Genomic DNA, 121896 nt, shown 5'->3' with positions numbered 1-121896 from the left:
TAAAATATTATAATTGTCATAATTAATTAAAATGTAAAAATTTTATGGCGAACCATATTTATAATTACTTTTTGATATTTTATTAAATATTAGAATAAATAGGTATGTGCACAATTATGTGGAACTGGAGAACCGAACCGAACCGAACCTCTTTTCTCGGTTTGGTTCAGGTTTGGATCCTACAAATTACCCGAACAAATCTTATATCTCTAAAACTCAAGAATAAGAACCAAATTTTATATTTTACATTATTTTAATATTTATATAGTAAAACACAATATTTTTCAGCAACCAAGCATTATTATGTATTGCTTATGTTATCAAAACCGCACTTATCAAACACTTTTCACGTTAAAACAAAATTCATTTTAATACATTTTTATTTTGAAATATATCTATTATGTTAGTATATTATTTGTATTATTTTAATATATTATATATTCTATATCATTATTATTTTATTTATTAAATAATCATTCAATACCGCAAATATGTATTATCACCAATCAATCAATATTCCCCATTGCTTTTTACTTAAAACCGCAGTTGTCCTGTACCGCACTCTAATTCCGCACGAACCGTAGTTGCACCGTCCCGCACTTCAATCCTGCGCCGTTTTTATTACCAAATCTACTGTCACCACCTCAGTTTGATAAAAAGAGAGAGAGGTGTGTGTGGCGAGAGACTCAAGATAGAGTTAATAGGTTTACGAGATTAGAGGTTGACAACCAAAAAGGTTTACGAGATTGGACAAAAAGAAGCTGAGGACTTTTTGAAACAAATATTTACTTTAATGTCAGCGATTAGATCAACTTAGTCAGTAACAAATCCAAAGGCCACTATTAAGCTCTTCACTCCATAGACCAGCTTTATGCAATCATTATTATCATCATCACTCCAAAGACCAGATATATGCATAAATAGGTAAACAGTAGTTACTAGACGGTGGTGAACTACTTACAAAGAGTTTGCATAAAAATTAGAGTAAAGATAATATCCAGGGGCACTGTTGTAATATAGTAAGGTAGTTCCTAATATAAGTAGTCATCTCTCGAGACTCTTACTTCTCGCATATTTTTCTCTCTCTTTATTGCTAAATACTCGTTCCGTTTCAAAAAGATAGATTTTTATGAAAAAAATTTGTTTCACAAAGATATATATTTTGTGTTTTCTATGATAAAATTGTAAACTTCAAAAAAGTTAATTGATTTTATTGAATTACTCTTGGTTAAAAGATATTAAAAATTGAAAATTATAGAAAACGATACATTTATTATACTGATTTAATGTGTTTTCTTAATATGTGTGAAAATGCCAGAAAGTTTATCTTTCTAAAACAGAAAGAGTACTTGACTCGGATGCTCTAAAGATTTCTTGTATTGCAGGTTGGGATCGAGTGAAAAGAATGAGCATCTTGCTTTACAGGAATTATCTGCAAAAAAGGTTAGTTATATCAAGAATATGACTGGAATTACTAATTTAGTTCAAATGTTTCGGGGAAAAAAAGGATTGTAATTACATACTAGGTTGGGATGGAGTGAAATATTGAAAATATAAAAATATTAATTATGTATAATAATATACAACTTCAACTTATAGACAATTATATTGCAACACATGTATAATCATTTGATTGTCTTCACCAAGTTAACAAAATGAAAATAAAATTTGTAGCAAGAAATTTAAAATTAGTAAATACATGATCTTGAACGCCATTGTGGTTGTAATGATTCTGTATGTATGAGAATAATAAGGAATAATGATGACACATGATACAGAAAATCAAGCCGACGGAGATGATACAGAAATTAAGGGTATGAATTGTAAAATCAGTTCGAGCGTTGCAAATCATGCAGATCAAGCAGGATAAGTGCAGATCAAACAAGACAAGTACAGAATAAGTGGATCATGCAGGAGAACTACAGATCAAGCATATAAAGTAATTTATTATAAATTATGAAAGGCAAAAACAGTTCAAAACTATAAATAATATATTAAAACAATAAAAACTACACCAAAATATCAAAACAAATATCTCAAATGTTGTAGAATCGACCGAAATGTCTGTAGAAATTTTCATAAGATACTTGTACTTCTTATATTTTTATTCTGGTTGATCAAGTTTTTCTTTGGAGAACCGGAAGGTTACGCTAATATTAAACTTTTGGTTGGACTTATCACCGCAAAACTTTCTACTAGTGGGTGTAGAATCCTTAAAACGGTAATTGGTTATAAAAATTAGTTGACCGTACAACTCAATAAATACTCGTTCTCGGTTAAGAGTTCATCTAAAATTGTCTTCTCTCGATAGATTTACAAAATTTCAATCATTTACCTATATATTAACTATTTTAAAACATAAAAAAAATATTAATTACTTATCCATGTTGACATTTATGTAGGAAGATTTTTATCTTCTTCTTTAGAAAATGTTGTGTTTTGTTGGCGATTGGACATCATGTTTATAATTTTAAAATGACAAAAATAGTATTAATGTGAGCTATATAGTTTGAGTTAATCATCGTACATTATTTATAAAATCAGATAAATATATTTTAAGTTAAGTGTGTAACAAAATTATTTATTGGCCAAAAAAAAAAAAAAAATAGATCAACACCACCAAATGTTAGCGGATGAGATCTGCATGCAGATCAATAAACATATCAATAAATGTGGTCATATATATATATAATTTTACTCCTACTTCTTTTTTACACTAAAAAAATGTGGTGTTGATAAATTTTATATATATGACCACATTTATTGATCTGCATGCAGATCTCACCCGCTAACATTTGGTGGTGTTGATCTGTTTTTTTTTCTTTTTTGGCCAATAAATAATTTTGCTACAAACACTTAACTTAAAATATATTTATCTGACTTTATATATAATGTACGATGATTATGATTAGCTCAAACTATATAGCTCACATTAATACTATTTTTGTCATTTTAAAATTATAAACATGATGTCTAATCGCCGACAAACACACAACATTTTCTAAAGAAGAAGATATAAATCTTCCTACATAAATATCGGCACAGATAAGTAATTAATAATTTTTATGTTTTAAAATAGTCAATATATAGCTAAATGATTGAAATATTGTAAATCTATTGAGAGAAGACAAATTTAAATGGACTCTTAACCGAGAACGAGTATTTATTGAGTTGTACGATCAACTATTTTTTATGACCAATTACCGTTTTAAAGATTCTACACCCACTAGTAGAATGTTTTGCGGTGATAAGTTCAACCAAGAGTTTAATATTAGTGTAACCTTCCGATTCTTCAAAGAAAAACTCGATCAACTAAAGTGAAAATAGAAGAAGTACAAGTATCTTATGAAAAATTCTAGAGGCATTTCGGTCGATTTTATAACAATTAAGATATTTGTTTTGATATTTTAGCGTAGTTTTTATTGTTTCAATATATAATTTATAGTTTTGAACTGCTTTCGTAATTCATAATTTATAATAAATTACTCTATCTGCTTGATCTGCATTTCTCCTGCATGAACTGTATTTTATCTGCTTGATCTGCACTTGTTCCGTTTGATCTTTACTTGTCCCGCTTGATCTGCATTATCTGCTTGATCTGTAACGCTTAAACTGCTTTTACCATTCATATCCTTTTAAGTGTTGGTTGGTTCAATATATGTAGTCCCCATGATATATATATATACTTCAACTAACATATGTTTCAATAATATATGATGATAAATGGTGTTACGACGAAAATAGTTACCCAGATATTACTCAGTGTTCGTAATTAATTAATTTAAATTAATTTTAAATGTAGTGGTAGAATCTGTAAATAAAAAAATACAAAAAAATAGTTAATTTATTGTAAATGTAATGACTAAATGTGTAAATAAAAATAATAATGTTATCTATATTTTCAAACAATTCTCATTTATATCGTTATTTGTTTCCGAACAGTACCAAAAAATATTTCAGTTTTAATAATATATATAAAATTGATGTCTTGCTAACCATATGACATTAAAGATAAGAAATCGTCTAAAATGGCTGGACCATTCTGTCATATTCAGATAATTGGTAATAAGTGATCCGAAGAACAGCTGAGTTAATGAAGTTTCAACAAGTGGAAGATGACATAAAGCCTCAATCCTGTCACTACTACCAGTCTCTTAAGGTTGATACATCCTGGCTTTAACCAGACGAGTTGGAAGGAGAAGACCAAGACGGGGTATAAACTTAGCGGAACTAGTAACCATCATCAAACAGCAACACTGAACAAAAGATCCAACAAAAAACATATCTATCGTCTTGACAAGATGGAGAAAAATGAAACAAAATCTCTTTCAACAACACAAAAAGGAGACTAAAAAAAACAAAGAAAGCTTAAGCTGCTGATTTCTTAGACTTAGCTGCCAACTGCGTCTCCGGCTACAAATATCAAAAACAACATAACATGAAAATCACTCTTATTAACATGCTTAAATCCGGGATTTAACAATGGGAACAGAGTTAATACCTCTTTCTTGACAGACTCTTCTTTCTCAGACAAAATCAACTCAATGTGGCATGGGTTTGACATGTAAGCTACAAACAAGAAAAGAAACAATGCGAGTCAAACAAGAGGAAAAAAACATAAACCAATGAGAGAAGTGAATTACAAAACTTACGATTGATTCTTCCGTGGGCACGGTAAGTCCTTCTCCTTTGCTTTGCGGCCTGGTTCACTTGGATGTGTGATATGAAGAGGGCATCAACATCCAAACCTTTCACCTCAGCATTGCTCTCAGCGTTCTTAAGCAAATCAAGAACGAACTGAGCAGACTTCGCAGGCCAACGTCCCTGACCATTAGAGTGCCTGTTCTTGGCTTGGGCAGTCCTTCCAACACCTCTGCAGAAACGGGTGAAGGGAATGGCTTGCTTGTGAGCTATCACATCTTCAAGGTACCTCTTCGCCTTGAGCAATGGTAGCTTCCTGATGGCGTGCGCTGTTTCACGGGTGTTCTGTATCAAACAACAAGACAAAAAAAACACTATAAGAACTCATCGACAGAACAAGAAAACCAAACAAAGAACGAGAAATGTGGGATCATTTACTGAACCGTAAGTCACTAAAATAAGACATAAACTAAGAAATCAGTGTACCATCATGTACTGAACCTTTTAGTTGTAATAAAATCAAAACTCAGATTCACCCAATCACGATGACCAATTCAATTTCCCTGAAGTATACGTGAGATCTGTCAAATGCAACAGAGCTCTGCTTTTTCTAAATCAGGTTTTCCTTAGATAAGACTAACCTACCATTCCCTTACATCAAACTCTTAAAAAAAAAAAGACAAGAGAGAATGTTATTACCTTGAAGTGAACCCTAAGGTCGGATCCTCTAGCCTTACAAGCTGCAATGATCAAACGCAGATTTTTAGCAAAAGAATTAATCAAAATCGAATAGAAAAAAGGGTAAAATGGTACTGAGATCAAGGAGGTTTACACTTGGTCTGATTGTCGGGTTCTTGAGAGTACTTCACCTAGCGAAACGCAGAATAACAAAAATCAGAAGGCTGAGTCTAGGTTAAATCTGTGCAATATGAGGTAAAAGAGATGATGCGTGAGAGAAGCTTACCATTGCTGCTAAACGGGAGAATTGGCTGCAGAAACGATGAGAGAAGTGTAACGAAGACTTTATATTAGGCGAAACGACATAAACCCTAATTGGTCTAGGAAAGTGGGCCTGTTAATTTCATGGGCTAACCCGTTAATACTTTATGGATTGGCCTATTCTGCTTCTTCCGCTTTGTGACTATCTTCTCTCACTAATGTTAGTACCAAATACGAGGTTTCAGTGGTTACCTATTGGTATGAAAGCCGCTAGAATTTCACGGTATAATATTTTGAGAGGTTTCAGTGGTTATGATTTCATATTATAAGTTCAAAGATACATAAAATGATCTATAAACGACATGAATTAATATAATGCATTACTGATTTTGAGTCATATGCCACGAAACTTAACATGATACAGAGTCGAAATACAACTGTAAACCAATTATGCATTATCTCATAATATTAAAGAGAAATTGATTGAAAGTATCAAACAATGCATCAGGTGTCTGTTTAAGACCTCAAGAACTTGGTGAAAGTCATAAACAGCTTGAACATACATAGTTGAAAAATATGGTGGTTTGCGATGCATATATCGTTCCAATATGAGTACTGTTGATGTTTGAACATTTGCAATGTATGATTGCTTTTCTTTTTTGAAAAAAAAAATAGTAAAAATTCGAGTAATTTGATAATTAAATTAATTTTTATTACATTTTTATTATATTTTTAGTATAATTATTTTTTGGTTTAAAATTTTATTTATCATATTTTAAGTTTGAAAGTATTAAAGGAATTTGTGGTGGGTATATATTTTTTTGTTTAAATAGTGAGTATATATGAAAGGGAACATATTAGAAAAATGGAAATAACAATGTTCAACCTATCAATATGGTGAGAGAGCGCCCTATTGTTCTATATGCACCCCTAATATCTAGACGTCTAAAGTTTCCAAATCTCTCTCTCTCTCCTCTCTCTCTCTCTCTCTCTCTCTCTCTCCACACCAGTCTCGAAATGAGTACATAGCAGATCCATAACTTTAACAGTCCGCCGATAAGAATGATCCTAAAGCTCTTCTCGAAAGATTCACCTTTGAACACTAGCATCATTAGTGATGTGATTATAGACCAAGTTTACAAGGTAAGCATTATGGTAGTTGTTGATTAAACTTTGATTTGTAATAAGATTTTTGTTGGTTCATGTTCGAATCGCAGGTTCTCGTGATTGGAAATTCTAAGGTTTCAACTTGGTATAAAGTTGAAACCTTTATTTGGTGACGATTGAGATTATGGGATAAAATTGAAAATTTCTTAATTGATGGTTCTTTATGAGTTATAATGATTTATTGTCAATGTTTTTCTTACACTTTTTTATGTGAATCAATTACAAGAATCAGTTATGCTTCTTGTTCTACGGTACACTTATGTGACTTCACTGATCTACATTAACAGGAGAAGTTTCGGGAAGAGCACTTATATGACCCAGACCTAGGCAAAACGATGACTCTGATGAAGCTAAATGTTGACTAGTTTTGGTTGTTATTAAGCTTTTTAAAGATAACATAACTACTAATATATCATTTAATATAATACTAGATTAGTGATTATTTCTGTGGTCCAAAATAAAGGCGACGGCGATGGCGATAGTGATATTTTTTAGGGTTCTGATGGATTTTCGAAATTTTGATCCGGGGAATCGATGGGGATCTGGAGAGTACGATCGGATTGGGCATCTTTATTCATCGGGAATCAAAGGGATACGGAAGATTCATGGAGATGCCGAAGGAAAAGATCAATTAAATCTTAAGGAAGGTTTCAAGGGAAAAGAAAAGATAGGATTCACAGGATATTGAGCGAAGACGAGGGATAGCTATTGGATCTGGTTGAGGGATTTACGACTGAGGAGCTCTATGAGTATTGATGTTATGGATCAAGTCTTACCCGAAGTGAGATTAAGTACGAAGGAATTGGATTTTGGAGGGGGGGGGGGGGGGAGTTTCAATTGGTTTAATAAGCTCTATGAGTATTGATGTTTTAATTTGTTTCAAGGGTAGAAGGGAAGTAGTTACTGCATTATTATGTTGGTGTGCTTTGATATGCTGGAATAATAATGTTTCTTGGTTTGCACGGTGTCTTGGGTTGTTAAGGGTCACTGTTTTAAACGCTGGTGATGGCTTTTACATCTGGAAATTAAAAAATGGTCATGTTGGGAGAGTCTTTGATATCAATACGGAATCAATGGGACGTGGAAAATGGAGGAGAGAGATACACGTAACCAAATCCGGAATCTTGCTTCAGTTTGGGCATGTGTGCAGACTCTCTTTTCTTAATTGGCAGGAGCGGGAAAGGTTTGAGAATCAGTGGGTGAAGTTCTATAGGTTACAAAGAAGGCTCGAGGGAGGAGGTTCATGGAGACTGGAGTACGTAAAGGAGATCCAGTACATAAGGGTTATATGGCAGTCATTGCATCAAAGTAGAGAGTTTAATGTTGTGTATGAAATGGAATCTGGATTAGTTTTTTCTCTTGATAAGGTGTGATCAGTTTATAAGAGGGTACATATTTCTTTTTGTTCTTGTGTTATAATTTTGTGGAGAGTAAGGTCAATCAGGTCAAACATGACTTTTGTAGTTGTAGACTTTGACGTGCAAACATACAAGGAAGTGTGGTATGTATTAGGCAATTGGTCATATTCAAAAACATCTCTCTTTGATTCTTCTGTGGATTCTATGGTAAAGTGTTGGTTTGAGGACATGAGGAGGAATCTCACTATTGCTGAGTGGAATGGATTTTTCAATATGTTTAATCCGGAGTTTATTAAAAATTATTCCTCTATGATAATGGATTATGATTGGTATTGTATTATTTCATTGTTAACACAGGTTCCCTTCCGGCACTTTGGGAAGCCTTGGAGCTTTTTGATAATATAATATAATTTAAAATTGGTTTGGATTCGTGACTGCCAACTATTTTGGAAAAAATGGTACAATGGTTTACATCAGATTGTTGAACTAGGATGGTGTGGTTTTGTTTTACATGGGTTTGGCGAATACTTGGATGCAGTTCTGATATGGTGGCTGTGGGGTTTTGATGTTAAAACATTTTCGGGTATCATTAAACCTGTATGTTATGGCTCGATGGAGCAATACAAATATTTTTATATATGAAAATATTAAGTTGGAATGTTAGAGGATTCGGAAGTCATTGTACCATAAGTTATCTCCGGGAGATATGACACAAACATAAACCAGATTTTTTATTTTTATCTGAAACGAAACAAGATTTCGAATTCGTACAAGGGTTTCAATCACACTATGGATATGATAGGTTGGTTACTGTGGATCCAAATGGGCGGAGCGGCGGTTTGGCTCTTTTTTATAACAACGAATATCAAGTAAAAATCTTATATTCTAGCAACAGAATGATAGATATAGAGGCGGTGGTCAAAGGAAAGCAATTTTTCCTTACCTTTGTCTATGGGGATCTGGTACAAGAGTTAAGAGAACAGGTATGGGAGAGACTAACTCGGTTTAGATTATCACGATCTGAACCATGGTTTATTATTGGCGATCTAAATAAGATTACGGGGAATCATGAAAAGGATGGGGGAGCACTAAGATGTACAACTTCTTTCATTCCTTTTAACAACATGATAAAAAATAGTGGATTACTAGAATTTCCTGCTCGAGGTAATAAATTTTCTTGGCAAGGAAGGAGGGGCAAAGGAAAAGGAGCAGTGATGGTTAGATTTCGATTGGATCGGGCCTTGGCAAATGAGGAATGGCATACGCTTTTGCCACGCTCTTACACAGAATATCTGAAGATGGTGGGTTCTGATCACCGTCTTGTGGTTGCTTTTCTGGAGGATAATTTATCACGAAAGAGAAAGAGACAGTTCAGGTTTGTTAAGAGATGGGTTGGACAGGAGGGTCTCATGGAATCGATAGTAGCAGGCTGGACAGAAAATCAGGGAGGACAGATTGCAGTTGTTGTTACAAAAATTAATAATTGCCGCCATGAAATATCGTCATGGCGAAAAGATAACCAACCATATGGGAAGGAAAAAATTAAAGATCTTCAACAGGCATTGGAAGAAGTTCAAATGGATAATAATAGAACACAAGAGGAGATTCTTGAGGTATCCAAGAAGTTACAAGAGGCTTATAAGGATGAGGAGGAATATTGGTACCAGAAAAGCCGAAATATGTGGTATTCATTTGGGGATCTTAATACTAAATTTTATCATGTCTTAACAAAGCAGTGTAGGGTTAGCAACAAAGTAGTGGGACTCCATGATGATATGGGTAATTGGATAACAGAGGAGAACAGAGTTGAGAAGGTGTCGGTTGACGGTTGACTATTTTGATGATTTGTTTAGCACCACTGGTCCAACGGAATTTGATAGCTTTTTGGAAGAGATAGTTCTGTCTATCTCCCCTCAAATGAATCAAATTTTATTAAGACTAGCAACGGAGGAAGAAGTTCAATAAGCTTTATTCATGATGCACCCGGAGAAAGCGCCAGGTCCGGATGGAATGACAGTTCTCTTTTTTCAACATTCCTGGCATGTTATTAAGAAGGATGTGGTTGAGATGGTGAATAATTTTCTGGCTACAGGAAATATAGATCCACGTTTAAATATTACTAATATTTGTATGATTCCGAAAATAGAGAGACCTACAAGGATGACGGAACTAATGCCGATAAGTCTATGTAATGTTGGTTATAAGATCATCTCGAAAGTCTTGTGTCAAAGATTGAAAATTTGCCTACCACAACTAATCTCGGAGACACAATCGGCTTTTGTGGCGGGCAGGTTAATATCAGATAATATTCTTATAGCGTAGGAAATGTTTCATGGATTGAGAACCAATAAGTCTTGCCGAAACAAGTTTATGGCGATCAAAACGGATATGAGCAAGTCGTATGATAGGATAGAGTGGAGTTTTATTGAGGCTCTTCTTCACAAAATGGGATTTGATCCTCGATGGATCAATATAATGTTGGAATGTATATCGTCGGTTCAATATAGAGTACTCCTCAATGGTCAGCCACGAGGTCTCATAACCCCCCAGCGGGGCTTACGTCAAGGGGATCCTTTGTCTCCTTATTTATTCATCATGTGCACTGAGGCATTAATTGTGAATATTAAGAAGGCGGAGAGAGCAAAACAATTAACTGGTCTGAAGGTAGCAAGGGCTTGTCCAGCAATTTCTCATTTGCTATTTACAGATGACAGTTTTTTGTTTTGCAAGACAAATAAAGAGGAATGTCAAACCATTCTCAGGATTCTAAAGGAATATGAGACGGACTCAGGGCAACAAAATAATTTCCATAAATCTTCAATTCAATTTGGACATAAAATTGAAGAATCCAGCCGTCAAGAATTGAGAGATATTTTAGGAATCCAGAATATAGGAGGAATGTGATCTTATTAAGATTTACCAGAAAGCCTTGGAGGATCAAAGGTACAAGTGTTTGGCTTTGTACAAGAGCGCTTGAATAATATGGTTAATGGATGGACTTTTCGATTCTTGACTAAAGGAGGAAAAGATGTGATTATAAAATCGGTGGTTACGGCATTGCCAAATCATGTGATGTCTGTTTATCGGTTACCGAAGGCTACAGTTAAAAAGCTAACAAGTGCAGTAGCTCAGTTTTGGTGGAGTCTAGGAGGAAGCACAAAAGGTATGCATTGGAAATCATGAGATAAATTATGTGCTCCTAAAGATAATGGTGGACTAGGCTTTAAGGATCTTATTGATTTTAACACGGCGATGCTTGGAAAGCAATTGTGGAGGCTGATTGAGAAGCCAAATACTCTTTTTCAAGAGTCTTCAAAGGACGGTATTATAGGAATGCTTCACCCTTGGAACCGATCCGTTCATACTCCCCGTCATATGGCTGGAGGAGTATTACTTCTGCTAGATCTTTGGTTTGTAAAGGACTAATTAAAAGGGTGGGAACATGTTCATCTATCTCAGTATGGAATGATCCTTGGATCTCAGCCACTCGCCCGAGACCAGCAAACAAAAACCTTCAAAACAGTTACCCGGACCTTACAGTGGATTCTCTCATTAACTCGGAATCCCGAACATAGAATTTACAGGCAATCAGGGCTTTGGTGGATCCTCATGATGCACAAATTATAGAAAGTATACCTTTGAGTAGAAATCCAATGGAAGATAGGAATGGATGGCATTTCACTAACAATGGGAAATACTCTGTTCAATCAGGTTATCAAGTGGAGCGGGTCTATCCTGATAGGGAAAAACCACCAGAATTTATTGGTCCCACAGTGGATATACTAAAAGCTTTCTGCTGGAAAGTGCGGTGTCCCCCAAAGATACAACATTTCTTATGGCAAATCCTTTCAGGATGTATAGCGGTAATAAAAAATCTACAAACAAGGGGAATACAAGGAGATATACGTTGTGCTCGATGTGGAGATCCGAAGGAATCAATAAACCATGTGTTTTTTGAATGTCCTCCAGCACGTCAAGTATGGGCTTTATCTAAGATACCATCGAACCCCAATATTTTTCCTTTTAGTTCTTTCTTCGCCAACATGGATCACCTATTTTGGAGAGTCAATCCAAGGCTAGATGACCACCAATTTGGATGGATATTGTGGTATATATAGAAAGCTCGAAATAACAAAGTGTTTAGTAATCTGGATATTGATCCAAGGGACACACTGAAAATAGTGGAATTGGAATCAACGCTTTGGGCTGAGGCACAGGTAGTACAGGTTCAAACGAGGGAGCATGAGGCACAGAACAGACCCACAGTACCAACTTCAGGACGATGGTGCTTCATAGATGGTTCATGGAAAGACAAGGATTTATTTTCAGGGCAAGGCTGGTATAACACTTTACCGGGTTTTGATGGTTTACTAGAGGCAAAGAATGTAAGGGCATGTCTTTCACCTCTACACTCGGAGGTGGAGGCATTAATTTGGGCAGTCGAAAATATGAAGAATTTAAGAGAGTTTCAGGTTACGTTTGCAACAGATTGTTCTCAATCGGTGAAGATGGTTTTGGAACCAGAAGAATGACCAGCATTTGGAAGTTACCTGGAAGACATAAAGCTTTTAAAAAGAAGTTTCCTCAACTCAGACATCGTTCATGTACCCCGGACGGAGAACCTACGAGCGGATAGCTTAGCACGCAGTGCTAGGAAACAACCATCTTTCGTCGTTCACATGGATGCGGAGTTACCAATCTGGTTTACAGAGTCAACATGAGTCTGTAAATGTTTGTTGTAAAAATAAAATAAAATAAAATAAAGATAACATATATTCATATTCATATTAATATATTCTTTATCCGACGTACTTCAAAAATACCAATTTTATTTGGAAGTACCCAATATTTCAAATCTCGGCTAACAAAATGATCTTTCAGGCATTTACAAGTTGTATAGAAATTAATTTTGTATTATCCGGATCATGATCAATCAGCTGGATATTACACATCGTATGCAACTAATTGTATTAAATTTATTATCATATCCGGATATTATACTTTTCATCTATATAATAGATGATGGATTCATTTTATTAGGTGCATGTGACATGTATTATCGTTGTTGAATCGATTCACCAAATAAGATGAGTCTACATTTAGCTGATCTGACAAAATGATATATATGTAAGTGTTATCAGGTAGATTTAAATGACAACTGTAATCTTCTAAAATGATCTAAATGTAAGAACATGAAATTGGTATATATTTCTTAGAAACCTGCGGATATGATAGACTTGAATTATGAGATGATCAATATGATGATGATTTCTTACAAAAGATTACCACAAAATAAACTCTCAACCCGTCTCATGATCAAAATATCGAAAAAAATCTCATGTATCTTGTTAATTATTAATACAACCATATAGTTATACCAAATATTAAATCCTAATCAATTATCCAAATATTACACATATTATCCACTTAATAGTATTGAATCTTAGTATGATCTCTGGATAGTTGACCAATCCATTTTAGTAGGTGCATGCAACATGTATTATCGTTGTTGATCCGGTTCACCCAAAATATCCCGACAACAACTACTTTGAACATTGTCTCTCCTTCTGAAAAGCATCATGCCACACCCAAGAATCTAGTCATAGAAACCAAAAAATTGTTATGTAAACTTAATGTTTATATGATTAGCATGAAACTGACTAAATAGATTATTATTCGGTTTCCCAATTAGTTAACCGAATAAGTTAACGATTATATTGGCAGAGTTCATCAGTTTTGTACTTCAACTGAGAGTTGAAGAATCCGCCAATCAAAGACTTTATTTCCGGTGGCTCAGTCATCAGTTTCATCCACTTTGAGTCATCTTGTCCAAATCCATAAATATAGAGCCTCCTCCAAATTTTGAAGAAATTGTTATTGATCTTTTTTCTCTCCAGTTTATTTTCTACAAAGCATTTATTTCTAGTGGTCGAGTCAGTAGTTTCATCCACCTTGAGTCATCTTTTTCAAATCTATAAATATAGAAACCTCTTCCAAGCTTCGAAAAATCTGATGTTCTCTCTTTCCTGTCCAATCTATTTTCTCCAATGGAATTATTCAGGGCGGTCCAGTCTACAGTTTCGTCCACCTTGAATCATTTCTTTCAAATTTATTGATATAGAAACTCCTCCAAACTTCTGTCGAGCTCCTCGGTGAAACAACTTTACATGATATCTCAAACATTTTATTTTGGCCGCCTATCTTGTTTGTAGATATCATCATTGGATATGATGATATTTGCCACTATGTATCCTCTTTCATTTTTTTCAATTTGAAAGTTACCTACGAATTTCAGGGTTATATTTATAAACTCATCCCATCTTCACATCCATCTGCCCAACTATTTTGTTTGTTTTTTTCGTTGCCTAATTCCACTCATTAATTAAGCTAAGTATTAATCCTAAAGTTTCTACCGTTTTATCTCAAGATGAAATACTCCCAACAAATCCAGTTTTACATTTTTGTGTTATACGCTACAATTTCAAGATCTATAAACTTTCAAATTACTGACAAAAAAAAAAAAACTTTCAAATTATTATTGGGATTTGACTCTTAAAATCTTAATAATTGCCAGATCAATTCTGACTAGAAGAATCTCTTTGTGGTTATGACTCCATACGTTTCGTCAAAACTCAAGCAACAAAAAACAGAAGCCAGACGGTTGGATCCAAATCTCATCACGAAGAAATGTACGGCAAAACCATATGCACCATCGTCTTCTTCGTCTTCCTCATAGCCTCCTACTCTATCTACATGGGCACCGTCGATCCAACCCCTTACTTCTCCCAGCTTCAGTCTCTCCCCCGCGGCATCTCCTCCTCCTCCTCCTCCTCTCCCTGTAACTCCACCGCCGCACAACCTCTCCGCGTATTCATGTACGACCTCCCTCGAAAATTCAACATCGCGATGATGGATCCTCACAGCTCAGACGTCGAGCCAATCACCGCCAAGAACCTCCCTCCCTGGCCCCAGACCTCCGGGATCAAGCGCCAGCACAGCGTCGAGTACTGGCTCATGGCCTCGCTTCTCCACAACGGAGGAGAGAAAGAGGCGGTTAGGGTTTTTGATCCGGAATCGGCGGATGCCTTCTACGTCCCCTTCTTCTCTTCCTTGAGCTTCAACACTCACGGGAAGAACATGACCGATCCGGATACGGAGTTTGACCGGCTATTACAGGTGACGATCTGATGAATCGTTGAAAATCTGACCGGCGATTGACGGTTGACAATTTTGCGAATTGATTTCTTTTTTTCAGGTTGAGTTAATGGAGTATCTTGAGAATTCTAACTACTGGCAACGCTCAGGTGGTAGAGACCATGTGATTCCCATGACGCATCCTAATGCCTTTAGATTCTTGAGGCAGCAAGTTAACGCATCGATTCTCATTGTTGCTGACTTTGGGCGTTACCCAAAGGAGATGGCACGTTTAGATAAAGACGTGGTTTCTCCGTATGTACATGTAGTTGAGTCCTTTAGAGAGGATGGTGTTGTTGTTGGGGATGATGATAGTACTCCCGATCCCTTCGAGGCTCGCGGCACCCTTCTTTACTTCCGTGGGAATACTGTTAGGAAGGCTGAAGGTAGAATCCGTCTCAAGCTGGAGAAGTTGCTGGCTGGTAACTCTGATGTTCACTATGAGAAGAGTGTAGCAACAACACAAAACATCAAAGTGGTAAGCTCTTGTGTACTAGGATACTGATTCATGTGTTTGGTTCTTGTATGTGTTAGTTATTGTTCTTTTTAAGCTGGTTTAGAGAGGGATAATAGGAAGATTATTTTCTCTTATTGTGTGTGTGTGTGTTTTTTTTGCTTGTAACTCCAGTCTACGGAAGGGATGAGATCATCAAAGTTCTGTCTGCATCCAGCTGGAGACACTCCATCATCATGCCGCTTATTTGATGCCATTGTCAGCCACTGCATCCCGGTCATCATAAGCGACAAGATCGAGCTGCCGTTCGAAGATGAGATAGACTACTCAGAGTTCTCAGTCTTCTACTCTGTAAAAGAGGCGCTTGAACCAGGCTTCATCCTCGACAATTTACGGCAGTTTCCCAAGGAGAAATGGTTGAAGATGTGGGAAAACCTGAAGAACGTATCTCATCACTTCGAGTTTCAGTACCCGCCCAAGAGGGAAGACGCGGTTAACATGTTGTGGAGACAGGTAAAGCACAAGATACCAAATGTCAAGCTCGCTGTACATAGAAACAGGAGGTTGAAAGTCCCTGATTGGTGGCTCTGAAGAATGACAAGATTTTTCTGAAGATCAAGCCTTAATCATTTTCTTTCCTTCCAATACTGTACATTAGTTGATTCTTTTGTTACCTTTTTGAGTTTCGTGACCCATTTTTATAGGCATATATACTCTAAAAACATCATTTTTATAACCAGATAATAATTTTTAAAAAGGTTTGGGATTAGAGAGTTCATGTTGATGTGAACTCGTAGTGGAAACAAGAGGGGATCAAGCTGATTCTCCTTTTCTATTCCTGTTGTCTTGTTCTAAACCCACTAGAGATAATAATGCCGACCATTTGGAGCATAGTATCTTTGTGCCTTTGTGGGGACTAGGGAGTCATGGGCTTCTTAATCACCGCAACGAGATGGTTAAATAGCACTAAAAAATCAGAAAACGTGTTTATGCAATTATATATCTTTAGATCCTGTGAAGGGGGCATATGCGTCATTCGCTATCTTTATAAATAACTCACAGTCGCCGAAGCTGACGAGGAGCAACAGAGTAGTAGTTAGTAAGTAGTAACAGGCACGTTCTCTCCGCCCAAAAATACAAACAGAAATCTGGAGACTGGAGAAGAATATCTCAAAACGAGATGCGAGTTGTCAGAATCTCATGCGTCGGAACACGTCATCTTTCACCACCCTCCTCCGCCTCCGCCCATTCTGACGTCTCTGCCTCCTCGGCCGGTACGTTTTCTCCTCTCGCCTGTACATTTACTTTTCTGTAGTTGGTAACACCGATTATATTAGTGGAATATCCGTATTTGATCTTTGTTCATTTATATTTATTCTCCTTGTTAGATCCATGTGATGCCAAAGATTTATTTTTCTTTCTGGTTCTTTAGAAACGGAAACCAAATTGAAATTTTCTACTTTCACCATCCAATCATTCTTTCTTAATTAAAATCTCCATTTTCTATCAAAGTGAGTTTAGTTTAGTTGTAAATGTCCGAATGTTGCACATTGCGCTAAGTGTGGGTATAATTTAACTGTTGTCAGTGCTGTTTCGTTCACTCAAAGCTGGTAAACTGTAGCAGAGTATGTGGGTATAATTTAACTGTCGTCAGTGGTGTTTCATTCACTCAAAGCTGGTAAACTGTAGCAGAGTATGTGCTTATCTACAGTATATTTGACCGGCGACTCAATAACGTGTGTGAATAGTGATAAACCAAAAAAACACATCTACAAAAAAAATAGTATTTTATATTTTTTATTATATGGTTTCAAATACTATAATGATATTATATATACAGAATATGTTGTAAAAAGTATACAATAATATGTGATGTTTTAGGACTCTTCTTGGCACAATTATTAGGTGTCCGGGTTAGAAGGAGCATCGGCTTCATTTCGTGTCTGAATCATAATCTAAAAGATTGGGTCCCTCTGTGGGTCCCCCAGTGAATAATTCGCATCGGTCGTTCATAGGATTTTACCGGTTTAGTTTAATCGGGCGGGTTTGGGAGATCCGTGAATGATTCAATCGGTCTGCCACGTGAGTCAAACTTCAAGTAGATCTGTGCTCGTTGGTAAATAATTTGACACTCTTGGATTAATTCTAACTAGACCCGCGCGCTGATATGAATTTTCAATTTTTAATTATTTATTTTATTAAATAATATATTTGTAATATTCGTTCATATTATATTCATTAAGTAAATATTTTTTTTGCATCTTAAACTATCTAATTTTTTACGAATGTCTGATATCATATAAAAAATGAGTATATAGAGTTAATTAGATAATTGTAAAAACAGAAATTTTCTTTCGTGTGCGATATCATATAAATAATGATCCACCCCGTTAACAAAAATCATGATTTTTTTATGTGTATTTTTTTTTATTTTGATCATTTCTTTAAAACTATATTAAATTTTACATATTTTAATTAGAATATTTTTAATATATTTACCTTTTTATTTGAAATACAACTCAATATTTTTTAAAAAATTATAACAAAATATTTAAAAAATATTTTTAGAATTTGTTTGAAAAATATGAAAATTATATTTTAAATTAAAATTATCCTAAAATATGATAAGTTTTGATGTAAATGAAAACTTAAATTATGTCAAAAATAATTATATTCAATGATAATAACAATTTAAATTGATTATTTTTTTAAAAAAATACAAATTTCAAAAATATGGTTTGAAAGAAAATCCATTTATCTTTCGAATATAAAATGAAAATATTATAATTAAATAATGAAAAATATAAATAAAAATCATAAATTTAACGAATGACAACTGAGTTATGTTATGCTAAAATTTTCTTTCTAACAATTTAGCAAATGACAAATGAGTTATGAGCAAATAATATCGTATAATTTTTAAAAACATAGTCATTCTTAAATATTTTTTGAATAAATAATTATTTTAAAATTTGATCAACTGAAAATAATATTCATACAATTGTGTGAGTCAAATTCTTGTTTTATTGATGCATGTTATATATTACTGCTGCATGTTTTAGGTAACATTTTAATGATGCACGTTTTTAAAAATCTCCATTATTAAAATTATGCACATAAGGATAACTCATGAGTTTTTTTGGTTGATTAAATTACATTATGTCCAAATTTATTTAAGGATATTTTATTAAGGTAACCGAAAAAGACAAACAATAAAATAGGAAGTTTAAATTCATTTAAGCATATTTCATTAATGTAACTGAAAAGACAAGTAATAAATTAGGCAGTTTTATTCGTTTTAGGATATTTCATAAATGCAACTGAAAAAGACAAGTAAAAAAATAGAGAGTTTAATTAGTGAAATAAAAACATTTTCAAATGGATACTTCTCTTTTAATAATATAGATTTCTAGAATATAAAGTTTATAGAAAAAAAGATATAAAATATATTTAGTCTTGTGCTTTTGGTCCCCCATATATCTAAATCAGCCTCTAGGGCATATGTTGACAAGTTTCTATAAACTGAAGTAGATGGCTAGTGGTTAGGGTAGTCATAATGTTTCCATATGGCGTCAAGAATTATTATAGTCTATAGGTCTATTGTTAGGTAACTTGTCACCATAATGAGATCTTGGAATGTCCAATCTTGATTAACCAATCTATACCGAACCAGAAACCATGACAAAACGTTGATCCAAAATTAAACTGAATGTAAATAAACCAAATTGGACCCAAACTGAACAGAAATTATAAAAATCTTTAGCTTTGTTGTACATCTTTTACATTTCCTCAGTTTTCGAAAAATAGATTTTTTAGATTTAGTTCTTGTTCGTTTTTGTATCTAGACAATACAGACATTCAGATGCAAAATCTATAATATCTAAAATATTTAAATATTTGAGATGCAAAAATGTGTAGAGTTTGGAGCAAAATTTGCATCTCACGTCAAAAGATTTATATACTCTTAATACAAACATAGGGTTTAATTAGATTAGTATTATAATTGCTATATAGCAAAGTTGAATTTTCTTGTTAAACTGAAAAATCGAGTTTAAAAAAAAATCAAGTTTTCCTGTCAAAACCGAAAATCGAGTTTTTTCGTCAAAACTACAAAACTGATATTTCCAACCAAAACTGCAAATTTGAGTTTTTCCACCAAAACAATAAAATAGAGTTTTTTCGCCAAAACTACAAAACTGATTTTTTCTGTCATAATCATAAAATTAAAAATTTCCACCAAAATTGAAAAATCAAATTTTCCCGCCAAAACTGCCAAGAACTAAGATTTTATTCAAAATGGCAAAATCAATTATGAGGGAGAACTAAGATTTTATACAAAATGGCAAAATCAATATTTTTTCGCCGAAATCGCAAATTTGTGTTTTATTTTGTAACATATATAACTTTTATATATTTATCCAATATTATAATTATTTCATTATTAATAATATAAATTGTGTCTTTCATCTAGATGCATCTAAATGTTGTATCAAATACAAAAACGGACGTAGAATTTTAAATACATCAATTGAAGATATTTGTTTGAATTAAATATTATTGTATGATAGCTGTTGAAAAAATATAATAAAATTAAATAAAAAAAATATTTGGAATATTTATTATATTTTTAATTTGTGTGAATACTATAAAAATCGATTTTTTAGGAATGAGAAGACTATAATTTTTCTTATTGTTTGGCAACAGTCGACCATACCAAACAGAACCCATGGCTAGGTTTCTGTTTGGTTTCCTATATACATAAACCGAAATTTATTTATTAATCGAACTCTTGGGCCCCTCATCTTGATATGACTTAAACAAGTCTGTTTTGAAGCTTCAGTTCTAATGGAAGCTACTACTTTTAGTTCTATAGTTAGTACTACTTAGTATTGGATGCTTTCATGTAATTCTCAAGCCCAATTTGGTTAGAAGAACGTAAATTTATCAACAACATAGCGGTAAAAAGAACCTTCCTTAGGCTAGCTTTGTGTTCTCGATGTGATCTTGTTTATATTGTGTAGGGCTGAGTAATGCAGATGCAGAGGATGCGAGTTGTGGTGGCACTGGCACGCCGAGTTTGAGAATCAAGAAGAGGCTAACATGTGTGTGCTTCTACCGCAAGAGAGCTTACGAGCGCATCTGCTCTAACTTGACACCATTGCAGGTATAACACTAATAGGAAAATAACAGCTACGATGATTGGCTATTAATGAAACCATATGAATGTGTTTTCTCTTTTCAGGAAGAGAGACTAAAGAGGCTGACAAAGAGAATGAATAATTGCTTCGATGCGTCGCGGCCTGACCATCAGGATGCACTGAGAGCATTGTGGTCAGCAACGTATCCCGAGAAAAAGCTCGAGGCTTTAATCTCAGATCAGTGGAAAGATATGGGATGGCAAGGAAAAGATCCATCCACTGATTTTAGGTTAGGCTCTCTCGAGTAACATATATCATGCCAAAAATAGTGCTTACGTTTGTTTGTTATCAGAGGAGGTGGATTCATATCACTGGAGAATCTTCTCTTCTTTGCCAAGACATTCCCGGTAAACTTAACTCTCATCACCTTTCTACTTACAGAACATTCATAACACTCTTTATGTAATTTCTTGGTTCCATTGGTGTGTAGACTTCGTTTCAGAGTCTGTTGAAGAAACAGGGAGGCAAAAGAGCGGCTTGGGAATATCCATTTGCTGTAGCTGGTGTCAACATTACCTTCATGATCATGCAAATGCTCGACCTAGAAGCCTGTGAGTATCCACTCACTTACTTTCAATTAAATGTTTTGCCTTAGATTGTCAAACAAAACGTGTTGCTTACTCAACTACATATGCAGCAAAGCCTAGGACATTCGTACGGTCAGTATTCTTACAAATGCTATCAGGTAAAAACATGGAAACATATATATCAGACAAGTTTTCTTACATGGCTCTTTGGTTGCTTGATTTTTTACTAAGTTTTTGAAAAATGTAGAAAACGAATGGGCTTTTGATTTGCTTTATTGCGTGGCCTTTGCGGTGATGGACAAACAATGGCTAGACAGGAACGCCACCTACATGGAATTCAACGTGAGTTGTGTTTTCATTATGATGTATACAATAATATCCTTGTGATGGTGATGATGAGATGGATGGATGGATGGTGTAGGATGTGTTGAGATGTACGAGGGCGCAGCTGGAGAGAGAGCTGATGATGGATGATGTTTTCAGGATCGAAGATATGCCCTCCTTCTCTCTTCTCTCTTAGTCTTATACCTATCAAGTTCTTGATTTGTCACTCATTAGATTTCAAGGAAGGAAACACAAAGAGGTCTATCTTCTTAGGAGTATCCGACATGCGAGATGAGTGAACAAGTTTGATATGAATTGTTGTAATCTGAATATACTTATCATGTACAAGCATTCGAAATTAATTAAGTCACATATGAATCCTCACCTCAATTCACTAGACCACAACCACGAGATACGAATTATTGAGTTGGTAACATTAATGTTGTTTAAGAGAAGCAAGAGTACCGTCTATTCGGGAAGGTTTCGAGTCAATAATGTTGTTTAAATCACAAATGGTGTTTTACTGATGGATCATGAAAAATCAAGAAATTTATTAAGTCACATAAGAATCTTCACCTCGATTCATTAATGTTGTTTAAGTTACAAATGGTCTTTACGGATGGATCATGAAAAATCAGGAAATATATTCGGAACAAGAGTCGTATAGTACTTTGGAAGGTTTTGAAGGTTTAATGGGAGCGAGAAATGCAAGAGCGAGCCAGCCGCCACTGTACTCGGAGATAAAGGCTCTTATTTGGGCAATAGAATATACGCGAATCTTAGACAGTTTTCTGTTACTTTTGCAACGGTTTGTTCTCAGTTGGTAAAAAAGGTTTCGGAACCAGAAGAAATGGCCAACCTTGTCAATTATTTGGAATACATCAAATTTTGAAGAGACGTTTCAACAGCTCATAGCTCATTATACCACGGACGCAGAATTCAAAGGCAGTCAGTTTAGCACGCAGTGCAAGAAAGCAACCGTCGTTTGTTGTCAATATGGATGCGGAGCTACCAGTTCGATTTGCAAATTCTATATGAATCTGTTTAAGTCGCTGACAAAAAAAAAAAATTATCAAACGCACCGGAAGTGCATAATCCATAATTCTACAATACTGGAACAGCGTATTCCCATATCCTCTCCTGACACACTCACTTCATTACTTATTTTTGAGCTTTTTAACTTCAGTTTCCTAGCTATTTTCGTGCTTTTAAGTATTATATCTTTGTGGCATTTGTGGTGAGAAGTACAGCATCAAAGATCACTTGCTTTATTGCTTAGGGGTTATGTCATTTTGTAGCTACCGGCCATATATACTTTTTTGGTAGTCTACCCGCCATATATGGTTGGACGCCTAAAGCATGAAACAAAATAATTATACAATTATCCATGAACCACTACGCTACAGAATTTGATGTTCTTACTACACCATCCATACTAATGTGACATGCTTATTATCCAAGTATATTAATATATATATATATATCTTCTGGCTTTTGGGAAGATGATATATTTGCAAGCTATCATGGACTTTTCTAATGCACCGACTACTTCAAAAATGAGTAGTAAATTAGTACTATTGAAGTAGAACTATTTTTCTTTTTCAAGAATTTAATTCGTTAACCACTACCAATCCAAACGTAAAACCTTAAAAGAATTTTACACAATCATTCATGCAGTCGGAAGTATACACGTGTCCTTGTCGGTATCTCCTTGAATATTTACGTCACGCGGAACCCACAGCGAAGCATCTAGACACGACACGAAACTCAAGAAAATGATTCTCTTTCCAGGCCCAACCTCACCAGATTTATTCTCAACCGTTAGATCACGTGCACTAAGTCCATCCCTTTCGTTTTACAACCAATCCTCGACCTGATGTGAAAGATACTTTACTGCTTTAACACAATATAGAGAGAGACCACTAGTAGTGACCGGCAAGAGACTTCTGAACCAAATCTAAAGAGCTCTCAGCACACAGCAAAAGAAAACTAGGTAAAGAGCTGTTGAGTTGTTTCTTTGGTGTGTAGATGGAAACAGAGAAAAACAGCAAGGAGCTAGGGCTTAACCACCTAGGGTTCGTGAGAGTTGCAGCGATCCATGTTCTTGTTAGCCTCTCAAACCTATACGACTACGCCAAACAAAACTCTGGTCCTCTTAAACCGGCGGTGGGAAAGGTGGAAGGAGCCGTCACCACCGTCGTCACCCCCGTCTTCAACAAATTCAAAGATGTTCCAGATACTCTTCTCCTCTTTCTTGATCACAAGGTAAACCCTAGTTTCAAATCTTCTTCCATGTTCTTGATTGGTAGATCTGATGACCTAGTTTTGGCTGAGTCCTTACTTTTTTTGCTTTCTAGGTTGGTGAAGTTTCGAACAAGTTTGATAAGCATGCTCCTCCACTGGCTAAGCAAGTAGTAAGCCAAGCACATGTACTGATCCAGGCGACTACAGAGAAGGCTCAAAGCTTTGTGAAAGAGGCTCGTACTGGTGGTCCTAAAGCTGCCTTTAACTATGCTGCAACTGAGTACAAGTACTTGGTTGTGACTAACTCGGTTAAAGTCTGGGCTAAACTCAACCAGTACAAACCTATTCATGCAGTGGGAAACAAAGCTTTGCCACTGGCTGCAAACTTGTCTGGTATGTACAACGATTTGGTGACTAACATGACCAAGATGGGTTACCCTGTGGTTGGTTATCTTCCTTTGGTTCCTGTTGATGACATTGTCAAGGCTTATGAAAAGGAACAAGATGCAGCGCAAAAGAAAGGAGATACTACCACTGCTACTGATGGGAACAAATCATCTTCTGATTCGGACACTGATTGAAACATTTGTGAGCCTGGTTTGTTGGGTTTGGTAACTTGTGTAAATGATGTTAGGCTCTTTCTTGTTCTTCTTTGATCACAGAACTTGGTCTTGTAGTGTTTCATTTGTTGTTGGTTGATGTGTGTATTTTCTATCTATGTAACAAAGAAGGTAATAATATTGAGCAACAAAACTTTAAGAATATTGGAAAGTTGTCGCATTTCAGAAAAGTATATTCATATCAAATATGGAAATAGAGAATCAAAACAGCTTTACTAAGAAACAATCTCTCATTTGAATACAAGTCTTCAAGAGTTATTATTCGAGTTTGTACCAAGCTTCCAGGCACCTGAAGAACAAAAAAGAAACAAAGGGAGACATACGCATCCATCCAGACAGCATCATAACACATCTTCGTTCTGAAACAGACAAAACAAACAGATCAAAATTGAGGTCCTTTTGCAAACAACAGCTAGTCATGCTTGAAAATGAAGCTGAAACTTAGATATGTATGAAGAAAGACTGCAGATTCCAAGCACATATGCTAAGGACAGATGTAAAAACACCACACATGAACAATACACAACACTCCACGCCACTAAGCGGATGAACCAAGGATACAGTACTGAACATAAAATATACACAATGACTAAGCCCAACCACCAAATATATCTATATAGCTTAGACCACAAAGCCGAAACAAAAGTGCCAACACTAATCTATTCTTGGCAATTCATCTAATCACAAGACTCAAATGCAGCTATGAGTCACACACTAGAGAAAAGCATATTCAAAAGCTGCATATAGTAACCATAAGATAACTCACCACTGTTCGATCAGTTTGAAGAAGAAGGGTGGTCCTTGAGGAGATCATCGTAAGGGTCCCTACGACCAGCAACCTGACTGATCTGAGGATCCCAACGAAGCTGAGCGTTGTGACGCTCAAAAGTCCAGAAACCATAAGGACGAATAGGCAAAGCCCACATCTCCTTGATCTTCTTGCACCTCTCGTGCATCTCATATATGTGCTCCCTCGCTTTCCTGTCTCTCACCTCCGGATCCTCCATCAACCTCAGCACCAGATTCTCCGCAAACTCCATTATGAATCCCATCTCGTTCCCCCAAATCACTGCAATTGAAAAAAAAAACCAAACTTGCTCAAGAACTGATTTTCAAATTAGGGTTTTCTATCGAATTCGATTCCCAATCTAGATCTAGGTTAGGCTCAAAATGTTTAATTGATTATTCCTAGGACGATGACACTGAGATCAACGCAAGCCCTTTGGAGTAAAATGAAAACTTACGATTAGATACGAAACCAGAGGAGGAAGAAGATCGCTTAATGCTCTGCTTTGGGATAGTCAGGGAGCTTTTAATGGAACGAGGAGACAGGCGGGCGTGTGGTGAAAGAGAAAACAGAAACTGCGTGTTGTTTGGTACTTAGGAACGAGGAAACAAGACGTTTCCCTTTCCTAGAGCCGCCACGCGGTTTATGTCCCGTTTTTACTACCGCAGACCCTACCCTCCCTTACCGCATGCCACTCGGTAAGACTATAACCCAATTTTACTGTATATTTTTCAGATTTGTGAAATGTCATCTTGTGTTTCAAAAAGTAAAATGTCTTTTAAATGAGTTTGAGAGGGCAAATCTAATAATGGGTAAACTTTGTATAATAAATGCATCTGGATATACAAACGTATTTTGAATGAGTTGTGAAATCCACATCTTTATATGTGGGTCAATCAACTAGTTTATACCCTGTAGTGAGAGTAGAATAAAATTTTGGAGATGGTCTCAAGAGGAAGGCTGGCATCTATGAACTATTCCAAACAGAAACAGAGCTACAGTTCCAACCTTTTTTTATTAATTCTTTGTTAACCAAAGAGCGATCGGAAACTAAACTTCGCTATCCATACAATGGTGAATAAAACAAACATGATCTACAAGATATTTTTTCTTAAAACAAATATCTTCTTTGATTACTTTAGCAAAAAAAAGTTTCTGGATTTTCCAAGAGCCGCAATATCTGTTTTGCCAATAATGCCGATTGAAATGATGTATATCCCAAAAACTGATTACTCTAGATTTTTTTCTGACATAGTTTATTCCAAAACATTCAGTGCATTCTTCAATGGTACGAACTTCAATTAGTGAAAGTAATATTTCCGACTACTATGAATTTGGCTAGTATCTTACTGACGTCAAATTAGTGTTATCCGCAGACAACATGGATCCAATGACTCTTGTTAGCATTGTTACATGGAAATATGGCGACTTCTTATGCAAAAAAATACATTCAGAATCGTTTGGAAGACCAACTGTTCAGTGGTTACCGTGAGGTTGAAACTACAAGATCTGTAGGATGATTTGGAAAAGAAATACAAATCTTTCAGTGTCGGCTTTGGAACTTCTTCACAGTAAAATTTCTAAAATTTGTGATGGTTGATTAACAATGAATTGATTCATTGGGAAGTTTCCTCATATTTGGGAAGACTTCAAAAATTATCTTGCTTACAAAAAGAAGACCTTCAAGTTGGCAATCTGATTCCTAGGCTTCAAAATCAGTCATTAAAATGTGATAAAGAAGGTCGAGTTTATACTCATGACGCTAATATTGCTGAGTAAAAGAATAATGGTAAAGGAAATGCAAGATTCAAAAATCTGGGTTGAATAAGTTTTCTCAGCAAGCTCCCAAGAGCTTCAAGAAACAAGTACAACCTTTCACAAACAACATATCGCTGGAAAATGTAGCTATTGTGACAAGATATGAAATATATCCTCAAAATATCGTGGAAAGATATGGAGAAAAATTAGGCAAACGTAACTGAAGCTGGTATGTGTGATGTTGTCAGAGAGGCCAACATGGTTGAAGATGACCCTAAAGAATTTTGGTATGACACATATGCCATTACACATGTATGTGCAAAGAGATTTTCAGTACCTATCAAAAGTGTAAACTGATGATTAAGTGAAGATAAGAAATATATCCAATCCATTAAAAGGTACTAGAAAATTTGTGTTGAAGAAGACTTCAAGCATGGAGGTGACTCTCACTAAGAGAAACATGTTCCATACCAAAGAAAGAATCTAATCTCCCGATCTCTCATGAGTAAGTACAGTTTTAGAATCAACTTCGAATCCAACTAGCTGATCTTCAGAAAGAGGGGTGTTTATAGGAATTTTTTTTGTTAAAAACAGACTAGTCAAATTTTTTTGTAATGATAGTCCTTAGGAAAATGATCTCTATGATTCCAAAGTTTCAATGAATAAGAATCAAATTTCTTATGTCGCAGATTCTTAAATATTTTGCATGAACGTTTAGGTTATGCGAATTATAAGTCTGAGCAAGAAATATGAACATGATCCCAAAGTCCAAAATTAGCAAAGACAAATGTGAAGTTTGTGTCCAAACAAAACTCATGAAAACAACATTACCTCATGTTGAATAAACAACATAACCTCTAGGCTTTATACACATATATTTGTGTAAGTTGCAATATTTACAAATAAGAGGTGGTGAAAGTTCTTTGTGATTTTCATAGATGATTGCACAAGATATTGATATGTCTACTTCTTACGTAGTAAAGGAAAAGTCTTGAACAAATTCAAAGAGTACAAATTTGAAGTCGAAAAACAACTGGAAAATACTATCAAAATAGTTAAAAGTGAAGATGTGAATATGAAGGACCTTTTAATGTGTTTTGTCAATTAAGCTACATTATCTACATGTTTCCTATTCACTAGAATAAAACGGAGTTTCGGAAAGAATGAATCAAACTCTGAAATAAATGATGAGTGCAACGTTGAAAGAGTATGGTCAAGCCCAAATCTGTGGGGAATCCGTGGGGGTGGGGAGCACTAATCACCACAAACTATGTCTTCAAAAAAATACCTTATAAGGTAACTCGCAAAACACCATATAAACTTTGGAAAGTAATGTACTTTCGTTCAAGTACCACAAAGTGTGGGGTTCTTTGCAAAATTTGCAGTGCCATCTCCTGAAAAGGTCACGATTGGACCTTAAACCGCGGATTATTGATTCATTGGTTATGCACATAACAAGAGTTCTTATCGGTTTGTAGTACCTAAATCGGATTATACCAGACATCCATGTCAATACGATCACGAATTCAAAGAATGTGTTGTTCATTAAAGACATATTTTATTGTAAGGATAAGCAATATTCTAATGCACTTGTGAAGAAAGAAATGTAATTACCTATGTTGATGACACAAGTACTTCTGGAACTTCTGTAACTGAAGCACAAAATATTAAAGACCAACCTAGACGAAGAAAGGGTGCTCGTAAGGAAATTCTTACAATGAAGATTACATGATGGTATTTATCGTTGAGAATTAACTGAGATCTTTCACAAAAGTCATGTCTACACTACAAGAAAACATCAGTATTCTGACGGACATTTCGACGGAAAATGAAATCCTCGGAATATCCCGAGGAATTTCCGAGGATATTCCAAGGAAACACAAAATTTAGTTTCCTCGGAATTTTCTCGGAATATACCGACGGAATTCCGAGGAAATATCAATCCGTCGGAATATTCTTAGGGAATACCGAGGAAAAATGTATTCCTCGGAAAAAACCGATGAATTCCGATGATATATTATAGCCGTTAGAGAGCCGTTGGAGAGCCATTGGAGGATTTTAAAAATTCCGAGGAAATTCCGACGAACTAGCCATTTCCGTCGGTATTCTGTCGGAATTTCCTCGGTCTGTCGGTAGGATTTCAACTATAAATACAAGCACCCCTCTTCCTCTTCATTCACTCCATATCTTCATCCTCCTTCTTACTCTCTTTACACACGAATTTGATTCATAAAAAACATGTCTTCTTCAAATTATTTTCGTTCTTGGATCGATCGACCTCATTTGGATCCGAACACGAGATTGCTTACGGAAGAATACCAACGAGGTATAACCGAATTCATGGGGTTAGTTCACCGACAATCGGAAGCAAAAACATGTATGTTAAGATGTCCTTGCTCTAATTGTAAAAATAGAAAGGTTATTAAAGAGTGGGATGTTTGGACTCATCTATATTTGAGTGGGTTTACACGAAGTTACAAAATTTGGTATCATCATGGGGAAACTGATTATGAACATGGTAGTACTAGTGAACCTCAGCCATCAGTTAGATTAGAAGAACCAATTAGAACGGATGTAGATTATGGTGTAGGTACTGAGCAGATGGTAAATGATCATTTTAGAGGGGAAAATTTACCCAATGCACAAGCTAGGAGATTTTATGATATGTTGGATGCTGGAAAGCAACCATTGTACGAAGGTTGTAGAGATGGTCATTCAGCTTTATCATCTGCTACAAGATTGATGGGCATTAAAACAGATTATAATTTGGCTGAAGACTGTGTGGATACGATTGCTGATTTTGTAAAAGGTATTCTACCCGAGGATAATGTAGCTCCTGGTTCATACTACGAGGTTCAGAAACTCGTAGCTGGTCTTGGTTTATCGTATCAGGTAATAGATGTATGCAGCGACAACTGCATGATTTATTGGAGGGCGGATGAACAGCGGGTTACATGCAAATTTTGTGGAAAGCCTCGTTATAAAGATACGAGTGGAAGAGTTCCAGTGCCATATAAAAGGATGTTGTATTTGCCTTTGACGGAAAGGTTGCAAAGGTTGTATCTGTCTGAACGCACAGCGCAACCAATGAGATGGCATGCGGAGCATTCAACAGATGGTGAGATCAGACATCCTTCAGATGCAAAAGCGTGGAAGCATTTCCAATCAAAGTATCCCGACTTTGCGTATGAGAGAAGAAATGTCTACCTTGGTGCATGTACTGATGGTTTCAGCCCGTTTGGCAAGAGTGGAAGACAATATTCTCTATGTCCAGTCATTCTTACACCATACAACCTACCCCCAAACTTGTGCTTGCGACGAGAGTTTTTGTTTCTCTCGATTCTCGTTCCCGGACCAGAGCATCCTAAGAGATCACTTGATGTGTGAGTTGCAACAACTATGGGCTCAAGGTGCTGAAACATACGATGTTTCGTGTAAAGAAAAATTTCAAATGCGGGCAGTACTAATGTGGACAATAAGTGATTTTCCAGCATATGGTATGTTATCTGGATGAACAACGCATGGAAGGCTATCATGTCCATATTGTCAAGATAACACTGATGCTTTCCAACTAAAACACGGAAGGAAAACGTGTTGGTTTGACTGTCACAGGAGATTCCTACCACCTGATCATCCATATCGTAGGAGTAGGAATTTGTTTACGAAGAACAAAGAGGGTGTTTGACAGTCCACCTCCGGAAATTTGTGGGAAAGATTTGAAGACACAACTAAGAGATTTTGGTGTAGAAAGGACGCCAGACGTCGGTGGACATGAGCATTTTCCGGTAGATGCTGTTGGAGATCTACATAATTGGCACAAAAAAAGTATTTTATGGGATCTGCCATACTGGGAGGATCATCTGCTAAGGCATAATTTAGATGTCATGCATATTGAGAAGAACTTTTTTGACAATCTCATGAACACGATCCTTAATGTTCAAGGTAAAACAAAGGATAATTTGAAGTCAATACTGGATTTAGTCGATAGTGAATTTTGTTCAATAATGCGTAAATTATACCCAAGAGATAGTTGATGTACCTGAAGGGTTTAAAGCTTTGGGGAATAGATGGTTTTTAAAAACCAAGTTAAAAACTGGCAGCTCAACCGATAAGTACAAGGTCAAACTTTTGGTTCAAGAATTCAGACAAAAAGAAGGTCTAGATTTTTTTGACATTTATTCTCCAGTGACGAGAATAAATGCAATCCGATTGTTGATTGGGATTGCAACATTAAAAGACTTGGAAATTCATCAAATGTATGTTAAATTTTCCTTTTTGAACAAAGATTTAGAAGAAGTGATATACATAAAAAATTGAAGGTTTCGTGATTTTGGGTAAAAAACATAAAATTTGTAGGCTCACGAAGTCGTTCTATGGGCTGAAGAAAACTCCAAATTAATGGCATGAAAATTTTAACCGTGTGATGATGTCAAAATGTTTTCGCATCAACGAATGTGATAAATGCGTTTACTTCAAATGTACTCCCAATGGTATATTTTCTAATGTGATTGTACGGGGATGGCATGCTCATCATCGGTGGCAACAAAGATGTCATCCAACAAACCATAAACATCTTCAATAGTCAGTTCGACATAAAAGACATAGGTCTTGCATATGTTATTCTTGGCATTAAGATACAAGGACTCCTGGCAGGAAAAATTTATCTCACTATCGTATGCTGAAAAGATACTCGAGAGGTTTAAGACTTACTCAAGTGGAGCTTCAAAAACTCATGTAGACTCTCAACTCACTTGACCATGAACGTAGGGGAGACAGTGTCACAAGTGGAGTATGCACGGTTAATTAGAAGTCTTATGTACTTAACCAAGTATACAAGACCCGATCTAGCGTATGAAATCAACGTACTAAGTCAGTACACAAGTATTCCACATCACACACACTGGAAAACTCTAAAGGGGTTTTAAATTATTTGCGATATATTAAAAAGTTATGGACTGTACTACGGTAAATAACCAATTACTCTTGGAAGGATACATTGATACAAACTGAACAGCAGACTCAAAGAAGTCAAAATCCACAAGTGGGTATGTTGTTACGCTTCGAGGTGCATTAATATCATGGAAATTTTTCAAACAAACTTTATTGGCCAGATTAACTATCGAATCTAAGTTCATAACTTTAGACAAAGCACCAGAAAAAGCATAATGACTTCTTAATTTCTTGGAAAATATTTTATTGTGGGAATAACCAGTCCCAACTCTCTCTACTCATACACTGCGATAGTCAGTCGCCTATAGATCATGCACAAAATCCCCTATACATTATTTGCAATGTGATTTCACACACTTTGCTTATGTATCATCTCTACAATTTTTTTCACTAAGTAAATGTGACATGACATACTAAAACTGATGACAAGGTTTGTTCCCAAATGTGACATGAACAATTACATTTAATGTTTATTTATATTTTTGATAAACTTTCTAAGAATATGCAAATTAATCATACATTATCATTAAAGTAAATATATTCAAATATAATATTTAATAATATAATAATATAAATATAACAATATTTGATAAATTTTGAAATATAATTTAATTTTATTTTTAATTATATAATTTTTATTATGAAAAATTTCTTCAAAATTTTATGCAGTTTTTTGAAAAATTATAAATTTTTAATCCTATAGTATCCTTTTGATATCCACAAATTTCAAAAATACTATTTAGTTTTACTTTTGATAATTGTACAATTTTTATATTAAGTTTTTCTTAATTTTATACAAGCTGGTTTAATATATTTTAACCAAAAGAAATAGATAAAAATTTATCTAAGACTATAATTTTAAATATATACATATTTATTCTTAAATATAAAATTAAAATATTTTTTTATGTTTAATTAAATCAAAATTAATATTAAAATATTGTAGAAAATTATAAAATCTAAAATACTAATCACAAATATTTTTAAATATAATTTAAAATTTTAAGTTTATATTGCTGCACATGGTGCAGGAAAATACTTAATATTTTTATAATGGTAAATCACGCCATATTACACAATGACATAAAACCATGAGAGAAGTCAGCTGACAACCTCACAGACATGTCTACCAAAACTTTATCAAGAGATCAAGTATTGAAATCATCAAAGGGAATCGATTTCTTGCATGTGACTAAGTGGAAACCCAACCAATGTGATTGGAGATCCCAAAATGTCATTTCAAAAGGATAACTAAGTCAATCATAATTTGATTTAAGCACCGAGAATAATTCAGATCTCACTATGATAAACAGTGTTTCATGTAAATATTTAAGGTAAAGCAATGGATTTTTAATGAGATAAAACCATAAACCTTGGTATATATGTACGTATAGTATAACAAGATACTTTATGTGTATATGACATATACTAGTGGTATGAGTGTGAAATTGGAACGGTTCTAGGAAGATGATGTTCACGCTATACTCTCCAAGTTCACTCATAAAAAACCATGAAATTTCAAAGTTAAAACGAACACAATAAAAAACTTAATTCTACAAGAAGATGAAGTTGGGTTATATTTGTTTTTTCGGTCTACACAAACTTTAGTGGTTCAAGACATCATGTTCATCTCCTGGAAAGTAAATACAAGTACGGATAATGAGTGATTTAAGGCCGAAAGATGCTACTACTTCAGATGCAGTCAGTTTTCGTCATACTCTCGTCTGTTGTCTTGTTCGTTGTTAAGTCTATTTAGTAGAGTCTATTGAGTATGCATATTCTATTGAGTCTGCGTATGTTTAGAGTAATTTATATTCATGTGAGGGATTATTGGAAGCAAAAATTTATAATTTTTTGGGCTGAGTAAAAAGTTGATTTAATGTGAAAAGAAATGTGGAAATGTCTTCTAGGCTCTAAATAAAAGTCTTTCACTTAAATGAAATGCAAGAGTAAAAATTCTCACATTGCTTACGATAAGAGAGATCTTAGCAGATATATGACATTCCCTTAACATGATTCAATATCTTGCGGGGACACTATAAAGAAAGAGTGAGATGAGCCATTATGCAAACCATACACACACACATGCCACCACCGGACCGACTAGGCTTGGGTCTTGGTGAATGTGGGCTTTAGCCAACAATTTTTTTGGAGCAAATTCATACCATGTGTCTTTGCATAATTTCTTAGATAAAACTTAACATATTGCGTCTAAAAATTCTCGATAATTCTAAAGCGTTTAGATTGCATCCAGTTAATTTTAGAATATTCCAGATAATTACCGAAAGATTTATGTTTACCATTGGTGCGATAATTAGGAAAAATATTCTTTTTTTCACATATTCTTATTTTGTCGATTAAGCTTACCTTCCCATATAAATAAATGTATCTCCTCTCCATTGATCACACCCTTAATCGCACACAAAGCTTCCAGCAAAAATCTAGTTTTATAATTAGTAAGCCCAGGAAATACAACTAGTACAAAGAAATCATGCATATATTATGGATGATTTATTGAGTTATAAAAATAGATCAAATCTCGTCTCTATAAAATCGTCTATTTCCTTAACAATCTTCTAAACGTTTTAGACATTTATATTATCGTTTTATATACTTTCTGTTTTCTGATTTTCAGTTAGAATATTCAAGGTCCTATATATTTAAAGTTTACACAAGTTTTTCCATGTCCAACGCCAAAATAAATTCATATTTTCTCCCACCCAAACGCTCCTCTATGTATGTTCCTTCCCGATTTGCTTCTTCTCTAGTGTTATCTGGCAATAAAATCATTTGAGGATGTAAACTTCATGATAAAAGTTCCTTATAATTGTCTTTTAGTCGTCTACAAATTTCGTCTGAAAATACAAACTTAAGATCAGTTAGTATACGAGAGAAATATTTTAATTTCTAATAAATAGTGTTTTTTTTGTACTAGTTTAGTGGTAAAGAATATATGCAATAATGATAAAAAAAATGTACAACAAACCAATGATGGCCAATTAAATCAAAGATATGTTTTATGCTAATGTGTTGTTGTTGTGGAGTCAATGAAGAAAAGAGTTTTACATAGATCGCAGACCCATGATGTTTTGTCACCCATTACTCTTAACTTTATAATTGGATCACCACTTTATAATTATTAACTGCTGCCTGCTGGTACAAGTCTCTACAATGTTCAGTTTTAAGCACTGTTCGGGAACGCGCTACACGTTAGTCAGACGGTCGGGTTGGGCCTAGCGCCTAAAGAGAAATCGGGAATTAATCAGAAATATTGCGGGGCGGAATTTTTAGATTGTTTACTATGTTATAAAACATGTTAATTTTTAATTGTGTATAACATTAATACATTTTCATGTTTAAGATTGTATAAAACACACAAATAGAATATATAAATTTAATATCGTGTAATTTTCATCAAAATTATGAATATAAATGATATTTATAAAATTTTAGATCAAATTAATAAATAAAAATATTATTAAAAATAAAATAAAAAAAAATAAAAAATAATTAAAAAAATAGATTAGGCGGCCGCCTAGACGGCTAGGCGGTCATTTAGGCAGTCTAAGCGGAGAAAATCAGATATCCAATTTTTTAAACCGATTTGGCATAAATCGGGGCAGAAGAGTGACGCGTAGCGTCCAAACGGCCGCAGCCAGGTGGCCGATTTTTAGAACAAGGATTTTAAGATACAAATTTACTCTGGATCTCAGTTATCAAGACACGTTCATTCGTCTATTAATTATTGTCGTGCCGAATTAGTATTACCAAAATCTTTTGTTAGGTGTGCTCTCAATTCAAACTATCCCGCACTAATAGTGAAAGACAAAAAATTGTATTTCCACTAAAAAGCACGTGAAAATTCTAAACATGTGTACTATTTTTAAAAAAATAATAATTAAACTATCACATTCTTAATACTAATTTTCAAAGTTAAATGGACAATTATATGTTTAGGATTAACTAATATTTACACTTAGAGTTTAAATTTGAAGGTGGAGTTTTAGAGGGTGGGGTTAAGATTTTAAAAAATAAATAAATACTTAAAAGTTTAAATGAAAATTTTGAAATAGTTTTAAAAAAAAAATCGAGTTTCAAAAAAAAAAATTGAAAAAATAAAAAAAATAAAATTATAAAAAGTTCGAACTTAGAAATGTATAATTCGAAAAATATAAAATAAATATTTATATTTATAAATTAATAGCAAAAATGTCTTTCACATCTTTAATGAAACATCATACTTTAGGTATTTGTGATAATATTCCTCTAGTATATAGTATAGATAAACATGAAAAATGGTACAAAAATGAGATAAAACCTGAAGTCCCCTTTTTATTAAAGGGACTAAAATTTGTAAACTTATAGTACAAGATTTCCATATTATAATTATGAATCGTATAAAATACACATCAAAACCTCTATAAAATAATAGCCGATTTTAATAAACACGGTTAGTTAATAAATTATTTTGAATTGACTATATTTAAAATATAACATAATATAATCAAATAATAAAATCTTAATTTTTTTTACATAAATATTATAATTGATATATACTTTTCTAATTCACAATAGATTATGTTTTAGGAAAATTTGTTGTTTTTAATTTATATTATATTTTTAATTTTGTAAAAAATAGTACTTTTACCTATTTATATTATACATCTTTTAATCAATAGTTTAACTGTTATTATAAAGAACTTATCATGTTATTTTAAGATATTTTCCAAACTTAATAAAATACTAAATATAAAGTTATTAAAAAATTATTTTATGTATTGAATTTTTTTGTATTGTCAATAAACTTTCAGAAGATTATAGTATTCTTTTCTTAGCTTACACAATTCTGCCTTTATCAACATGCACTTCCAACTTTTCTATCCTTAGTAGCACTTCCAAATTTAATAAATTTTATTTTAGCACAATTAAAAATTAATTATTGATCAGCTGAGAATAATGATTGCAATCTAATATACGAAAATAAATTATTAAAACCGATCTGAAATTTTATATCTAAAATCATATGTCTAATTATGATAAAAGAATTAATTCATTTAAGAGTTTTTTTTATTTACTTTATACAAATTATGTGTAAATTATTTTATATTTTAAAAGCAAATACAAAAAAAAATTAAAAATACTGCAGTACATTGATTTATTTTGTAAATGTTTATGCACTTGCTCCATAATTTTTTTTTGTAACTGAAATTGCTCCATAATTGTTAGGGCCTAAATGATGACATAGAGAACTAAGGGGAATAATCAATTCCTATTCATTCCTTAAAAATTACACCATTTTTGAGGAACATTTGTTGCGTATTATTTTTTGTTATAAATATTCATTTTCATTCTTTTTGGTTTTTGTTTGTTTGTTTTTTTTGGAGCAACCTTTTGTTTCTGTTTTGTACTTTTGTTCCTACATAGCCGAATATAACTGTGTTCGTCGTAACAAATTAACTACGCAACCCACCAAATGGGCTCAGAGAGAATATAGCCGAATATAAAGCCCATTAAATATTTGGGCCACCTCACCGATTAAACTTTATTTATCAAAGACCTAACCAATGACTTGTTTATCAAGTAAAATTAAAAAAAAAAAGGAAACACGCAAGAAAAAGGAAATCACAGAGACGGCTATAAAAGAAGAACATGATCAACACATAAAATCATTAACGAACGATAATCAGAGATTGCTTTTAGAAGCGTGCGTTTGGTAAGCCCTTTTGATTTCTCTTATTCCTCTCGAACTATAAGATATGGCAGAACTTGAAGATTCTTTCCTCGCAGAGATTGACGAGTTATCCGACTATGAAGAAGCAGGACTCGAAGAGAACGCTGGAAACTATGAAGTCGCCATGGACATGTCAGACTTTGAAACCCTAAAGTCTGACGATGATCTCGACACCGTTTCTAAGCTACAGAAAACTCAGAGATACGCTGACATAATCCACAAAGTGGAAGACGCTCTCAGCAAGGATTCATATCTAACTATGTCAGAAGACGATCCTCTATACAAACTAATCGTGGACTGCAACCAGCTCTCAGTCGATATAGAGAACGAGATAGTCACCGTCCACGGCTTTATCCGTTTCAAGTACAGACTTAGGTTTCCAGAGCTCGAGTCGCTTGTGCATCACGCAATCGAGTACGCTAGCGTCGTGAAACAGATAGGGGACGAGAAGGATCTAACCCTAGTTCCTCTCAAAGGTCTCTCAGCGAGTACCATCATCTCTTTTTTACTCACTGCTTCGACCACAAAGGGGAAGCCTCTCCCAGATAATGTCCTGCAAAAGACTCTTGAGGCGTGTGATCGAGCTACTGAGCTTGATTCCGCGCTGAAGAAGATTCTTGGATTCGTTGAAACCAAGATGGGATGCATCGCACCGAATCTCTCAGCCATTGTGGGGAGTTCTGTTGCGGCTAAGCTCATGGCGACTGCTGGAGGTTTATCTGGGCTCGCTAAGATGCCTTCTTGTAACGTTCAAGTTCTAGGTCAGAAGAGGAAGAATCTCTCTACTGCGACTTCGCAGTCCCGTGTGGGTTATCTGGAGCAGACTGAGATCTTCCAAAGCACTCCTCCTGGACTTAGGAAGCAAGCTATCAAACTCTTGGCCGGAAAGTCTACTTTAGCAGCAAGAGTCGATGCTTGTAGAGGAGACCCGTTGGGGACAAATGGTAAAGCTCTGAGGGAAGAGATTCAAAACAAGATTGACAAGCTGCAAGAGTAATAAATATTCGTTTAATGAACTGTAGAACAAAAACATTTCTTATCAAAATTGATATGGAACAAAAGTAATAAATATTTATTTTCATTCATTTTGTTTTGTTCCTATCTATTTTTTCTTACTCATTTTTATTTTTATTTTAATGGTTACCGGTTAGAGCCGATGATGATAGATGATTATAAAGAAACCATACATTAACTTTTGTCTTAAGATACCTACGATATACAAACACTATCATTGTTATACTTCCCAAATAAATCATTAGTATAATGAAACTTCGTTCGACCCATAATTGTTTTAGATTTGAAGATAGTTTTTGACAGGGGCGAATCTAGACATAAAATTTACTGTGTGCATCAAGTGTATAAAATAAATTAGTGGGTGCAATAAAGAGAGTTTTCTATCTTATCTAATATTTTCTACCATTTTACCTTACAAAATAAACAAAATTGAAAAAATAGGGGGTGCACATGCACCCAGTGTGCTGGCTGTAGCTTCGCCCCTGGTTTTTTATATATATTTGTGACGGATATATAAAACAACAAACACAAATGTACAACGATGGGTTTCACGCTAGTTCCACATATGACATATCCTATCTACACACACACACACACACACAAAAAAAACCCAAAAGATTACATCACGAGACATATATGTGTAGTGTGTATATGTATATGGGAGTATACTTTTTTTTCTTTCATACCTTTATTCGCTATATTCATATTTTATCAAAGTATATGTGTAGTGTGTTTATTTTCTTTTATTTGAAAACATGATTAGCTTTATTACTAACGGCCACATATCATGTTCCAAATGCACCCGGCTGCCAAAGAAATCTCCCAATTAAACGCATTTGAAAGGTCACCGTAGCAAAAAAAATTAAGGTGGTGATTTTTTTACCCAAAAACGAAGTGGTGAAAATGAGAAATTTGATGTTTAATTATGTTTAATTTGTTTAAACCGAATTAGCACGATCCAAAACTTGCAGTTATCAGAATTTCAAGTTTAGAATCAAATTTTTCTGTAAAAGATTTGCTATATCTAAATAAAATCTACAAAATAACTAATAAAACCGTGAAACTGTGAAGAATACAAATCGTGGCAGAATATTAGATTAGTTAAATTCGTAGATGTGAGGTGGAAAACGATAGTATAGTAATTTCATATCATTAAAATTAAAACTGCAAAAATGTGATGCATGGAAGACTATTAATAAAAGATAGTAAGATACTGACCATTGGACTTATTGCACATCTTTAAAAGGTATAGAATATAAAAAAAAAATCATCAATTGATATCTCTGTATGACTTTGATTATTTACCTAGTTCTATAAATCCAGATCAACCGTACGTGTTATGGCAACTACAACAGTACAACTAGAGCCGGATTTGTGTATATTTGTGTAAAACATTTTGATGGGTTTCCTTATTTTATGGGGTTCCCCATTTCACTACAAGAAAACATATTTTTTACGAGGGCGGTATTCGTTGTAAATTCGTCGTAATAGGAGCTTTACGACGAATTAACATCGATACGCGTTTCTTTGTTAAACGCTCGTCGTAACGGAGGTTTCGTCGTAAAGTCCTAGTTACGTTTACGAAGAAGTCAATTCCTCGTAAAGCGGAAGGAAACTATTCGTCGTAATGCCCTCGTAAATGGCGATGTAAATACCTCGTAATAGTTCGTTGTAAAAGCCACGTAAGGCATCCACGTAAAGTCGATGTAAACTTTACGAGGACTTTACAACGACTCCATGTAAATTCCTCGTAAATGTTACGAGGACTTAACGTGAAATTTTACAACGAATTTACATTTCCATATTTAAAATATTAATTAATTATAATAATTATATAAATTTTATAAAACAATAATTTTAAAATTTAAAATATTTGAAATAAAATTAAATATGAAACCAAATAATTTTTTTAAAAAAACTATAAATCCATTAATTAAATAGAATTTATATTTTTTATACAAAACAAAAGAAATTAAAAAAGGAAACTAAAGGCCAACATCATCGTCATCGAAGTAGTTGGCTGAGGGGTTCGGGTCTGTAGACGTTCCTGCTTCGGGATCCGGCTGGCTCATCCCGAGAGCTGCTCGTCTCTCCGCCAAAGCTCTCTGCAAAGTTGGATTTCCCACCGCCATCACATCCAGCAAACCCTCGAGAGAGTCCAAACGCTGCTGCTGGGTATCCATGCGAGCCTGCATCCGGTCGTTGTCCTGGTCCCGTCTCGAATAGTATGACGAAGTCGACCTTGCAACTTCGTTAACGGAACCTATTCCGACCGTCCTTCCCTTCTTTCTAGGAGCCACCTATATGTATATATATAAAAACGTATTTAGAGTTAATAATAAAATAAAATAAAAAAATTAAAATTATTAAATTTTACCTCCTCGAAGATCCGGTCGACCTCTTCGGTTGACAACTTGACGGGTAATCCATCTGCAGACTGTTGGGTAAGTTGCGTCTCTTGCTCTTCAACCCGAGACGCCACAGCGTTGAAGAGTTTCTCGGATGCAGGATCCACAAAACCCCCATCTGGTGAGGCGTGAGTCATCTTGAATAAGTCCGAGAGAGATGGCAAAACTCCCGTCTTCTCCAACTAATAAACAACAATAATAAATAAATTAAATATAATTAATAAATACAAGTTTAAAATAATGAAAATTATAAATTTAAATAAAACTTACAGCTTCGAGACGAATTCCGGCATGGGGTTTTTGGCCGGTTCTATGAACCATGGGCAAATGGCCATCTTTATCCCTCGTTCTTCGGGAAGCGGAGCAGGAGTTGGCTTTGAGGATGGAGCTGGGTTCGTTCCAATAGGTGATGAGGCCATCCCATGCTTCCTTTGTGACCCCGCTCGGCTTCCCCTCATAGCCGTAAATCTCCCACTTGTCCTTCCAATCGGAGACGGTATTGCAAAGACGAGTTTTCGCCTTTGCAATAAATTCGCTCTTCACCCTCTCGGTGATTCCTACGGACCAGTTCCACCTTTGCTGAAAAAACAAACATTTTAAAAGATTAGAAAAAAAATAATAATTATTTAATTAACAATATAAATATTAATAATATGTAAATATAATTACCGCAAAACATTTAAACCACGTCGTCTTGACGTGATCGGGAGTCATGGTCCAGTTGGGATAAGGGCCGTCATAATATCCCTTCATCGTCTCTGAAACGCTCCGGCTAACACGGTTGTTAGCCCCAAACCTGCAAATATAACAAATTTGTTAAAAAAATTGATCAAAGATTTTAAATTTTAAATTAATAATTTTATGTACTTACCAATAAGTACCCGGGGGTCTATCGGGGTCCAGAACGTGTAAACCCTCTCGTCCGGGCTGGGCAAGCAAATCCTCGACGGTGTATCTTGCGAATGGTGCATGAGCTGGCACCCGCAAATCGGGATGAACTGCAGCCGGTGGGGCAGGCTGATCCGGGGCGACAGGTGGAGCTGGTGGGGGAGGCATCTGAGATGGAAGAGGAGGAGGGGTCAAAGAAACTCTTCGAGATGTGTGAGAGTCCGGAACTGTCCCGGAAGAAGACGATGGACCGCTAGAGGAAGATCCATCGCCAAACAAATCCGCATACGTAGGTGCAGGAGCTGCTGGTCTCGGTCTAGGAGCCATCTAGAAAATTTAAAAAAATTAAATTAATATATATCCTAAACGAATTGTTTAAAATAATTTTCTAAACTAATCATCTAAACTAATTCCGTTAACTAATCACCTAAACTAATTCCCTAAACTAATCACCTAAACTAACCACCTAAACTATAAAAAAAAAAAAAAGATAGAGAGAGAAAGTTACCTTAGAGGGGGAGAGGAGTTAGGGAGGAAGATACGAGCAGTGCTCGTATGAAAGACTTCTCCCATATATATAAAAACGGTTTCCTCGTAACTTCGTCGTAATGTTACGAGGAAGTTACCAGACCCGTGTTTTCGTTTACGACGAAGTTACCAGGCCCGTGTTTTGGTTTACGACGAAGTTACCAGGCCCGTGTTTTTTCATTTACGACAAAGTTACCAGACCCGTGTTTTTTCATTTACGACGAAGTTACTAGGAAATAGTATTTTATGTTACGAAGAATTTACATGGAAATAATATTTTATGTTACGACGAAGTTACCAGGCCCGTGTTTTTATTTACAATGAATTTACGAGGAAAGTATGAAACCCTGAAAATCAAATCCCTAAACCCCAAAGTTATCATCTTTACCATTATCACTCATTAATACTTTCATCCTCTTTATCCAACTAAAACCCTTAACTTCAACAAAATAAAATTTTTTACCTTAAGAAATAGATATTATACAAGACAACTTATAGTACACATACATTAAGTATCTCACTTAAGCAATAAAAAACAACATTGGGTACAATATTTTGTAAAGATAAAAACAACATTTGTTACATATATTACATCATTCTGAATCGTTTTGAGTTCTCATCAACATCTGAACAGTCATCGTCGTCACTACAATCGAACTCGTCTTCACGTGCTTCATCTGTCGCATCTTCGGGAAGATCTTCATATTGATGGTTATTTGGGTCGATCAGAAGATTTTCATCAAGTTGTTGATCAGGAACCTCAACTTCATTAATATCATCTTCTTCTTGCAATGGTGGTTCTTCTCCAGCAACAATTCGTCCACGAGGTGTAATTTTGATAGTAGCCAACCAATTAATCCCAGAACTTCGAAGGCGAGGGTATGGAAGAAAGCTAACTTGTTCAGCCTGAGAAGCTAGGATGAAAGGCTCGAATTTGTTGTATCTTCTCCCAGAGTTGACATCCACAACACCAATTGGTGTTGAGATATGGAGGAGGACTATCTCTGACAACTGTTGTCCGGTTTCCTCCACGCGGCACCGTTTCCAGAGCTCCATAATAATCAATTTCTGCTAGGATCTGTTGTCCGGTGAGATATGGAGGAGGACTATCTCTGACAACTTTTTTGTATCTAAACAATGTCTTATTTCTTCGGTACGGATGGGAGATGGGAAGAAATCGACGATGACAATCAAACCAACAACTCTTTCTACCATTCTTCAGTTGAAAAGCATCTGTCGATCCACGACAAATTGGACAAGATAATCTCCCATGAGTTGTCCACCCAGACAATATCCCATAAGCAGGAAAGTCACTAATCGTCCAACTCCGTATCTCGTAGATATTGCATCCATCAACCATTTTTTTTAGTTGTGTTTTTCAGTTTGGTAGGTAAAGGTTTAACAAGTATTTTACAACGCAATGTATTACTACGGATTTACAACTTTTTTACAAGGATTTTACATCCACTTTACAAGGAATTTAGTTAGGTATAAAGCACACTTAATACACGTTTCGACCAAGTATAACGGTAACCCGATTCGTTGTAAAATACTTGTTAAATTACAACGCCATTACGAGGAAATATAAGGAAATAGGATTCCTCGTAAAGTCCTTGTAACATTACAACGTCTTTACGAGGAAAGATAAGGAAACAAGATTCGTCGTAAAGTCCTTGTTACATTACAAAGCGTTTACGTGGAATTTAATTTTTCACGTAAAAGCGTTGTAACTTTACAACGACTTTACGACGAAACAGTTTCGTTGTAATATTACATCCGCTTTACGACGAAACTGCTTTTCGTCGTAACGTCGACGTAATCTACTTGTAAATTTACGAGGAATTATGTTCGTTGTAAAACTTCGTTGTAAAGCCAGTGTTTTCTTGTAGTGTTTAGAAAATAATAATTATATGTATGTTATGAGTATGTATATTAATGTTATAATGATAGAAATATTAAATGTAAAATAACAAAGTAAATAAAAATTCAGTTCATGAAATTAAGTATAAAATATTGGGTGAATTTTATGTTGTTATGATATATATAACATATGAAAATAATAATAAAAATATTTTTTCAGGTCAACTTGTTTTTCCTTTTTAAAAATTAATGGTTCTTTCAAAAATTTATTTTGAAATCCGAAAAAAAAAATTTGAAACTATTTTTTAAAAGAAATTTTTTTATGTTTATCATTTTTATGGTACCAATTTTCATCTTTACCATCGATAAATAGACATTATCAAAAATATTTTCTTTGATAAATGGAAAAAAATTCTTATATCCTTTTTTTCGAATTATACTTCATCTTTACCACCACTACAACTCGACTTGAACGAAAACTATTGAGGCAACGGAGTCCAAAGTAGATCTCCCAATCCTGAATGATCAATCCTTTCAAGTTGCTTCGAAACTCTTCGGGTTTTTTTTCGTTCTTGTACGTTTAGACAGTCCTTACATTTATAAGTCTGTCCAAGTAGACCAAACTTCATTAAACTCCTCGTAACTTTTTTTTTCTTTGTTGGTATATAATTTACATTTTAACAAAAAAATGTTTTTCTTTTGTTTTAGGATTTTGGTATATCGTTATTCATATCACTTTGGTCAAAATTGAGCGGGATATAGGCATGTGTGCTTATTTACTATTGCCGCATTAACGATCGCTAGAATATATCGGTAATTTACCAAAATGTTTACCATTTGTATATCTTGACGCCAAACAGGAGACTGATGATATGTATCAAAAAATATCAAATGTGAACATTTGGATTAGTCCTCTTTCTATCAAACCCATAATTAAAACAAAACGCTCGAGTCTTAGCGTCTATTGTGGGCATGTTATTGTTAACAGAATGATCTAGCATTTCGTAGTCTTTGAATAGACACGGTGCGGGCCATGGTTATGCATGTTTTATACTTTTGTTAGTTTCCTTGTATGTCTAATCATGACCGAATGATCTTAGTCTAGTAGTAAAAGGTTCACAGCTACGAATACCGTCATGGGTTTGATTCTCCTTGGCCACCCGGAGCGTCTTAAGTGGTAAAAAAACGCGGATTCTCCGGGCCTCGTAGTGATTAGTCTTTGGACCTAGAAAACTTTCAGGATTCACACTATGGTTATAAAAAAAAATAAAAAAAAATGCCTAATCATATCCATCGTTTATTGTTTTATTTAAGTATAGACTAGGAAACCTCTTAATGACCAAACAAAACACGTTCCAAAATTTTACCAAAGAAGAATGTTCCAAAATAATTATAACGTGAGAAATCGATTGAACGTTAGATATACTCTCACTCGAATTTTCTACATTAGAAACGGCCAAGGAAGATGAAATCTAAGAAAAGTAAGCTTATAAATAAAGAAAGAAACAGTGAAACTAATGTTTTTAATCATATCCACTGAATATTAATTTTATCCTTAAATTTTAAAAATTAATGTTTTTAATTATTTTAAAATATATATTTTTAAATGCTTTTAAATAAAGAAAAAAAGATGGTAGCCGTTCATTGATATATTATATATTAAAACCGAAGTCACAAACTTGATTCATGTGTGATATTTTTAAAAATGGACCATCACTAGAAATCAGTTATCATTTATTTATTACTAATAATATGGCTTAATAATATATCATTCCTAATATAACATCTACTCCTATAAAACCAGATTGGTTAACAAACTCACATTTGATTCTTTAATAAATTATACATAGTGGTAATGTAAACCATCGTATACTTGTAAATACTGATCTGATTTAACTAATTTAACCAATGTATATATAATGGTTGTATAAACATAATACATTTTCGTATTGTTCTAGAGTTCTGGTATGTTAATATACATGCCGTTCATGTATTAAACAAAACCAACTCGTATCAACGACATTTGTAGACAGACCAACAGCCGGTTCGTTGTTACCAACTCGACCATTTCACCTAAAATGGTCCATAAACCGTTCGTTTTAGATTATTGTAGTCACTTACACATTATTTATACATGCTCAAGTGATGATTCGAGTTCGATTATTTGAACCTGTTCACCTGAAAAGAAACCGGTCTTATCATATCAACATCGATCATTTAAACCAATATATGATGTCCTTCTATTTTATTCAAATCATTCTTTATCTTTAAAACCAATATAACAAAAAAAATTCAAAACCAAGATTCTGTTGCAACAATAATATATATATATATACATATATATATATATATTCCTTATATCGAAACAACTAATTTACACAGTATCATATTAGTTGAACGTTTAAAAAAGGATATTCTAAACATAATGATCGAATTATAACTTCCCGTCGACTCCTCATGTGTGTTTCCTAAATTTTTGCTATGAAATATCGAAACAACTAAGAAGAATATCCTCTAATATATATATAACCATAACAACTTATTCAAAATTTTCTACAATTAATATATATTACTTGTGACGTGAAGCTAAAAGTTCATTTTTAACGATATAAATCTATGAAGCTGAAAGTTTATTTTTTTTTAACTTTCTAAATTCGTGAAATGTTACAATATATTTGAAGATGACAATAAAACAATATTTTACCAATCTTTATATATATAGTTAGGATTTCAATAATGAAATAATAATCCAAAAAATATATATATAGAAGAAGATACAAATACATGTGAAAGTTTGAAACAATTTATTCAATAAAAAAATATACCGTAATTTTTTTATGTTTTAAAAATTGATAGACACACCTCATATATATTATAACATATACCAATTTAGAATTGAAAACAAAATGTTTATATAAAAATAAATAGAAACAAAAATCCGCGCGGTTGCGCGGATCAAGATTTAGTTCTCATCTTTACAATATATTAAAATCCAAAAAAATTACCCTATATCTATTATCTAGCCGTTGGTAAATATTTTATCATAATATTTCCACTAATTAAATAACTATAAGTACCCAGACAAGATAAAAGAAGAAACAGTGAAACTATATTAAAATCTAGCCGTGTTCTCTCTCTAACAACAAAACACTCTAATTTTTCTCTAAAATTTGAAAACCCTAGCTCCGGCCGGTTATTATGGTGCCTGAGGCGTTTTTCCTCCACCCCTCTCCTCTTTTACTCTTTGCTTCCTTTTTCCATGTCCAACCTTTGCTGATATACTTGTTTCTCTGCGGTTGATGGAACCTCTCCAACAGCTCGGCTCGAGCATCAGTGGGGTCAGTTCCGGCGTCTTTTGGAGAAGCGGTGAGGCCTTGGGAAGCTGGCGAAGGAGGAAGTCAGCTTTGAGGGTTTCAGAGGAGCCATATCTAGTTTTCTTTTTTAGATCTACGGTGATTCCGGCTTCGCTACGACGCATGAAGTGCAGAGACGTCTTCTCAAGCTTGGATCTTCGTTCCCTCAGAGGCGGTGAGACAACCGGAGAAGATTTGGTCGGACTGTGGACAGGAGTTATGTCTCCCGGTTCTCGGGGAAATCATATATCAAGGTCAGCGCCGAGGGAGTTGTCAACCGGAGGTACTCGCCTATTGACGGTACGTGGCGGAGCTGCTACATCCCAGCATCGGAGGAGGTCGGTTTGTGTTCTCATGCGGTACGAGCTCTGCACTTATGGAAATAAATTGTTAAAACTGTCACAAGCTGTCACTGAGTCCTGCTTTTCAGTCCAGATCTCTGTGTCCCGTTTATGGCTGAGGACCGAACATTGAACAACTGGGGTATGCGGTTATCTCGAGAATGCGCTTTTGGTGAAGATGCATTTGGTCACAAGCATCATGACTATCTTTTGGTACCACTTGCTTGTTTAAGAACTGTATTATCGGATTTAATCATGTATTCTTTGTTTTAGTAGATGTTGTAGGAGTTTCAAGAGATGGATCACTTCGAATCTTGGGATGATTTCATTCTTACAGTGGTCTAATATACAATGGGGGTTTAAATTCGGTAGGATTAAGTCCAAGTTAGTGATTAAATTCGATAGTAGATTGTTTCATTGTATTAGTGGTATAAACGCTTGTGGTCAAGTACCTGTATCCAAATTTTGGTGAAATGAATATTGTTGATGAGTAAAAATAAATAAATTAAAAAGTAACAAGAAACATATAGAAAAAACATTGTAGCCATTCACTGTTACTCATATTTACAAAAGATTAAAATACAAAAAAATACTCTAACGCTCTTATCTAACCATTGGTAATATTTTATCATAATCTTTGCACTAATTAAACCAAAAAACGAAACTAACGAGAGCTTCGTTAACTTATCTCGCGTCTAATTAAAGCAGCCGTTAACTCATAGGCACCACCAATACGTTATCACCGTCAATCTGAACGTTGCCTTCTCCGTCATAGGCTGCATCTTGTTCCATCGGAGCACAATCCACTTTATGTCGGAGTTTCCAATCAAGTGCTTGACAAGCGCGTGAGCAGTAATTCACAACGCCACAAACAGAACACCTCCGGAACTCATGTTTCCTCGTCTCCGGCCGTCCACATCCGCCGTGAGAACACAACCTCAATCCATCTCCGAGGGAATCTCCGCCTCTAACGGCGAACCAATCTGCTAAAAACTTATTCGCCGGATGTGTTTCCGGTGCCGGCACATTGCATCCAAAATCGCTCAGCAACGGACAACTATGGCTTTGGTTAGGATTAGAGATTTGAGGCTGTGATAAAGCGAGCCACGATCGATGAGCTTTGATTCCGGAAGATAAAACGGCGGCGAGTTCACGAGCGTTGGCTTGAACGAGGAATCTCCGGCCTTCTGAGACATTCTGTGGAACACCGTAACCATCTTGGAGACAGTGACCAAGCTCACGTAACGCGTCAACGTGTCCTAAGAAAGCCGCACGCGCGCATAGAGCTACACCGGCTCGAAGATCCTTGTCGTTCTTGGAACCGCCGCTCCCGTTGAACTGGATCACGGCCAAAGAGTATAACGACGGCGCGTGTGATCTGATCGCTGCTTTTGCCATCAGCGACGCGCCATTTCTTCTGTTTTGCAGACAGTAAAACCGAATCTGCACAAACAAGACATAACCGTTAACCAAAACAAAACAGGAAATTAAACAAATTTTGAAAATATTTAGGTAATTAATTAGGAAATTAAGTTATTTAATGTTCAACTTAGAAAAAAAAGAAATATTTAATGTTGAAATAACAAAATAAAAAGAGAAATATTTAAAAAGTTAATTAGGAAATTAAGTGTTTCAATTCCCAACTAACAAAACTGCAGTATATTTTTAATAAATTAATTAGGAAAATAAGTGATTTAGTTTCCACTATCAAAAGAGAATATTTAAGAATTAATTAGGAAATTAAGTGATTTAGTTTCCAACTAACAAAAGAGAAAATATTTAAGGAATCAATTAGGAAACCGACTAACCATTCCGAGAGTGTAGCAAGCTTCGAGATTTCCGGCGTCGACGCAGCGTTTAAGAAACCGGTGAGCTGCTTCCGACCAATTTTGAGCTTTTACGGCGAACGCTTTTCGAGACAATCTCGACAGAACAAGAGGACTGGTAGCTAAACTGTTTAATCTCTTACATCTGTTACACAAACCAATTAATTATGACTTAGACATAAGCGCTCTGTACGAATTGAAGATATTGACGATTAACCGGGAAGCTTACGTCATCAAAACGTTGATGAAATCATCGGGGCTTCGAGATGTGGAAGCAAGTCTACGAAGGATAGAAACAACAAGATCTTCTGGGATTGAGTCTAGCAAATCGGATCCTGCTTTAGTTTTCGGCGCCGAAGAAATGGGAGAAGAAGAAACACATCGCCGTCGTTTCCTTCCCGGCGTAAAGACGCAGTCTCCGGCACCGGCGGAATAGAAATCTATCTTGGTTTTTCTTGCGGGCAACATAATGTTCGTGTTCTTCTTTGTCTTGAGGATTACAAAGCTCTGTCTCTCCTCTGGTCCCCTTATCTCTCTATCTCTTGGCTTATAAATAAACAAAGTGGTTGAGTTGTATCTCTCTTATCCCTGCGTACATACGTACGCGAATCGAAATGTCTTTTTTACCCCTGTAGTTTATCGTGTTTCCCGTCCCGGCCAAAACGCTATTGACCCAACGTCTGCTTTTTTATCGTAGTAGGCGGTTTAAGAGATGATAATAATGGATCGACGGAGGTACAAAAAAAAAAAAAAAAAAAAAAAAAAAACTAAAAGAAAAGCAATGATGGAAATTAATTTGAGAAATACCCTTAGACCACCATTATCCCCGTTTCTTAGTAGAGTTTTTAAAGAAAATTAGACATTTAATTAAATGGAAACAAAATTAAATTTATATAACCGATCTTTAACTGATGGTTTTTGCAACCGATACAAAGGAGTTTTTATGACACGTGTCAGCATACCGTGTTTTTTATTTTTTTTATTTTTTCTTTTTTCTTTCTTTTTTTTTTATCGTCTCCATCTCTTCTCTATCCAGAATCATCATCACCAAATCACCGCCATGTTTAGACAAGCTTCTCGCCTCCTCTCCCGATCCATCGCCGCCGGATCCTCTAAATCGGTGACGGCTCGTGCCTTTTCAACGGAAGTTCCGTCGACGATCTATCGACGTTTGTGGAGTCATGGAAGAAAGTCGCACCGAGAAGCCTCGTCCGTCGTCCGTCGATTGCCTCTTCATGAAGCCTCGTCCGTTGACTGCCTCTTCAATTCCGACGAAGCTCACGTCAATTTCGTACTCCCTTAGGAAGATAATGAGCCGGGTGGGGCGGGTGGGGAAGATCCGAGTAGAGGCAGGTAAGAAACTACCAATAAAGCTCAAAATCTTTGGGTTTTTTAATTAATTTTTTTTAACTCACTTTTATTATTAAACAACTCATTAAGAAACCTAAATGGGATAATATGGTTAATATCTAATTAAATTTCTTAACTCACTTAGATATTCATAAAAAAAATTCTCACAAATATAGTCCCTAGCTATCAAAATACCAAAATATTTTATTAAATACAAGTAAACACTTATGCCCTTAGGTTTAAGTTAACTAATATAAACTTTAGGGTTTAGAGTCGACGGATGTAGTTTTTGGGTGGATTTTAAAATTTTAAAAATACAAAATAAATATTAAAAGTTTAAAACAAAAATTTGAAAAAATAGTTTCAAAAAGCATTTTCCAATTTCAAAGAGAAAATTGAAAAAAATTTATAAAAAGTTTGAATTTGAAAACATGTAATTCGAAACTATAAAAAAATTATTTTTGTTTTTTAATTTATTTATCTAGGGTATAAAAGTCTTTTACTCCTTTAATAAAACATATTTTGGTCATTATCTTCCTTGCGGTAATTTTATGACAAAAACTTAAAAAATAGTCTATATCATATAAATATATAATAAGCTTTTTATTAAGATAGCCATAAATTAATTATTAATGTTTTCAATTCTTTCATTAAATGATTTTGAATAATAAAGATTAATGATTTTTGTTTTCAATATATCACAATTAATGATTTTGAATAATAAAGATTTGATACAAATTAGTATACCCCTCTATCATTTTTTTTAACTTTAAATTAGTATAGTTATATATACAAATGATCCATAGTTTAAATTTTTTTTTATGACAAGATACAAATGATTACAAAATCATATAAGTAAGAAGTCTCATTTATTAATATTAAGATTAAAAGATATATATATATATATATCTTTTAAATTAAACTATATATCATAGAAATTTTAATAAATTTTGAAATTTGCTTTGAACAATTTTATATTGCTTTGAACATTTTTTTGATAAAAGTTTTGAATAAATACCGATAACTTAATATTTAAATTTTAAAATTTGCATTGAATGTTTTTAAAAATTATAAATTACTAAACTTTTAAACATCACAAAATGAAGTTTTTGTTATCAGTGATTTAAAGTTTTTTGATATAAAAAGATACAAATCATCAAAAAACCCAAATGAGTAGAACACATCATTTAACATATATCAATATAAAAATATACTATATATATATATATATGTATATATTATTTAAATTTAACTATATGCAATATAAAAATAAAAAACAATAATTGTTTTGATTAATAGAATTTCTTTACTTATTCACACCAATTTAATTATATATGTCATAGTTACTGAATTTTTAATTATCCAATATATATATATATATATATATATATAATGTTCATCCCCCGCAAGACGCGGATTTTAACCTAGTAGAATATAATTAGTTAAAACATTAAACAACATTAAAGTTTTAGATAGAAATATGAAAGCGTCATTTATATAAAATAGAACTAAAATCTTAAAACGTCAATTATAATGAAATAGAATGAATAATTAGGAAGGTAAATTATGAAGTCCCAATCTTTTTATATGTATTTTTTGTTATAAACTATAGTCACAAATATTTATAAGGTAAATGTTTTTAATAAATATAAATTTTAAGGGTCCAATATATTTGCCCTATGGTCTAGAAACATTTTGAGGACATGTGCACGCTGATGGTTTTTAGCACTGCTTGAATACTTTCCGAATAGTCTCATTTTCTTTGTTTTCGTATTCTGGCTTTACGCTGGTTGTTTTTCCAAAGTTCTCGACGATACTTTGTTTTCCTCCAGCGTTTTTAGTCTAAGATATTTATTTTGCTCTGATTTTCGTTGTAATAGTTTTCGTAGATTGTTCGACAGGTTCTAAAGTAAATTTCTTTGAAGGGGTCTTTTCCAAAATAGATTTAACCAAAGAAAATGATTTATCTCTATCTAGAAAAAAATAACTGCGTAGGCAATGGACGTGATTGTAGCTTGTTGTGATGCGGAAAATCACTCCAATTGTTAAAAATGTGAAACAATCATTCTATTATCAATGTATTAGCAATTCCTAATCTAATATTTGTGTGGATTTCAACTTTGATTTCTCTTAAAGTCATATCTGTTAGATTATATTTTCAATTGGTGTAGATGTATTTTTCAAGAGCTTATTTTAATTTTCTGGTTACTAAAAGTATTATAAGGCATTAGGTCGGAGTTTTGAAATGTTCAAATCAAAATCTAATCTTTTAAATTTTGAACAAAACTTTCAATATTAAAACACTTTAAAAATGACGATTTCAAGCACAAGAGTATTTTGGTCTCAAAGGCTGTCGGAAAAGGTTATCATCACTCCATGCGGAGTTGGACTGCTTTCTGTGCCTTATTTAAAGTATTTAGGGATTATATCAACGAGATTTAAAATGGATTGCTTGGATCTGTTAGAGATGATCCATAACCCAATAGGTTGCCCAGCCTTTTCCTCTGAGTTGACGATTTTTGAGAGCTTACGACGCTGGTTTACGAGGTTTTTTGGTTTATATCCCTCCTAGATCACGAGATATTAGATTCGACTCACTTGCGAAAGTGGCTCGTTCAAGAGGCTAGGGGTATAGCCTCCGCGCAAGCGCGGAGCTGGATAAGTTATTGATCGTTGTGTAGTTTTGTGTACGGGATTTTGGTTTATTTTTTTTCGCTTTTGTTTTTCCGTGTTGTATATAATGGTGATGAACATAACATTTAGAAGTCACACAGTTTGATTAAGTTGATATAAGAATGACCGGCGAATTCATATGCATTATTTTCGTAATGATTTGATCGACCATTAGCGTTATTAGCGCTTTCATGTTCAAAAGATAAAGTTTATGAAGTTGTTTAGTATTTACTTAGGTAGTTGTTAGTATATAAAACAAATAGTGTAAGGAACAAAATATAAAATTTGAATTCAAAAAATTAAACAATTTATCGAACAATAAATTAAATTATTTTCTTATTTTACCTAAATTAATTTCAAAATATAGAATTGTAATAAACTATTTTTTTTAAAAAAAATTAATAACTCTAGAAAAATTTATAAAATTATACGGTTGCAAAATTATTTATTTTTATAGTTTTACTCGACTTTGTTAAAAATAGTTTATGGTGGACAAAAAAAATGTCAGAAATAGGTAAACCAAAAAAATGCAACACTGACAAATCTTGTATGAGTTAGAACTCGTCGACGTTTCATTAATAATCCAAAATAGAAATAAAATCTCCGAATAGAGAAAACATGCAAGGAAAAAAATATCCAAAGTTTATGATAGAAAACAAAGATAATAGCAGTTTTTAAAAATGCATAGAAGAGACGTTGACGGGCTGATAGGAATATAATAGATATTTCCAATCACTCACGGCAGAGCTTGCGGTTGTTCTGAGCGTCTGAAATCTCCGGAGGATCTGCTGCAGCACATTCCTCATCGACCTTGTCTCCCAAAACAGACGGGCCCGATGATGCTGCCAATCCTACGTCAGCTTCACTGCCTGCAAGAATGTTCTCACTATGCTCCTGAAATACATGAACGTGATGACAAGTAAAATTAGACAACCTTGCCATGGTTCTCTATGATGGTATCTTCAGTGATGGTGGAGATAGTGAAGGTACGGTGATTGCTATTAATGGCTTCCATCAATTTGAGAGCTCTCCATGTTTTGGGCTGGATCTTGACAAGTAGCTATGAATACAACAAACATATAGTGCTGGCATGAGATTTGAATCGACCTAGAGAGCTTGCAACAACATAGACGGTGAGGTTCTTGAGTATATTGAGCTCCACCAAGTCAGACACACTCGTTTTCAACACCTTGTTCCCTATCTCTCTTCTAATTACTGCCATGTCCCTCGATGCAGTTCACCGCAGCAGGTTTGTTAATGTCGGAGAAGAAGTTATCTGACCAATAAATTTCAAATTTTTAAGTCTCAAGATGACACTAAGCTAAAAGGCATTGTTTTAAAATCAAACCAAAAACATACAAAAGGAACTCACCAGAGATTCCGATCACATCCATGTCAGGGGAATCATCGCTGAGGAACTCAATAACATTATGCACAGCTTTGGTTACCATGTCCATCCCCATTGCACCACACCGGTGTTACAACTGAACCATACATAGCATTTTTTCTGCCAATGTACAGTGAACAGTTTGTAGCCTCGTAAATCTAATTGACATGCATCCACAAAATCATTATTTCATCAGCAAAAGTTTCAATCTTGAGTCGAACCACACTACAAACATAAAAAAATTTACATCTTGGTGGTACCTGTTGAAAATAACAGCCGACGTTTCGAAGTGATCTGGATTCTCCTAGGAAGGCTTAAGTTCCATAGCACGTTGGCACGACAAAAACCGGACAGTAGGCGCTCTAGTTGTACCGTCCTTCAGCTCCGCCTGAGACGTACTCAGCCTTGCAGCCTCTGTTAGTCCTAGCAACCAAATAACTTTCTGTTATAGCCCATCAGAATAGAGTTTACATCATATTAGTTAATCGAACAACTTCAAAGCGATCAATCAACTTTCACGATCGACCCCCTATCGTAGCGATGGATGGTAGTGATTCACACGAACTGGGATAGAACCGTGGATCTCGGAATTCTGCCCAGAGAAACATACGCTTAAAGTATTAAAACTGATAGCTTGAATATTGATTAAACAAATATGGTATATAGTATTCCATAGAAAGTCAAATTGTCAATACCTTTTCCTGGGTACTATGTTCTAGGCGGAGAAAAATGGCGGGGACAACGACCGATTAAGTAACAACAACACTGGAGGCTGACATCTTCGAAGGTTGGCTAAAAGCTGTGACAGTTCAATTTAGGAGTAATTTAATAAGAGATATGGGTCTCAAGGTTTGTTTGAGGAATTATATATACTGAGACGGATCGTTTCAGAGGTGAAATGGTACCATAACTGATCGTTGGAGATATAGAGAGGTGAAGATGAAAAGTTTCAGAATTTTTTTTGATAAGCTAAAAGGGTAACGCTTCGGTTTATCGGTGGAGACATAGTACTATAAAAATCCTAGATACATACAAAAGAGATTTAGCCCACTTATAAGTTTTATTGGGCCAGAATGCGGATTTTACTAAATAGGTTTCGATGATCAAAGTTACACGTGAGTATTGAAACATTACAGTTATGTGTGGGATCCACTATAAGAAATCCTTCATAAATATATATTAGTTTCGGTAAACAATGTACAAAGTATCCTTTAGTTTTGTGGTATAAATGTTGGTGTTTATATCACAGTAATCCGGGTTCGAACCACAGATTTGACATTTTTTCACATTTTTTAAAAATGGGATCCACTTACCTGCTGACGTGTCGCATCAGGAGTGATGAAACTGACTCATTATAATGTAGATTCTCTTTTCTCTCACATAAGTCAGAAAGAGGCGGGTGGATACGCTCCCCGAAATGGTCTGCTACCACGCTTCCAAGTGAACTAGCAAAGTAGAAAACCCACAAAAAACCATAGAAAGATGTTATAAATATTCAATAGTATCTTACTAAATATACATATAAGTCAAATTCTGTATGATATTCATATATATATATATATATATATATATTCTTCTTAAATGTACAAAAAATATTGTAAAATATAATTTTGAAAGTTTTCAAACTTTTGTGAAGATATTATATATATTTATCAATATCTTCCTAAATTTTAAGAGGATATTATACTTATTCAGCAATGTTTTCCTAAATATTTATATAACTCAAATTTATGAAGTTATCATAAATATTTATGATTTTTTCTAAACTTTCCTTTTAAGAAAGATCGTCATTTAAAAATAAGTAAAAAATCAAAAAAAAATATTTAAATATTTATTTAATTAATATATCTGTAGGAAATGGTATACTTAATATTTATCCATTTAATGAAACTTTTTTTCATTTATTGAAACTTATTTTGGTCATATGCTAATTTATGAACAAAAAAATGCTTTGAGACTATTTGAATAATAAACCAAAATTGAAAACTATAGGACGTAGACCAAAACCAGTTTAAAACCAGTTCTAAACCAGGTAGTTACTCGGCTGACATGAAACGGAATGCGTAAAGCCACAGCAGAGGAAAGCGAGACCGCCGTCACATCGCAAAATGGCAGGCCGTTTTTATATGATAATAATATTTTAGAAGTTAAGATAATTAAGCATATATTTTTATTACAAAAGTGATATTAATAAATAAAAGTATTACATTAAACTAATTCTAATGTATTTTTTTTTTTTTTTTTGATAATCCAGGGTTCCCCGCTTCGCGGGTCATTCCCTGGGCCCGGTCAGGCAGCGGGCCAGCTTCACCCGGGAAATTTTTCCCTGAGCCCGAAGGCCCAGTACCCACTTTAGTGACAGGGATGAGCAGTTCGCCTCCGGCTGGCGTCGAACCCGGAAGCATGACAATTGGCCCCCAAGGCTCTAACCAGTAGAGCTGACTCATCCCGTCAATTCTAATGTATTTTGCTATATTTTTTCTTCTATAATATAGATGTAATCTGGTCCAATGTACTTTTCTAAAATAATAATCTCTAGATATAGAGTAAAAATATTGTGAATATAAATAAAAATAACAATATCAATTTACAAAAGAAAAAAAAAATAGAGATGAAATGGAGTAGTTTTATCTCTAAATGCTCTTATAAAAAAATATATATAAGTGGATTTGAGATACTTTTATAACATTGTAGTTATGCATTTTTGCAGGGGCGGATCTACAGGCAAGGTGAATATTGTGAATATAAATAAAAATAACAATATCTATTTACAAAAGAAAAAAAAATAGAGATGAAATGAAGTAGTTTTATCTCTAAATGCTCTTATAAAAAAAATATATATAAGTGGATTTGAGATACTTTTATAACATTGTAGTTATGCATTTTCGCAGGGGCGGATCTACAGGCAAGGTGAATGGGCACGTGCCCATACTATGTTAGAAAGTTTATAATTGGTTGATGTTTTATTAATTTATTTGTTGATTTTCCTATAGATTGTGCCCTATGCAATGTTGAAATCAATTGTTATGTATTTATGGATTTATTTGTTGAGTTGTGTGTATATATATATATATATATAAAATTTCGTGTATATATGTGTATACTTACTAATAACTTTTATGGTAATGTTCTTGATGTTCTCTGCACCTTTTTTTTTCATTTTAACTTTTTGTTGTTTTTCAACGTTTATTCTTTTTCAAATTATATCATTTCACTTTTTACTTTTCTATGTAACGTTGTGGATTTAGTTTTTTTAATGACCGATTATAATTTGTATGTTATGCGTCTGTAATTTTATTAAAACTAATTTTATTAAATTACTTTTTACTTTTTTTTGTGGAATAGAAAACCACAAACAAATTTAAAATTAGAGTTATCAAATAATGAGCTAAAAATAAAAATAAAAATTAAAAAATATTTGAATTCTTGAATGACAACCATATTTGAACAATATTAGCAGTAGACTAACCAAAAGAATTTCAAAAAAAACAAATAATACTGAGGTTATGATTCCTAAATCCATCATCCATCTGTTCCCGAAAGTAAGATTTTCTAAAATGTTCACGCTTATTAAGAATTCAATAAGTGTTTATAATTTAATTTTTTTTTACTTATTATACATTTTCCAATAACTTTTCACCAATGAAATTCAATCAATTCAAATATTTTCATTTAATGTTTCTTAAAATTATAAAATGTACCTTAAATATATAGAAAATCTATGTTTGTGGAACAAGTAAAAAATCTAAAATATCTTAATTTCGAAAATAGAAAGAGTACTTTTTTATGCTTGAGCTCAAAACGGGCATTGTTCCATAATCAAATTCTAAAACATATTTTTATTTCAAAAAAAATATTCTAAAACATATTACAACTATTAATTTAATGTTTTTTTTCATCAGAAAATTTATTTGTGCCACATACAATTTTTTTTTCATGGGTCCGGCCCTGCATGTTTGCCGATGATATCATGCATTATTGTGTATTTAGAGAGGTTCTCTACAAAGATACTCTTCTACTTATCTATACTTTTTTTTTTTAACATTTTAAATTATTTTTTTGGTTGAGAAGCTATGGTAAGAGATCACCACTACACTGTTCTCTATAATTAAACTGTTCTCTATAATTTATAAATCTTAAAACTGGTGGATTCTAAAACATCCTTGGAAGCCCAACGCAAAGCAAACATTAACACAGCGACATGTTCTTCCCAACGAAAGATATCGGCGGCTGTGATTTTACAAGTTTTTATTTTGTCGATGATTTTACTCAGATAAATGAAGAAAGTTTAACCAACCTAATCTCTCTCTCTCTCTCTCTCTATATATATTACTATAACTTGTCTTTGCTTTTGCTTTATTGAAAGTCATTCCCATTGAATCTTTCTTTTTCTTGTTATTTGGTAAATACTTATAATTGATTACATAACTAACTAAGACGATCTTCAATCGTTCGCTCAATTTTTTACTTTAAAATAGATTAACATTATATTAGAGTTGAGTTAAGTTCTAATAATATTATATTTTAGAGTGAAAAATAGAGTGATTGACAAAAAAAACAACTCACTCTATATATATAGTAAACTCATTTTTTACTCTATTATAGAGTGAAAAATAGAATACCGTTGGAGCCCTTCTAAACTCTATTTTATAATGGAAAATAGAGTGACGTTAGAAATGTTCTAAAAAAGTAAAAAAAAAAAAGTAGAAATGACAAAATTTCTAAAAAAGTGTATGAGTTCTTCTGGGTAGTATCCTCTCGCATGCAATTTTCAGATCTTTTTAAAAGGCTTACAAATGAAGATAGTATGCTGTATTTTCTTCTATCTGTGCTCAAGTGGTGTTTAAATCAGATCTTGGTGTTTACTATTTGTTAGAGGAAAGTTGGCTGGTTCTGGGATACTGAAGCGAAGAGGTTTAAACGGTAGTAAGATGTCTTCGGTTATGGCTAAATCCCTCATGGCTATGTCGTTGGAGGAATAAGGTGTTCTTTTTGTCAAGCCGGATGTGCCTGAATGTTGTTCTAGTGAAAAGAATTATCTATCATTTGGTAGGTGCTTAATCATGCTTGTCAAAAATGTCTAGTTTAATTCTTGATATGCCAAGCAAGTGGCAAAAAAATATGGCTCTGAATATTTACAAACTGCACCGCAGTTATAGTAACAAAAATATCAACATACCTATGTATCTATATGTTTTTGTTACTAATAGAACTGCACCGCATTGGTTCTGCATGTGTCATTTGGACGCTATAACTTGAAAAAAAAAATTATTATGTGCTGATACCTCGGTTTTTGTTTGATATTTGTAATAGAAAAAAACATTATTCTTCACCAAAATATCAGTCTCTTTCTCAAATATTTATTCTCTATCTATAGAGTTGTGGGTTTGCATATTTATAGTGGATACGACGATGACAAATTCAATTGAAGACATTAATCAGATAGAAAAAATAGAAATTGGTGATAATCTAGATAAATAGAACGATCGTAGCTTCTAATCTAGAGATGGCGAAAGATGGAAGTAGGCATGGACATTCGGGGGGGGGGTCGGTTTCGTTTCATTCTATTCGGATTTTCGGTATTATGCTCATAAGTCCCATTTGGATTTTACTAATTATAGGGTCGGTCCGGTTCGATTCCTTCCGGATTTGGTTCAGATCGGATTGTAACCAATGTCTGAAATCGTCAAAAATATTTTTTTAACCTGAAAATTTGACAATTGTTTTTCAAAATATATAAATTGTTCATGAATCTAATTAAAATGAGTTAAAGTATTTAAATTAAATAAAAAGTATTCAAAGTAAAACATAAAACAAACTATTAAAATCTTTCCAATACTATAAATATCTAACTTACCTTAACATATACAAAAACATTAACATATTTAGCTAATTTTGGATATCTTCAGATATAGGTTCGGATTTTGGTTTGGTTTAGATTATAACCAAACCCCATAGTACTAAGCTCATAAGTCCCATTCAGATATTTTTGTATAATGGTTTGGATCCGGTTTTGGTTTTCCTGGTTCAGATTTAGGTAGATACTTCGGTTTGGGGTAAAAAATCCTAGGCCTAGATGGAAGGTTGCATGTGACGGCTCATATTTTTGATATTTTAGTGCTTTGATCAGTTGTATTTAAATTCATTTGTGTGCATTAGAGGTTAGGTCACGATTAGAAATTTTGGGAACACCAAAAAGAAAAATGCACAATTGAAAAAATATTTGACCAAATTGTAATAATTTTAAAGACCTAAAATGTAAAAACAAAGAATACATAAAGACACATGTCGACAAACCCCCTTCCACGTATCATAATAAAACAAAAAATATACTTTATATATAGATCGCTTAACACTTCAACAACATGTGATAATCTGCATTAGTTCTACTTAGTTATTTATGCCAAATCTTAATTACCAATAGAAAAAATTCTTAAATTGTTAAAACAGAAATTCAAGTACGTATAGAGTGAAATCCAAGACATCATCATCAAGGGACCCACATGAGACAAGCATGGGACCCACCTGGAGACTTTGAAGCAACACGACAAAGGTCTCCATCAGCCAACCAAGACTTGACACGTAACAAGCAGAGTGTCGGCACAATCAGAAGACGACACGTGGCAACCAATCAAGTACGCAAGCTTCGTCTATAAATGGAACCCATGAGGAAGAACAAAGCACGGGCAATTTCCGCCAAGCTTTTTCTCACTCTAAAACGCTCTCCCTTCTCTCTAGAAATTCTGTAAAAGTTTTAAGTTCTATCAGCAACTCTGTAATCAAAGATTGTAACATCAAGATCAATAAAAGTAAGTATTAATCACAATCTTTTCATCATAAGTTTGTTTTTAATCCAGCAAATAAATAAAATCAAAAATAAATTAAGAACTTTGTAAACAAATCAATACATAGAAAATAAGTAAAAACTGGTATCAGATGCTAAAACGATGCAAACTGGCCTAAAGAATTTGACCATCAAGATATCTGACTTTAATCTATTTTAAACCCGTTAAAACGACCTCACCGTCTAAGTAAAACTTTGTCACTGTAGGTGTTCCAGGCAGCAAGTCCAAAGAAGGCAGTAAGACCGTTGGCAAGCCAGCAGTTGAGTCGAATTAAACGGTTAGTAGAATTTTATGAGTTTAAAATCGGATTAAAATCATGGAATCTTCGATTAGAAAATTCTTTAAACCAAGAACCGCGTCAACCTCAGCGTCTTACTCAACTGTTAATTCTAGAGAAATAATGACTAAAATAACGACCTTTAATCAAGAAATTTCAAAAAATCAATTACCGCATATTAATCCTGAGAATATATATCAAATAGGAACATTTGATTTCAAAACGGCTTATTCAATAAAAGAACATGAACAAACTCTGTCTTTACAAAACGAGTTTGAAGAAATCAAATTATTATCCTCACTAGCTTTAGAAAAATATAAACAAAAAGGATTCAATTACATTCATTTCGGATTAATTCAAGTAGCTATAAAACCATTATCAAGAACAGGAATTGATTCACCTATCCTTATGTTATTAAGAGACAAGACTTTATTAAAATTCGAAGATTCACTCCTTGGAGCAGTCCAATCAAATCTATGCAACGGAGCTGTATATTTTAATTGCGCTCCTAATTTTCAAGTTAGTCTACACGATCCAACTATACTCAACACTCTGACCTTAAATGTTCATTTACCTGAAATTAAATTTCAAAACGAAAGACATGAATACTTATTACTCTATAGAGTATATTTTAAACAATCAATTTCAGAATTTAACCCAAGATTTTACTACAAGATAATAAAGGTGAAACAACAATTTTGGCCGTTCATAGCAGAGACACTCCAACGGCTACATACACACCTAAACAACTGAACTGGGATGAAATAACTATACCGGATCAATGGCAAATTGAAATTACGCAACCTCCCAGAAACATTGAACAGAAAAATATATCAAAAATAATTGAACAAAGAGACGAAAAAATATTATTACAATTCGGATCTTATAGAGATCCGTTACCACCTAGAATAAGCCCATATCACTCGAGGGCTTCCTTTTCTGAATATCGCACTGGTCAATCCAGTACGAACTCAGAAACAGAAAGCGTAAATCAAAATGTTAGACAAGAAGAACCAATTAAATTTAAAGCTCCAATAGCTGAGCCTCATCAAGATATGTATCCAACTTCACCAACTTTATCGGACTTTAAATCAATAAATGTTATAACCAAAGCATATGAAATAAATAAACAATATATAAAGGAAGACTTTTATTCAAAACAAAATGAAGAAAAAAGGAAATGGTATTTTAATACCTTTCCTAAAGAAGAAACTATATTATACCGAGAAAATTGGTATAATTTTATGATATCCAAAGAAATAGACATTCCATTTTTCAAATGGTTTGAAAGTTATGCAAACGACAACAATATAAATTACCCATTCAAATCAATTAATGTAAATTCGACATTAAGCCAAGTCTGGGAACAAACGGATGGAAATAAAATAAGATCAATCCATCCACCTCTGAAAGATATAAAGATAAATACTGCAAGTAGACAAGTTATTGCAACCCCGTTCAAAACCGGAGCTAATAAAGATGATAAAGACCCAATCCATATGCAAGATATAAAGTCCATATATCAACAAAATAATTATCAAAGCCAGATATCACACACAATATCCAGACAAATAAACGAAATAGATATAAAAATCAATAATAACGAGACTAATAAACAAGAACAACATCCCTTTTCATCCATAACTCCACCAATATTTAAACCAATGAACATGCAAGAAAAATTACCAGATAACCCTATTTTAACATCAATCGCATCCAGACTAGACAAATTAGACAGAGGAAAAAAATATAAACATTATAGATGAGGAAGACAGCGAGTCAACTTCAGCTATAATATCCGAAGACGAACCAATAATCAACCGAATAAAAAATAATAAATCAACAAAACCATATTACAAGAGACATACTCCACCGGATTTATTATTTGAAGAACACCATAAATATTCCGCAAATATGTATTCCGGAGACGGAATATATGAATGGAACATTGATGGAAGATCAGAATACGAAATAATGAATTTATTACAAGAAATGGGAATGGCTGCTATGGCCTATAAAGCAAAGGGAAACGATGATAAGCAATCATGTGTCCTATTGATATTAGGATTCAATGGAGCATTGAGATACTGGTGGGATAACTCACTAGACAATGTTACTCGAGAATCAATTATCAACCATACTGAAACAAGAACAATAGAAAATACTGAAGGAGAATTAGAACAAGTGGAAACACAAAACGCAGTAGAAGTATTAATTCATACCATAACTATGCACTTTATAGGGAATCCAAAAGAAGAGTTAGAAAGTAAGAAAAATAATCTTAACCAATTTAAGGTGTCCGACATTAGGAGATTTCAAATGGTATAAAGATGTATTTGTAACAAACATATTTCAAAGAAATGACTGTACTCAAGCCTTTTGGAAAGAGAGATTTATAGCAGGATTACCAACGTATTTTGCAGAAAGAGTAACAAACAAATTAAAAGAATACTCAGGAGGACAGCCAATCCCTGGAATTCAATAACCTATGGTCAATTATTCGCATTTATCAAAAGAGAAGGATTAGCGATATGCCAAGACCACAAAGATAAAAAGAGAAATGAAAAATTCCAATTTAAAACAAATATGAGATCATTTTGTGAACAATATGGATATAATCAACTCAATCCCCCATCAAGAATTAAAAGAATTAAATATAAAAATAATCAAGGAAAATTTAGAAGACATATCAAAAATATAATAATCAAAATAAAAAATTCAATAAAAAATCTAATGATCAATATTATTCAAAAAACAGAAAATCTTATAAACCAAACAATAAACAAAAAATTGTATGCTGGAATTGTAAAAGGCCAGGACATAAGTCCTCGGAATGCAAAATGAAAAGAAAAATCAACGAAATATTTCAGGACCAACCTGATATTCAAGAAAAATTAATGAAATTATTAATATCAGAATCGGAATCGTCCAACGAATCAAGTAACGAAATCTCAGAAAATGAGATAGACAATATAAGCAATTCTTCAGAAGAACCACAAGAGTTATCTGACAACCTATGCAACTGCAAATTAATTAATGTCCTTACAAAGGACAACGATAAACAATTTTTATTGGAAATAATCGATAAAATTGACAACCCTGATATCAAAAGAGATTATTTAATAAAACTAAAAGAAATAATTAGTAGAGAAAGCGAATTACTAGCTCCAGACACTTTTAGTTTAAATAAGATATTCGAAAAATATCCAACCCAAAGTTTGTTTAGACAAGTAACAACAGGAGAATTACAAACCGAGGTTAAACAAATAAAAAGTCAAATAAAGGAATTACAAATAATAGTCAACCGACAAGAATTAAGTCAATTCCATATGGATGCAAGACCGGCAATAATAGAAAATAACTACAATAAACCAAACGACACTAATAATACTGAACCATCCACAAGTAATCAAAATACGTCTTTAGACAAACTAAAGGGAATAGTAATTAGCGAACCAAACGAAGATGACACAGAATATATACAAATGATCAACAAAATAAATTACCAAAAATGGTATACAAAAATAACTCTACATATCGGTAACAACTTCAAAATAAATGTAATAGCTTTAATGGACACAGGAGCAGACTATAATTGCATCCGAGAGGGAATTATACCAACTAAATATTATGAAAAAACAACTGAACGTTTAAGTGGAGCTAACAGCACCAACTTAAAGGTTCAATATAAATTACCAAGCGCTAAATTATGTAATCAAGGCTATTGTTTTAAAAATCAATTCATAATGGTAAAAAATTTATCACAAGAATTAATTCTAGGAACTCCATTTTTTACGCAAATATATCCATTTAAAGTAAATGAGATAGGAGTAACAACAAAAATAATGGGAACGAAATTAACGTTCGAATTTTTATCACCTATGAAACAAAAGAAATATTAAACCTACAACAAAATACAATAGGAAAAATGATCAATTTAATCAAAGATAAACAAAATCATATTCAATACTTACAAGAAGAAATAACGTACAAAAAAATAGAGGAACAACTCAAAACGCCATACACAATAAGTAAAATAAAAGAAATAGAAAACAACTTGATAAAACAAGTATGCTCTGAGCTACCAAATGCCTTTTGGCAAAGAAAACAACACATGGTAGAACTACCGTATATAAAAGAATTCAACGAAAGAAATATACCAACAAAAGCAAGACCTATCCAGATGAATAAAGATTTATTAGAAACCTGTAAAAAAGAAATAAAAGAATTATTAGATAAAAAACTGATAAGGCCTTCCAAATCCCCTTGGAGTTGCGCAGCCTTTTATGTAAACAACCAAGCAGAAATAGAACGTGGAGTACCACGATTAGTAATCAATTATAAATCGCTAAACGATGTACTACAATGGATAAGATATCCAATACCTAATAAAAGAGATTTATTAAAAAGATTATATAATGCAAAAATCTATTCAAAATTCGATATGAAAAGTGGATTCTGGCAAATCCAAATTTCAGAAAAAGATAAATATAAAACAGCATTCACTGTACCCTTTGGTCATTACGAATGGAACGTAATGCCATTTGGTCTTAAAAATGCACCAAGTGAATTCCAAAACATAATGAATAACATATTCAATGATTATTCTAAATTCACAATAGTATATATAGATGATGTTCTAGTATATTCAACATCAATAGACCAACACATAAGCCACATCAACACGTTCCTTAATATAATAAAAAAACATGGATTAGTAATATCTGCTAAGAAAATGTCATTATTCCAAACAAAAATAAGATTTCTAGGACATACTATATACCAAGGAACTATTACACCAATAGCAAGATCAATTGAATTTGCAAATAAATTCCCTGACGAATTAAGGGAAAAAACTCAATTACAAAGATTTTTAGGATGTCTAAACTATGTTTCAGACTTCCTACCAGACTTAAGAAAATCTATTCAACCCTTATTCCAAAGACTGCAAAAGAATCCAAAACCTTCGACTAATCAGCATACTTTACTCGTAAAACAAGTAAAAGAAAAGGTCAAAACTCTTCCTTGTTTGACACTTCCAAATCCTGAGGCAGATATGATCGTCGAAACTGACGCATCAGAAATAGGATATGGAGGAATACTCAAGCAAAAATTACCAACAGCTAAAACAGAATCAATAATCCGATTCCATTCAGGAATCTGGTTAGGACCTCAAAAACATTATTCAACTGTTAAAAAAGAAGTCCTTGCAATAGTCAATTGTATATCTAAATTCCAAGACGATTTAATTAATAAAAAATTCTTACTAAGAGTCGATTGCAAATCGGCAAAAGAAATATTACAAAAAGATGTAAAGAATCTCGTATCCAAACAAATCTTCGCAAGATGGCAAGCTATATTATCTGCATTTGACTTTGATATACAATATATCAAAGGTGAAAACAACTATTTACCCGATTTCTTAACAAGAGAATACTTGCAGGGAAAAACTAATCAAGATGGCTGAACAAAAAAGCAAAAAACCGATGACGGCATCGGATTATGTCAAGAATCAACCGCATTTGCAAGGGCGAGTTCTTACACCAAATCCATATTCAGCATTAGCCGAATATCCACCGCTATCTTATGCAAAAGCAGCCGCGGAAGGATCTACCTCAAAAGAGACTGTCCCAACATCCAAAGAGCCCGAAACCCCTACCAAATCAACCTACTATGTCAAACCCCAAAAACAGCACCTGATGACTACCCAATTCACCAAACCCATAACCTTACCCCAACTAAAAGCCTTTGTAAACAGAGCCTTTTACCCAGACTGTCCTTATCCAACCGATAATATAACCAAAAACCACACCTTCTATGAGTTTATCCTAGTAGACTCTAGATCTATCGAAGTAACCCATTACCCAGACCAAAAAGACAAAAATACCATTGCCTACTCAACATTTAAAATCCTCAACATTCACCAATCCAAAGACCTAGGGTTTATACACCATCACACAACAAAACCCTTTGTTACCCCAGGATTTCATATTCAAGGATATACCTATACCGACTATCAAAATGCCTTTTTCAGGGCATTCTTCATCAGACCCTATGACCACTCCTGGTTCTTCAGCTTTGACCAAAATTGTTCAAAAACGATACCCGGATGGTTTGCAGAATGGTGGTACTGGTTCGGACCATCAGACGCAATTTACCCAACCAACTTACTCAAGACCTCTTTCGAGTTTTACAAGAAGCATATTCCAGATCAACCAATCGGACCCTTAAACAAGATTTACTTTCACATCGATATGGGCATTCCCTGGATTTGCTCATGGCACTTCCAACTAGCCCTACATCTTCAAGATATGCCCTACTCTCTTGTCAGAGAATTTAGGGTAAAATGGTGGGAAAAATATAATCAAGACCGATGTAGCTATTCAAACATCCAAAAGTACTTTGACACCATCAAGCAAGCAAAACAAGTTGTCCAATCGGTTTCAAAAACAGTTCCCCTACTCTTACCAAGTCAAATACAGCAAACTTCTCAGAAGAAATCAAGTCATGCTACTTCAACTACATCTTCTTCAAGCCAAACAAGATCTAAGCAATCAAAAAAAGAAAAACTGGTACAACTCATCGATCAATTGATGGCCTCAAGCTCCGAAGAAGAAGACATTAACAACGATACCAACGACCCGTTCGGCGGACCTCTTGCACAAGACCCTTTCGAAGAATAAAAAAAAAAGTATCTATGTATTGATTTCGAAGAATAAAAAAAAAAAAAAAAAAAACTAATAATATGTCCATAGCCTAAATTTTGAATTTTGTTCTAAAAAATATCATAGTAGACTCTGTAAATTATTTTCTTTACGACTTTCTATATTTGTAACAGGTACAAAATAATTATACAAAGTATATCTGTATAAACATCCAAGACATCATCATCAAGGGACCCACATGAGACAAGCATGGGACCCACCTGGTAGACAAAATAATTATACAGAGTATATCTGTATAAACATCCAAGACATCATCATCCTAGTAGACTCTGTAAATTATTTTCTTTTCGACTTTCTAATTTTTTTTTTTTTTATAGTGGATAAGATGATATCAAATTCAATTGAAGACATTAATCAGATAGAAAAATAGAAATACAACTATTTAGATAATTACTAGACCTTTTCTTGAGAAAAATTGGTGTTAATCTAGATCAATAGAATGATCGTAGCTTCTGATCTAGAGATGGCGAAAGATGGAAGTAGGCATGGGCATTTGGGGGGGGGGGGGGGGGGGGGGGGGCATTTCGGATTTTCGGTATTATGCTCAAAGTCCCATTCGGATTTTACTAATTATAGGGTCGGTCCGGTTCGATTCCTTCCAGATTCGGTTCGGATCGGATTGTAACCAATGTCTGAAATCGTCAAAAATATTTTTTTAACCTGAAAAGTTGACAATTGTTTTTCAAAATATATAAATTGTTCATAAATCTAATTAAAATGAGTTAAAGTATTTAAATTAACTAAAAATTATTCAAAATAAAAAATAAAACAAACTATAAAAATCTTTCCAATACTATAAATATCTAACTTACCTTAACATATACAAAAACATTAGCATATTTAGCTAATTTTGGATATCTTCAGATATAGGTTCGGATTTCGGTTTGGTTTAGGTTATAACCAAACCCCAAAGTACTAAGCTCATAAGTCCCGTTCAAATATTTTTGTATAATGGTTTGGATCCGGTTTTGGTTTTCCTGGTTCGGGTTTAGGTAGATACTTCGGTTTGGGGTAAAAAAATCCTAGGCCTAGATGGAAGGTTGCATGTGACGGCTCATATTTTTGATATTTTAGTGCTTTGAGTTATATTTAAAATCATTTGTGTGCATTAGGGGTTAGGTCACGATTAGAAATTTTGAGAACACCAAAAAGAAAAATGCACAATAAAAAATATTGAACCAAATTGTAATAATTTTAAAGATCTAAAATGTAAAAACAAAAAATACATAAAGACACATGTCGACAAACCCTCTTCCACGTATCGTAATAAAACAAAAAATATACTTTATATATATAGATCGCATAACACTTCAACAAGATGTGATAATCTATATTAGTTCTACTTAGTTACCAATAGAAAAAATTGTTAAATTGTTAAATTCAAGTGCGTATTTGTTATGCCTTTTTTAACAAAAGGTGCGTATTTGCACGACCAACCCCCCCCTCCCCCCCTCTCCCCCAAGAAAATGAAAGTTGACCTTTTATAAGAAAGTTGAAAAGACATGTGATTAACAAGGTAATCCACTAATATACGTAATTAATATAGTGATTATCAACAAGAAGATTAAATAATGGGTTAGAACATTAAACGATTCGTCCGGCGTTAGCTTGGAGGCTTGGTTAAGCTACTTGCTTGACGTGATTCTCCACGACCCACCATGACCAGTCATCTTCTTATACTCCTTTGTGTGGGATCCACATGTCTCCCCCTTGGGTACAGTCTCATAAATTTAATTGAATTTGTTTCTTATCGTCACCAATCTCGTAAGTCGTCAGAGAAACAATTCAATAGCAATTAGTACGATAATACTGGTCAATAACTCTTATCTCAAAATAATTCTTTTTTTTGGTTAAACGGAGTATATCTCAAATAGATGTATATCCATTATTTTTTTAAAAATATTTATATCTCATATGAACTTTTATGATACGAATATAAGATGTTCCATATTTTTATTTTGTATACAAATATACGATGTTTTGAGATATAACTAATGTATTTATTTTTAAAATTTAAACATAAATTAAAAAATAAAATTATGAGTGATAAAACTTTATTGATATAATCAAAAAATAACTTTCAAAATAGTGTATTTATTGTTTTTTTAATATGTGTCTAAAACCTTAAACATATGTTTTGCATATGATATGGTTATGCAGTAGGAGGTGACTCATCAAAACGTTAATGAAAGAAAAATAAGGAGCAAAATAAAAATCACATTTATGTTGAAACACTATTGTTTTTATTATTAATTTTTCATCGCTTCACAACCAACACATACAAACAGTATAACTTTATAAATTAATAATGTTAAAACAACAATAATTTATTATGTAAGAGAATTATTAATTAAATATTTTTCATATTTATAATTTTAAAATTTTTTATTTTAAAATTTTTCATCATATTTTATATATATGTATTGTTCATACTTTAAAAAGTTAAATTTCATTTAATTATTAGATTATTTGTTATTTTATGTATCTTGAATATTTATTATAGAAAGTAAATTTATTTTATATGTAACTATATTTTGATTTTAATATTAACTTTTAAATTTTTAATTATTAAATTAGATACAGTAATATTATCTAATTTATATATTCAGAGTGGCCACCAATGTATTGAATTGGAGTTTTTGTTTCATCTTTTAATTTATGAGATCAAAATTTTCTCTTTACTATCAACCATATTATCATCAGGCAGTTAAGATTAAATATTAAAATTCATTGTACTTGTGGATTTAAAAGTAGGAAAAATTGCCAAAAATGACTCAAAACTTGATTTTGAATACAAAAATATACTTCAAATTCAATCAAATGCAAAAGTAACTCAAAAGGCTAGTAACATTACAACAACCTCCTTATGACCAAACAAAAAATATGTATTGAGTTTTACCATTATAATCTACCACGTGAGAAGAGTTACAAAAAATAATTCTTTAAAATAATTTAAACTTTTTATAAAAAAATATTCTAATGGAAAAGAAAATGAAATCATGTAATAATAAACATTTCTAAATGATGTAAATTTAGTTTTACTAAAATTGAATTATTTCAACATAGATGAGTGAATGTAGATTAACTCATGATAGTCCTTGGTTTAGGGTTTGGTAACATATGTTATAGTATTGTTGGTATTTCTAGAATTAGATTTTGAAATCTTATCTTTTTTTTCCTGAATTTAATCTATATGTGTTTAGTGACTATCTAATAACTTGATTTAAACATTTTCTAAGTATTTTAAAAGTTTAAAAAGTGTTTTTTGCTTAGTTATTTGATTATAGGCTCCGGAAGACTCACATAAGACTTCCCAAGAAGTCTTCTGACATATCCCGCCTAAATTTTAGTAGAATTTAGGGTTCATGCCTAAATTTTAGAAGAATTTAGGTTTCCACCTAAATCGAAGTCTTTCAGAAGTCTTCTAGGAATCTAGGGATAGTTTTCTCATGTATTAGATCTTAAATGTAATTAATAAATTTTATAAAAAAATATTTTGAAAGATAAAAAATCGAAATCATGTATTAATAAACATTTAAATGATGGAAATTTAGTTTTACTAAAATTGAATTATTTTTAACATAGATGAGTGAATGTAGATTGAGTCATGATAACCTTTGGTTTAGGATTTGGTAACATATGTTATAGTATTGTTGGTATTTTTATGATTAGATTTGGAAATCTTACTTTTTTTTTAGTTTGACAAATATGTGTTTAGTGACTATCTAATAACTTAACTTGATTTAAATATTTTCAAGTTTTTTTTAAACTTAAGGAAGTGTTTTTTCTTACTTATTTGATTATAAGGTCTGAAAGACTTTGGTTTAGGGTTTAGTATCATATATTATAGTGTTATTTGTATTTAGGGTTAGATTTTGGAATCTTAACTTTTAAGAAAATGACCTACATGTGTTTAGTTTTTTGTATATTAAACATTTCATAGTTAGTTATCTGATTAGGTTATGGTTTGGAAGATTTCTAGAAGACTTCACAAGAAGACTTCCAGAAAACTTCCCAAAAAGACGAGGATGATACGGTAAAAGATTCATTTTCGAAAAAGAAAAAAACGTAATGACATTTCCGTGAATAACTCGAATTTTTAGAATAAATAGGAAAAAATAAAATTTAAAAAAAAACATGATTTTTTTTGTTTTTGACTTGAAAATTTAGATCATATTTGACAAAAAAAACCTTAACAGTATCTTGGTGGCACTAAATGCAGTAGATTCAGTCACATTCATAAAACATTAACAAAATAACAATACCAGATAAACATCATATATTATCAATTATTTAGATCCAGAAACTATGTGACAAAAAAAAGTAAAATAACAAATTACAAGACATTACCTCTGTATTCTCTTAGATTATAATTATTATGTTTATAATTTGTCAATTTACTTTTATATTTTAATGTTAAAAATAAAAATTCATTTGTATAGTTTATAGATCATTTACTATTTTGTTTTTAAATTTATTATTGTGATAATTCTTGTATTTTTACCGATACAAATATTTGTTATTGTATGTCATGTATGAATGCAAGTTAATTTCCTTTAATTAGGAATATAATTGTTTAATATTAAAATATATAAAATACATAGTATAAATATACAATTTATATTTTACAATATATATATATATATATTAAATGATCATTTAACTAATTCATCATTTATTAACATTATATGGAATAAAACTTAACGTTCAATAAAATATGCTAAATATTACAAATATCTAATTTTAACCTAATTGAAGATCTTCATTTTGCAATGAGATCATCCAGAGGTCCAACATTAAAAACTTGACTGATAGCAATGCATCTATCATAGCATCTATAACACAAATCTTTAGAATAAAGAATTATTAAAGGAAGAGACTATCAATATGATAATCAATATAAAACACTATGATATAAAATTCACCGACTAAAATTTTCTTTTCACAATAACATTTCAAAATTTCTTTAATTTTTTTTCAAGGAAATGTTTTCTAACTCTTTCGACAAACCAAGAAGTTATTTTGATTGTTCTTTATAAATTTATCTTGTGAGGTAAAAGATTCCTTTTATACTATGTCATATAACACCAATGTTGGTAAAATTGCTTACAAAAAAAATCTCTTTTGAATAATTATAATTAAAAGTTATCAAAGAGAATGTTCATCAAAAAGGGTACAAATCTTGAAAAAAAAAATCAAAAGAATAATTGAATAACATCAAACGGTATAGCTAATCCAAATCAATAAAACAATATAATATAATATATTTACAATAATATCGAGTTTTAAATAATAATTACACAATTACTATCTATAATAATAATAATAATAATAATAATAATAATAATAATAATAATAATAATAATAATAAATAATAATAATGTATACTTTTTTTTGAGAAAGACTGAATCTTTTTTTTTTTTTTTTTTTTTGACAACAAGACATTTACAGACTCATATTGACTCTGTAAACCAGATCGGCAATTCCGCATCCATATGAACGACGAAAGACGGTTGTTTCCTAGCACTACGTGCCAAGCTATCCGTCCATATGTTCTCCGTTCGGGGTACATAGATGATATCTGAGTTGTGGAAGCTTCTTCGTAAAAGCTTAATATCTTCTAGGTGGCTGTCAAATGCTGGCCATTCTTCTGGTTCCGAAACCATCTTCACCAATTGAGAACAATCCGTTGCAAACGTAACCTGAAACTGTCGTAAGTTCTTCATACATTCCATTGCCAAAATCAACGCATCCACCTCCGAGTGAAGAGATGATAGACACGCCCTTACATTCCTTGCCCCTAATAAACCATCAAAACCCGGTAAGGTACTATACCATCCTTGTCCCGAAAATAGTTCATTTTCTTTCGATGAACCATCTATAAAACACCAACGTCCTGTAGCTCCTAATGTGTGTCTGGTCAGTACTTGGCTCTCTCTTGTTTGATTAGTGACTATCTGTGCTTCAGCCTAAAGTGCCGATTCCAGTTCTGCTAATCAAAGTGTTTCTCTTGGATCTATATTCAGATTACTAAACACCTTTTTGTTTCGACCTTTCCATATATACCATAATATCCACGCGAATTGGTGATCGTCCATCTTTGGAGTAATTCTCCAAAAGAGATGATCCATGTTACCAAAAAAACTGGTTTTCTAGTAGAAGGTTTATTGTAAAGAATTTAAAAATTGGGACCCCAACTATAATAAATGAAGAAACAACGGACTTATTTTGCTAATGAAATTTTTGTTAAAAAATGGGGAGCACAAGCGGTGGCTTCATCCTGCTCCCCTCAGGACCGCTCCTGCTTCCAAATCTAATTTTGTTTTCGGTGGTGAAGGGGACACTACAAGAAAACAGCGGCATACCGACGAAACAAGTCCTCACAAATAACTCCTCGGAAATTCATTTTTCCTCGGAAATTCTTCGGAAATTTCCGACGGAATTCCGAGGAAATAAATTTCCGACGGAATTCCGAGGAAATGAATTACCGAGGAATTCCGAGGAAATGAATTTCCGAGGAAACTCCGAGGACCACCAGTTCGTCAGAAAGGTCCTCGGAATATACCGAGGGAGAACTTCCTCGGGATATTTCGATGGACTTTCCGATGGTCCAATCCTCGGAAGTTCCGACGAAATGTTTCTTGGAATTTTCATCGGGAATTTCCAAGGAACATAAATGTTCTGACGAACGGAAGGAGTCCCTCGGTATATTCCGACGACTTATTCCGAGGAAATGTTCGTCGGAAATTTCCGAGGGTTCATTTCCTCGGAATTTCAAAAAAAATTAATTTTTTGAAATTTAAATTCGAAAATATAAAATTAAAATTAAAATTGAAAACATATTAGATAATATTCAAAGTTGTACAAATAAAAATAAAACATTCCGAGTTTTTCAAAAAAAAAAAACTACGGGTCTTGCACGTTCGGGAACACCTCGTTCGGGTGCATCCTCTTCATCATCTCCATCATTTGCTGGTTCAGCCTCTTATGTGCCTCATAGCCCGCCTGTTGAGCCGCCATCTGGGTCTCCAACAAAGATATGTGATCATCCTTGTCCTTCAACTGAGCCGTAAGTACTTCTGGATCAACAAAGCGCGGTGGTGCAGAAAAAGAAGGAACCGACCGGGAGCGACGACCCAAACCGACCAAACGTCCTTTCTTCTTTGGAACCGACTGAAATAGAAAATAGCCAAATTTAAATAATATAAAAAGGTGATAAAATAAAAATCAAGAAATAAATGAATTGAACTTAAAAAAAAAAGAACTTACCGATTCAACGATTTCGTTGATTCGAACCCGAGACAAGTTGGTCGAAGCCGTCGAATCGTCATCCTCAGTTTGAAGCTGAGACACTTCGTCTTGCACCTGAGTTTGGACCAGGGTGACCACTTCCCTCACAAGACCATCATCAATCTGGTCGGTCTTCTTGTTGGTATACGCCTTCTTCATTAGCGCGAGATCATCAACCGGCTCGCCATCATTTTCTTCCGCCTTGAAAAAACATAAATTAAACAAACATTAGAAATTAGAAGAAATGCACAAAAAATAAAATTTCAAAACTTAAATAATTGAAGAAAAAGCGGCTGAACATACCATGCGATCCCGCAGAGTGGCAATAGATTGAGCACCCAAGTTATGCTTGAAGACGCCCTTCCCTTTACGCTCGCTCCTGCGGTGAGTGGAGTTGGTAGAAGAAGTTTCTTTCGTCTCTTCCTTATCCCAATGCACACACAACTCCTGCCAAACCGTGTTGTTCATCGACTTCGGGACCTTTTAATAAAAAAAAAAGAAAATAGTTACATAAATTAAAAAATAGTTTAATAAATTAAAAAATTGTTTAATAAATTAAAAACAACCTTGTTTAATTCCCACTTCTTCTTCCACTCGTGCATCTGCTTCCCATAGTTGTCCATAACTTTATGGACAAAGTGGTGATAGATAAAGAGCGTATCATCGGAATTCCAGTTAAATTCTTGCTGAAAAAAAAAACACAATTAGTAGAAAATTTATATTAAAGATTAAAAATAAAAGTAAAAAATTAGAATACTTACCGCAAACTGACGAAACAACAGATGCTGCTTGTCGGTAGGGAAGTCAGTGAAAGTCGAATGTCCCTTGTCGAGGGCCGAGTACATCATACGGTTGATCCATGCGCTGATCCCGTTTCCGGATCGGTTGAACCTAATAAAAAGAACAAATTATTAATAATGAATCAAATTTTAATGAAAAAAAAATACGTTTAATTACCATCTTTGACCCCGTCCATGTGGATACGGAGTGAGATAGGGAAGATGGTCACGACCGGGCTGTCGAACCAACCCCGCAACACTCATCACTCCCGGAGGACCCGGAGGAGCAGGAGCGGGTGCAGCAGCGGGAGCGGGAGGGGCAGGAGCGGGAAATGGAAAGAGAGATGTATGGTAGGAGCTGTGGGGCGAAGCGGAATCCTGAATCTGGCTGGAATCCCGAGACTGGCACCCCGTACCAGCACGACCACGACGCTGTCGAGGCCGGGTCTGATCATCATTAGACCTGTAAATTAAAAAAAAACATATTTAAAAATTAGTTCTAATAATTTTAATAAATAAAAAAACATATTTAAAAAATAGTTTTTAATCAATAAAATATAAATAGTTTAATAATTACAAAAAATAGTTTTAATAAATAAAAAACAGTTTAATAATTACAAAAAATAGTTGTAATAATATTAAAAATGTTTAATAAATATAGAAATTTATATTATATATATATATATTTTTTTTTAAAATCCCAAATAATAGTTTTTAATCACAAAAAAAGTTTTATAGATATTAAAAATGTTTAATAAATATATAAATGATTTTATAATGCAAAAATAGATTTTATATACAAAAAACGTTTTCATATTATATATACATAATTATCAATTAAATTTTTATAACCACAAAATTAATAAAAACTAAAAAAAAATTCCAAATCAAGTGAATACCATAATCAAACTCGATTTTACACAATCCTACCATTCACCCTAACAAAAATCTATAAATATCATTCCAAAATCATCAAATCTACTTAAAAACCTAACAAATCTAACCTAAGAGAGTGGGATAGGGTTCATACATGATGCAGTGACTGAAATTGAGGAGGATTAGGGCGGATTCGCCGGAAATCGTCGTGAGAGAAGGGAGGAAACAACGGAGAGGAAGAGAGAAATGGGGAAGAAGATCTGGTTCGACCTAATAAAATGAGGCGTCCGACGGAAAATGTCCGTCGGAATTTCCTCGGAATGATTAAATATTTCCATCGGAATTTCCTCGGAAATCATTAATTCAATTTTCGCGAAATATTTGGCGGCTTGGTTTACCCGGTTAAATGAAAATATTCTGAGGAACCATGTTTCCTCGGAATACCCTCGGTAATTACCGAGAAAATTCCGAGGAAACAGGGTTTGGGGTTTCAAAACATCAATTTTTTTTTTGCGGTATTTCATTTCTTATAAAATTGTAATGCATACCATTGAGGATTCTTTGTATAGATGATCATAAACCATGAAATAACAAAATTTCAAAAATAATTGTAAGTATTCCCTTTACCGTTTATTAAAGTGTATAAGTGTTTCTCTTATGTTGTGTGGTTTTCCTTCATGCAATCGTAAAAGTGTTTGTTAATGGGTAAAACACCAAAGTTTGACTTCATAATCTGGTTAAGACACTTAATGAAGGTTATATACGTGTTATTCAATCCGCAAAACGTTGTTTTCGGTTAAAAACCCCTAGTTCCTCGGAATTTCCTTGGAATATTCCGAGGGAATTCCGAGGAAACCCTTATCTTCCTCGGAATTCCGTCGGAATATTCCGAGGAAATTCCGAGGAAACAGGGTTTGGGGTTTCAAAACATCGATTTTTTTGTCGTATTTCATTTCTTATACAATTGTAATGCATACCATTGAGAATTCTTTGTATAGATGTTCATAAACCATGAAATAACAAAATTTCAAAAATAATTGTAAGTATTCCCTTTACCGTTTATTAAAGTGTATAAGTGTTTCTCTTATGTTGTGTGGTTTTCGTTCATGCAATCGTAAAAGTGTTTGTTATTGGGTAAAACACCAAAGTTTGACTTCATAATCTGGTTAAGACACTTAATGAAGGTTATATACATGTTATTCAATCTGCAAAACGTTGTTTTCGGTTAAAAACCCCTAGTTCCTCGGAATTTCCTCGGAATATTCCGAGGGAATTCCGAGGAAACCCTTATCTTCCTCGGAATGCCGTCGGAATATTCCGAGGAAATTCTGAGGAAAAAGACTCTATAATCAAATCCCTAAATCGACAAGGTCTATTCCGAGGAAATTCCGAGGAAAACCTATCTTCCCTCGGAATTTCCTGGGTATTTCTATTAAAAAAAAAAGTCGATGCTAGTCTGTTTCCGAGTCATCATCACCAGATGAAACTGAATCTGGATCTTGGTGAAACTCTCCAATCACTGGGTCATCCTCTACGTGAACGACAGCTTCTTCTCCGAAGTCGGTTAAATCGACTACAAGGCCAACTCCAGCTAAATCTTCTGCTGCACTTAAGTTGCCAGATGTGCTTGGTTGTAGTGGGTCTTCCCGCTCAGAACTTCCCTGAACTCGGACTCTCGGGTTGAGTCTTGTAACAGTAACCCATGGATCATCTCTGTTCCTTACCCGGGGGTACTTGATATAACAAATCTGTAACATTAAAAAAATTATTAGTAAAATTATAAATTAATACACATGATAATGAATCATTCTGAATAATTAACATTTAATTACCTGATCGGCCTGAGAAGCAAGAATGAAAGGATCATAATATTGCAGCTTTCGCCTCGAATTTACTGATGTAACACCAAATGCATCTGTTCTCACACCTCGATCTAGAGTGTTGTCGTGCCAATCACAATAGAAAACAGTACATCGCAATCCAACCATGCCCAAATACTTGATTTCCAAAATCTCATGTATGTGTCCGTAGTATACATCATCTCCTGATGCAGAACAAACGCCAGCATCATAAGTCGTACTCGAACGTCCCCTCTTCTGAGTTGTGAATGCATATCCTCGAGTACAAATCTCGGATATGACTTCACAACAAAGTTTGGTCCAACGACCATCTCGCATATCCAATCGTCAAATATTTCACCTCTCGCCAAACCAGCAGACACCTATTAATAGCACATATATATGTTATATCAATAAATGTGAATTAGTATAAATATGTGATAAATAATATTTTAATTTGTTTAAAGCACTCACATAAGTAAACATCCATCCAGCAAATTCTCTCTGCTTCATTTCTTCTAGTTCGTCCTCTGTGGCGTATCTATATTCGAATCGCTTTTCTGCCATGAAAATCATGTACATATGATGACAATAATGTAATTAATTAAGATTTAAATTTCAACTTGTTAAAATAAAAATTTGTAAGCTAATTTATTTACCTCTCATATTGAAGAATAGGCCTGGGCATAAAATCCGGAACCCGAAATCCGAATCGAACCCGAACCGAAAAACCCGACCTGTTATCCGACCCGAAACGTAAAAATACCCGAACGGGTCTTGTAGGGTGGTACAAAAAATATCCGAACCCGAAGTGTTATTAACCAAACCCGAACGGGTAACCCGAAAAATCCGAAATTAATAGTCAATATAAATATTTTGAAATATATATAAGTATTCCAATTATTAAATTCAATATTTGTGGTAATATTATATATAATAATAAATATTAAAATTCTAATAAATGCTTTAAGCACACAATTAGTAATAAACAAGTATTTTAAAATTTGCTCATTGAAATAAAAAATCTACTCTCTATAAGGCAATACATATTGTTTACAAATGATGTTTGTTTTCATGCTTGATTTAACATTTTATTGTTATTTTATCAATTTTATATGTGATAGATTAATTTTTATTTAATTTAGATGTTTTTCTTGATGTTTTACTTCAAAAATTTTGTTTTATACTTTGGTTATATCCGAACCGAACCGATATAACCCGAATCCGTACGATATATGATTACTTTATGGGTTTTATGATGCAATACAATTTTGAACCAAACCCGAAGTGTTATTATCCGAACCTGACCCGTACTAATAAAATTTTAGTATGGGACCTAGAAGCGTAAACCCGAAAACCGAAAACCCGAAAAACCCGACCCGAATGCCAACGGGTACCCGAACGCCCAGGCCTATTGAAGAACATCTTCGCAGTTGGTGAGCAAATATGTTTGCAAATTACTGCGCTCCTGCTCAGTAAGGCGACGGTCCTTTGGTTTTCCGCTAAGTCGTCCAACGTCTGTGAAAATGTCTGGAACCGTAACATGATATGTTGCCCGTTCGCCTCTATCATCATGCCGAGCAGGTCTTCTGTTTTTGCTTTGAACTTCTGCTGGAAAGTAGTACTCGGCAAAGTTTGATGTTTCTTCATTGATCATCTGTGCGACTATAGAACCTTCCACCCTACTTAAATTTTTCACCATCTTCTTCAAATGTAACATATACCGCTCATACAGATACATCCATCTATACTGCACAGGACCATCAAGTTCCAATTCTCTTGCCAGGTGAATAACAAGATGCTCCATAACATCAAAAAATGAGGGAAGAAATATCTTCTCCAGGTTGCACTGAATCACGGCTATGTTAGTCTTCAAATTTTCAATACCTTCAAGAGTCACTGATCTCGTGCATAAATCGCGGAAGAAACCACTTATCCCTGCAATTGCTTCATGAACATTTCGTGGTAATAGTTCCTTGAAGGCAAACGGAAGGAGGCGCTGCATCATTACTTGGCAATCGTGGCTTTTCAAGCCAGTAAACTTTCCTTCCTTTCTGTCGATACAGTTACGCATATAGATGCGTAACTGTCTGGAAATTCCACATCGTTTGAAATCCAATCAAAGAACTCATTTTTTCCCTCTGCATCAAGTCGGTATATGGGAAAAGGAGCCCTACCATTCTCATCAACATGAAGTTCTGAACGAGCACATATATCGACTAAATCCAGTATTGACTTCAAATTATCCTTTGTTTTACCTTGAATATTAAGGATCGTATTCATGAGATTGTCAAAAAAGTTCTTCTCAATATGCATGACATCTAAATTGTGCCTTAGCAGATGATCCTCCCAGTATAGCAGATTCCAGAAAATACTTTTTTTGTGCCAGTTATGTAGGTCTCCAACAGCATCTACCGGAAAACGCTCATGTCCACCAACGTCTGGCGTCCTTTCTGCACCAAAATCTCTTAGTTGTGTCTTCAAATATTTCCCACAAATTTCCGGAGGTGGACTGTCAAACACCCTCTTGTTCTTCGTAAAAAAATTTCTACTCCTACGATATGGATGATCAGGTGGTAGGAATCTCCTGTGACAGTCAAACCAACACGTTTTCCTTCCGTGTTTTAGTTGGAAAGCATCAGTGTTATCTTGACAATATGGACATGATAGCCTTCCATGCGTTGTCCATCCAGATAACATACCATATGCTGGAAAATCACTTATTGTCCACATTAGTACTGCCCGCATTTGAAAGTTTTCTTTACACGAAACATCGTATGTTTCAGCACCTTGAGCCCATAGTTGTTGCAACTCATATATTAGTGGCTGAAAAAACACATCAAGTGATCTCTTAGGATGCTCTGGTCCGGGAACGAGAATCGAGAGAAACAAAAACTCTCATCGCAAGCACAAGTTTGGGGGTAGGTTGTATGGTGTAAGAATGACTGGCCATAGAGAATACTGTCTTCCACTCTTGCCAAACGGGCTGAAACCATCAGTACATAATCCAAGGTAGACATTTCTTCTCTCATACGCAAAGTCGGGATACTTTGATTGGAAATGCTTCCACGCTTTTGCATCTGAAGGATCTCTGATCTCACCATCTGTTGAGTGCTCCGCATGCCATCTCATTGGTTGCGCTGTGCGTTCAGACAGATACAACCTCTGCAACCTTTTCGTCAAAGGCAAATACCACATCCTTTTATATGGCACTGGAACTCTTCCACTCGTATCTTTATAACGAGGCTTCCCACAAAATTTGCATGTAACCCGCTGTTCATCCGCCCTCCAATAAATCATGCAGTTGTCGCTGCATACATCTATTACCTGATACGATAAACCAAGACCAGCTACGAGTTTCTGAACCTCGTAGTATGAACCAGGAGCTACATTATCCTCGGGTAGAATACCTTTTACAAAATCAGCAATCGCATCCACACAGTCTTCAGCCAAATTATAATCTTTTTTAATGCCCATCAATCTTGTAGCAGATGATAAAGCTGAATGACCATCTCTGCAACCTTCGTACAATGGTTGCTTTCCAGCATCCAACATATCATAAAATCTCCTAGCTTCTGCATTGGGTAAATCTTCCCCTCTAAAATGATCATTTACCATCTGCTCAGTACCTACACCATAATCTACATCCGTTCTAATTGGTTCTTCTAATCTAACCGCTGACTGAGGTTCGCTAGTACTACCATGTTCATAACAAGTTTCCCCATGATGATACCAAATTTTGTAACTTCGTGTAAACCCACTCAAATATAGATGAGTCCAAACATCCCACTCTTTAATAACTTTTCTATTTTTACAATTAGAGCAAGAACATCTTAACATACCTGTTTTTGCTTCCGGTTGTCGGTGAACTAACCCCATGAATTCGGTTATACCTCGTTGGTATTCTTCCGTAAGAAATCTCATGTTCGGATCCAAATAAGGTCGATCGATCCAAGAACGAAAATAATTTGAAGAAGACATATTTTTTATGAATCAAATTCGTGTATAAAGAGAGTAAGAGAGAGGATAAAGATATGGAGTGAATGAAGAGGAAGAGGGGTGCTTGTATTTATAGTTGAAATCCTGCCGACATACCGAGGAAATTCCGACGGAATTCCGACGCCAACGGCTAGTTCGTCGGAATTTCCTCGGAATTTTTAAAATCTTCCAACGGCTCTCCAACGGCTCTCTAACGGCTATAATATATCTTCGGAATTCATCGGTTTTTTCCGAGGAATACATTTTTTTTCCTCGGTATTCCATAAGAATATTCCGACGGATTGATATTTCCTCGGAATTCTGTCGGTATATTCCGAGGAAATTCCGAGGAAACCAAATTTTGTGTTTCCTCGGAATATCCTCGGAAATTCCTCGGGATATTCCGAGGATTTCATTTTCCGTCGGAATGTCCGTCAGAATACCGTTGTTTTCTTGTAGTACCAGTGATTCGGAGTTGGAGTTTTGCGATGAGTTTTGATTTGGAAGTTCTTGAACTGCTATGAGTCACGAGTAAGCTCGTTGCTTTGAGGGGGGGGGGGGGGGCTAAAACCCTAAGAAACTGGTTTTGTTAGTAGAAAGCTTATTGTGAAGAATTTAAAAATTGGGACCCCAATTATAATAAATGAAGAAATAATGGGCTTATTTTGCTAATGAAATTTTTGCTAAAAAATGGGGACCACAAGCGGTGGCTTCATCCCGCTCCCCTCAGGACCGCCCCTGCTTCCAAATCTAATTTTGTTTTCGGTGGTGAAGGGGAGTACCAGTGATTCGGAGTTGGAGTTTTGCGATGAGTTTGATTTGGAAGTGCTTGAACTGCTATGAGTCACGAGTAAGCTCGTTGCTTTGAGGGCGGCGGAAAGTCATGAAAGAAGTGTACGGCGGCGGCTGATTACGACAACTGCCGGTTTCCCGACTGGATTTGTACCAAAGACTTTTGCTCTTTTCCCCTCCAATGAGATACTTGTTGTGACAGACCAGAAGCACTCCTGGACAAGATGCTCTCTACTAGAGCCAGACCGAATGCCCGTGCTGGAGGTCAGACGCTCAACTAGAGCTAGGACCCTAAGAAACTGATTTTTTTAGTAGAAGGCTTATTGTAAAGAATTTAAAAATCAGGACCCCAATTATAATAAATGAAGAAACAATGGGCTTATTTTGCTAATGAAATTTTTGTTAAAAAATGGGGACCACAAGCGGTGGCTTCATCCAGCTCCCCTGCTTCCAAATCTAATTTTGTTTTCGGTGGTGAAAGGGAGTACCAGTGATTCGGAGTTGGAGTTTTGCGATGAGTTTGATTTGGAAGTGCTTGAACTGCTATGAGTCACGAGTAAGCTCGTTGCTTAGAGGGCGGTGGAAAGTCATGAAAGAAGTGTACGGTGGCGGCTAATTACGACAACTGCCGGTTATCCGACTGGATTTGTACCAAAGACTTTTGCTCTTTTCCCCTCCGATGAGATACTTGTTGTGACGGACCAGATGCACTCCTGGACAAGATGCTCTACTAGAGCCATACCGAATTCCCGTGCTAGAGGTCAGACGCTCAACTAGAGCTAGACGTCAGTCACCGGATGTCTAACCCTTCACTTAGCATGATATTTTCTGCTTTGAGTCTAAACCCTCAAGGATTTGTTTTTGGGTCGTTACTACGAAAAGCCTCATACTAAGTGGGATTGGACTAGCTATATATATTAGATTTTATTTTTTCTAATATCTGATGTGGGACTTGGATTGCCTTTTTATTCATTCTGAAAATCCTCCCCTCAAACCAAGTACCATGGAACATGTTAGGGGATTTTTGTGTAGGCTCTTTTAGAGTACCATGGAACGATAGATAAGCTGGTAAACCGGGTGAGTTTGTATGTATTTCGTGAGGATTTAGAGAGGATAATAAAGAGATAGGCTTGAAGAGACTTTTTTATTGACTAGATGAACAAGAATGAGAAAGGTTACAAAGATGATTAGATAAACCCTAGTTCTAGCCGTCTAGCCTTAATCTCTAAGCCTTGGAGAGGTCGATCCCTTGCTTTAGGGTTTTAGTAGCTCTTATATAGTCATCTGGGAGTCGGTTCCATTAGGTTAAACTCTTTCATATACGAAAATATGGAAGGTTCTCCTTGTCGGAAGTTTTCCATTTTTTGGAAGGGAGCTCGGTTCCAGGGACCAAACTCGGGGTTCCTTCTAGCGGGGACCTGGAGCGTTCCCTTATCGGGGACCCGAGGGTCTGGGCCCTGCCTGGAGGCTAGAGGAAATGATATCGGAGTATTTTTTTCCCAACAGTTTGCCCCTTATTTCTCGATTTCATCATCGAAGTCGGGGAATAACCTGTGCACTCAAGTCAACCGGGGTTGCTCATTCTTAGCAGGCTCCCCTTAGGCAGGACCTCGTTCCATTGGTCTTGCTAGCCCGGGTTCCACTCAAGCCAGAACTCATTCTGAACCCAGGTGAGGATCGGTTCCTTCGTGTTTGACCGGAATCTAGTAGTAGTTTCTCTTATCTTCTGGAGATGATGAGGCCGAAACTCATATGTTAAGCTGTGTACAAGCTGGGGGGAGTCAGAGAGATGATATTGGTAATGGGTTTCTCAAGGTCTCGTTAATTCTTCGGGTCCCCAAGACTGAGGGGATAGGTTCCCTCATCGTGCTTCGAGACTCGTTTTCCCCGCAGTCTCACCTTCTTGACGCGTGTAAGTCAATCTTAGGGGTTTTGATTTTGTTTCCCCATTTTTGCTGCCTGGACTTTTGGGTTTCCTTTTGTTTCACCAAAATCTCGCGCGATCTCTGTTATTCAGGCCTAGGTATTCATTCTCTCAGGTAACACTTTCTTTCTCCCCATCCTTAATTCCGAACCTTTTAGGATGACAAACGGATTATATCTCACCCTCGGTTCTTCTTCGATAGGCACTAGGGTTCACTCAAGATGTAGGGTTGGAAACGAGGCCTGCGAATCTATGGATTCCTCAGAATGTTCTTTGGACCTGACCGCCGAAATAGAGGAACTCAGGAATGCTGCTATTGGAGAGGCTCCGCCTCCTCCGAGAGGAGACAGACTTTCGCCGGTGGGTCCTCTATCGATAATAGGAGTAAAGGAGGTCGCAAACTGGAGAAAGAAGTTTCGTCTTCCCAACGACGTCATCATTCGGATCCCTGGTCCTTTTGATAGGGTTTCGGATTTTGAGCTGGGTGAGATCCTTGTATACGAAGGTTTCTTCGAATCGGGTTTCAGAGACCAGATTCCTTCTTTGGTGGCTGAGATTTCGAAGGCAGTGAAAATCTCCCCTGGACAGCTGAATCCTCCCTCCTGGAGGATCTTGATAGCTATGCAGAGTCTCAGTGATCTTGAGGGTTTTACCGTTGATATTGTTGAGGTTCTATATTGTTATTCTTTCTCTCCTTTGAACGGTGAGGGGTTTAGGTATCATTTGCATCCTCGTGGAAAAGCGCATCCTGTGAGGGAGCTTTCGAAGGCTGAGAGAAAACGTTTCCCCGTCTTCTAGGGGTGGTGGACTTCGAAGTTTCCTTTTATGCCTTTTCCTGGATTCTTTCCCACTTGGTGTGCAGCTGGTGGGTCATTGCCACTACTTCCTTTGACTGCCTGATGCTGATGAATTTTGCTTTTTTGCGCAGACATATCTCGCTCGGATTATTCTTCGGGAAGGGATATGATGGAGCAGCTGTTGGAGCTTCCCCTCGAACGTCGTGAAGTATCTTTCCTTGTTAGCAACGAGGCGCTAGATCGATGTAGCATCAGAGGTAAGTTTTCTATCTTAGTTTTTCCTGTTTTCCTTCTATGAATTTAAACCAGGTTGGTTCTGTCTTTCAGGCGTGATGTCGGGTTCTAAAGGTGTTGAGGCCTTGGCGGAATATAGGAAAGCTCTTGAGGCGATGTCTGCGAGGAAGGCTGCAGTCAAGCGGACTGCTCCTGTTGAAGATGAAGAGGTCCAGTTTGTTGGTAGTAGCATGCGTCAGGTAAGTACTGCTGTACCTCCTTCTTCCTCTAAGAAAAAGTCCAAGGCTTCCGACTCTGTTCCCAAAACCCCTTCTCCTGCTTCTTTTGACTGGTCCGCAGTATTGTCTAATTTGAATGCGAAGGCGTTTCCTTTGGTTCAGGCTCGTCTGTCATTGGATGGAGACTCCTTTGCGGCCATCCGCTCTCTTCAGGGTGACCTACTCCAGGTAGCATGTCATGTTCCTTGTCTTGCTTTCGCAACGTCTCTCTTTATAAGTTAGATTATATTGATGCAGGCGGCGTCTCAACTATTCCATCTTGGGGAGAGGATGGAAGATAAGACTACTGCCAAGGCCGAGATGGATGCATTGACCGCTCAGCTGCGTGAAGGGAAAGATGTTGTCCTGGCCAAAGAGAAGGAAATTAAGGCGTTGAAGCTCAAAGTACATAATCAGGGAGAAGCAATAGAACATGTGGCAACAAAGAATGCTTCTCTGCATAGACGGTTGGAGGACAAGGAGGAGGACATATGCGAGTCGAGATACGCCGCAGAGGTCTTCGATGCTGAGAAGGCAATAGCTGTAAATGGTGCCAAGGTTATGGCCCGTTGGGAGCTAATGTGAGAATGGCTTCACCATCAGGCTGACAGCTGGGAGCCTGCAGCAGCCCTGGAGCAATATAAGACCGTGAAGACTACGGAAGCTGAGCTTCTAGGTCTCCCTGCTCTTTGCTTTGATGATGAGCCGCAGGTTCCTAAGAGGGATGGTGCGCCGGAGCCTGCAGACGGTCCTCCTACCAACTGACCTTCTTGTTCCAGAACTCTTACCCCCGTGAAGGGGTTTCTTTCATTTTGTAGTTGCCTTTGACAAGGGTTGAAAACTTTGAACCATGCCTTTCTGCCTCTTTTGTTTTGTTGAACTGAACCATGGCCATGTTGTGGCTTTATGCTATTAAAATTTGCATCTTTTGATTGCTTGCTTGTCTTTCGTCTTTGGGATCTTTAGCTTTGTAGATGAGTCAGGATTGGAAAGCTGGTGAATACTGCTCCAGTGAGCTAAGCATTGATTGCTTGAGGGTATCTTACAGGAACTGGGCCGTGTGGGCTCTAGATGTTATGATCGTCGGAGGACCATTGGATCCTGGGTGCTAAGGTTCCTTGGAACCTTGGGACCTTGCAATGATCAGACCTCGTGGGTCTTGTATGACTGGATCTCCTCCGGGGACCCTGGGGTTAGTTGGAGAATCTTGATAAGTTTAGGACCCGGAGGTCTTTTTTTAGGGAACCCGTGGGTTCTGGACCCTGAGGTCTTGAGTTGGACACATTGTCTTTGGACCCTGAAGTCTTTTTAGGGAACCAATAAGTTCTTGGCCCTGAGGCCTGTCTGAGCCTGGAGTTCTTTCTCAGAACCCAGAATTAAGGTTTTAAAGGGACCGCATTCTACCACCCTAGGTGAGGCCACTCTCGGTACCTGTTGGGGTATCGCATTCTACCGCTCGGAAGCTGGTCACTATCGAGTTCCCGTGCTGCATGCTGCTTTCTGCAGAAAGCCACTATCAGACTTAGAGGGTGCTGGTGTGGGTGAAAACCCAAGTTTTGCTACTTTCCAAGTCTGGAGAAGTAGAATATTATGTGGTGCTCCCGGACTTTTGCACTTGCTCAACGGCAATTATACCTCGTGTCCCCTGTATTATTCTAGCACATAGCGTTTTAATACAGGTACTTTCACATTTTTGGTATTTTTGTTTGGGACCCCGATATGCCTGAGGCTATACAGGGGTTTTAGGTATTATTGACGGTATACTCAGGCTTGCGCAGACCCATTCCTACCTTATGTCTCATACCCGTTTTGTTTTTTCGTGGTTGCACCACTTGTCATTAAGGGTTGGCCAGGATCGAAGGTCTCTTGGACCTGATCCAGCTCGTTTGCCCCTTTAAGTATTATAGCGTTCCTACTACTCTTTTATAGTCAGAACTATTTTATTATATAAACTTTGTCCGGAGACGTTTCAGCGTACATAGGAGTGGGAAAACATAATGCTTAAATAATAGATAAAATAATTAATAGAAATCATGGTCCGGAGACCGTACAAGATATCAACTTGCGAGGTACCCCGGTGGTTAGGCCATGTTTTACCTCTTTTTGCTAGGTGATCCGCAGGGTTTGACTTGCTTTTGGGACGAGCGTCCTTGCTGGAGGGTTCATCCTTCTTCTGCAGGGTTCTGCCTCTTTCTTGGGTCTAGGGACCGCGGTCGAGACTCGTTTCATGCCCCGGACCTTAGTGTTAGGGGACCACTGTCTCTTGTTGATGAAGGTTTTCAGCACTTCCAAGAAACGTGTAGTCACATTCATCCACCGGAGCGACCAGGTTCAGAGGCCTCCTGCCTGGCCTAAGTGTCTCCATCCTGCGTTTGCGAGGCGCTCTTTGCTCCGGATCCATCTGATATACCTTCTGAGGAGGACTCCTTGAAGTACTCGCGCCCCACTTGTTTATCCGCGAGACCACTGGCTGACCAGGTCTTGCAAGCAGATGCGATTTTGAAGGGCTTCGGGGGAGACCATGTGGAGCGGTCGACATAGGTTCTCTGAGGATTCCTCGGGTTCTTGGAATGATTCAGGGTCCGCCTTCTCCGGAACGACCCCCAATTACTTGTATCATTGACCTCTGATCCCTGGGTTTTCGGGGTCCGAGGTCTTCTCTGTAATTGCTATAAGACCTTGTTCTTCCCCTTCAGGGTGGTCTGGTAGCAGGATCGAGAGTTCTCCTTGTCTCCCCTGAATATTCTGATGCCCCAGGGTGTAGGGAACTTCACCATCTGATGAAGGGTTGAAGGGACTGCTCCCATGGCGTGAATCCAGGGTCGTCCCAAGATCATGTTATATGCCGATTGGCAATCTACGACCAGGAATTTGGTAGACATGTTGACCCCTTCAGCGTATACTAGGAGGATAGCCTCTCCGGCGGTTTGCTTGACCTCACCGCTGAATCCGATGAGTGGTGTTACCTTGCGCGTCAGGGTGCTCTCCTCCAGCCCTAGATCTTGGTATGCCGTCTGGAAGATAATGTTGCTGGAGCTTCCGTTGTCTACTAGTATTCGTTTTACCAAGCAGTTTTCTATGGTGAGAGAGATAACTAGAGCATCATGGTGGGGCGCTAGGATCTTCTCTTGCTCTTAGCTGTGAAGCTTATCTCGTCGGTGCCTAGAAGTAGGCACTTCATTTGGGTCGTTTCCAGACCATGCTTAGCGTTACGGGTGCTTTTCTTTGCGGTTGCGTGGCTCACTCCGCTTACTTCTGAACCTCCGGATATGACATGGATCACCCGATCTTGGCGAGGTGGTGAGGTTGGTGCAGCTCTTTTGGATTTCCCTGCTGTCTCTTTGCTGAGGTAGGCCTTGGCTTTCTCTGAGAGAAATTCTCGGAGATGCCCCTTTTGGAGTAGTTCGTTGACCTCGATCCTCAGGGCGCTGCAGTCTTCGGTTTTGTGGCCATGATCGCGATGGAAGTCGCACCAAAGTTCCGGATTCCGGAACGAGACAGGTGCTTTCATATTTGGAGGCCACTTAACCTGTTGGCCCATCTGCCTCAGTGCGTTGACTAGCTCTGGTGTTGATAATGAGAGATGGGAGATATCGGGCCAGGTAGATACCGACATCCCTTCTTCCTTCTCTTGAGGTCGGTACTGGAACCTGCCCATGTTCCTACTACCAGAGTCTTTGGATCCTTTCTGGGAGGATCTTTCCTCTCGGTCTCCTCGATCTGATCGGGCTGACCTTTGGTCCTGCTTTGGCTGAGCCTTGGCACGACTAGCAACATCTTCCTCCCACTTCACCTGCGCCCAGGCTCGAGACAACACATCTTCCATTTGCAAGGGTACATGGTCAACTATTTGTATAGCCCCCCATCTGGAAGTAGACCTCTTTTGAAGGCAGAGATCGTGGTAGGGATGCTGCATCCGGGGACCACCACTTTTTCTCCTGGTTGAAGCGGACTATGTAGTCTCGCAGGGGTTCCACTCGATGCTGGAGGATCTCGTAGAGACCATCTGAAGTCTTCTCCAGGCTCCTACTGCTTCCGAATTACTCCACGAATTTGTCGCTCAGGCCTGCGAAGGAAGATATGGACCTGGTAGGGAGATTGATGTACCATAGCAAGGCAGGTCCGATCAGAGTGGAACCGAACCCTTTGCACATCGTGGCTTCTGGGGACTCCTTAGGGAGTGCAACCGCCAACATCCTTTGCTTGTACTGCGCGATGTGATTGTCGGGGTCGCCAGTACCGTCATACATCTTGATGCTGGGGAAGGAGAACTTTCTAGGCATCTCGACTGAGGCGATTTCCTCCACGAAGGGGGTATCAGCGTAGGAATATGGGTTGCTCCTCAGGATTGGGGGAGCTACTCCTGGTAGGTGTTCTACCATGGACTGCATGGCGTCGAATCTCTTAGAGAAAATCTGCTCCAGGTAGGCGGTTATGGAGGACTCTGTTGCCGCAGCCCTCTCGGGTGCTTCCTTCCTGGGTTCCGGCTCGGAATCGCTCTCTTCCAGGTCGTGGATTTGAGGATTCTCGGTCCCTTCCCGAGTTTCCCCAGCTACTCCCGACGTAGGAGGTGTATCGGTTGTGCCCTCTCCGGAGTTGGGATTGTTCAGGTTTCCCATGGGCCGAATTCGGGTATTGAAACAACGCTTCTTGTTGCCTGTTGCGTTGAGGGCTTGATTCTGATCCCAGAGGACAGTGTTCTCCGACTGAAATTGGCTTAGCTTCTCGGCGCTTTGCTCCAGCTGTTTGGAGTGTTCGTCAAGTTTCTTCTTCAGATTTTGAACTTCTGTAGAGTGGTCGGGGTTCTCTCCGGTAGTCTCCCGAGCTCGGTGCATGTCGGTGATTTGGCTTTGCAAGCCGTCTATTTGATTTTGAAGCTCAGCTGTCGTTTGAGCAGCTTCAGTTGGTTCGCCTTGCTCATCCACCGCCACCATCACGTAGTTAGATTACTCCCCTCCTTCTAGCGTCAAACTGTTAGGGGATTTTTGTGTAGGCTCTTTTAGAGTATCACGCAACGGTGGATAGGCTGGTAAACCGGGTGAGTTTGTATGTATTTCGTGAGGATTTAGAGAGGATAATAAAGAGATAGGCTTGAAAAGACTTTTTTATTGACTAGATGAACAAGCCCGAGAAAGGTTACAAAGATGATTAGATAAACCCTAATTCTAGCCGTCTAGCCTTAATCTCTAAGCCTTGGAGAGGTCGATCCCTTGCTTTGGGGTTTTAGTAGCTCTTATATAGTCGTCTGGGAGTCGGTTCCATTAGGTTAAACTCTTCCATATTCGGAAATATGGAAGGTTCTCCTTGTCGGAAGTTTTCTAATTTTTGGAAGGGAGCTCGGTTCCAGGGACCGAACTCGGGGTTCCTTCTAGCGGGGACCTGGAGCGTTCCCTTATCGGGGACCCGAGGGTCTGGGTCCTGCCTGGAGACTGGAGGAAATGATACCGGGGTATTTTTCCCCAACAGAACATGGTTCTGATACCAATCTGTTGTGACAGACCAGATGCACTCCTGGGCAAGAGGCTCTACTAGAGCCAGACCGGATGTTCGTGTTGGAGGCAAGACGCTCAACTAGAGCTAGACGTTTGTCACCAGATGTCCAACCCCTCACTTAGTATAATATTTTCCGCTTTGAACCTAAGCCCTCACATATTTTTTCTTGGGTCGTTACTCCCCAAAAGTCTAATACTAAATGGGATTGGACCAACTATATATATTAGATTTTATTCTGTCTAATATCCGATGTGATACTTGGAATGCCTTTTTATTTATTCTGATAATACTCCATAAAAATGCATGGCTTAATTTGTAGCTAGTTTAGGGCATCTCCAACCCTACTCCATTTTCTACTCCAAACATCATTTTGGAGTAAAGCTTTCTTCAATCCCACTTCATTTTCAACTCCAAAATGGAGTAATGGCTAGGGTTATTCCATTTATGCAGTAATCTTACTCATTACTCCATTTTTGTGTTCAACTATTTTTATATATGAAATGGTCCTTTAAATAAACATGACTACATGCATAAAATGATATAATAATATAAATAAACAAGGTATTCCATTATTAATAATTTTACAACAAAAATAAATAATATATTAAGAAAACATAAATAATATAAAATAAAGATAGCAGAAAAAGACCTATAGTCAAGTTTAGCTATTATGAAAATATCCGTTCGTTTTTGGAAAAAAAAATGTGTTACATGACATCATGATTACATGCATAATTTTATATAACATGATAATTGAGAATAAATGTGAACTCGATGCACCAATTGAACTTGGAAAAGAAATTCCAACTCCAGATATCAAAATTGCAAAAGATGAAAATATCTGATTTCGTGGCTCGATTTAATAATATCAAAGATAAGGAAGCTCAATTTTCATTACAAATTGCATTAGAAAATTATTCAATGCTTATTATTGAACAAACTTATATATTTTCTTTTATTTTATTTTTATGGTTTCTTGTACTTTTTAATAATAAATATTTAATTCAAATAAACTACATTTTAAAGAATTTTTGTAAACATGAAATAGTTGGGGTTAATTGGTAAAATTTTATAAATATAAGGTATTATTAACAATTATTAATAAAATATATTATATTTGGAGTGAAAAGTGGTGTAATACATTGGAGTAAAACTTTACTCCATTTTGGTGTTGCGCCATTTTGGAGTAAAATATGAAATATTACATAGGAGATGCTCTTATAGGCCTGATAGGCCTGATAACGATGCTGTTTCTGAATTCATTATGGCTACTTTCAACTGACATCTTAGAGACTTTAACGCAATAAACTAGGCCATGGACGGATCAGATATCTGAGGTATTTTAAGATATCCGGATCTGGATTCTTATCCGGTGGGTTCATGATTTTATTATCCTTATCCGGATTTGGGTTCTCAGATATCCGGGTATCAGATATTCTTCTAAAAATTGTAATATTCGATGGATATCCGGATCCGAATTTAGATTTTTAAAATAAATAAAAAATAATATTAATATATATAAAATATTAACAATGATTTAAAAATAAAAAAATATATATAATGATTTCTATGTCTAATATTACAAAATTTATATTAAATTTATATATACTATTATAAAAATAAAAATACGATGAATAAAATTAGTTTTTATATTATAGATATAATATTTTTAAAATAATTATTAATAAAAATTATGGATCCGGATATCCGGACTAAAAAATCAAGATATCCGGATCCGGTCTTTACGGATCCAACATTTTACTATCCGGATCCGGATTCGGCTCTTCTGGATATTCGGATTTTTAGAGCGGATTCGGATCGGATCTCGGATCGAATTCAGATTTCAGATAATAAGTCTCGGGCCTACAATAAACTGTACGATTTGATTGATCCATTTTATTAGATTTAGACAAATGAACGTAAAATCTAGATAGGTTCGGAAAAAAGTAGAGAGGCTCAATACGTGGCAACCATAGCGAAGTGAAGGCATCCCGTGCTCAATTACCACTCTCGCCGCCGTATCACGTGCCTTTGCTTCGCCTCTGCCACCTTATTTTTCACGGATACGTCGATTGTTGGTGAGGCTACCACGTGATTCCAACAACTTCAAGCTACTCATATTTATTTAACTCATAGTACATATTATTATTACAAATAATTTATACGACTCAACCAAGTAGACGATTTGTTATTTTATTAGATTTTTGATGTTTTTTTAATTATTCTTTTAACTCTGGATTGTTTTTCAGTTACAAAAAAAAATCTGGATTGTTTTATTAAACCACATAAGCAAATGGTTCTAAACAAAAAGAACTAGAAAGACAAAATTAAAAAAAGATATATAGGGATTTACAGTAAACAACAAATCTATTTTATGTATAGTTGACTTAATATTTTTTATATAAATGTTTTATCTTTATTTTTAAAAGTTGAATCTTAACGGAAATAATTCTTATAATAATCTGAAAACAGTAGCTAAAGTTTCGACCTAATTAACCATGGTTGCAATCTACTTTTACTCTATTAGGAGTCAATTAGATAAGAAATATATTTATATTGTTTCGCTGATAGTAAGAGCATCCGCAATAACAATCATTAAGGAAAAGTATTTAGAAAAAAATAATTGAATAATCAGTGGATTCCACTCAAAACTAATGATTTATTCCTTAAAGTCCCTAAATAAACTCTTTCTAAGTGAATTTTTGTACTATTTGTGGACCCCCACGAAATATGACAGTCCGCAATTAGTTAATATTTTTTTTTATCTAAAAAATAATAATAATTAAAAAATCAAAAAATACCTTTTCTAAATACTCTAATGGGGTATCACTACCGGAGATGCTCTAACGTAGTCAATGAGATCAACGTTCCAAACCGTCGATTCAATAATTTCATGTTACCTTTTGGAGTGATCATAGTTTCTAGTAACAACTCTATCACCATCAAAACAAAAAAATCTGGAAGAACTATCGCCACCAAAAATTGCGTTAGGCATGAGCTGTATGGTCATTATGGACCTAGTGAATCAACAAAAAGAAGAGATAAATCACTGATTAATCATAGATCAGTTTAAAGCTTTTTACGTATATTTTATATATACAAATATTACATTTGTATAAAAATACAAAAAAACTCATTAAATGAGTGAATTTAGGGTTATAGCTCACGAGTGCGATCTAGATTCAATATTATAATTTTTGGTATTATTTTTATTCTTTTTAATGAGGGGCAAAACTATTATTTCCTTATTATATTTTTTTTTCTTTCACCTAAAATTTATTTGGTTCTAAAATATTCCATTCATTCTCACATAATTCACTTTTTCTTCATTTTTATTTAATTTTAGGAAAACAATAAGTCAAAAACCCTCAATTTATACAAAAAAACCAGAATAACCTTCAATTTTTGTTTAAGCTATTTTAATTTCCAACTTTTAAAAATTATCCATTCTAAGCCTCAAGTTTTGTTGACCAAACCGTTTCAGAGACACAAAATTTCAACCATTAAATTGACTTAACCTTGATTTTTCATGTATCTAAAACAGCTTGATCGATAAAAATTAATGTTCAATTTTCAAAAGTTTGAGATTAAAATGACTTAAATGAAATTTCATGTTTTTGTTTCATTTTTTTAAAACTGAGTTTTACCAACTTTCCTTCTTTGAAACCGCAAAATATGTTTTTTTTATGTAGTTACTCTTTTAAGATCAAATATTGGATCCGTTATTATAACAAATATTAACAAAAAAACACTGGTTTTGAAGTGTAGGGGTGCCTCATGTTATGAGACATTAACAAAAATTAATACATAGAACTCTCTTAATATATTGAAATATGTCGATTATCAACTTGCATATAAACAATCAATGCTGATATGAAAAAAAATTTAGTCCGACGAAAGCCCATATGTTCAGATGCCGATATGATTGTTTCACACATATCAGTGAAAATTTTGAATTTAGATTTTCAAGTGAGTTTTACATTTGGTTTTGCAGCTACAGTTTTAGTCTTTGATAATACATATGTAATCGGTTTCTTAGATCATTTAGCTGCTAGTTTGACAAATGTATCTAAATCATATTCTTTGACACTATAAACGTATTTTTAATCCATTATAAAACAAAGGAAAAATGATTTTTGGCTACCTGACTGTAAACAAATGTTTTGTTGACGGGAAAAGAAGAAACGTCTAGACCCTTTCTCAAAAAAGAAAAAGAAACGTCTATAATATCACATATTTTATCCTTTTTACGTAAGAGAAGACAGAAGTAGTAATTAAGGAAAGCTTGATAACTTTGAGAGAAACATGATCACATGACCTACGACGACTAGAGTCTTAGGAATTGAAAACGTACGTCAACGGCATTAAGTTAAGTTAAAATTAGGGTTTTAACAAGAACGTGATCATAAAACCAAATCTCTATAGAACTCTTAAACATTGCTTAATGCCGGCTACTTCGTGGACAACCTTTACGTGCATGATAGGTGAATAAACTTAACCTCCTTCTAAGTTATTCTCTAATTTTCTCCTTTTAAAAAAAAAGAAAGAAACATAAATAGTTCATTTTAAATATTACACATGACTATATATCTGATGAAACTGACTTTGCAGTACTAAAAGTTTTGACTATATAATGGTAAAGAATCCATAACCTTTTTTGGGTACGTAGTAAAATTTCATTAACCCGTAAAGTTTTCATATTCGTTAGATCTACTACTCGTTTAAAATGTGTATTCATTGATTGGTATGCTAAGATCTGATATATTAACGAAATTCTCTAGTCACTCTAGGCTAATCAAACTTATCAAAAAATTATCTATAGTCACTTGAAATTCTCAATATGTATACATATGATATCATTTTTGATAAGTCATATGATATCAGTTTTTTCCACACCTAAGTTTTAAGTTTTTTTTTTCAATACCAAGAGGTTCGAGGCCAAAACATGTAATTTCCAAATTCTTGAAATTTCATCGTGTAATATTAGTTTTGTCCCAACTGTTGTTCGAACTGGGGATCTCTGACACAATTGTTTGAATCGCTTTTCTTTCTAAGCATGGAACCTTTAGGTTCATGTAACATGTTCTAGATGGTAAGTAACTTATATGCACTCTCCGCCAAATTACACTCACTTATGCTATAATTAATATCCCTAATAATCACATCTGGTTTTGGCACAGACCATCCTCGCGCGCTGCCGTTATAAAAAAATTATTACTGTTAACCTAAACTCATCAACCACTTAAAAAGTACTCTTATACATATATACATTCGCGTCATATGTACCTACGACAAATTTTATTTATCATTTCCTTGTAAGGTCTGAAACTACCCTACGCACGTAGAGGGCCTTTCAACTTTGCAGTTTTCCCCTTTCTTTTTTAATATCTTGACAATATTATTTGTATAAAGTCTGTCTGGATAACTAACTAAGTTTTAATAATGATTTAGTTCCCCACTATCACCAAAATATTGAAGATGTGATTTTCTAAGGTGTTCTGATGTAGTTTGTGATGTACTACAAAACGTGTGTCAAGACGTATGTCTCACTTTGAATTGTGAAGATGTTTACAAGGAAGTTTTCTTATATGGATTGCGTGTGTAAGTGAAGCTCGGAAAAGAAAAAAAAATGTTGTTGAAGACAAATGACGTTTTCCATTAAGCAAAAGGGTTTTGGTTCGAGAGGAAGTGTTACTTGGAGATGAATAGAAAATTTCCTTATATGGAAATAGAAGTTCATTAAAGTGCATTTAATGAATTTGGAGAGCAAGTTAAAAATTTATTATATAATGAGGGACGTGCCTTATGAGAAGGAGAGACCTAGAGAATAAAGAGAGAGAGGTTTCATTGTTTATTGTATTGCTTGGTATCGAAGTATATTCTAAAGCTGTTTGTGATGGAGTCCGATGTGGACTTAGTTTGGTGACGTTTGTGTTGACGTAGTGTGTGACGGATTGTTTCGCTGTATTTGGTGTTGTGACGTTGGTGTTGACGTTACATGTGGCGGAGTTGTCCGTTGTGTTGTGGTGACCAAGTTGTGTGTTGGTGTTGACGTGCTCGTTGGTATCTTTAGTGTGCGTTAGGTGTTGACGTACTTGGTGACGTACTTGGTGAATTACATAGTGACGTACCTTCAGAGACTTGGAGATCGAAACCTAAAATCAGGGGAAATTTAGCACATGAGGTTTCATTGAAGAGGTCTGTGAAGATTGCAGCTGTAGAAGACAATATGCTCCGGTGCTCCGGATGGTGATCTATGCATGTATGCTTGAATATCTATCTAGAAAAGAACGTGTCAGGAGGTTTGTGCCTGATGTATGTGTTAGCAAATAATGATGTATTTGCATTCTTGTTCTAGTAATCAATGGAATCCGGACGAGGTTCCGGGGATATAGGAAACGAACCACGTTAACAAACTTTGTGTGTCGTTTACTTTCTGCTCTATATTTCTTGACTCATCCGCACTTACAAATATAGCATTGGAAAATAGTAAGATCACTACAAGAAAACAGCGGTATTCTGACGGACATTCCGACGGAAAATGAAATCCTCGGAATATCCCGAGGAATTTCCGAGAAAATTCCGAGGAAACACAAAATTTGGTTTCCTCGGAATTTCTTCGGAATATACCGACGGAATTCCGAGGAAATATCAATCCGTCGGAATATTCCGAGGAAATTCCGAGGAAAAATGTGTTCCTCGGAAAAAACCGATGAATTCCGAGGAAATATTATAGCCGTTGGAGAGCCGTTGGGGGATTTTACAAAATTCTGAGGAAATTCTGACGAACTAGCCGTTGGCGTCGGAATTCCGTCGGAATTTTCTCGGTCTGTCGGCAGGATTTAAACTATAAATACAAGCAGTCCTCTTCCTCTTCATTCACTCCATATCTTCATCCTCCCTCTTACTCTATTTACACACGAATTTGATTCATAAAAATATGTCTTCTTCAAATTATTTTCGTTCTTGGATCGATCGACCTCATTTGGATCCGAACACGAGATTGCTTACGGAAGAATACCAACGAGGTATAACCGAATTCATGGGGTTAGTTCACCGACAACCGGAAGCAAAAACAGGTATGTTAAGATGTCCTTGCTCTAATTGTAAAAATTGAAAGGTTATTAAAGAGTGGGATGTTTGGACTCATCTATATTTGAGTGGGTTTACACGAAGTTACAAAATTTGGTATCATCATGGGGAAACTGATTATGAACATGGTAGTACTAGCGAACCTCAGCCAGCGGTTAGATTAGAAGAACCAATTAGAACGGATGTAGATTATGGTGTAGGTACTGAGCAGATGGTAAATGATCATTTTAGAGGGGAAGATTTACCCAATGCACAAGCTAGGAGATTTTATGATATGTTGGATGCTGGAAAGCAACCATTGTACGAAGGTTGCAGAGATGGTCATTCAGCTTTATCATCTGCTACAAGATTGATGGACATTAAAACAGATTATAATTTGGCTGAAGACTGTGTGGATGCGATTGCTGATTTTGTAAAAGGTATTCTACCCGAGGATAATGTAGCTCCTGGTTCATACTACGAGGTTCAGAAACTCGTAGCTGGTCTTGGTTTATCGTATCAGGTAATAGATGTATGCAGCGACAACTGCATGATTTATTGGAGGGCGGATGAACAGCGGGTTACATGCAAATTTTGTGGAAAGCCTCGTTATAAAGATACGAGTGGAAGAGTTCCAGTGCCATATAAAAGGATGTGGTATTTACCTTTGACGGAAAGGTTGCAGAGGTTGTATCTGTCTGAACGCACAGCGCAACCAATGAGATGGCATGCGGAGCACTCAACAGATGGTGAGATCAGACATCCTTCAGATGCAAAAGCGTGGAAGCATTTCCAATCAAAGTATCCCGACTTTGCGTATGAGAGAAGAAATGTCTACCTTGGATTATGTACTGATGGTTTCAGTCCGTTTGGCAAGAGTGGAAGACAGTATTCTCTATGGCCCGTCATTCTTACACCATACAACCTACCCCCAAACTTGTGCTTGCGACGAGAGTTTTTGTTTCTCTCGATTCTCGTTCCCGGACCAGAGCATCCTAAGAGATCACTTGATGTGTTTCTCCAGCCACTAATATATGAGTTGCAACAACTATGGGCTCAAGGTGCTGAAACATACGATGTTTCGTGTAAAGAAAACTTTCAAATGCGGGCAGTACTAATGTGGACAATAAGTGATTTTCCAGCATATGGTATGTTGTCTGGATGGACAACGCATGGAAGGCTATCATGTCTATATTGTCAAGATAACACTGATGCTTTCCAACTAAAAAACGGAAGGAAAACGTGTTGGTTTGACTGTCACAGGAGATTCCTACCACCTGATCATTCATATCGTAGGAGTAGGAATTTGTTTATGAAGAACAAGAGGGTGTTTGACAGTCCACCTCCGGAAATTTGTGGGAAAGATTTGAAGATACAACTAAGAGATTTTGGTGCAGAAAGGACGCCAGACGTCGGTGGACATGAGCGTTTTCCGGTAGATGCTGTTGGAGAACTACATAACTGGCACAAAAAAGTATTTTCTGGGATCTGCCATACTGGAAGGATCATCTGCTAAGGCATAATTTAGATGTTATGCATATTGAGAAGAAATATTTTGACAATCTCATGAACACGATCCTTAATGCTCAAGGTAAAACAATGGATAATTTGAAGTCAAGACTGGATTTAGTCGATATATGTGCTCGTTCAGAACTTCATGTTGATGAGAATGGTAGGGCTCCTTTTCCCATATACCGACTTGATGCAGAGGGAAAAGATGCGTTCTTTGATTGGATTTCAAACGATGTGGAATTTCCAGACGGTTACGCGTTAAATTTGCGTAACTGTATCGACAGAAAGGAAGGAAAGTTTACTGGCTTGAAAAGCCACGATTGCCATGTAATGATGCAGCGCCTCCTTCCGTTCGCCTTCAAGGAACTATTAGCACGAAATGTTCATGAAGCAATTGCATAGATAAGTGGTTTCTTCCGCGATTTATGCACGAGATCAGTGACTCTTGAAGGTATTAAAAATTTGAAGACTAACATAGCCGTGATTCAGTGCAACCTTGAGAAGATATTTCCTCCCTCATTTTTTGATGTTATGGAGCATCTTATTATTCACCTGGCAAGAGAATTGGAACTTGGTGGTCTTGTGCAGTATAGATGGATGTATCTGTATGAGCGGTATATGTTCCATTTGAAGAAGATGGTGAAAAATTTAAGTAGGGTGGAAGGTTCTATAGTCGCACAGATGATCAATGAAGAAACTTCAAACTTTGCCGAGTACTACTTTCCAGCAGAAGTTCAGACCAAAAATAGAAGACCTGCTCGGCATGATGATAGAGGCGAACGGGCAACATATCATGTTACAGTTCCAGACATTTTCACAGACGTTGGACGACTTAGCGGAAAACCAAAGGACCGTCGACTTACTGAGCAGGAGCGCAGTCATTTGCAAACATATTTGCTCACCAACTGCGAAGACGTTCTTCAATATGAGAGGTAAATAAATTAGCTTACAAATTTTTATTTTAACAAGTTGAAATTTAAATCTTAATTAATTACATTATTGTCATCATATACAGGATTTTCATGGCAGAAAAGCGGTTCGAGTATAGGTACGCCACAGAGGACGAACTAGAAGAAATGAAGCAGAGAGAATTTACTGGATGGATGTTTACTTATGTGAGTGCTTTAAACAAATTAAAATATATTTTATCACATATTATACTAATTCACATTTATTGATATAACATATATATATGTGCTATTAATAGGTGTCTGCTGGTTTGGCCAGAGGTGAAACATTTGACGATTGGATACGTGAGATGGTCGTTGGACCAAACTTTGTTGTGAAGTCATATCCGAGATTTTGTACTCGAGGATATGCATTCACAACTCAGAAGAGGAGACGTTCGAGTACGACTTATGATGCTGGCGTTTGTTCTGCATCAGGAGATGATGTATACTACAGACACATACATGAGATTTTGGAAATCAAGTATTTGGGCATGGTTGGATTGCGCTGTACTGTTTTCTATTGTGATTGGCACGACTCACTCCAGATCGAGGTGTGAGAACAGATGCATTTGGTGTTACATCAGTAAATTCGAGGCGAAAGCTGCAATATTATGATCCTTTCATTCTTGCTTCTCATGCCGATCAGATAATTAAATGTTAATTATTCAGAATGATTCATCATCATGTGTATTAATTTATAATTTTACTAATAATTTTTTAAATGTTACAGGTTTGTTATATCAAGTACCCCCGGGTAAGGAACAGAGATGATCCATGGGTTACTGTTACAAGACTCAACCCGAGAGGCCGAGTTCAGGGAAGTTCTGAGCTGGAAGACCCACTACAACCAAGCACATCCGGCAACTTAAGTGCAGCAGAAGATTTAGCTGGAGTTGGCCTTGTAGTCGATTTAACCGACTTCGGAGAGGAAGTCGTCGTTCACGTAGAGGATGAACCAGTGATTGGAGAGTTTCACCAAGATCTAGATTCAGATTCATCTGGTGATGATGACTCGGAAACAGACTACCATTGATTTTTTTTTTTTTAAAGAAATACCGAGGAAATTCCGAGGAACACTTGATATACCCTCTTTCCTCGGAAAAGCCTCGGAATATTCCACGGAATTCCGAGGAACACTTGATATTCTCGATCGATCGATGGGATAATCTAATCGATCGATCACATTGTTACGCTTTGGTCCATCTTAGTGATCGATCGATGCGTTTTCGGACTTATATCCATCGATCGATCCGTTTATAAAAAATCTTACAAGATTTTCCGAGGACATTCCGAGGAACGCTTGAGATTCTCGATCGATCGATGGGATAATCTAATCGATCGATCACATTGTTACGCTTTGGTCCATCTTAGTGATCGATCGATGCGTTTTTGGATATATATACATCGATCGATCCGTTTATAAAAAAACGTACGAGATTTTGTTCTCGATCGATCACATTGTTACCCCAAACCCTGTTTCCTCGGAAAAGCCTCAGAATATTCCGAGGAAATTCCGAGGAACACCTGATATACTCTATCGATCGATGCGTTTTGGTACATATATCCATCGATCGACCCGTTTAAAAAAATTGACGTATTGAAACCCCAAACACTAGTTCCTCGGAATTTCCTCGGAATATTCCGACAAAATTCCGAGGAAGAAAAGGGTTTCCTCAGAATTCCCTCGGAATAATCCGGGGAAATTCCGAGGAAATAGGGTTTTTAAACCGAAAACAACGTTTTGCGGTTTGAATAACACCTATATAACCCTTATTAAGTGTCTTACGTTCATTATGAAGTCAAAAATTTGTTCCTTACCGTATAATTAACACTTTTCCGATTGTATGAACAAAATCCCACAACATAAGAGAAACACTTATACCTTTTAATGAACGGTAAAGGGAATACTTTCATTTTACATGGCAAATATTTCGCAAAAATTGAAATTAGAATTCCGACGGAATTCCGACGGATAATGTCCGTCGGACCCTTGGTTTTATAACCACGAGCCCCTTCTTCTTCCCCATTTCTCTCTTCTTCCTCTGCGCGACTCCTCTTTTCTCTCCGGCGATTTCCCCCTGAAATCCGACGATATCTCCGGCGATCTCCCCCTTCTCTTACACAAATCATGTAAGGACCCTATCTCACTCTCTTAGGTTCTATTTGTTAGGTTTTTGTGTAGTTTTGATAGATTTTTGTTAGGGTGATTGGTTAGGATTGTGATTTGGTTGTATAATAGGTTTAGAATTGTGATTTGGTTGAATAATTTGTTTTGTTGAATTGATTTAGAATTTTTTTAGAATTTTTTAATTTTTTTTGTATTTATAAAATCGATTTTTGTATATAAAATCAATTTTTGTATTTTACAAAACGATTTTTCTATATAAATTCGATTTTTTGGATTTTACAAAATCTTTTTTGTATATAAATTTGATTTTTTGGATTTTACAAAACATTTTTAATATCTATAAAACTTTTTTTGTGATTAAAAACTATTGTTTGGGATTTAAAAATATTTTTAATATATATATATATTATTAAAACTATTTTTTGTAATTATTAAACTATTTTTTTATTTATTATAACTATTTTTTGTTTATTAGAACTATTTTTATATATTTATTAAATATTTTCAATATCTATAAATCTTTTTTTGTGATTAAATTATTTTGGATTTTTTTTTTAAAAAAAATTAATTTATATATTTCTGTATTTATTAAATATATTTTTTTAATTTACAGGTCTCATAATGATTAGACCCGGCCTCGACAGCGTCGTGGTCGTGGTGGTACGGGGAGCCAGTCTCGGGATTCCAGCCATTTTCAGGATTCTCCTTCGCCCCACAGCTCCAACCATACATCTCCCTCTGCTGCACCCGTTCCTGCTCCTCTCGCTCCCGCTGCTTCATCCGCTCCTGCTCCTCCGGGTCCTGAGGGAGTGATGAGTGTTGCGGAGTTGGTTCAACAGCCCGGTCGTGACCATCTTCCGTATCTCACTCCGTATCCACATGGACGGGGTCAAACATGGTAATTAAACATTTTTTTTTCTTTAAATTAGGATTCATTATTAACCGTTTGTTCTTTTTATTAGGTTCAACCGATCCGGGAACGGGATCAGCGCATGGATCAACCGTATGATGTACTCGGCCCTCGACAGGGGACATCCGACTTTCACTCACTTCCCTATCGACAAGCAGGTTCTGTGGTTTCGTCAGTTTGCGGTAAGTATTCTAATTTTTTACTTATATTTTTAATCTTTAATATAAATTTTCTACTAATTGTGTTTTTATCAGCAAGAGTTCAACTGGAATTCCGATGAGACGCTCTTTATCTATCACCACTTCGTCCATAAAGTTATGGACAACTATGGGAAGCAGATCCACGAGTGGAAGAATAAGTGGGAAATCAATAAGGTTCGATTTAATTTATTAAACAATTTTTTAATTTATTAAACTATTTTTTAATTTATTAAACTATTTTCTTTTCTTTTTTATTAAAAGGTCCCAAAGTCGATGAACGACACGGTCTGGAAGGAGTTGTGTGCGCATTGGGATAAGGAAGAGACGAAAGAAACTTCTTCCACCAACTCCACCAACCGCAGGAGCGACCGTAAAGGGAAGGGCATCTACAAGCATCACTTGGGTGCTCAATCTATTGCCACTCTGGGAGATCGCATGGTAAGTTCAACCGTTTTTTCTTCAATTATTTGAGTTTCAGAATTTTAATTTATTGTGCATTTCTTCTAATTTCTAATGTTTCTTTAATTTATGTTTTTTTTCAAGGCGGACGAAAATGATGGCGAGCCGGTTGATGATCTCGCCCTAATGAGGAGGGCGTATACCAACAAGAAGACCTGCCAGATTAATGACGGTCTTGTGAGGGACGTGGTCGACCTGGTCCAAACTCGGGTGGTAGACGAAGTGTCTCAGCTTCAAACCGAGGATGACGCTTCAACGGCTTCGACCAACTTGTCCCGGTTTCGAATCAACGAAATTGTTGAATCCGTAAGTTCTTTTTTTTTTAAAGTTCAATTCATTTATTTCTTGGTTTAAATTTGTAAATTTGGCTATTTTCTATTCAGTCGGTTCCAAAGAAGAAGGGACGTTTGGTCGGTTTGGGTCGTCGCACCCGGTCGGTTCCTCCTTCTTCTGCACCACCGCCCTTTGTTGATCCAGAAGTACTTACGGCTCAGTTGAAGGACAAGGATGATCGCATATCTTTGTTGGAGACCCAGATGGCGGCTCAACAGGCGGGATATGAGGCACAGAGGAGGCTGAACCAGCAAATGATGGAGATGATGCAGAGGATGTACCCGAACGAGGTGTTCCCGGACGTGCCAGATCCGTAGTTTTTTTTTTCCAAAAACTCGGAATGTTTTATTTTTATTTATGAAACTTTGAATATTAATTAATGTGATTTCAATTTTAATTTTAATTTTATATTTTCGATTTAAATTTCAAAAATTTTATTTTTTTAAAAAAATTAATATTTTTTACATTCCGAGGAAATTAATTATATTTTTTACTCGACCGATCGATGCGTTTTTGGACATATATCCATCGATCGATCTATTTATAAAAAACGTTCGGAATATACCGAGGGACATCTTCCTCGGAATATACCGAGGGACACCTTTCCTCGGAATATACCGAGGGACATGTTCCTCGGAATATACCGAGGGACATGTTCCTCGGAATATTCCGAGGAAGATGTCCCTCGATATATTCCGAACGTTTTTTTATAAACGGATCGATCGATGGATATATGTCCAAAAACGCATCGATCGATGAACTTCCGAGGAAATATCCCGACGAAGTTCTCCCTTGGTATATTCCGATGAGATTTCCAACAAACTAGTGATCCTCGGAATTTCCTCGGAAATTTGTTTCCTCGGAATTCCGTCGGAAAATTCCGAGGGATTTCCGAGGAAAGAAGAAATTCCGAGAAATTATTTCCGAAGACTTGTTTCGTCGGTATGTCGTCGGAATAACGTTATTCCGACGAAATTCCGACGATTTTTTCCCTCAGTATCCTTGCTGTTTTCTTGTAGTGGATAATTAGCAATATGTTGAATCAGAAATAGTAAGTTAAAAATGATCATTTGAAACACATCCGGTATTCTCAGACTGATAATCTCAGGGCTAGAAAATACTCTGGATTGATATTTTCCTTACTTTACCAGACATCATCATTCAGACTGATCACAACACATTGATATTTGGCTAATTTGTTGGATAAGAAACTCGCGCGAGATGGTAGCTTGCACGTTTAAAGTTATTTATCCAGCTTCACTTTCTTACATATATTTATTGCGTACAGTTATAGAGTTATTTTTGCACCCTTCATACTTAAATAATTTGTTTTTGACCTATTCCAGTGTCATTCGTATATATATGCTTGTTGGCAGTTTTTTAGTTATTGCTATTTTTATTGCTTTTTTGTCAATTGTTTTAAATAAATTCAAACGCCTTAGAAATCCAAACGGAAAATTCATAGCTTATATGGATAACATCATGCAAATATAGTTGAGCACACTATATTAACATATCTGTATTTGTATTAGAAAATGTTTCAGTTGTATTTTCATATGTCGTGTAGATTCTATTTTTTGGGTATAATTATCTTGAATGGTTTCACAAAGAAAAATTTGTTCTATCTTCAGATTAGTTTTTTCTCCTTGTTTTGCAAAAGCACTGAGCGTTTTTTTCTATTCTTGTTGGTAATTTTATGTAAGAGTAATGCTAACTCAACTTGTTTGCTAGTTTTGCTTGTAACTCAGCTTTTACGTACCGTGTGACTTCGTATTTTCTCATATATCCGGTTATCTTTAGTCGGTATTAAATTATTCATCAATTTGATATCTAAGCTAAAATATTACACCTTATCAAGATTAACTAATAACGATATCAGTTTCATTTTGAAATTAGTTTAGTTATTTAGTTTAGAATTCCATGCATGAGACTCGGAAGGGATTAACCAGAAGGGTTTGAGAGTGCTCTTTCATCTAACTTTAATCTACTCACTAATCTTTTTACGTTGACCGTAAATATAATATATATTATCTATTTGCAATCACAACAAGAGCTAAATGCATTGCAAATGACATATGCAGCCGCCGCCTTTTAAACTTTGGCTTAGATCTCATTACAAAAAATGAATAGCCAAGGTATTCAAGAGCTTATGTGGTTGAGATCTATGACTCAACATGATAATAGAGAAAGATCAATGGACAAGATATTGGTACACATCCGTGTAGAAGATACACCGGATCATAGGTTTACAACCTGAGATTATTAATTCATGGAACCATGCTCGGTATATTGTCTATATACACACGATTTGCAAAGACTCATGCACACATGAGTTTGCAAAGAACCGACAGTGATCTTCGAGTACAATGCAATCCGCATTGCTCAGCACATCTACTTTACTAAGACACACGATGTCAAAGGACATGAGAAAAGGCCGAAAAGGTCGAAGTGGTCCAATTACGGTTCAGTAATAACTTGACCGATTTGTTTACTTCCCACCTGCACGTTCAGGAAGATCACGCATCAGATGCGTAGACTAAAGAACTTCCACTGAGGTTCACATCAGGGGGAGTAGTACGTGTTGTACTCTTTTTCCTTCATCATGGTTTTGTCCCACTGGATTTTCCTGATAAGGCTCTAATGAGGCAACGTGAAGCGTATTACAATCATGTATGGTTATGGCATCCAAGGAGGAGTGTTATAAATCAAGTGATGAATGTCCATAACCGGTCCGGTCCATAACCGACCCAAACCCTAGAAGAAAGAGACATAGCCAAAACCCTAGAGAGAGGAGAGAGAGGCGGCCGCATGCCTTAGAGGAGAGAGAGGCGGCCACAAGCTTTAGAGAAAAGGAAACCCTATTTCCTTTTCTTTATATATGTAATCTTTTCATTTATGTATTTTGTAGTTATTCTAAATCTAATTGGATTAGGATTTGTACTCTTTCCTTTTATTTCTATCTTGTAACCCTTATATAAAGGATGTGTTATTCATTAATGAAATACACAGAGCTATTTAGTCTTCAATCTTTTAATTATAACATACAACTCTTTTTTTTTGTCAAGGGCATACAACTCTTTTTAAAAAACGTTTTAACCTTAAAATTTCCATCCTATTTGTTAGAATCATCTTTTAACTGGATAGAAGTGAGAACGCCTAAATATTACAACAATGAATCATTTAGCAATTTGTAAAATTTATAACTTAGCAAAAATGAAACCAGCCTCGAACATTGATGTCCAAGACAAACCAGCCTTGCACGTCAAGTCAAAAAGACTAGATCTTTCATTCAGTAATTTTCTACAGCACACCATACAAAAACAAAGAGTAATAGCGATAGGATAAATGGTTTATTTTAATGTGAAGCCTTTGGATAGTTGTATTTAAAAACAAACGATTTAAAAATCAGAAAAGCTATGCGGTGTTCAATGTAAAGGAAGTAACCAGTAACCGAATATGGGCTCAATCTAGCAGAATCGATCCCCTGGCTGATCGCTCATGTTAGCGGCGTTAGGTATTTCGAAGTGCCAGAGCCTACCAGCGGATTTGACTCTATACTTCTCACAAAGAAACTCATTGGCGTAAGCTTTCTCCACTTTGCGGTCAACGTCGTGAAGGAAAACGTGCGTCGTGCCAGCACCCTTCCGGTTACGTGCCATGACGGCTGATGAGAATATGGCTGCCATCCTACCTGGCGCGGTTGCGAAGTACCCTTTTGGTGCGTCCACCATGATCAAATCCCACTCGGTATCATAAAACTCATCAGGAAGTGAAGTCAACGCCAATGGACATTTTTCGTTGTAGCGGATCGGGAAAGCATTGGCGGGTAAACATTTAGGTTCAGACCGGTAGGTTTTGAGAAGACGGTCCGCTTGAGAAAGTTGGGTCCGATACTGAACATGGTGGGCTCGTAGGGACGGTGCGTCCTTGAGGACGGCCTGGATCCATTCAGGATCCTCCTCCATGAACACAGTGGTGCCACCTGGATTGAGGGAGGCCCACATGAGGGAGTCACGACCGAGGCCAAAGACAAGAAAATTGCAAGGTAAACGGTCCTTAAGGACTTCTAAGGAGATAGAGATCTCATCGAAGGTTTGTTGAGGGACGGTGCGTGAGGTTGCGTAATGGACGATGGATTGGAGCTGGATTGGTGTGGCTGTGTATTCTGCTATGGATTGTGCAGTTGTTTTAGCCGTGGAACATAGTGATAAAGTGTTGTCCGTAGATCGGATGAAACTGGTAATGAGCAGTGCGCCACCGATAAGACCAGCTAGAGCCAGCACGATGAACCAAGGTCGCTCTAGAAGCATGTGCTTTGCACTTTTGTGATTCATGATTGATTTTGTTTTTCGCATTTTCTTGCGTTCGGCGAGAGATTGTTGTTATACAAGGGTGGATGAGAAGGTGGAGAAATAATGCTCAGGGAGACGTCAACGAACACGAAGCACGTCGGTCTCAATCATTGCACGTTACTTGTCCTTATCATCTAATTTAATTATTTCATTTATAAATAAATCTTCGCTGGTCACATCTTGATTTTATTGCATTATTTAACTGCCAATTGAAAACTTAAAAAAGAGTAATTGTAAGAAAACATGTATCGTACGTAGTTGACATATTATGAAAAATAAATTATTATATCGGAAAAATTTAGTGTTTACTGTTTGGATTTAGGGTTTAGAATTTAGAATTTATATTTTATGGTTTAGAGTTTTGGGTTTAGGGTTTTAGGGTTTAAGATTTAAGGTTTAGAGTTTACGATTTAGAGCTTTGGGTTTAAAGTTTAGGATTTATTATTTAAAGTTTATGATTTTATGATTTAGTATTTATAGTTTAGAGTTTACGGTTTAAAATTTAGGATTTTGACTTTAGTATTTTAGAGTTTAGAGTTTTGTAGGCGGCGTTAATGTCGGTGTTGTTCTTTTTCCAGCTATTTTTTTAATTTTATTATTTTTTAACTAATCATAAAATGACACGTTGGTTGATTATAAAAAGAAAAAATCCATATGATAGCATTTTTTGTTTATTTTTACAAAATAGCCCCAAAAAGAAAAATAACTAAAATAAATTTTATTAAAATATTAAAATATATTTATATCCTAGGGTTAACTAATCTAAATTTATGGTTTAGAGTTAAAGAGTGATGTTTTGAGGATAGAGTTTTAAATTTTAAAATATAAAAAAATAAATATTTGTTGTGAAACAAGAGAATATAATCTGTATGTTTCTGTATTATTCATAAACATAAGGAACCATTTATATATAGGGAATTACACCGTTATAGAATAATGGAAAGACTAGAGAAAAGGAAATACGAATATGGAAAAAGTACAAATCATAAACTATAAAGGAAAAGGAAAGTAAGGTTGGCCGACTCTCTCTCTAGGCGCCGGCTCTCTCTCTCTCTCATGTATGGGCCGGTTATGGACCGGACCGGTTATGGACCGGACCGGTTATGGACCGGACCGGTTATGGACCGGACCGGTTATGGACATCCACAATATGATTTATAACACTCCCCCTTGGATGTCATAACCATACACAGTTTGTAATACGCTTTAGATGTTGCCTCATTAAAACCTTACCAGAAAAACCCAATGGGACAAAACCATGGTGAAGGAAAAAGAGTACAACACGTATTACTCCCCCTGTTCTGAACATCACTGAAGGTCTTTCAGTCTACGCATCCCTATCTGATGCGTGAGCTTCCTGAACGTCGAGGTAGGAAGTGACTTGATAAATAGATCAGCTGAGTTGTCACTGGAACGCACTTGGACCACTTGGACCTCGCCGGTTTTTAGTAGTTCATGCGTGAAGAAGAACTTAGGCAAGATGTGCTTCATCCTGTCTCCTTTGATGTAGCCGTCCTTAAGCTGAGCAATGCATGCTGCATTGTCCTCATACATCACGGTTGGTGCGTCCTTGCCTTCGGACATCCCACAATCAACTCGAACATGTTGGGTCATGGACTTCAACCAAACACACTCGCGGCTGGCCTCATGTATTGCCAAGATCTCCGAATGGTTTGAAGATGTGGCCGCGATCGTCTGTTTCATGGAACACCATGATATGGCCGTTCCACCATGTGTAAACACATAGCCTGTCTGTGATCGAGCATTGTGTGGATCCGAAAGATAACCTGCATCAGCAAAATCAACTAAACCTTCTTTGTTTTGGTTAGTATAAAATAAACCCCAAGTCTTTCGTTCCTTGCAGGTAACGAAGAATATGTTTAATCCCATTCCAGTGCCTTTGGGTCGGACATGAGCTAAACCTAGACAATAGGTGCACGGAAAAACATATGTCGGGTCGTGTATGACTAGCCAAATACATCAAAGCTCCTATGGCACTAAGATATGACACTTCGGGACCTAGGACATCTTCGTCGTCCATCTTAAGACGAAATGGGTCAGTGTCCAGGCCGAGGGACCTCACGACCATGGGGCTCGACAACGGGTGAGACTCGGCTATATTAAATCTCTTGAGTACATTTTCTATATATGCCATTTGATGCAAAAGGATTCCATCTCTTATGTACTCAACCTGTAATCCCAAACAAAACTTTGTTTTTTTCAAGATCTTTCATCTCGAATTCTTTCTTAAGATATTCAACTGTTTGGAAAATCTCTCCAGAGGTTCCTAGGATATTTAAATCATCAACATACACTGCTATAATCACAAAGCCCTAGCCGAATTTAGAGAGAGAAAGATACAAGGGCTGATCGGATCATTCTTGTATCCTTCTCTCTCTAGGTACTCACTTAACCTATTGTACCACATTCGGCCTGATTGTTTCAATCCATAAAGTGACTTATTCAACTTTATACAGTGTTGTTCTCGAGTACTCGATTTGTTTTTCAACTCTATACCCTCTGGTACTTTCATATAAATCTCATTATATAGTGGCCCATATAAGTATGCAGTTACAACATCCATTAACCGCAAGTCTTATTTCTCTCTTATAGCCATACTTATCAGGAATATAAAAGTAATAGCATCCACCACAGGGGAGTATGTCTCCTCATAATCGATTCCTGGTCCCTGTGAGAATCCTTGTGCAACAAGCCGTGCTTTATATCTCACGACCTTGTCGTGTTCATTTCTTTTCCTCACAAAGACCCACTTATAGCCGACTGGTTTAACATCATATGGTGTCCGGACTATTGGTCCAAAGACATCTCTCTCCTTTAAAGAGTTTAACTCCACGTTTATAGCTTCTTTCCATTTGATCCAATCTGATCGTTGAGTGCACTCATAAATAGACGTGGGTTCATGATCCTCATTCAAATCCATAAGTTCAAGTGCTACCTTGTATGCAAATATATCATCAATGTCGACATTCTTTCTGTTCCATTGTATCCCAGACAAGACATAATTTAATGAGATCTCATTATTATCAGGACCTTCAGTACCTTGAATCTTGGCGTCCCAAGAATCAGTATTAGATACATCAGGGCCGGCCGCATCTAAGCATTCATAATCGGCCGCGATCGCTATTAGGGTTTTGGGATCGGCCGCGGCTAAGTCCCGGGATTTAGGAATGGCCGCGGTCGTGTCTAGGTTTTTAACAACTTCGGTTTCAATCTCTGCACCTTTCTTAGTTTTCCGAGGGTTCTTATCTTTGGAACCTATTGGTCTACCACGTTTCAAACGTTGTCTAGACTCTGTAGCAATTTGATTGTGTCCCTCTTGAACATCAATTCTTATTGGTGCATTAGCAGCTGGTATATATGACTTAGTCACTCTTTTCGGGTCAGCAAAAGAATCTGGCAATTGATTAGCTAGCTTTTGTAAATGTCTAATCTTTTGGACTTCTAAACCACATTCCTGAGTCTGAGGATCTTGCCAAGATAAGGATGTTTGATTCCATGTAATCTTTTTTTTACCAGCTTATTGCTATCTTCCCTTATGTTGGATGTTCGGATTCATCAAAGTGACAATCTGATGTTGGGAGTTTTCAAGGCTCCCAATCAAATGTTATAGTATAAAGGATGTCAAACCAGTTCTAAGTGATTCTAAAGCAAAGGGAACGCAAGACCATGCTTAATCTAAGTGCTATCAATTGGTGAGATGATTTTGAACTAGAATACTACTAAAATGCAATAAAGAACAAAACTTTCCTTTCTTATGGAATGGAAGAACTCATGGGCTAAGCGAATTGACCTTGGGTGATCAAGTTTCAATCTAAAGGTGGTATCTTTCAATCAATCTATTAACCTTAAACCTAGACACAATCCTAAACAAACTCTATCTCTATATGAATGCTCATTCACTAAGATAACTCAAGCATCAAATCTCTTTGGTTGAATATTATCTAAGCAATCATTAATTTCAAGCCTATTAGCCATCTTAACACCTTTAACATCAAATATCTTTGGTAAAGAGTGTTAAAAGCATAGTAGAGTTGGTTCAGACATTTCATCGAACACCTATCGGGTGGGAAATGCCTAAAACTCAACTTTAGAGAGGCCAACTCTAAAATTGCATTAGAAGCACTCTACTAGCAAGGAACAAGATGGGGATATATACTAAAACACCTTAGATCTAGCTTAATCACCCTTAGTCTCCCTAACCCATGAATCCAAAGATGACTACTCACTAATCTTCATGATGAACCCAAGAATCAATGGTGATTTGGTGTTAATCATGATTAGTGATCAGGTTAAGCAAGCAATCACACAAGATAATGATCAAGATTAGATCGTTTACCTAAAAGTTCTTGTGATTTGATAGAAAAACAAGATTAAGATTCTAACATTAGATTTAGAGAGTATTTATATGACTTCTAAAACCTAATGGGCTCAGTCCACAACCTGAAAGGCCCAAATAAAACATAAATTATCGATCAGAAGAAATTACACGGCGCGGGTAAGAGCGGGTTAGTCACCTCGCTCCGCCACGTCGCTCCACATCTAGAGCGGGTTAGTCACCTCGCTCCGCAACGTCGCTCAAATATGTTTGCTTCATGTCTTCAAATCACGCGCGGGTCCATGACGTCGCTCCACCAGGTCGCTCCACATCTGGAGCGGGTTGATAACCCCGCTGCGGGACGTTGCTCTCTACGCCATCTTCACGTCTTCAAGTCGCGCGCGGGTTCATGACGTCGCTCCACCAGGTCGCTCTACTTCTCGAAAGTTGTCGACGAGAGGTTGAGCTCGGAGCGGGTGTCTCACCCCGGTGCAAAGGGGTCGCGCTGTCTTCATTTCGTCTGGAGCGGGTGTCGTATGTCGCTCCCGTAACCCGCTCTGGTGCTCTGCTCGCTCAAACAACATTTTTCCACTCCCTTTTTGATCCCAAATGCCTATAAGTATCTCCAAGAACTCCAATGGACACTCCAACACCTGATAAAGACTTATGCAATGCAAAAAGGGAAACTAAAATGCATAATTCCTAATATAAATGATCAAAACATGCGAGAATGAAGAGTTAAAACAGTGCAAATGTGCAAGATATCAACTTCCCCACACTAGTCCTTTACTTGTCCACAAGTGAACTATCAAGAGAAAAAAGGGAGAGAGGTTTTGAAATGGGAACTCATAACCAAAAGGACACTTTCTAGCCATCAACCTCACATCCTAAGGAAAGCATAGCAAATAGCATGAGCAATCTTCTTAGTGAACTCTAGTTTCTCAAGGCCTATTAAGACTCTTTTATCTCTACACAAGGCACATTGTCATCCAACCAACAAGTTCTTTAGCCAACTCTCACATTCATTCACACACACACACAAGGTGAATTCTTGCAAATGGATATTTGATCTTAATCATTTGGTTTGGTGAGAAAAAGTGGGCTAATGTGAAGAAAAATGGTTTCAATTGCATCATTTATAGTGGCTCACACTCAAAATTATGAGCAAGATCATTATGCAAAATTTATCTAAGAAAATGAGCAATTCATGCATACAATGCTTGTTCTCATCATTCTACCCCTTTCATAAGTAGCTTTAAGTTCTACCCTTCTTCTTTTTCTTTTTCAAACCCAAAATACTCTCACTTTCACATCTCACCCAATGAACAACTCTCTTTTTATTTTGACACAACCAACCAGGGACCTTCTTTTCACTTCTTAGCTCTAACTCTTTTTCTTTGCCCTTCCCCACTATCTTATTAAGATCTTTTTTTATATATATATATTTTAGGGGAAGGTCTCAAATGACATAATCTAGAGCTTTCTTTCTTTTGGTCCCTAGGGTATTTCTTTTTCGCTTACACTCTCTTGTTCATCTTTCTCAACTTTCTCACATCCCAAACCCAAGACATTAAACCTTTAGAGTACATAAATCCACTCACCATCCTAGATGCTAGCTCAAATTAGGTTCCTATGCTAGCCAAAGATGAGAACAATCCCATTGTCGCTCCTAATACTCTCAAGATTTTGCACATGACATGCTATCAATAAAAGGCCTCACTCAAGCAAATTAATGTTGGTTTCAAAGAATGGTGAGGGTTAATGGGTATGGAGTGTCATTTGGGTTAACAAAGATTGGTACAAAGGAGAAAGATAGCCCAAATGTGTGTAATATCCATGATCAAGTATGCAAATGCCCATGTGCAAGAGAGATTAAGTTCATTAAGCCTAGTTCATTTGGAGTTGGTTTCAAGAACAATGCCAATCATCAAACAAGCAACATGTTTCAAGAAGAGTTTTCAAGGCTCGAAACTTGCAAGCTTTTTCATGAGATGCTTAAGCTACTTGCTATGTTTGGCTAGGATGCTAGATTGAGTTCTAGACATGTGTCCTTTACAAGGTATTTCAATCCTAGTTCCCTATGCAAATGAATGCAACCTATATGATCCTAGATATCTAATTTTTTGGATTTTTTTTTTTATATGCAAATAGGTGTATGCTCTAGACTCAATCTTAAAAATGCAACTACATGCTTCTTTTTGTTGTTTTTGAAATTTTTCAATTTTTTTTTTTTGAATTTTCTATGCAAATATTTATCTACAATGCATGACATAAAACACTTTAAAATTATTAAATACTTGGTACCTCCCCCACACTTGAGTCACACAGTCTCTGTGTGTCCAAGAGAAGAAGAGATACCGAAAAGAAAGTTAAATGAAAAATAAACTGGTATATACAATGGTGAGGTGATGGAGTACCTGTCTAAACGTCTGGGAAAAAGGTCGAGGCTTCATTGCCGGTGTCATCGGGGTAGGTAGTGAAGTATGCTTGAGGCTCGCTGGCAACCTCCTCGTTATCGGTTTCTTCATCGGTTGAGGCAAGGGAAGGAGACTTATTTCCGGAGTTGGATTCAGGAGCCCCTGGGTTTCGTGCCAGACGCAAGAGTTGGCGGGCAGTTAGGGGAGGTCCAGGGGCCAAAGAAGGGTTTGTGACAGGGTCAAAGTGTTGGGGTTGAGGAACTGAGGTGTCTCTAGTGACAAAGTCTTCAGAACTACATCCTCCTACTCCTCCTCTAACCAAAAGATCAGCCACCTTCTTCATGAATTGAGCTGAAGCTTCAGCTTGCCTCTTCACTGTCTTTTTAAGCTCCTTGTACTTGGTCTTTAGCTTGAAGATTGTCCTGTACTGAGCCTTGTTCCATCTTTGAAGATTGTCAATGTGCTCATGAGCTTCATGGAGAGGGCCGTGAGATAGGGCTGTTGAGCGCTGAGTAAAGTGGTAGCGAGGAGGGCCATAGATGGGGGAAGCAGATTCCCCTTGTGTAGCAGCACTTGTTCCAGCTCTTACACTACCTCTCACTCCACCTCTCCTTCTTCTAGGAGCAGTCACAAGATCTATAGGGCCATGGGGTCCAAAGAACTCTGATTCAGCTATGTTGAAGTGGATGACCCCCGGCTTCTCTATGTTTGTGAGCTCTCTATTTGGAAGCAACAACTCAACCATCTTTCTTTTGTGGTAGTATGTGTAGACAACCTTCTCATGATACCTCCCACCAATGTAAGTAGCAATCCTCAAATAAGGAGCATCAATGAATGATGGTCCTTTGGGATCACTCCCCAAGTTCACACCATTGGCTATCAGCAGTGGGGTTATCAAACCACCAATTCTAAGCTGAGGAGATGAATCAGTTGTAGTCCAAACCCAATCGTTGTACTACATGAGGCGCTCCACAAAGAGACCAACCATTCTGAAGTCTTCGAAGATGTTAGTTGTGGGAAACGTCATGTCATCAATCTCCTCAAACTCCTCAAGCTGTTCAGGTGTGACATTGTCTCTAACAGCTCGGTAGAGTAGTCTTAGCTCTTCTTCATTGACTGTCCCTGGCTCCTTGCGAGGGAAGAGCGTGTGGACGAGTATCCTGTGGAGATAGCGCACTGCTGGATGTCTGATGGCCGAATTCTTGCATGGGAATTGCCACTTATCACTCTCCAAACACCTGTAGGGAGCTTGTTAAATCTTGGGAGAGTTGGATCTTCATTGTCTTCAAGCCCCTTCATTGCTCCAATGTCTTTAAAACTCATGAAATGAGTCTTTCCATTGACCTTAAACTTTATCTTGCCCCACCCTTGCCTTACATGCTCGACTTCATGGAAGGTAGCTTCAAGAGTTACTAGGAATTGACATGAAGGTTCCATATAAGTAGGATATGCCATGGAATAGAAGCTCTCCATCTTCATGTGCTGCAGCATTGTCCTAACATCTCCTTCGATTCCTAGCTCTTCCATTATCTTGGTGTCAGCAAAGCGCGTTGGAACCCAAGAAACACCTTTAGCCAAGTGCTGGTATAGCTCTTCAACAGTTGGTGTTTTTCTCCTGTTCCTTTCAACAGTAATCCCCTTTCCTTTAGACATCTTGGCTTTCTTTGAAGGAGCTGGCTATTCTTCTCCTTCATCCATAGAAGAAGATTCCACAGCTTTACCCTCTTTCTTTTCTCTCTCTTTTGCCTTCTTTGCAGCCAGAACTTGCTGTCTAGATGTTCTCTCCACTCCTTGTTGGCTTGGCTCAGAAGGTTCTAGGGGCTTTCCCCTAAGTGCAGTTTCCCTCGCAGCTGCTGCCTTCTTAGCATCCATATCTGTTTTTTTTGTCTTTGTCATTGTACCTCGCTTGGATTAGAATGAAAAGATGAATTGATTCAAGAAAATAGACTATAGCGGTGAAAGCTTGGATTTAGAGACAAGAATGGGCTGATTTGGTTAAGATTTGAGTGAGTTATGCGGTTTTTGGAGTTGAGAAATTTGAGAGATTGTGGTTGTGTCTGGGGGAGAAGTGGGGAAAAACGAGAGAGAGAGAGAGAGATGGGCGCGGAGTAGGGTTAGGGTTAGGTCGGGTCGGGTCGTCGGGTTTCGGGTCAAGAAATCATACATGGGCTGCCGTGGAGCGGTTTCGGTACCCCGCTGCCACACCCCGCTCCAACATCGTTTATATTTTGGAGTTTTGACGCGCGAGTTTCTAACCCCGCTGCCACACCCTGCGCTGAACCGTCGTCTGAGTCTTCGAATCGTGGCGCGATGTCTCGACCCCGCTGCATCACCCCGCTCCGAATGTTTTTTTTATTTTTTTTTCGTTTTGATGCGCGGTTTCATCACCTCGCAGCACTTAGCTCGCTCCAAGCAAGCTCGAGCTATCGACACGTAGAGCGACCCCCAGACCTCGCTGCAACACCCCGCTCTGAATGTTTTTTTTTTTTTGTGTATCCTAGTGAAGTATGTAAAAGGATAGACATGAGACTTCCTCCCAATTGAGCTTGTTTTAAGTCTCTAGCTTGACTTTGTCTACTTTGAGACTAGGCTGGGGCAAGATCAGAGAGTGGGGTTGATGTCCCATTCTCCTTGGGTGATGTAGCCATGTACTGCTTGACCATCTATCCATTAACCGTGAAATTACTTCCTTGCTTGTCCCAAAGCACAATTGCTCCATAAGGCTTCACTTCCTTAAACTCAAATGGACCAGACCACCTTGACTTGAGTTTCCCTAGAAACAGCTTCAGCCTAGAGTTGTAGAGAAGAACTTGATCCCCAGCTTTGAACTCTCTCTTGAGGATGTGCTTGTTATAAAAGGCCTTGGTTTTCTCTTTGTAGATCTTTGAGTTCTCAAAAGCGTCCATTCTTATCTCATCAAGCTCATGTAACTGAAAGAGTCTCTTCTCCTTTGCACTCTTGATGTCAAAGTTCAGCAGCTTCACAGCCCACAATGCCTTGTATTCAAGCTCAATTGGTAGATGGCAAGCCTTTCCATAGACAAGGTTGAAAGGGGTAGTGCCTAAAGGAGTCTTGTAAGCTATTCTATATGCCCAAAGTGCATCATCAAGCTTGTCTGACCAATCCTTTCTCTTAGTTCCCACAATCTTCTCTAATATTCCCTTGATTTCCCTGTTGGAGATCTCCACTTGACCACTTGTTTGAGGGTGATAAGGTGTTGCCACCTTGTGTGTCACTCCCTTTTTCTTAAGAAGACCTTCAAACAGCGTGTTGATGAAGTGTGATCCTCCATCACTTATAACCACTCTTGGAACTCCAAATCTTGGCAAAATTATGCTCTTGAACATCTTTAACACCACTCTTGAGTCATTTGTAGGACTTGCCACTGCTTCAACCCATTTGGACACATAGTCCACAGCCACAAGGATGTACTTGTTGCCATAAGAAGAAGGAAAAGGTCCCATGAAGTATATTCCCCATACGTCAAACACCTCCACCTCAAGAATTGGATTTTGAGGCATCTCATTTCTCTTGGTGATGTTTCCTCTCCTTTGGCAAGAATCACACTTGGAAACAAAGTCTTGTGTGTCCTTGAACATATGT

The 121896-nt window shown here is 35.8% G+C and overlaps 9 protein-coding genes, 1 long non-coding RNA gene, 1 other non-coding gene and 1 pseudogene across 13 annotated transcripts; 6 read left to right on the top strand and 6 right to left on the bottom strand.

The window, feature by feature from the left end:
• Window positions 1-4211: 4211 nt before the first annotated feature.
• LOC106372951 (60S ribosomal protein L17-2) lies at window positions 4212-5708 on the bottom strand. The gene is made up of 6 exons (XM_013813202.3): window positions 5606-5708; window positions 5474-5510; window positions 5341-5381; window positions 4653-4986; window positions 4502-4569; window positions 4212-4413 (listed from the first exon to the last, which is right to left on the bottom strand). The coding sequence occupies exons 1-6, from the start codon at window positions 5606-5608 to the stop codon at window positions 4369-4371; spliced, it is 528 nt and encodes a 175-aa protein (XP_013668656.2). The 5' UTR covers window positions 5609-5708; the 3' UTR covers window positions 4212-4368.
• Window positions 5120-5252, bottom strand: LOC125582837. The gene has a single exon (XR_007320282.1). It is a non-coding gene; the product is annotated as a small nucleolar RNA snoR74 (small nucleolar RNA).
• A 108-nt stretch (window positions 5709-5816) lies between the features above and the next one.
• Window positions 5817-8845, top strand: LOC106374328. Its single transcript, XR_001274901.3, has 2 exons — window positions 5817-6723; window positions 6798-8845. It is a non-coding gene; the product is annotated as an uncharacterized LOC106374328 (long non-coding RNA).
• A 5774-nt stretch (window positions 8846-14619) lies between these two features.
• Window positions 14620-16522, top strand: LOC106406231 (probable arabinosyltransferase ARAD1). Its single transcript, XM_048747797.1, has 3 exons — window positions 14620-15281; window positions 15361-15777; window positions 15928-16522. The coding sequence occupies exons 1-3, from the start codon at window positions 14793-14795 to the stop codon at window positions 16342-16344; spliced, it is 1323 nt and encodes a 440-aa protein (XP_048603754.1). The 5' UTR covers window positions 14620-14792; the 3' UTR covers window positions 16345-16522.
• A 231-nt stretch (window positions 16523-16753) lies between these two features.
• Window positions 16754-22192, top strand: LOC106375632 (ELMO domain-containing protein A). 2 transcript variants are annotated; one of them, XM_048747800.1, is made up of 8 exons: window positions 16754-17027; window positions 20790-20917; window positions 20996-21180; window positions 21244-21298; window positions 21382-21502; window positions 21589-21636; window positions 21726-21820; window positions 21900-22192. In XM_048747800.1, exons 1-8 carry the CDS (start codon window positions 16934-16936, stop codon window positions 21996-21998), a joined length of 825 nt encoding a protein of 274 aa, XP_048603757.1. In that variant the 5' UTR covers window positions 16754-16933; the 3' UTR covers window positions 21999-22192. The 2 variants fall into 2 exon arrangements, with proteins under 2 accessions (XP_048603757.1, XP_048603756.1); XM_048747799.1 differs by having other exon boundaries at window positions 16771-17027; window positions 20775-20917.
• Window positions 22193-23644: 1452 nt separating this feature from the next.
• LOC106375631 (REF/SRPP-like protein At1g67360) lies at window positions 23645-24810 on the top strand. The gene is made up of 2 exons (XM_013815589.2): window positions 23645-24067; window positions 24160-24810. The coding sequence occupies exons 1-2, from the start codon at window positions 23831-23833 to the stop codon at window positions 24625-24627; spliced, it is 705 nt and encodes a 234-aa protein (XP_013671043.1). The 5' UTR covers window positions 23645-23830; the 3' UTR covers window positions 24628-24810.
• A 563-nt stretch (window positions 24811-25373) lies between these two features.
• On the bottom strand, window positions 25374-26016 carry LOC106372950 (annotated as a pseudogene).
• A 7202-nt stretch (window positions 26017-33218) lies between these two features.
• On the top strand, window positions 33219-40030 carry LOC106375154 (U4/U6 small nuclear ribonucleoprotein Prp31 homolog). Its single transcript, XM_048747798.1, has one exon. It carries the CDS (start codon window positions 37918-37920, stop codon window positions 38887-38889), a length of 972 nt encoding a protein of 323 aa, XP_048603755.1. The 5' UTR covers window positions 33219-37917; the 3' UTR covers window positions 38890-40030.
• Window positions 40031-40761: 731 nt separating this feature from the next.
• On the bottom strand, window positions 40762-44715 carry LOC125581791 (proline-rich receptor-like protein kinase PERK10). Its single transcript, XM_048747796.1, has 2 exons — window positions 42186-44715; window positions 40762-42110 (listed from the first exon to the last, which is right to left on the bottom strand). Exons 1-2 carry the CDS (start codon window positions 42527-42529, stop codon window positions 41960-41962), a joined length of 495 nt encoding a protein of 164 aa, XP_048603753.1. The 5' UTR covers window positions 42530-44715; the 3' UTR covers window positions 40762-41959.
• Window positions 44716-47473: 2758 nt separating this feature from the next.
• On the top strand, window positions 47474-48614 carry LOC106375629. Of its 2 annotated transcripts, none has more exons than XR_001275318.3 (2): window positions 47474-48302; window positions 48379-48614. XR_001275318.3 is itself a non-coding variant. In XM_013815588.3 (2 exons), exons 1-2 carry the CDS (start codon window positions 47890-47892, stop codon window positions 48555-48557), a joined length of 597 nt encoding a protein of 198 aa, XP_013671042.1. In that variant the 5' UTR covers window positions 47553-47889; the 3' UTR covers window positions 48558-48614. The 2 variants fall into 2 exon arrangements, 1 of the variants encoding a protein (XP_013671042.1); XM_013815588.3 differs by having other exon boundaries at window positions 47553-48302; window positions 48374-48614.
• Window positions 48615-48809: 195 nt separating this feature from the next.
• LOC106375628 (F-box protein At1g67340) lies at window positions 48810-50669 on the bottom strand. Its single transcript, XM_013815587.3, has 3 exons — window positions 50340-50669; window positions 50093-50255; window positions 48810-49727 (listed from the first exon to the last, which is right to left on the bottom strand). The coding sequence occupies exons 1-3, from the start codon at window positions 50576-50578 to the stop codon at window positions 48996-48998; spliced, it is 1134 nt and encodes a 377-aa protein (XP_013671041.2). The 5' UTR covers window positions 50579-50669; the 3' UTR covers window positions 48810-48995.
• A 59786-nt stretch (window positions 50670-110455) lies between these two features.
• On the bottom strand, window positions 110456-111706 carry LOC106374327 (probable methyltransferase At1g27930). The gene has a single exon (XM_013814383.3). The coding sequence runs from the start codon at window positions 111541-111543 to the stop codon at window positions 110656-110658; it is 888 nt and encodes a 295-aa protein (XP_013669837.1). The 5' UTR covers window positions 111544-111706; the 3' UTR covers window positions 110456-110655.
• Window positions 111707-121896: the final 10190 nt, after the last annotated feature.

Source organism: Brassica napus, chromosome C2 (assembly GCF_020379485.1).
Source record: "Brassica napus cultivar Da-Ae chromosome C2, Da-Ae, whole genome shotgun sequence".
NCBI lineage: Eukaryota > Viridiplantae > Streptophyta > Magnoliopsida > Brassicales > Brassicaceae > Brassica > Brassica napus.
The sequence above is the reverse complement of the archived record's forward strand: the minus strand, read 5'-3'. Positions and strand labels throughout refer to the sequence as shown.

Coding starts and splice junctions, on each gene's coding strand:
- LOC106374327 (XM_013814383.3), bottom strand. CDS start 111,543: ATGCGAAAAACAAAATCAATCATGAATCACAAAAGTGCAAAGCACATG.
- LOC106372951 (XM_013813202.3), bottom strand. Junction 4,570..4,652: donor TGCCCACGGAAGAATCAATC/GTAAGTTTTGTA, acceptor TCTTGTTTGTAG/CTTACATGTCAAACCCATGC. Junction 4,414..4,501: donor AAGAGTCTGTCAAGAAAGAG/GTATTAACTCTG, acceptor TGATATTTGTAG/CCGGAGACGCAGTTGGCAGC.
- LOC125581791 (XM_048747796.1), bottom strand. CDS start 42,529: ATGGCTCCTAGACCGAGACCAGCAGCTCCTGCACCTACGTATGCGGAT. Junction 42,111..42,185: donor AGACCCCCGGGTACTTATTG/GTAAGTACATAA, acceptor TTATATTTGCAG/GTTTGGGGCTAACAACCGTG.
- LOC106375632 (XM_048747799.1), top strand. CDS start 16,934: ATGCGAGTTGTCAGAATCTCATGCGTCGGAACACGTCATCTTTCACCA. Junction 21,299..21,381: donor TCTTTGCCAAGACATTCCCG/GTAAACTTAACT, acceptor ATTGGTGTGTAG/ACTTCGTTTCAGAGTCTGTT. Junction 21,821..21,899: donor CCACCTACATGGAATTCAAC/GTGAGTTGTGTT, acceptor TGGATGGTGTAG/GATGTGTTGAGATGTACGAG.
- LOC106375154 (XM_048747798.1), top strand. CDS start 37,918: ATGGCAGAACTTGAAGATTCTTTCCTCGCAGAGATTGACGAGTTATCC.
- LOC106375628 (XM_013815587.3), bottom strand. CDS start 50,578: ATGTTGCCCGCAAGAAAAACCAAGATAGATTTCTATTCCGCCGGTGCC. Junction 50,256..50,339: donor TTCATCAACGTTTTGATGAC/GTAAGCTTCCCG, acceptor TTTGTGTAACAG/ATGTAAGAGATTAAACAGTT. Junction 49,728..50,092: donor CTTGCTACACTCTCGGAATG/GTTAGTCGGTTT, acceptor TTGTTTGTGCAG/ATTCGGTTTTACTGTCTGCA.
- LOC106375629 (XM_013815588.3), top strand. CDS start 47,890: ATGGAACCTCTCCAACAGCTCGGCTCGAGCATCAGTGGGGTCAGTTCC. Junction 48,303..48,373: donor TCGGTTTGTGTTCTCATGCG/GTACGAGCTCTG, acceptor CCTGCTTTTCAG/TCCAGATCTCTGTGTCCCGT.
- LOC106406231 (XM_048747797.1), top strand. CDS start 14,793: ATGTACGGCAAAACCATATGCACCATCGTCTTCTTCGTCTTCCTCATA. Junction 15,282..15,360: donor AGTTTGACCGGCTATTACAG/GTGACGATCTGA, acceptor TCTTTTTTTCAG/GTTGAGTTAATGGAGTATCT. Junction 15,778..15,927: donor CAACACAAAACATCAAAGTG/GTAAGCTCTTGT, acceptor TTGTAACTCCAG/TCTACGGAAGGGATGAGATC.
- LOC106375631 (XM_013815589.2), top strand. CDS start 23,831: ATGGAAACAGAGAAAAACAGCAAGGAGCTAGGGCTTAACCACCTAGGG. Junction 24,068..24,159: donor TCCTCTTTCTTGATCACAAG/GTAAACCCTAGT, acceptor TTTGCTTTCTAG/GTTGGTGAAGTTTCGAACAA.